The following is a 142,463-nucleotide window of genomic DNA, read 5'->3' on the forward strand; positions in this document are numbered from 1 at the left end:
ATCGTGATCAAAGCCCAAGTACATTTACATGAAAACATCACTGAAAATGTACACTAAATAAAGTATCGTGTTGTTGGAAGTTGTGTTTTGTTAGCCCAAAAACAGGCTGTTTTGATCTTCAAGACTGAATTTCACTTGTCTGTTCATAAGCAGAGCGGTCCCGAGGACGCGGTGCGTGAAAAAAGCACCCTCCCCTCTCCCTCTGGGTGTTTTTATTCAGTTGCGTATTCGGTTTCAATTGTGGCAAGGTTCTTTACCTCAAACACACGAAGAGAAACGAATATTCCTTGTGTTTTTACAAGGGGTATGACAGAACAAGTGTAACTCCTATTTAATGACCCTCCCATGTGCCAGTCCCCACCTGTTAGCGCCGTACACCCATGAAACTCCAACAAGTTCAAAGAAGCAGATAAACAGAAGCGGAAGTGTTCCTGTAAAGCTGTCAAACATCTGCAGCCAGTACTCCCCAGACCTCTGGCAGAACAGCAAACCAGTCACCATGCATAGAAAACACGTGAGCCCTGGGGGATAGATTAAATCATTTCATCTGTTATTGTGTAATTGAGAAAATTACCTCATTGTGATTGGCTGAGAGCACGCCAATTTATCGTCAATTTTCAATTTGCACTGCAGTGCAAATTGACGCGCGCTCTTTCATGATTTCACCAGTCATATAATAAATGAGTAATCGTATGAAGGTTCGCTCAATTAGTGATATTTGAAAATTCGTTCAAATTGCACGCGCCTAAAGACACGTGCAATTATCACTCGTAGTGGAAATCCTTAATTGCACTCGCATTTATAAGATTACCCTTACTTATGGCAACAAGCGCCGTGCCTAATGAGATAAATATTCCAGAACGAATATTCAAGAATCTTCGGGAAAGATATTTTTTTTTACCATGTAATGCTAACAAACCATTGAAAAACTAACTAGAAATTAACCTGTAAGTATTTCCTTCCGCAGCGGAATCAACTTCTGATCGTGTAGTGAGTTAAGAACACCCTCCAGTATTCCAAACATACTGCCAAGACCAAGAGACAACAGCATGGAGAAGAACAACACTGACCACAGTGGCGACAGAGGCAGCTTGAGAATGGCTTCAGTAAAGGCAATGAATGTCAGACCAGGACCTTGAAAAGACTGAACGAAATGAAAAACAAATAAGATCAATGTTGGCAACGCTTTTGATCGTAACTGAATCAATCTGGGGAGCAAGCAATTCCTAGTTGACCGGGCCAGCATTTTCCTCGATCAACAGAGGTTGACGTGAGTGCAGTCTTATAATTAACATGTGTTTGTATTAGAACATTCAAGAAATCTTCAATAACTGAACGACTCGATGATACTGAATACCTAAAGGAAAAATATAAAAAGTAACGTAATTCGACGTTTCGATGTATCCAACATCATTATCAAGAATAAAAATCGTTGAATGTCAAAGTTGTTAAAAGAGTTGAGTTATGAATATCATTAGATGGCATTCCTGTGTGCGTGATAATTATGCTAATGAAATAGCTTCGCGCGAATCGAGTCAGATGGCACGTTCAATTATGGTTTGAGATCTTGTATAAACAACATTTCGTAAATAAGGCAGTCTAGTTTATTACGGCACTTTTTGAGGACCGAAAAATTGTCCGCGATAGTTGGTTTGTCGACTCCATTTTGTTTCACATCGTTTACTGTTAGGACCCGACTGAAATGGCACAAGCTCATAGAAATGTGGAGTTTACGCAAACAAGACAGGTCTTGGTCCTCTCCATGCATAAACTTCAGTCACATTATTTCCATCGAAACTGGAAAAAAGGTTACTTTAACTTTACACATTATCGCAAACAGGATTCGACCACTAGGAACTTGGAAAGACTGCTGCAACTTTTGCACTCCTACCTCAGAAAGCCAGTGTTCCAGATTATGACATTTTTTGTCAAGCGTCATTCCGGGAGGAAGATTTGTGTTGTTCACTCCTCCATATAACCTTAAGCATTCATCGTACGAATCGTGTGCCTGTTTAATACAATGAAACAAATCAGCTCAGAATTTTTCTTGTTAGGCGACCTATACTAAAATGATTATTTTTTCATATAGGAAAAAAAGGACTTAGCTTTAATAGGAAGTATCGGCGATATCAGTTTTTAGCGGATAGTGCAAGGTGTACAGAAAAGAAGAAGAAATCATTTTGTGTAAATAAAGCATGAATTGTTAGACTACCTGAAAAACCAGATAAACACTCTGTTGAGAATTTGTAATTTTTTCTTACAACAAACTAGGCCCAAAAATATTTCTGTATCCAGTCCTGGAAATGGCTGCAACCTTTCCGCTACAATCAGTGACACAGCTGTATTCCTTTGTTGTTCAACAGCAGTTACAAATAGGCCTTTTTCGCTTGGGCGGTTTTCTATCCCATTACAGACCACATGATATTCTCTAGAGTATTGTTCTTTTATCCATCTAAAAATTAATTATTTATAAGCACACGACTACATGTATTAGAAAATTAGAAAGGAATTCTCAAGAGCCATTGCCCCATTTCACATGGTCTGAAATAGGGCAACGAACCGTCCAGTCGAAAAAGGTCTATTACCCTGGCGTGACACCAGTTGCAATGGCCCTGTTCTTCCAGAGGAGAGTTAGGTACTAAGGTCTTGTACTCGTGTACTATTTGGATCAACCGTTTCTGGTTGGTTGGGGTTTTTCGTGATCTAATGGGGAAAAACCGTTTTCAGTTGAATTGGTTTGGTTTATCAACTAAGTTTTCAACCGGCCTCAAACCAGGTTGAAACGGTTGAAACGGTTGAAAAAGCATTTGTGTGATTATGTCACGTGATTGTAGCTTGCCTAAGGACCAATCCCAGGTGTTAGCGGGTTTCACTTTTCCCGGTGGGAAAAGTGTTCTTTTGAGAAACGGCAACCGTATGAACCAAACCGATTGCGGTTGAAAAGGTTGATCCCAATAGAACACGACCTAAGAGAAAGAGAGATACCAACTGCATGTTTCTCGCGCACGTCACCACCTATTCTGATTGGTTAAGTTCATTACGCTATTTGCGGTGACAGTGAATGTCTTTGAGATTCGCGGATTAATATTTTAACATTACGGCAGTTGTTGAGAACACTAACCTACCTTAAAACCAAGAACGGAGAACACTACAACAGCTGCAAAGACTGACGTCAAGCTGTCAATTAAAGATACAAAGATGGCGTCTCGACGGCAGTTGTTATGTACTGGGTTGTAACTTGACATGGCGATAAGGGTTCCAAAACCGACACCAACAGAAAAGAACACTTGTGTAGCGGCCTCCAGCCATACTAAAGGAGAAGCTAGTCTAGAAAACTAACACGAACAAAATGAAATCAATGCACCTCCCTACTCCGGGATAGTTCAGATAGACAGGTTAATTTTCAAAAGAGTACTAGTTTTTAAGTAAAAGTAGAATATCTCTTGCCACACCTTTGATTACCTGAGGCTTAAACATGTGTATTATTCCATCCAATGACCCTTTCAATGTTACAGCTCTTCCAAAGAAAATAGCCAACACAACGTATGGCAGTGTAGCGGTCACATATACTGCCTGATGACAAAAAGGGAAAATAATACAGGTTCACTCCCGTACCAAGAAGGGATTATTGTCACTAACATAGAGTCTCGTCTAGTTTGTGAATGAAATTTTAGGATTACAGCGTATTACGTATACATGTATGCACGGACGAATACAGAATATAGGTAAACCCAGAGAGGAATTACTTTTTAAAATCATTTTAGACTAACGTTTTCTGAATTTTTTAGCCTCAGTTGGTTTTCGCACTGAAATTCTAATTTGACTTCGGGGATAGAGTCCAAGAGAAGCAAGAATACAAGGAAAAAGTGATTAATTTCGTTTGCTTTGTTTCGCTGGGCGAAGAAGATCTGAAATAAGAAATATATCACAGCTTACTCAGTCCTCTTAATCTCGCATTCAAACAAAGTCACTTCCAAGTAACATAGTCCTCAATAGTATTCCACAAGAACTTACAATCCGTGGGGTAACAGGCCGCGGTGAACTAGAAAACTTTAGGCGAATCTAAAAATAGCTCAGGATTGACGAGGAACCACTGTCCCCCTTATGTGATGCTCTCTCATTGTGTCTCGGCAGCGCACTTAACCAAAATTGTCATATCAAGAAGTAATAACATGCTATTCTATCGTGAGAATTGCTAGAACGTTACCTTCCCAGCTGACTGGACCCCACGGCTGACGAACAAGAACAGGACAATCCATGCCAGTAGCAGCACAAGGCAGAGATGCCATTGGAAATCACCCATTTCCTCGATAGAACTCGTCGCACCGAGAGCTTTAGTGTACCAGAAATACTGTGTGCGACCTGCTAGTTTGCATTCCTCGTTAACCGTGCAGTTCACTCCACTAGGACAAGAGGAATAGGGCAGAGGGTCTTGAAAAGACACAAAAAGGTAGTAAAAACACCAGCCAATGATCATGTTGTAGTACATGGAAATCAGAATACACACGACCACCGAAGCAAGCCCAACCCCACCCAGGTAGGGATGAATCGCCTTCCATACGCCGATGGGACCCTGGCGGACGCTTTGGCCAATGGCGAGTTCCAAGAAGAACAGCGGAATTCCGAGCAAGATCAGGCTGATGAAATACGGAATGAGAAATGCACCTGAAGAAATCAAAGGTGACACAGTGAAGTTAACTTCACAACACAACACGCGAGTGAGATAAGTTTTAAAGTGACCCGGTGACCATGAAAGTACAACAACGACTGTCCAGGCTCGGTCAATTTTGTATTTATCATATGGCCACCTCCGTCAGCGGGCAAGATGAACCGAACCCTGCGCTGTGAATGGCTACCCGAGCGGCCAAGATGGCGCTACCTTGCCCACTCGGGATTGCCCGCGGTGTGCCGTAAGTAAATAGTGTTCTTGCCCTATATAATTAATAATTTCTTTATTGACCAAGCTTGTCCGGTCAAAATGGCTGGATATTGGCCTCGTTCTTTTTTTTTCGTGTTTGCGGACATCGACTCTGTCTCGGTCCATAAAAACGTAAAACAAAGAACTTGGCCAATATCCAGCCGTCTTGACCGAACAAGCTTGGTCAATAACCCCTTTGACTACAAAACAAGCTTGTCGAGCCGAGAAACTCTACAGGTTTTTTGTGAGCGAAATTTGAGAAACTTGCCTCTGCCTTGTCAGTCGAGGATGGCAACTAGAGTAAATTTTAAAAGAACCGTTATGGGTCTCCTTTAAAACATAGAGAGAAAGAGTTCTGATCGCTTGTTAAAGGGAACAACCGCATTATACCGACGAAAAACGTCCTTCCTCGTTCAAGTAAGGTGTCGTGTGGGCACTTGATAAGCTCTTCAGTGCTTTTCCTCAACGAAGTCATTCTGAATCAGTAAAATAAATCACTACAATTTTTGTGTTTGTGAGGATAAAAGAGGCTAACTGGTTTTTTGTTGTTTCGTTTGTTTTCATCGTTTTGACCCGTAAGGTCCAGTCGATCTATTGTTACCAAGAGTTACCGTTTTGCAGGCGTAAAATTCGGATTCGTTGATTTGCCTTTTAGCTTCAGCGCTCGCTGCTAATATCATTTACCGCCGAATGCCAAGATGCCATTTTATCTTTTTCTTTTCGGTCATCGCAATTCGACAACTTTGAAGATAGAATTGTTTTCCGTCGGTTTTGCTCGTTGTTACAAACGAGCAATGCGGGAATCTTCAACTTTTGCTTACTCCTGTATGCCACTGACATTAGTGTATTCGTCGTTTACGACATTTAGCAAAATTCTCCAAGTTAATATGTATTCTTACTTTCAGAATTCGCGGGGAACATTGTAAAAACATTTTCATAAGAAAAAATTACTGTTATATATCGTTACTGTTAGAGGATTCTAGTAGCTCGAAATTTATACAGTAAAAAGAAAAACAGAGTTACAAAAAAATATGTAATCATCAGGCTGGGCTTTATAAACATTGAATGTTACTTGATATTAAACTTGTGAGGTTAGATCCTTTAAAAGTGCACTAATTTCAGTTAAATACGGATATAAATTCGTGTCATTTTTTAATCCCCACAACAGGACGTCTTTTGCTTTCGCATTTTAAACACTTTATTGTTCGATACATGTGCTATCGTGAATAAACAAGCATTTATACTTCCAAAGATAGGAAATGGTATCTCAAAAGCACAGAAAAATAGACTGCAGTTGAGTGTCGAAAGGGACGAAGTTAGCCGTTACAGAATAGGATAATTTTGAAAATCTCGTTCTGATGTTAGAAAAGGGTCAAATTATTTTTTTTTGTTGTTTTCAACCGCGCGGTTGCCACAGTGTATTATGCGACTATCAAATGCTGTATCTATTCTTATCGCTTATTGTATGTCCAATTTTCACACGTTAAATTACAGAAAATTTTCTCTTACCTCCTCCATTTTTCTGGCACAAATAAGGAAATCTCCATAAATTTCCGAATCCAACAGCAAAGCCGATAGTGGCGAGAATATACTCAGCTTTGTTGCCCCATGTCCGGCGCCCTATAACTTCCATTTCGCTCGCCGTGTCCCTCTCCGAGTCATCACACTTGCCTTCTGTCGCTATTTCATCGTTATCACCCGTGGTTAGAGCCAGAGTTACCTGGCCGTCTTTTCGATTCTCTCTCGCCGTCATTTCCGCCAAGTTATAAGCGCGCGAGAACTGAAAAATACAACTTGCCTGCAGGCTGGCTTGTGGACAAAAGCTATCGACCCATGAATGAAAATAAATACAAACCGGTTTTTTTCAAATCCTAATAAACGGGTTTGACTGGTTGTAAAATCTGCTTATTTAGTAGAAAAATCACAGTTCTATGTTGTGTTCAAGGAATCGACGGTATCTAAGCGAGTGAAAAACTTTCCAGTCTGTTAAATAACGTGGAAACAATTTCAAAACATTTGCGTGCGTGTGGAGAGAGAGTTCACAACCGCGCCATGTGAGTCAACATTACATCAGCCAAATTGTATTGCATCGCTTTGTTCTACAGAGGCGCGTTTTGATGGAAATGTTGTCAACAATTTTTTTTTGTCTATTGTGAAGAGTACTTTACAAATTTGTTAATGTCGCCCTCACTGGAAAATAAGGCCAGAGTCGGACAGCTTACATCCATAGACCGAAAGAGACAACTTGCATACTTTCTACTCACGCAGCATAAAAAAATACAAGTTGAAACGAAGGAAATGAGTCTCTGTTTCCAATAGAAAGCGTTAATATTTGCTTTGATGGAATGTCAAGATTCTTCAGTTCAGGAAAGTCACTGATATGTCGGATTATGCAAATCCTTGGTAGACCGTTTGAAATAAATTAGCCGCTTGTGTGCATAGCGGGCCGGGAAAGTGTGAGCTTATAAACATAGGCCTATGTTCTTTTATATTGTCTCTCATTTCCTCTTGTTTCTTACAATTTTTCTAAATACTAAAGTAGAATGCATAGTGCAACGTGTTTAGCTTTATATTAACACAGATAATCCACACTGAATTATCTTCATTTTCGCCCTTGATGAGAAAAGCTAGGTCATTAAAACATGATGGAAGCTGTTATGAGTTACCCTAAGGTTTAAGGTTGAGCGGCAGGCAGCAGTAAAAGGAATTAACTAGCCCAATGATTATTTTATTCCACAACTGTTTTCCTATTGGAGGATAACAATGGGAATTTCGAAGTAAACAATAACATCATTAGTCAGAGCAATATTATGTGTTTTTACAATAGCGTTTTAACATGACGTCACAGGGCCATTCGATTGATGTTCTTACACTAATACTACTACTACTACTACTACTACTAATAATAATAGTAACAATAATGATAATGATAATGATAATGATAATAATAATTATAATAATAAAATGAGATTTTACTGTCACGCCAGTAAAATATAGTTAATGGAGCGTGACGTACGTTCTGAATGAGCCGTTCATGGCCGCATCACTTTCTATAGAGCTATTGTGCAGTTATATTCCAAAGGTCAACAAACTGTAAGCGTTATTGTAGCTAAACCTAAAACATTGTAGCTTTGTTATCTTCTGAACGTTATAACGTACCATAGCATTGGTGCAAAGCATTAAAGCACTATTCATGTTTAAGATGTTACACGTGTTAGGGTAAGCTGTTCGGTAGTACAGCCTTTTCTACTGGCTTATAAGCAGACGAACGTCTCCATATAAAAGCTCGGAAAACTGTTCAGAGTCCATTCTGAGTTCGTCTAAGCAACGTAGCTATTACTTATTGTAAATCTATCGTTTAATTTTTGTAAACCTTCCATGGCTCGCTCTCGCCGCTCGTCGAATACTGCTCGGGTCGTTACCAGAAGTGAGGACCTATCGAAGCTATCCAGCGAGGTCCTCAAACTCCTTCTTCAATCGCTGAATTTGCCCATAACAGGTTCCAAAGTGCAACTCCTCGCCCGGCTCAAGCGAGCATCGACGGGAAAGGCCAGTCAATCTAAACGAAGACCTGGTCGGCCTCAACGTACTCGTCACACGGCGAACAAAACATCCACGCAACAGCCGTCCACTACAGCCAGTGAAATCGACGCCACTCAAGGCCGGCGTCTCAGCATTCCGGAGGACAGCGCCCTCTCCGACCGCGCCTCGCTGTCTTCGATTGAGGACATGCTGCAGTCAGATACAGAGGAAGATCTCTTCCATACTAATCACTCTACCGATCAAAGAGACGCCCTCAGTCCAGCGCAGCGTTCTGCCATCGAGGACATTGTATCCTGGTCTGTACACAGCGCTCTGGACGCCGTTCGTACAAACAGCGCCTTCAGCCCAACGCCCTCCAGCCAAACTCTCGCAGCTTCGGGTATGGCGTCTCCTTTGGGTCTGTCGAGGCCAGTGGACCGTAATATGGAGGACAAAATACTCCGCGGTGAGTACGTTGATCTTGCCTTACTCTTACCTGACAACTTGTATCAGTCCCAGGCCCCTGAAATTCAGCTCCGCTTAGACGACTCGTCCTTAGGTCCCCTGGGTTCCCCGGTCACCATGGTTAGGAAAAGAAAACCCGTTATAGACTCTTTTCAGAAGTGGCTGGAGGCCTACATGGTGTACATGTTGGTCATTGTAACTGCCTATCCAAGACGGGCCCTTGAGCTGATTAAGTACCAGCAGATAATTAGTCGCGCGGTAACTAAATTCAAGGGTCTTGCTTGGCTTTCCTACGACCAGCAATTTCGTCGCCGTGCCTCTTCCAATTTGTCCCTTCAGTGGGACAAAGAAGACCTGGAGTTATGGACGGTGACCTTCTCAGGCCAAGCTAAGCCCCATTGCGGTATCTGCTCGAGTCCCTATCACGCTGAAGATGTCTGTCCTTCCGCTGACCCCTACAGAAAACAGCGTCGTTCCCAGACGGTGTGTTTTGACTTCAACAAGTCCTCTAGGTGCCGGCGCCGAAACTGCAGCTACCCGCACGTGTGCCGCCGCTGCTACTCAAACGGCCACACCGTCCAAGACTGCCCTCAGCAACAATTTAGTGGCCAAGCCCGGAACGCGGGAGTCCCCAGACCTAGTGAGCGAAGCAAGAAGTAAAGTGGAGCAGCAAAGGCGTCATCAGAAGCATTAGTATCCTCACCTATTGACATTTATCACTTAGATTTAGAATTAACTGATCATCCGGATCGTAATTTTGTCTTTAATTCGCTAAGTACGCTTAAAGAAGGCGCTCGTATTGGTTATTGTGGGCCGCGTTCAGCCCGGATTTCCCCCAATAGCACAATTAAACTCTATTTAGCAGCTGTTCGCAACCTCCATATCACTGCTGGGTACAGTGACCCTCTGAAGGGCAAGCTTCTTCTCCACAAGGTTTTACGCGGTATTCTCCGCTACCAAGGCGAACAGCGTATTCGCCGTCAACAGGTTACCCCTCAGGTTCTCTCGGCAATCCGTCCTGTTCTGCAATCATGGCTTAGCCCCCGGGATTTCTCCATGATCTGGGCCGCCTTCAATTTAGTCTTTTTCGCCTTCCTGCGATGCAGTGAATTTACCTACAACAGTGTTCGCAAATTAAGACCGCTTTTTGATCTTTCTACTGATTGTATAGCCTTTGATCCAACCCTGGCATGCCCGCAGCGCATGACGGTGCAGCTAAAATCTTCAAAAACAGATGTTTACAGGCGAGGGCAATCTCTCACCATCGCTCGCACTTCGTCCACCCTTTGCGCGGTGTCGGCTATGCGAGAGTACTTTCTCTTTGCACGGCCACAACAGGGTCCCTTATTTTACTTCCAGTCAGGTAATTTGCTTACTCGGAGATCGGTTTCGCACCTTCTACGGGACAGTTCGAGGGTCGCAGGTCTTCCTTACCAGAGTCTCAAGGGCCATAGCTTCCGCATAGGTGTTGCGTCGGTTGCCGCTGCTGCCGGCTTGCCAGACTGGCTTATTAAAGTCATGGGTCGCTGGTCCTCAGACTGTTACCAGCTTTATATAAGAACTCCTCAATCAGTCAGTAGCTCCCAGGATGGCTAACATTGTTGAACGTTTCTCGCCGAACTAGCTTCTCACCGACTTCCATGGTTTAGGGGATGCATTGCCTTGCATGCATCAGTGGCGGTTAAGTCTGCGCAGCGACTTCCCCCAAGCTTGTTGTTTTTTCATCGCCTTTGAACATCGCTTGCTAACCGATACTCTTGTCCGATCCAGCACGTGCTGTCTGTCATTCAGCTCGTAGTGCTGGGGAGATAAGTGAGGTTGTTTTGTCACGCTATCGCCGGAAGTGGCATGGGCTAACCAAACGCAAGGCAGTGTTCCCCCATTAACGCCATCAACAGTTGTTTGTATTTGAGTAATAGCTCTGGTTCAATCTCAAGTCGCCACGGTTAACTTACTTTCGCTGGAACAACGACATTAACTTTATTTATTGAGGGTAGCACACAACAGTAATAACTGAAAAACCAGTGGCCCTCACATAAATATTTACAGAATAAAAAAGATGACAAGTTAAAAATTAAAAATTAAAAATATAGAAACTGATTCTCAAGTATGCAAGCTTATAAGGTTCGGTTGGTTTTTGATATGGGCAGGCATCATATTCCAGAGGCGGCTAGTCGATACTGAGAGAGACCTTCCACCCTCAGACTCCTGTTGAATTGGGGATACCATAGCTACGCCGTAGAAATTTGAAAACGCAGCTTTATTTATACAGTTAAACCCACCGTCCAAATACACTTATCCAGAGAAATTGTCCGCGAAAACGGAACTTTTCGAAAAAGCCCATCAAACCGGAGGGATTTGAAAACGTCGGCTTTGCAGTTTAGTTACGCAAAAATGGAGCTTTAGGAAACAATGACGTCACGATAATCATGTGACTAACCCTAACCCTCCAGGGGCCCTCCAGGGTACATTCAGACGTTTCTGCCGCCGGTAATTGTTGGGCTTCAAATTTCTCCAGCGTAGTGTATACGGACCTTAAACATTGACGTTTTTCTCCGTTGGCAAATGAGTTTGATCTTTTTATACCTTTCATTTCATTTTCCATTCACACTAGATTTCACGGACAAAGATCACAAGGACGATCACTGAAAACATAAGTGGTTTGCCGTTGCGAGTACAGATCAAGCAGAGCTTATTTTTGAGAATGAACAAACTTTGAATTCTGGAAAAGTTTGGTCCACGAAGCTAGCCAATCACGATCGTCAATCACCATTATAATGTGTCCTTAAAGCTCCAAAGCCAGCTTTCCCTCGTGTCAAGACCCCTCCGGCTAAGAGAGACAGGCGGCTCTGGGGTCGAGAATCCAAGTTCCTCGCGCTAAGCCCCTCTAGCTGAAAGGAACAGACCCTTTGGGAACAAAAATGAGTGATTTGAACAAAAATTCTGGGACCCAGTTTCTCTCTTTCTTAGTGTCATAATATTGCGCTAGAAATGTAAAACACACCTACATTTAATTTTATGGAGATTGCATCATTTCGGCTTTGTCTCAAATCGTTTTCAATTTCAACAGCTCCGCTTGAGTTCATTTCTGGTTCATTGTACGCCATCTTGTAAGACGTAGAAGGTGTGCCATTTCTATTTATAAACGTACGCTATATCTACTCCAGAATTAATAGTTTCGTTTTCTTTTCATAAAAAGCTCAAATCGTTTGACTGCTTTTTAATAACGCCCACAGTTTGAACTTGAGTTGCCCGTGTCTTTAGAAGCCAATATAACAGCACTTGAAGGCAGGACGCCTAGGAGCCTTTCTTCCTTTCGTGTGGTTTAATCAACAGTTCCTCATGATCATCACTGCTGGTAGCAGCGAAATTAACTGGAATAGACGAGACTTGGATTCAATATTTTCCTCTAAATAGGTAATAAATATGATATAAACCTGATATTTGTTTACGATTCTCATGTTAACATGACGAGGCAAGAACGCTAACGAAGAAAACAATTTTTTCATTGTTGAAGCAGGAAATCTGTTAACAGCGATTGTATTGTATTAATAAAGTTTTCGTTTTTACCATAGAAACCTTAATTTTTCACTGATTATTAAGGTGAAGGCATAGGAAACGCAAACAGGTGAGTGCAGTTAAATGATTTAGTAACAAAGTTAAGGGACAAAGTCATCTTAATTGAACACACACGCGCAGATAGTGGGGAAGAACTAGACGGAAATTTTAGTGCAGAGGCTAAGCAACAGAAAGAACTTTGTTTACTTCTCTGCGGAATTTCTTCACGCCAGAATTGATGACATAAAACATCACAACAGCTGTTACAAAGACAGCGCTATCTAAACTGATACAAAAACTACAGCAAATCAAATCTGAACTGAAAGTTTTGAAGAGGTGAAATAAGAAGATGCCGATAAAAAAAATTAAAAAGCCAGTTGTAAACGAAATGAGCCACACACGAAATGTATCTTTTAATCTATAAAATTTGCTTCCTCTATATTAGCACTGGCTTTATATTGAAGTGCCTGCGCGACCACCCTAACCTTACATTTACATTTAGGAATAGAAGAAAAGTGTTGCACGCGAGTGGCTTGAAAAATTTTCTAATTAGTTTGAAATATTTTTGGTTGATTCTGATGGGATCCATTTGAATTAACCAATAAAAATAGCGGAAGTTCAAGGAGTCATATAATAATGACCAGCATTAGTGTTCCTTGTTACATCGGTTTGCGTCAACAACCCTGACACAATTAAGATTAAAACAAAACCCATAAAAAAATCTGTCAAACCTAATCGTGTAAGCAAAAAACGTTGTCGCCTGTCAAATATACTCTCACGAAATGGCGAAATGACAAAAAAAAAGTGAGTATATCGAGAGCATATCATGTCATTAACACAAAAGGAGATCGTCTCCGGTTTTTTTGTTTATTTTGTTTAGTTCACTTTGCCCGAAAAATGCCATTTCTTCCGAAGATCAGGAAGTTGAAAAAGGCTATTCGATATCTTCTCTCTTCAAACTAGTAAAGAAAATTTAAAAACTGACGTTAAGACTTTCATAGCAACCCGCAACAGAGTTTCCACTCTATATTGATTCTCGGGCGAGAGTATGCTTTCGGGAGTGATCGTGGCGAATCGAAAACTCGTCGGAGAGTGCGATAACCAGCAACTGTTCGGATCCTTAAATGTATCCATAGAAGAATGAAAAGTAATCAGAGAAACTTATTGACGTTAGGCTTTTACAGATGTTTCTTTTATAGCAACTTTAATTTTGGTTTTAGAGTTAATTACTAAATTTGCACGTACCTGATACCTGAATTCAATCGCGACAAGAAATGGTGTTAGCGCATAAGTGACAAATATTAAAGCTTCGGTTATCGTGAAAACCCAAATATTGTGAGAAAGTACAGAACACAACCACCTGGGATTTTTAATTTTAGTACATTTTAATCCTTGTCAATATGAAGATGTCATGTTGGTGTACATACTGAAATAAATCAAGTTTTATTAAATTAAGTATCGATCAAATATTCTTCAGTACATCGAATATCCTTTAGCGAGAATTCAGGCACAATTAAACCAACATAATACGGGAGGTTCTAATCACAACTCGCCCTGTTTTATTATTAATTAGGCGAGAAAAGAATAGAAAATTATTTCGGTTTACATGCAATCGTCAATTCCGGTCGTATAGCGGTTAATCTCCCTACTGTTCTTCTTATGTCAAAGTCGCGAAAATTCAATCAGGTCTTGACAAAATTGAACGCGATACAGATTAAAATTTTCAATTTTCAATTTAACTTGATAGTTGAAGATAAGAGAAGCAATTTTGGTATAAAAACTTAAGACGCGGTCCTGTTTATATTTGTACGACGAAATTATTGAAAATCCACGAAACGTGACATTTGATCGCTGTACCTTCAGAGGAAGAAGGAAAGAAGAGTTTTAATCAAAGGCGCAACAAAAGCAAGAAAAACAATAGGATAAGAGTTTTAAACTGAAATAATATCTTTCTTTTTTGTTTTGTTTTACATGTAAGACGTTAAGAAGGTCAACTTCCAGTGGTTTAAAATGTCGTCGGGTAAAGAAGTCCTCACGCTTAACAACGCACAGAGAAACAATGTTATTATAGCCATCGAAGCAACCGCCCTGATTTTGGTGGACATCACAGCCTTGATCGGTAATGCTCTAGTTTTTGCCGTTGCCTACAGAAATCGCAGGCGCCACACCATCACGGATCTCCTTATCGTGGCTCTGTCCCTAACAGATCTGCTTGTGGCGGTGACGGTGATGCCGCTGTCAGCTGGAAGTCTCATCTCTGGAGTCTGGCTATACAACCGATCCGTCTGTCTTTTCCAAGGATTCTGCATTATAACCTTCGCTACCGCATCCCTCAACACATTATCTGTGATTGCAGTGAACCGGTATTTCTGTGTCGTGAGACCCAACGACTACCGAACCGTATTTTCCATGAAGAAAACGCTGGGATACATAGCGCTTGTCTGGTTGCTTGCTTGCAGTTTTTCCACCTCGCCGCTTGTGTTCGGAAGAGAAGACTACGCCTTCCAACCCGGAAAAGTCCTGTGCGTTTATCCCTTTGAAATCAACATCGCCTACACCGTGTGCCTGGATATTCTCTTCATCGGAATTCCGACAACAGCTATTTGTTTCTGCTACTGGCGCGTTTTTAAGACGGTACGGGGGCGAAACCGTGTCATGACAGCCAACGACGACGAGTTAACGTCCAGAGTTCACGTACAAGATGCGAACATCACCAAAACACTTCTCTTCGTCCTGGTTGGATTTGCTTTTTGTTGGCTCCCAGTATTAGTGATGGACACGATTGACGTGGTGACAGGTGCGCTCATTCTCCCGCGCCAACTCTACCTGTTCTATACTTTCATGGTTTTCTTGTCCTCTACCATAAACCCATTCATCTACGCACTTGTTAACAAGAGATTCAGAAGGGAATACTGGAAGATTTTGCGGCGACTGTGCTGTGCCCGCCGTCACTTTCACGTCGCATCGGTAGGATCGTCGATAAACTAGTTTTTAACTCGGATTGAAAGCTTAAGAGGTTTTATTTATGAAAGTGACTTCATAGGCCTGTTTGCATTCTGTTTTGAAGAGGAAGGCCGTGAGTGAATTAAGGATAAAAAGTCACTATCGTTTTGGAGCTTAGAGGTGCGGCACCTTGAAATTCATGAGGATTGCACCGCGTTTAAACTTTTCTGTAAATAACAACTCGGTGCATGGTGTAATCAATCTTGGTCTTAAGTAGCGAGTTTGTGATTTAGCTTAAAGAAAACTACAAGCAAGGGTGAGGATAGTATGTTTCATAGCTTTATAAAAACTAGACGCGTTCAGACAGTAAGTGCGCTGACTGTACAGTGGAACGGAATGCGTCCGTAAACGTTTATAAAAACCGCACCCAAAGCTAAAATTTGAGAACCTTTTTGTAACTGTTACACCCGCTTATTTCTTTATAATTTTCGATTTGTAACAATACCTTTGTAAGATAAGATTCCTATCAGATCTTTCTCTTGATTGAGTTACAAGAAACTTTAATCAAAGATCGCGAGCAAGATACATTTTACATGTAAATGGGCGGAAAATATATCTGTAACATGAACCCGCTAAATATTGTTTATTAAAGACTGATAAAATTATACATTGTCAGACCCTTACCTGATTTGTTGTGGAGTTTAATCGCAACAATGCACAGGAGAGAGGGTTTTTAGATCTACGTTTACCGCAAGCGACAAACGGCGACGGGTCACGTGACCAGACCCAGAGGTCACGTTTGAGGTTTTCGACTCGCGTTCCGAACGTTATTAACAGGTAGATTTTCACGTAAGTCATTCATCTCAAGCTTTATTGCCTTGAAATTTATTACATACCACGTAAAAATGCTGAAATCGAATAAAGTAACAATTTTTCTACGAATTCGTTGTAATTTTTAACCAAACAAGCAATTACCCAGCCTTTTGTTGTTGTTTGTAGAAAGGCACTGATGCTACTACAATGTTCCCTAATTCTTATTTTTACCCTAGCCAATTATAATTTGGGGAATTACAGTTTATGAACCAAGGTAATATCTCACCTTGAATCCAAGAATGGAGAAAATAACGATTGAAGCAAATATGGGGGTACCACAGTTAATAGTGGACACCAGAATGGCGTCTCTCTTGTAGTTGTTGTGCACGTCATTGTAACTCGACATTGCGATAAGCCCTCCAACTGCTAACCCCAAGGAATAAAAGATCTGTGTTGCCGCTTCTAACCAAACTTGAGGATCGGCTAGCTTTTCAAACTGGAAAAAAAAACAGAGGAAAAATGGAAAAACAACCACGTAAATATCAAATAAAATCGTACAGGGTGTTAACATGACATGAGGTTTATAATACAGGAGTCAGCCAATAAGGGGGCGTTACTGGCATATTTTTAATTTTGTCCCTATGAATTATTTGGTAAATAAGCCATGCTGATAGAACAGCATACCAAGAGTTGTGACGAGTTTACGCATGGCAGCGCATTGTTTATACCTTATGTAAAATAACAGAAATTTCAATGTGGTTTACCGGAATAAAATTGAATAGCTATGGACCAATCATATCACGCGAATTCCGATTTTTTTTGTCACTATACCATATCTTAACCGCGTAAGTGATGATACTTTTTTTTCAGTCCCGTTACTTGTAATTATTTTTAGTGATTTAGCAATTTCTTGCTTTTGCAATTGAGAAAGACTGCACTTTACTTTTCTGTATACTTGAATCTCTTCTTATCAGCGGACTGTGTAAAAACAACGCGCATATATACCATTGGAAATTGCAACACTCGCCTTTGGAATTACGATAGATAAATTCTCCTCTTTCCATGTTTGTACATTTTGCTACTTATTGCTCGGTGAGCCAAACTAACGCGTGCAAATGTTATCTCCTTAGAAATTTTCCTCTCGTTCCCTTACAAGTGTTACCTCAGGTGTAAACATATGTTTGATGCCATCTCCAGAGCCTGGTAAACTGAAGCCGCGACCAAAGAAGATGGGAAGGTAGCGGTAAAGTAGACAGCCTGAAAACAAGCAAGAAATTTGATCACATTTTTGTGGTAGCATACGTGTAAGCTTCTTCCATTTGCTTTAGTTCATAGGAGACCTGTGCAAGTGTCGTCCATTTTTGATAAAATATGAAGCACATGTACCCCAAATATGTCTTCACAGCGTTCGAACCCCAGTCAAACGTCTCCTGAGTGCTTTCAGCCCAGTTCCTCCGATGACGTCACTAGAAGCTCGACCCAGATCCCACTTTGCGAGGCCGTGGCCGCAGAAATTTTAAACGCTTGTAGAAAAGTGGGGATTTTATCAATTGAGATAATTTTTGCGCTGAAGTAATTGGGAAAACTAGTTCATTTTATTAAAGGAAAATCAAAATAAAATTGGGGGTTAGTTGCACTTTTAAAAAGCAAAGAGTCTCCAATACTTTTAGTTGCAGGAGTTCGGTTAGCTGGCAGCAGCGTGGTCTCTCCACGGACTTCCTATTTTGTCTTGGGTTTGCCGGAGACCGCAAAAAAGGATTTACTGCAGAGGATTTGAAAAAAGCTTGAACGCAAGGAGGTGGCCTTGGGAAAAGACAGAAAAGAAAAACAACTCGTTACAAAAAAAACATATACGTCTGTGGACAGACAAGGAGCCGCGCAAAAACTTGACTCATTTGACTTGACCCTCCTCCCCACCACACCCCGCCCCCGAAGAAAAATACAAGAGGGGCTTTGTATCCTGATTGTAAGAAAAACTAAAGGTTGGCTTTGACAATCACCTTTCCCGCAGATTCCACTCCTCGCATCATGCACAGGAACACCACAATCTACGAAAGCAACAACACCAGGCATAAATGCAACCTACAACAAAACCATTGCTGTGGTCGTTGAATTACATACCTCCACCATTTTTCTGGCACAAATACGGGAATCGCCAGACATTTCCAAGGCCAACAGCAAATCCTACAGTAGCCAGCATGTATTCCAGTTTATTGCCCCATCCCTTTTTTTTCCCTTCTTCGACATCCACTTGCGATTCACTTTCCGTGTTGCCTTTCGTATCTTGGCCAGCTATGGCATGTTCGTCGTTCGATGGGGAAGTCACCGTGACGGTAATTTGTCCGTTTTGTTCGCTTTTCTCTGTCATTTTCCTAGCACTCTTGCGGTACGTTCGGTGCAAGCTGCTGGATCTGCCACCCCTCGAGTGTCAGCTCGGTGTTAATATTTAATATATTAAACCTGGACAGTAACCATGCCGACTACCCCTGCTTCAAGAGCATCGAATTTCCAAAACAATCATCGAAACGCGCAGAACAAAAGTGTGCTTCAGTTGCTTACAATTTACAATCGAATTTACAATCCTCAACGAGCCTTGAGAAACAGAAAACGACACTGACCCTGATACTAAACGTCAACCAAAATATAACAACTGGCTTTTCGATGGCTTTCTTTTTTCGCAGCGGTAGGGGTGATGAAAATTTAATAAGATAGAGATCTTGAGCACCGCATGATCATTCTAATCGATTCTAAGAATGTATCTTTCCATGCCCAGGCTGGGTATGTTTATTTTTCTGCCGAGATGAGGCTAAAAATATTCTTGTGTACATTCTTAGATTACAGAGTACACGTATTGTACACGTATTTCAGCTAAATAAACTGGACGTGACCATGCATGAATTGAATTATCAAGTCAGGGGCGTAGCCAGGGGGGGGGGTTCCAGGGATTCTGCAACCCCCCTTTTGGGTTATGAAAATGGATTTTATTTCAAGAGGAAAAAAGTATCGGAACCCCCCTTTCGAAATTCCGCGAGACGAGATTTTCGTTTTTGAAGAAGAACAAAAGAAAATCAATTTAAAAAGGCATCACATGCTATATCGCAGGTTACAATATTACAAGGGTGCATAAATTGGACGGATCATACGAGCCTCCCGTGCCTACTTCCAGCCTTGCTAGTTTCTCGAGAAGGAAACCCTTTACAAGCCGCTTTGCAGTACTATGCAGATGGCCTACCATTACCCCAGGTTTTTGATGTGGAACTTTTCCGTTGACGGGGAAAGTGGCTAAACGTGGATCAAGACCTACCCAGCAGTGCAGTTCAGGCATCAGAAGAATGCAACCATGAATTCTCTCCAAACGTACATAAGTTGCTGCGTATCTTATGTACGTTGCCAATTACCTCTGCAGAACGTGAGCGATTGTTCAGTACATTATGGCGACTGAAACCTTATCTGAGGGCGACCATGACCAGTGAGCGAGAGTCTGGACTTGCGCTAATGAACATCCATTATGGTAGGCAAATTGACATTGATGCAACAATCGACATTTTTGCACGGAAGCATCCACGGCGCCTCCTTCTTTCTGATATCCTAGCTGAGGGAACGGTAAATCACAAGTCTACAGCATTTGATGACTGAGTATGTAATATGTTAATCAACTATTATATTATTCATTTTTAATTCTATTACGATCCATCTCTTCAGGAAGCGAGATTTAAAATCTCCTCTTAGAAATGCTAGCTACGTTTGGCCCTGAAATTATTTGAAATTTTGTGCTCAGAATCAAGGAAACGCCACTTCTGAAGACCCAAAATTCAAATATTTTCCGGGGAAGCATGCCCCCGGACCCCCCTAGCAAAGAGCGCCTCCGGCGCTCAATTGTCAATCGGGCAAGCGACATACATTAGGAACCCCTCTATGCAAAACGGCTGGCTACGCCCCTGCAAGTAGAACTACATGGTGTCTGTAACATGTTACATTGCGCAAGTTCTTTCATGGCTTTTATTTATATATACGTACTTTTTATCGTTTTGTTAGCTAGTTAGAATTAACCATAATTTTCGATGGTAAAACACGTGATTTCCCTGTATTTTATTTTCCATCAATCAGAGAAAAAATGATGTTCAGCCTTAATTGGCCTTCCGCCAATTTCAGCCTTAATATTCGTATGAATATTCTTTGGTACTGCAATACTACCGAGAATTCACTAGTTCCTAATCCAAACTAGCTAGCAGACGTCAACTTTTTCAACATGGTCAACATGGCTCTCCTAACACAAGAAGAAAGGAAGGACACCAAACTATGACCTAGAAATGCTAGATCTGTTTCACTCTCCGAAATAATACTGAAGAGTGAATAATCGTCCACAACATTTATTTGAAAAACTAGATCCACGCAACAGTTAAATCACTAAATTTGAATCCTATCCACACGAACTGAAAAATTTCAAGTCAAACCGAGAAATATCCTACTAGCGAGATTGACGGCCTCGTCAACCTGACACCAAAACCTCTACAATACAATCGAAACAGTCCAATATTTACAAGCGCATCTGAGTTACTGCTTAAAAGCGCCAAAAGTTGTGTCAAAGCCTGTTCAAGTTTCCATGTTGGTCAAGAGGTACCACTAAGGACCCTCTGCCTGGTGTACTCCCACACGAGAAGGGCCCCGCTAACGTGCACGTTAAGGGACCTAATGACCCCAACCTGCGGGATCTCAACGCACACGTCCAGCATCTGAATTAGCTCTACGGGTATTCCTTCCTTCTCGTTGCCAAGCAGCAAAAGCGACTTATGCGGGAACTGGTACCGAGTCAAGTTCACGCTATTGGCCGTCTGTTCAACGCCAACTAGCGCGTAACCCTCGTGGCGCATGTTCTCTAGGTAGGATTTCAGCTCGGACATGCGTACCTCTTCAAGGTTCATCCACTTTGCGGCGCTCACGCTAAGCGATTTGAACTGAACATCTTCAATCACGTGCGAATTGCTAAGAACCAATGTCTGAACACCAAAAATTTCGCACGTCCGACACAAACCGCCGAGATTTGGGGCCTTGTCGATGAGCGATGCGACTACGATCAGGTTTCCAGACGAGCTCTTCTGAAGGTTCGCCATTCGCTGCTCTTGCATTTCCGAAATCATTTCTTCATCAGGAGGAATCACTTTCCAGGGCATGATCTTCTTCTGTACGTCGCGGCTCTGTGGTCCACATAGATTTGTTTCGTTTACCGCCTCGCTTGATTGCACCGTGTCTGACCTGTTCAATACTTGGCCCGCTAATCTTCGACTGATTTGTTCTCCAATGCTTTCATCGCAGTTAACATAAACACCGTTTAAAATCTGAGCAAGACGTGTATCCTCGGGGTTGTACAGCGGTAATCCACGGAAGTCAGCCCCAGATGTCTCCCAAACGCGCATACCCAACGATCCCTGGCTCAAAAACTTGGGAGAAATCCACTCTTCGTCTGTAACCCCCGCCAGGCGAGGGAGGGTCTCAAACAGGGTTTGAATGGAAAAATCTCGGAAAGGATGACAATCTAGGAAGAAAACGTCTCCCAAAAGGCGCGTTTTCTGTCGCAAGCCGTCTTTGCTTGTCTCCAGGAAATATACGCACGACTGGATGATGCTGTGATTTGAGATAACGTCATGCAGATTTCGCCGTTGGCAGGTGAGCCACATCTTCTGTAACGCTACTTGAGCGTACGCTTGGACCTGAAGGAGAAGAGAAACAAGGCGGTAACTGCTCTGCTGTTCTCATTTACCTGGACGACAAGTGTAGTTTGTCTTTGGAAGTAAAATGCATTGACATGAAGCTCAAGACTTGAGCCGAGACTGGACTTATAATGACTTGGATCTCGGGGCTTCCCAGAATGCGTTGAGTCAACTCTCGTCAACTATCATCTCCTTGAGAAGTGACTAAACTGTAATCGGGCGGGGGGGGGGGGGGGTGAGCGGGACTGAGCTAGGAGAAATCTGGTAGAGCTGGGGACGGGAAAGCTACTAGATGAAGAAGTCACACGAACAGTATTTTTGTTGTTGTTGTTCATTGAGATTGAAGAGTGGCAACGGAAAGAAAACGGACACAGGACCTAGAATTCTCAAACTCATTAATAATTCATCAAGTTTAAACAAAGTAAATAATGACCGTGACGGTGTTTGGATATTTGATCTAAATTAGCAGAGATTTTTAAGATTTTATTTCTTCGTTTTCTCTTTAGTTTTAGTTGCGACTGAGAAAATATATCAAACAGTCAAGACAGTGTTTAACCACATTACCAAACACCTCGAGGTTCATCGAAAATACTCCGCTACACGTCGCACTTGTGAGTTTGGAGATGTGGTCAAGAACGGTCTGTCTTGTTTGATATATTACTAGCACACCCCCTCCCGTCACTCCTACTGGCAAAATCGGCATCACGTCAAAAGGCCAAATTCCGCTCGAGATTTTACCACTGTATTTCCACCCCCTGGATGACATGCTCATCTATCTCAGTGTTGTCCCCAACAACAAAATTGACTTGTTCTCATTAATACGCCTTGGTGGAAAAAGGCATTGTGAGAATAAAGTGTCTTCCTCAGGAAAACAAAGCAATGATCGCGCACAGGCCTTGAACTCGGACCGCGTGATTCAGAGTCCAGCACGCTCACCATTACTTTTAGGCCACCGCGTTTTCTGCGTCACTCCTATTGAATGCAGTTAAATGCAAAATTCATCTAAGTTAAAAAGAAGGGAAGCTAGCATTCGCAGGAGGTCAGCAGTCCTTGGACGTTCGCGCAGGTGCAGAGTACTGCATTGTAGTAGCGTGTTCGAACGTGGAGGATTTCCGTGGAGCTTCGGGTTATTTTGTTCTCGATTTTTCTACCCCCACTCCCTTTTTCCACTGTTATTTCAGTGTGATGGGGGCCTGGATGACTGTATGTGGGGGCTCATGGCTAAGGCATGCGAGCGTTTCACTGTCCAGGAGCCCCCAGACATCCTGAGCACCCATCTTCCATACAGCTTGATGCAGTTGTTAATCAACATTTAAACAACAACTTATCACACATAGCCTACCGTAACATGCGGGGTCAACACCCAGGGAAGGATGACGGGAAAAGCCTGCTGGAAGTAGGCAGCCTGGGAATGAGGATCCGAGAACGAGAACTCTCCGACTAGCGCAGCGACTGTGATGAGTGACAACACGCTACCAGCGCGCCTGTCTGGGTCGTAAATGAGCTGTTGCCATAGTAACGGCTCCAGGCTTGGATACCTGAATGAACACAATTGCAGAACATATTTTAGTTAACCTCCAAAAAACACACATTGCCCATATTTTTTCTCAACATACCTTTCCTTGGGCTTAGTTTTGGAGGTCGAGAGGGCTTAGTTGCTATTTTCGTAATTTTTTGCATGTAAAATGCTCGGATGTGTTTTCAAAAGGCAAAAAGCTGTTACTTTTGTTACGTTGCCGAGTTTGCTTCCGGTTCTTTACATTTCGTTGACAAAGCAAACTACTATTTAGCGTTATCCTTCCTCTGAATAACTGGGGCTAGCATAATAAGAAAGGTAATTTGCATTTTTTGACTAAAGACGACAGAATTGATCGTACAATTGAACCGCGCAATTTCTAACTCACAGGGGAAAAGAAAAACATTTTGAAACAGCAGGAGTTCAAAATAGTCGATAATAAATGACTGGAGGTTAAATCCAAGGGAAACGGTTTTAATTTCGAAATTAACGGTTTCGAATTAGCGGATTCTAATTGGATAATTATGTGTTCATCCATTGCGTGGCTAATGCAGTGAACGTTTATTGCCTACTTGGGTAGTCCTCTCCCGGTTCTTATCTCACAGACATATATTAGCTCAGGCCTATAGGCAGCTGGACGCAGACGTTTCTGTTCTTAAGCCAGAAAAATAACGACTGGATGTTAAACGAGATGTTTCGGAACACCTCGACCAGAGGGCTCACTCTCCTGTTTCCTTTGTCGTTGAGGATAGAGACTGATTGTGCCGCAGCAACAATCAAGACGCTCTGCCACTCCTCCCATCCAACATATGTTTTTTACCACCCAGATTCTGGCTGGTCGCGTGACCAGCCGCAACCAAGGTCCTTCTCCCCAACGACAAGGGAGACAAAGGAGGGAGAGGCTGAGATCAAAGCTGATTTGCGTACAGGTTGCAGTACGTCATGTTTACCTACCTTCCTAAAATGAGCACCATTGCCCACTGGAGGAAGTTCCTGACCGACACTTGATTTTCACTAACACTGGCGCGAAAGGTCTCTTCCAAGACTTCACCCGCAAACATCACTTCGGTGTCAGCCTTGAACAACTGAGAGAGCGCCACGAGGATCGCTTGCCACACTCGATGCTTTCTTCTGTGCGAATACGAGTTGATAGACGAACGCGGTTTTTCTTCTGTCAGCTCGTCAAGTTTAGTGATGAGTACGCGGACGACACGTTTCAGAAGTCTTGCGTCACGCTCGTTTTCTGGATTTAACGTCAGTAGCATGTTAATCGCGTTCACTCGCACACGCGTGTAATCGCGCAGTTCGTCCATGTACAAGGGGTTAATCTCGCGTTTCTCGCCAAGCATACGAATATACTCAAGCACATAATACGTAACACGTATTGTCTTCTTTACTCTGGGGCCAAAAACGCAAGCTTCGGTCAGGAAATCTAAGTGAACTTCTAAGCTTCGTTTACGATCTTCTTCGCTGATTTCATCAGCTGGATTCGGATCACTATTTTGGCAGTTTGCCCAAAATTCACAGCACGGTCCAATCACGTGATTCACAATTCCTGGACGATCTTCTCCCAGAGTCAACAACTCGCCCCAGTACTTGCGCACTATTGCAGTCATGGGGTGTTCCTCGGGCAGAACCAGAAGACAAGGATTAAAAAGCACTTTTGTCATCTCTCTCAAAGTTCCCCAGAACCAGATATGATCGCCCTTTTGCCGGTCTTGAAATGTCCACCACACAGATTCAAGAGCCTGTGAGCACAGCACGTCATCTGTCAGCAGCATTCGTGGGGTTAACAGGCGCACACATCTAATTACAGGTACCACCGAAAGGCCAGAACCCAAAGAGAGAGCTTCGAGAGCCGCGTCAGGGAGGGTTGCCAAAAAGGGCTCCAATTTGTCTCTCTGCTGTCTGCCCCCACTATCGGAGTACTCCTGCTCAAGCAGAAATTCGACACATCGCCACTGAGCTTCAATGAAGTCAGAAACCAGTCTTCCCCAACCTTTCTTCACTAACATGCTTGTCTCTGCTGAAGTATCTTCACGAGCCTCGCCTTGATACAGAAACCTGGGTTTTGGGAACTCGGAACTCAGATCAAATTCGGCCACCGTTTGTGACAGAGCCTGCACAAGGTGGATGGTGTGAAGGTTTGGTTTGGCTCTTAAAGCTGTGAAACACCAGGCGAGACACTTCATGGCCAACACAAAAGAACGCCAGTCGCTCAGAGTCAACTTCTGTCTGTCTGACTGCTTGTCCAGGACTACTGTACGGCTTCTTTGTACGAGATTTTCAATAAACTGGAAATACACCTCCAAACCATGAACGGAGTTCACAGTAACGGCCATAAACATGAACAGCTCTCCAGCGAGGTCAAGGAAAGCAGAGCTTCTGTCCACTGGAGAGAAGGTCGAAGGCGTAGTGCTGAGCTTCCTCAAAAGTAGCTCAAGAATGTCTGCGCCACTGGTCTTCAACAGCTCTTCCATGATTCCCATGCTGTTATCGATGCTCTGCGTTGCTGTGGCGATGCCATCTGATTTTTCATTCGAGTTTCCTTGAGAGGCCGTCGTGCTATTCATGTGGCGTAAGACGCCCGAAAGAATCCTGGCGGCTCTCTCTGTTCTACCTTCTGAGGCGTAGACATGTCCTGCAGCATGTTGAAGAACCTCCATAGTTTGTCGAAATAAGCCCTCTGTGAGCTGCCTACTCTCTGAGTTCTTTGAAAATTTGAGAGAAGAATCGCATGCGATGACGACTAACCTTACAACAGATTCCACTTCTGGGTCACCGGTTGATAACTCTAGTGAATCATCGTTAAGAAATACCTCCACGCATGCCCTGAGGTGCTCAAACAGCTCTGAGAAGCCCTTTTCAGCTAGACTCAAACCGGCTTTACCAGAATCTTCTTGGCCGACGGTGCCGTGAATCTGCCACACCCATTGAACTGTTGCTTCCCATAAAGCATTTCCTCGACATAAGTAATCATCCTCCGAGAGAAGAGAGAGGAAATGTCCAATGTTACTCCACGCCACGCGCCTGGGGTCTGTCAAATTGACAACCGCCTTCAGAAGAAAGCTCTGAATAGCAACTGACAAGTGCGGATCAAACGTTCTAAAGAGATGAAAGATCTCGCTAATGCTTCCTAATGCGTTAGAATCCCAAGCTTTGCAAAGTGGCAGACTCGCAAGCATCTGCGACATAAACACCAAAGGAACTTGCGAAAAATCTTGCTTGACAATGGAGGCTAACAGCCCTGTACAAAACGTTTGCCTGTCAGTGTCTGTGGGAAGGTTCTTGGCAAACTCTGTGAAAAATCTAACAACGGCAGCCCCTATTGGAGGAGGGTCTCCTCTGAGGCCATCATCTGCTCTGCCATAGATATTATACTCGCCAAGCATGCTCATCAGGGGGCCATAAAGGAACCACCAGTAACAGGTGTTCAGAAGTGGTGAGCCGCACAGGTCCATGTTGAGCAGGTCCAGGATGGCCCATCTACAGATGAACCTGGTATCATGTTGAGATGCCCTGTGGTACAGTGTAAAGAGCCATGAAATGTCCAGTAATGTTTCACCTGCAGAAGCAAAAATCACACAGGCCATCTTAAATACAAATGCTGTGTTAAGTGGGGACACTATAAATGAAGAAACAATTATTGTAAAATAGAGCTGAAAACTTATTAAAAATCTCAACTGGTTGGAGGCTGACTGACAATATCACAGTCCAAGTGAGTGTTTGAGAATCAATCTGAGAAATTCTCTGTAAAGAATACATCATGAGTGAAGCATTTATTTTTTACATAAAATCTGCATTAATGAGGATCTATTATACTGCAGTTTGGTGGTTTAAGCCAATTTTGAGAACATGATTGTGGGTACATTCACATTTACCTAGCATTTTGCAGTTAAGAAAATGATGGTGCAGTTGTAGGAAATCATAAATTTAGCTTGTGGTTTTCAGTTTTTTCATGTTTTTGTGGCAGTTATTTAAACAGAGAGCCCTCAAAACTTGTACTTTAACGCTTCATTATAAACATCTTCAGCAATCTTTGTGGTTGTAAACAGGCCATTAGACGTCCAAACTTTTTGCTCTAGCTAGTTCCCTAATGGAGTTAAAAACAATTCGTCCCGCTTTAAAATTGTAGCCTTTGTGAAGAGAAATACGATTATTGAGCTAACATATCATAAGAATTTGTCACATACTGTTAAAAGATCAGTTCATGATGATAATCGTCCTATCAGTAGTTGGGTAGTTTTGTTTTTTTAGGAGAAAATGAAAGTGGTCTGTGATTTCAAAGGAACAAAATATGGCAGTTTGCAAAATGCATGCCTCCCCCCCCCCCCCCGACCCCTTCTATATATATAATGGACACTAATTGATGCTTACTATTAATACTTTTCTTTGTGGCACTGACTATGCTTGAAATCCGTGGTAGCACTGGTTTGATAAGATGTGCCTAAAAAAATGAAAAGGAAGTTGGAGCATCATGCAAACATTCATAGATAAATGACTTTATATTTACAAATGTTACTATAACCATTACCATATAAGAATATGTAATGTGCACCTATAGTAATATTATTAATTAAAAGTTAATTTCAAAATATAAAATGCCCAATCTAATCTAGCTTCCTGAAAATAGAAATGTACGTTATGTAAATTCAAAAAGTCCAGCTTGTTAGGAGTGCTGTGTGTTTCATTGACAGCAAATTAATGCCTCCAATAATGTTATATCTGTAGAAAATACGTTCCACAACTTTTTGCATTGGCTTGCCTTCAACCGGCCAATCAATATTATGTACAAGTTAGAAGTGAGAGAGGTGGGGCTGATAATTCTTGGGGAGTGAACATGGAAACTGACAAAATATCAGAAAGCTATGAAAAAGATGTCAAACATAAATCAAAAACCTTTTTTAAAGGTTGCCAATTTAAAAATTGGCAATGGTACTGCAAAGCACTATAAAAATTGTACCTGTTTTTCATCCAATGTTTCCATTAAAAGAACATAATCATGCCAGATACTCATAAGAGAGTCCTTTTTGTCACATGACCAGTAAAATATGCGACTTCCTTTCTCACTCAGCACTGATAAATCACATGGCTGTTTGTCCAGCAAATCCAATGCCCTTTTCAACAGGTACATGCTCCTTTTTCTTGTTAGAGGTTCATTTAACACAAGACCCTGCTGAATAATTTCCCAGAAGTCAGCTTGTTGAAACAGGCTGTAATTATCTGGGCTGAAGAAGAAATCTGCAAGTCCACAGAGAATGGCATAGGTCTGATTGAAGGTTCCAGTAGCTGAACCAGCAGCGTGACTTGGAGAAATCTGTTTCACCACATTCCAAACAGCCTGAAAGTGCATGATTGATGGCAAATTCATAAACAGGAATCCAGTTTATAGCTTTCTTAATTAAGACCAAACCCTGGAATGTCTGGTGTACATTCAGACACATTAAACTCTGAATCAGTCCTTTGTCAATAAGAGATCACAACATATCGCATGACCTTGCATCATGTTTGACCCTCAACCCATCTTATACTTCTTGGTAAATATTTTCTTTACCAATGCTCTCTGAACAAAATAAGATATCAATTCACACACTTAATTGCCCTGGTGAAGAAAAAATTGACCCAGAAGGATATATAGCATTGCTATCCAACAAAGCAAATATATTTTTTTTTGCAAAGTTTTTTTTTCCCAGAAAACAATAAGAATGTTGAGAGTGATACTGGCTGTATATTATTACAAAGTAGAATAAGAGTACCATAAGGGTTCAATTTAGCAGCCGGGGTGCTTATTTACCTTTGGTACCTCAAGGGAGGGCGCTTATTTGAGACAGGGCACTTATTTGAGACAGGGCGCTCGGTAATTCTTTTTTGAGAAACAACCAAATGTTCAAAACAAACATTAACATGGTATTTATTAAAAAAGGAACAATAACAGAAACTGTTAGTATCAGTAACAAATATACAGTAAATGTTCAGTTCACGTTTGAAGGAATTATGCACTCACATGGACATAATAGTGGAGAAACTCAGATGAGGACCACTGTTTTTGTAATGAGGCATAACATATGTGAGCAATTAAGGAAGATGAACCTCTGTTCCCTTTATATGTACTCTGATGGCGCTATAATATTATAATATTAGCAAGAATAGGGGTGCTTATAAGAATTGCCACGCTTATTGCAATAGGGGCACTTTATTGAAATAGGGGCCCTTATTAACGAAAACACATTCGAAGCTGGGGGCGCTTATCTGAAAAGGGGCACTTATTGGAAGGAGAGCACTAAATAGAATCATCATGGTAGTTACAAGATTGTACAAGATCATTGGGTATTTCATCATCAAATAAAAAAAATAGGATAATATATCTGATTTACCACTTTGGATAGCAAATGCCAGGTCTAAAAATGGGTTTGGAAAATGAAGTAAATTGGTTTGAAATACATAAGGACTTCTACGCCAAAGATACACCAAGGCTTTTTAAATTCCACACCAATGATTGTCACTAACAATTAGTGGCTTGGCTGTGAAACACAAAACCTCTGGCACCCAGAGTACCAAGCGCCTGGCAAGCGGCCAAAGTCCCATGCTGCTTTTCTCAAATAATCCCAATTTTCTTCAATATTATGTTCACTGGGAAACTTTGGACTCAGACGGATCGTATAGATACCCATTATTGCCAGATACAGTATTCAATAAGGGATAAATTGGGGGAGAAAAGGAGAAGTCAAGAAGCCATAGTTATCATGCCAAGTCGCCTCACATAGTTTAATAAGCGTTTATACTCTAGTACCAGTAAATGTAATGTGCAGTCCGCTATATGTCAAAAACTCCAATCACATGCCAGTACGCTGCAAAATTTTAAAGGCCTTGCCGAAGTTCTTTGGCATATAATCTACTCTGAATGCAACCTGACATAAGGGCAGAGTTTTGTGAACTGGGCAGCACATCCCTACTCCGTACTTAAAACTCCACAGAGTCTCCCTTATCCCTAGATACTCCATAACGGTTACAACTCACCTCACATCGTTCTGTTCTCTTGTATTCCAAAAACTTTGGCAACACAAGACCAGTAACTTTACCGCACAAGCTCTCAGTTGTGTGGGGTAGAATATTTAACAGCTCGAGGAACAGTTTATCTCCAGTTTCTCCAGATATAACATTGGTACTATGAGAAGAATTAAGGCAATCTGATCGGACAAGATTTCCGATGAGATCCAAAGTTACCGAGGCGTCATGCGCGTTATCTTCCGTGGCACTCGTCTCCACAACGTATCTTCTCAGAACCTGCAAGGATTTCTCACAAATTTCTGAAAGCAAAGTAGTCGGAAACAGCGAACAGCAGAAGGCCACAATATCGTAGCAGAGATGAAGCTTTTTTCGATTGTTTCCAGACAGCTGCCTATCCTTACTGAGCGAAGAAACATACACAATAGGCCAACATATTTCCTTCAAAACCACGCTAGCCAAATCTTCGGTAAAGTTTTTTGATTTTTCAAGCTCCGATAACACTAATTTGAGCGATTCTAAGAAATTTGTATCGAGAGCAAGATCTTTCCGCTCTACAAAGCGTTTAAGAACAGCCAAGATCTGGGAGTGATCAGAATTCTCACAGATGAATCGGAGTAGATCCGCCATTTTTCCACACGAGGTCAAAAAATGCAACAGGCAACATTTTCGGCCGGGAAGAGCGCCGAGTGGACTAGGACTAGACAACTATCGACTAACCTAAAACCTCTACCCCTACCCCGACCCCTAATATATTTTAACACCCAGCCCCTAGCTCTGCGGTTAGTAGAGTGAAAATAACACGACATTCCATTGGTTAATGGTGTCAGTGGGAACCAATCATAACCCGCCAATTAGCTTGGCGCGAATCGAATGAAAAAGAGCGCGCAATCATTGCCAACTACTCATATTTTGCACTGTTGATCGAAGCGCTCTCTCTTTGTGCAAGACAGGAAGTAGTCTCTTTTTCTTGTTTGCCGCGAAATGGGTCAGTTTTTGTCCACAACGCTTACAACACTCGTTTATGCTCACCCTGAATGCCAGGAGAAGGTATTGTACTTCAAAAAGCTCAGCGATCGGGCGACAACTCCATGCCGAGGCTCAGAATTGGCTGCAGGGTACGACTTGTACAGCGCGGAAAACGTGACCATCCCCAAGCAAGGAAAGGCTTTAGTGAAGACAGACATCGCTATAGCGCTACCTGAAGGATGCTATGGACGAGTGGCACCGAGGTAATTAACAATGCAGGGTTACTGTTTCTAGAATATAGGTCTCGCTTTGAGCACATTACTCGCAATTGTCGATCGAGCACATGATACGCATAGTGTACACTTTTTCACTATTGTTGATTCAATAAGCTTATTCGCAGACAAGCGTTAAGGGGTTATGACCAATATTCATTCCTTTAGAGATTCTACTCACTGCATTCAAAGAAACCAGAAAACAAGAAGCCTTTCGTATTGGCGGGAATTGGACTCTGCACGGTGTAATCAAATGCCCTTTTCACGACCTTGTCACGTGACTTTGTCAATCATAAAGAAATGGTCGTGGTACAAAATGTATTCCAGAAATAGAAAGAGCTTGATAAAATCAGGAAGATTTCTTATTTGAAAGCCACTGACATTAAAGTGTGAGACACTTTACTCTCATACAATCTCTTTCATCTGAAATGTAAATGGATACTAGCAAACTATTCAACAAACCAGGTAAATGCTGGGGATCTCCTTCAGGGAGTAAAACAATGATCCTGGGCACTCTACTTTCTATTGTGAAAGGAATACATGTGTTTTAACATGACCATTTCACACTTTTTAGATCTAGTCTCTCTTGGAAGCATCACATTGATGTTGGGGCAGGTGTTGTTGACCGGGATTACCGCGGAAATGTTGGCGTGGTCCTTTTCAACTTGTCAAAAACTGATTATGAAGTCCTTCAAGGAGATCGCATTGCTCAACTTATAGTTGAGAGAATAAGCACACCACCTCTTGTTGAGGTTGAGGTGAGAAATTCTGTCACTGTTTGGTTTCATACCACATTTTAACATTTTCACAGCAAAGATATTAGTTTGGTTATCAATAGAAAATGTTGACACATATTTTGGAAAGAACTCATCTTCCAGGGGAGTAAAACAAAAATGTTAAATGAAGAAATGAAAATATTCAGGGCTTCATTGGGAGGTAGACTCCTAACTTCCACCAACTAAGCTACACATTAGAAACGGGCAGTAGATGTATTGACCGAATGGTTAGTGCACTGCTACCCCAGATGGCGCATCGCAGGTTGAGCCCTGGCCCAGGTAAGGAAGAAAGTTCACAGTACCTCTCTCGAACCAGATGTATCAATGGGGACTAGTGAATTTAATGTTAGGGGAGTAACCCTGTGATGGACTAGTATCCCATGGCCCACGGGGGAGTAGAAATACATTCTCCCATGGAAATCTAAAGAAATTTGAATTTCTTTCACAAAAAGTACATTGATTTTAGTTTATTTAACTTAATATGTTAAAAACACTTTTTCTTAATCAGGAACTAGATGATACAGCACGTGGAACAGCAGGCTATGGATCTACTGGAAAATAGGCAGTTATTAGTTAAATAGTTATTTAGACTTATTGCTACAGAGGAGGGAAGAAGACACCCATGCGGAAAGGTTGGCGATCTTACTTGGAAATTTTGAATTAAACCCCTAAAGGAGACCAATCTGGGTGTTTTGGCTAGAACCTTACTTGACCCCTTAAAGATATCACTGAAAACAGAAATGACAGCCTTTTTTATTATTTCTTCAAGTGTACCCTAAAAGATACCTTGATGGCTAAAAAGAAAGGAGTTTCATCTTGAACACCCTAAGTGAGACAGAAACTCGTAATTTACAACTGTAAGCAAGACAATGAGCATCCCCAACCTTTTCATATGGGAGTCCACCTCCCCCTCTCCCCACCCCCAGGCATTGCTTGGACCAAGATTTTCTGACCAACATCTCTACATTCCTCAAAGGTTATGTTCGTTCCAAAACAGCAATCTTTATCAAAAAGATTGCTTGAAGAAACTTCGCTGATAAAGAAAGCCCTCAGACTACTTCATTTATGTGTGTGAGAATTGCTGAATTTATCAGTAAGGCAAACAGTTTGGGAAGAAAGTTAGCTGCCATCTGGGTGACTTCCTCATTAACCACTTTTGCTTGTGAATTGTGACATAGATGTACAACAGTTCAATATTTGTCTGGCTTTTGTGTCTATAAGAAAAACAATTCTGTTTCTTTCCTTCCAGCCAATAAAGTTACATCAGACAATTTCACTGACATGAAATTTCATTTGTTATCAGTTATTCCCTTGAGATTATAAAGAAAGACTACTCCATTTGTTAGTACAAGAACTGTTGAATTTATCAATAAGGCCAACAGGTTGGGAGGAAAGTTAGTTGCAGTTGGGGTGACTTCCTCATGAACCATTTTTTCCAGTGAATTGTATAGTTCAATATTTGCCTGGCTTTTTGTATTTAAGACAAAAACATGTGTTTCTTTCCTTCCCACTGTTAAAGTTGCATTAGAATTTTGTTGTGATGAAATAACATTTGTTATCAGTTGTGCCATTCAGATTAAACCATGTTTGAGAGTTTGCTATTCGTTGGTCTTTTCACTTAGCTCTTATTAACCAAGCTGAAGGTCCGTATGGGAGAATCTTGACCGAGGTCGTGAGTACAGACCGAGGTCAAGATTCTCCCATACAGACCGACTTAGTTCGGTTAATAAGATGTTTATTATATGGCAAAGAAGAAAACTTTAATCCTTTTAATGTAACTGGTTTGCTGACATTCCGCTTGCGAACGGCAATGAGCTTAACTTAAACCTGCCGAAATTTGCTCGTCCTCTTTACTTTTTTTTGTCATCAGGCTTTTTGGCACTTCCATAAATAATTGAGAAGAAAATAAAAGAAAATGGTGAACATTTTTGTATTTTAGTTTGCTACTTTGTCAACCCAAAAAGAAACCGGTCTAGATGCCGGTCTAGATGGGAAAATCTAGACCACGGTCAATATTGATTTCAGCCAATCAAATTTGTGAATTCGGTAGTTCCCAGTCCTTGTGAGACACAGCCATATAATAATATGGAATAATATTACAGTGTGAAAATGAGGAGTTTAGTGATCTTTTTTTGTGTGTTCTTTGTGATTCATATAAAGAGGGACTCAAGAAACAAAACTGGACTCATTTGAAACAAGAAAAAGACAACTTGGAAATGGCCTGTGATTGAAATGCAAAATTGCTTCCAGTAATAATTTCATCCGCAAATGAGTTCACTGATAAAAGGTCTGTAACAAATAAAAGCCAAAGGCTCGCTCAGCATTTTCTATGAGATTGTTGCTCTGTGTGATAATAGCAGCAGACGTGAGCAGACATCCTATGCTTTACTTGGGATGTTACTAAGACCAGGAACCAGGTATGGGAGTCTGGAGACGAGTTGTCGATGGCCAACCTCATTCCCAGGATCTCATCTTACTGGGAACGAGGTTGGCCGATGGCACTACCGGGATAATGTCAGCCAATAAGTCTGAGCTCGTCCTTTCAAACTGCTAGGTCAGTTTAGCTGATTGTAAGACCCTGACAGATCCGTGAATATAACTGCTCAGGTTGTGGGAGTAGTTGTAATAACGAAGTCCAATCCTTGAAGGTTCTTGACCTCTCCTTTCCTCCGGATGGGAGGAGCGGTGGTTAATCCCTTAATGGCCTATGCAGGGAAGCTCTGCCTGAAAGGGATACCTTTTTCAAGTTTCAGGTATATAAAATGGCAGAGATTTCATAAGTTGAGGTATATATGAAGGGTGGGGATATCTGTCCTTTTGCTATTTTGAGGGGACTTTCATTAAAACATTTCGAACAGATGCACTGTATAGCTGGATCATTTGATTTATTAAGGAATACATGAAAATGACAAGAAGATTTCTTTTTTTGGTGATTTTATTCATAATACAGACCGGTTATGAAAGCATGTGAAAGGGATACCATTTTTCAATTAAAGGTATACGAAAGAGGTACCTTTTCTGTCGGAATGGTATACAAAGGGGTAAGGGGTTGGACTTCGGGGCGGAGCCTCCCCGTATAAAACTTTGTAGAGTACTCCCCCCGACATATATAGGGGATAGTATTGCGTTCAGGTGGGAGAATAGAGAGTCCTGGAGGACAACTAGCACTTGGCACACGCTCATAACGCTGTCATTTTCGCCGCAAACGAGGAAAACCACATGTGGCAGCTGTTTAAGGCCCTGTCTACACTACGCCGAAGGAATTTGAAAACGGAGCTTTATTTCTCCGGTTAGGCCTTTCGTCCAGACTAATCCGTCACGAAAACGGAGCTTCTCACGAGCACTCTTCGCACCGAAAGAATTTGAAAACGACGGCTTTGCGTTAAAGTGTAGACGGAAAATATTTTAAAAACGGAGCTTTTTGAAAAGGATAACGTCACGATAATCATGTGATTTCCCTGCCCGAGTTTTCCTCAAACACAAATACAAAATGACCGCTGATTGTTGCGTTTTCAAATTCCTCCGGCGTAGTGAGGACGGAAAACATTTGATGCGTTTTCAGAGTAAAACCTCCGTTTTCAAATTCCTCCGGCGTAGCGTGGACGGACAACATTTGATGCGTTCTAACGTGTCACGTGGCTGAATATGCCCAGCTAAAACTGGCAATACTATCATGTGATGCATTTTTTCCTTCCTTTTCATTGGCCGAGAGTCCATTACGTAACCTGCAAATAACTGCCTACAAATGATGCTCTGCTCATGCGTAGTACCGTGTAAGTGTATTTTGCTGCAGATCATTCTCGTCCCCAGAGCCTCCTTTTCTTTTGGTCACTTAGTCGGAGAAACGGACATTTTAAGACGAGTAGCACTGGGGACGAGAATGGCTGCAGATAACATTCTGCTCATGCGTAATTCTAACCACGCTCTTGGGTGAAAAATGGCGGACTGTTTTTCTAGAACTCTGAGCTGTCAGAGAGTGATTTAAATATGAAACGACGAACCTGGTGACATCACGAGCCAGAGCTAACCGGAAGCTCAAAAATTCGCCAGGTCTGGCTGCTATGGGGTGACGTCATTTATCTGTTAGGTTGCTGTCATCGCAAGACTTTTGCGGTTCTATTCAAGAAATAAAACAATTATTGAACACTTCGGTAAATAATTGATCTGCTCCCCACGAACAAATCACGACTATTTTGCTAGACCTCGTCCAATAATTGCAAAAATATTCGTGTTATATTCTCCAATTTCCAAATCCTGTTCCTCAAAGCTCAGAGTTTACTTCAAGCTTCGCTCTCTGAAAACTGTTCGGAAAAGATGTCCGTGGACAAATATCCGAACGTATTGTCGCGCCAAATCGAGGCTATTTTTTACATTTCAACAACTTTCGTATTTTTTCTTATAAACGAAAAACCACCTCCATGAATCAATTTATTCTGCCAAAGTTAGGAACCCGTTGCAAAGTTATGAAAATATTGGACCACAAACTTTCCATGTGGAACGCTGCCCTCACAACAATTTCATGAGATCCGTTTACCGACTTTACCGGAAGAAGACATTTACTGGCCTCTACACTAATTCAGACTCATGTATATATCTTACAAAATCATTCTCGTCAGCACGCTTGCCTATCGGTTTTTTTTGCAGAATTTGCCCCTCGCCACTATCGCTGCAAGCCGATCTTAAAATCTCAGAAAGCCGTTTCTGCTGCAAAATGGTTACCCTCAAAGTATGACTACGTGCAAGTCAACGATGTATTAGACAAAGATAAAAAACAAGCCAACCAATCCTCTTCCTACAGTTCCTAAAAAAAAGAGACATCATTCATTATTCGGATACCTTACTTAGTGCTACTTGGGTCATACAGGTCTTCACAGCGACCAAGTCACAAAACGTCTGAAATCCTGTGAGTACAACTTCTACTCTTTCGTACACGTCAAGATCATATTACCATGCATGAGAACAGGGCGGGTTTAACACACAAAATAATACACCGTGTACAGTAATTGTAGGGTACGGGTGTATGGAAGGGTAGCCTGTACAATTATTCAGAGCTACTGACCACTGCCAAGTCAGTGATATTTATGTAATTAGGCTAACTTGCGATCAGGCGTTTTCTTTTTTCCTGGTTAGAATATAAGGGAGGGTGGGTATGATCGCAGGTTATATTTTTGCCAAACCTGAACGACAATTAAGCTAACCAGGGGCTCGTTCCTCGAAAGCCCCGGAAACTTTTCGGGCCCGTAAAGCCATTTTCAGTCCATCTGTGTCTAAAAACGGAGAAGTGTATTCACCTGAAACTTCTTGTATGAAGGAAACTTCTCTTCATATTAAGAATATGTGAATAAAGCAGCTCTGTAATCGTAAGGTTCGAGATTTTGCTATGACTTTACGGGCCCGAAAAGTTTCCGGGGCTTTCAAGAAACGGGCCCCTGAGCGTTATTTATGCTAACTAACCGTGGTGTCATTTCGCCTTTTCTTATCTTACTGACACGCCATCCAGAACACACGCCGTATCGATTTGTCTCCCTATACAAGGATCGCCTTATTAAACCGTTCCCAGATGTCCAAAGCAATCTACCAAGCCGGTTGCTGGAACTAAAATGAAATTTACATTAGCACAACAAAACGAAAACTCCATGAAAGAGAAAATGACCATTTCAAAGACTTCGCTAAAAGTGACCATTCATCCGGGAGTCAGCCATTGCTGATTATGTTAAAACAACTGATTACAGCTTAAAATAGCGTCATTTTGACTTTTTAGTGTCTGGCAAAACTGACTTTCATTGGAAAATTAGGGATTCATCCAAGAGCAAAGGTCTTCTCTGAGTATAATATAACCTCAGCAGCGAGAAGCTGCTGTTTTATTAACTGTAACTTCTCATGAAGTACATTCGGGTTTAAGAACGGTGCCCACTTTTGTTAGTGCGCACACGTTCTGCGCATCACGCAAACCATGGTTGAAGCGCCACGCGCGCTGGGGTTGACATTGACGCAATCTTATCAACTACGCTACAATGCAAGTACATGACTAAAATGAAAGCAAAATTTTCCTACTGTGACCAGGTCAAGTAAAATGGACCTGTACTTAAACCAGGAACACCAGAATAGTAGCATATCACTAACCACTAACTGTTAACATCTTCCAGCTGAAAAACTAGCTGTTTGCTGTCCAAAATTATACTGTAAACATGTACCTGCAGATGGCGTAGTGCGCTCGTAAAACATGTGCAAGATACGCAAATGTTTTACGTAATAGGGGGTGACAGAAAAAAAATGTAACGGGCACCGTAAAAGTTTTCAAAAAAGATCAATATCTGAAAAAAACACGTGGTTACCCCTTCATTTTATGTTATGAAATGGAAGTGGCGAGCCAATTCAACACGTGATTAGTTTCTGGTTGTGAGCAAAAGATATATATAGACTGTATTTTAGCTGAACCAGAGGAAAGCTGTCAGAGACGCTAAACTTAGAGCTTTGTCGCAACGATTTTGTCGTTAAAAACATATCAAAAATGATAAGTTAATAAAGATGGTGAATTTTAAGCTCGGTAATGAAATGTGAAAGTGAATTAATCAACATGACACGAGCGTGGGACAAAGAAACATTCTGAGTCCCCGACAGGAATCGAACCCATGACCTCCCGAACACCGTGCGGGCGCTCTATCCACTGAGCTACGAGAACTCGTGGAGAGCAAGGTCATTTAACTGAGTTCATATATGACAGGTTACCGAGCTTAAAATTCACCATCTTTATTAACTTATCACTACTCACGATGACTTCGATAGCGTTGATCCTGTGCCTTCTTTCGAGTGTTGCGCAATATTGCGAACCGGTTTCGAGTGTCGAGGAAGCTTATCGTGGACTATAGCGCATACTGAAGTTGTTTATTTAAAGTTCGAAGTCAGTGTTAATGGCATTTAAAAACCTTGTAGACATGTCTTCACGAATGTGTACGACTTTTCGAGGCAGCTTACCGAAGACCGCTGCGGATAAGTTTTTTATTTAAGTTCGAAGTCAGAGTTAGTGGCATTTAAAAACCTTGTAGACATGTCTTCACGGAATGGGTACGACTTTTCGTACGAACAGAAGGCTGTAGTTTGGCTGCGTGTTGTGTACCCACTTCTCTTCGACCGAAACCAATGCTGCTTTTTGCTGAATAAATCAAAGGAGGAAATGAGATTCACTTCGCTGCCTAGATTTCTGTGCGCAAACTATGTAACGTAAACCCAACGAAAGTGTTTAAATGGGATATGAGTTCAACTCCCACAGGGTTGCTTTGGTACACGAACATGTCCTCCGTTTCATTGTTTCGGAAGTGAAAGTGCCCTGTAGCTGTTACCTCAAAGCCAAGGCGATTCAAAGTCGTGTTCGTAAACAAGATAATTGTCCTAGTTTTGGTACTAAAAGCACGTCGTCTCGCATACCGACGCAACAAACATGGTTGGTGTCGATTTACACAGTCAGTGACATGCACTGTGGACTGCGGATTGCTGACTGCGGACTGCGGACTGCAGACTACGGACTGCAGACTACGGACTGGGTATAAGACACAGATTTATGTATAATATTACACAATACATGTATAAACGAAAACAAACCCTCTCGTACGCACGTTCTTTGCGATCAATTCATTTGTTTTTGCCCCTACCGAAGCGAGACCAATTTCACGCCTACCTAACAGCTCAGGCACAAAATGCTTTCTATAGAATTTTTGTGATTTTTTTAACATACCAAGTCTACCTAACAGCTCAGAAAACACAGATTTATGTATAATATTACACAATACATTTATAAACGAGAACAAACCCTCTCGTATGCACGTGCTTTGCGAGCAATTCATTTGTTTTCGCCCGTACTGAAGAGAGACCAATTTCACGCCTACCTAACAGCTCAGCCCACAAAATGCTTTCCCTAGAATTTTTGATTTTTTTAACATGCCAAGCCTACCAAAACTCGAACGCACTCTTTAATATGCGATTACTACTAGTCTTATTTACTTACATTGAATTCAGGACAGTAGAGTTTTTCCCGCCCACTAAATCCTGATTGGTCAATTTAAATTTCAGGCGCGTCAGCCATGTGCAAGGTAAGACCTGTAATAACAACTATCGATATAAGTAGTTGTCCGAAAATTGTCACCGGTCACTTTTAAAAATGTATGTTTCCCAGAGCATAGAAAACGTCAAGTTTATTATAAAAATGCGTCGGTGTACAATGTTTATCACCGCTGTTTGTGTTATATTTTTACTCTAACCTGGCTTCATTTCAAAATAATTGTCTCGTCGTAACAAGAAAAACAAATTCGCCAGTGTTGACTGTTTTTAGCACAAGCTTTTTCGCAGTCCCCTCCCTCGCCTTCTCCTCCTGTTTGTTTTTGTTATTGTTTTTGCTCTCGTCCCAATTTTCGCTAGGTTAGATAGTGGGAAACTCTTTGCTTGCAAGGGAAGACTTGCTACCCAGGCTACAAGCCACCAGTTTCAGACGATTGCAAGTACAGACCGCGTTTTCCCCTCAGGAAAAGCCCTTTCTTTAGTCTTAGGGAAAGCTTTCCTAGCTACCTTGAACGCTAGCTTGAATTACATCATAGGATCACCCGAGCTTTGTACACTGAACAGACGGATTTTTTCCCCGGCAGCTGAGAGGCTGTTCTCACAGGTTTATCATATGGTTTAGGTATATCTAATTTTAATACACTAAAGGAAACAGCTGTGAGAAAAGGCTGTTGGCTTTTTTCTGCACTGCAGTACATCTGTTAATTGTACATATCCTGTGTTCGTAAATAGGAAAGACACATTCACTCCGCATGATGTTGGCAGAGCTTTGCAACCAAGGGCAAGTAGTAAATATATTTGTGATATGTAAAGTTTTCTTTTGCTAATCATAGAACAAAATCTGGGACTTAGTTGAAGCATGAAGTTTTTACTATTTTATAAAAAGATCACGCGCTATGTAACATATAAACCCATCCCATTTCGACTCGCTCATAATCACACTTCAGTAAGCTAGTTCAAAACCTGCTGAACTGGTCTTCTAGAGTACAGTTGTCTGTACTCTTTTTGTTGGTTGAGGACTTCAGTTTCGCTAGGCCAACTTCTTTATCGGTCACTAACAGATGGATATTGTTTGTAGCCCTGTCGTTACCATGGCAACTGAGTTCATATACCGTACTGCTTCACAGTCAGTTTCATAATATGGGACTGTTCAAAAATAAAACTGCCGAGGCGTCGGGTTTATTTTTGTCCATTATGACCTCATGGATCCAACATGCATTGATTTAAAACAGACATATATTTCGCTTTAAGACGATAAAAGTATTCAGTGAACTTCAGTTGGCGAGAAACCCAGACGACTCCACTTATTAACAGACAAAGTCCTCGCGGAAGGTAACTGTAAAACTTCTATTTCCCACTATTTTTGACCATCTTTTTAACTACCGTTACATGTACGCTTTTAAGAAATGTGTGCGAGAAAAGTGAATTTTTATTAGCTGTAAATTACTCTTATAATGAGCTAAACCAAACTGGTGCTGACCTCAAAAGTTGCATGGGTGACGAAATTTTTGCGCAGACTTAGTAAAACCCCTTTCCAATCTCTTCTCATCTTTTGTCATATGCTGGCTTGGTTGAGGTCTTCTCGTGTCAGTTCTAAGTGACTTGCCTTATTATGTTGGGGCCGAACTTGTCAGTTAAGGTTGGCAAACTTGATACCGTTCAAACTGGAAACCTTTCAGGTGACAATGCCTTTTTTGGTAACACACGCTGAAAGTGCTGTCCGCTCGGATGGAGTGAGGATTTTATCTTGTAAAACAGTAGTGACGCTTGCAGCGCAGGGGGCGCATCTGCTTTGCGTTTTTCATGTTTTTCTTCGTCATTACCCGAAAAAAGGAAAATTCAATTGTTTTGCCAAAAGTGCTTCGGGTGCAATTCGAAGGTGATGTAAGCAAAATTCGCCCTCACTTTGAAACTCACTGACGCAAAATCATAGTTCTTGACTGAACTGTATCCCTTGCAAAAATTGCGATATTCCTCGAATTTGTATAAAAGGCGTTTTTCTCAGGCTACTGACGGCCTAGCTCTCTGGTGGAGCTGGTTAATCTCACTTCCAGCGTTAAGGTTGTTAGTTCCGGATATCTCGGGGAAAAATTTCACTATATTAATTTAAAACTGGCATTCGTCGAAGAAAACTTCATCGTCAATCGTTAAAAACCGGTTCTACATCCGGTAAGGATAGTTGAGTTCAACTAGGAAATCGTTGTAGTTTGAACTGGAAATTGCCCACATAGGAATTTGTTTTGCGCCGGTGCAGTCGAGCCTGAGCTGACTGAATAAGAAGGTTGACATTAATTTCCGAAAAATCAGCAATAGTTTCAGAAATTGAGTTTACAAAATTCATTCCTAAGGCAGTTAACTTATCTATCGTAAGTTCTAGAAGGTTGTATCGACTTTCCTGGGTCGTCATTCTCAGACTTCTCAGGGGCTCATCTGCTGAAAACAAATTTAGCTCCTGTCAAACTCTTACGTAATGTGTTCTCTTGTATGAAGTCTACACTACATTGTTGTTTGAGCGTTTCTGTTTTTTTTTTTAATTATTTTTTTTATTTTTTATTTTTATAAAAAGCAAATTGACGCTAGTTCTTTTGTGTACGTCCTCTTACCTCTTACTGACAATGAATTTCGTTAAAGCAATGTAAGTGTACATTTTTTTTCGCTTCTCTTTGTAATAATATATGTCTTGCGAGTTGTCTATGGGTGTCAGTGTCCAGCTCGAAAGCTGAAGCTACTTTGGTCACTGAGCACATCTCAATTTGCTTTTAGTGAGTTGAACGCTTTTTCCATTTCTAAATTCTTCCTGTTAATGGTGTAATATAATCATCGTAAGATTTGTAAACAGTGCCAATGGAAAAAAAATAGAAAACCTGAGATCCGCGTTCACGTTACACCTGAGAAATTTAAAAAAGACCTTTCCAGAGAAAGATCGACGTTTTCACTCTGAATAGGCATCATATGTTTTCCGTCTACGCTACGCCAGAAAAATAACAGTTATCTGTACTCTTTTCGCTGGTTCCAGTTGAAAAAGAAAACATCACCGGTCATTCTGGATTTGTGTTTGAGGAGAGCTTGGAAAGAGAACTCACATGATTATTGTGAAGTCACTAAGCCAGTTACTACAAATGTAACTCACTGGCCAGAAGTCTTTCAGTCACTGCTGACCGACAACACGCTGGTTTCATAGGCCCACTGTAATTACCTTTGTCGCGTCTCCAACATGAAGTAATTTTATCAGATCATTAGGAATTGTTTAGAAAGACCACGGAAGACAGGAAGAAACCTTTGTTCGCGAAAACATAATAAGCGTATTTACTTGAGCCGACGGACTAGACTACGCACGTCTAGGTATAAAAACGGAATATAAGACACATTAAATATCAGTCGAGTTTTACAATTTTATACGCCAGGAAGACGCAAAAAAAACAGATGCACTATACGTCTCAGACAGATTTTTCGTAAGTAAATTCGAGATGCATAAAACTGGACGAACTTACCTGACCCGGGACTGGGGTTTGAGCAAAATCTGGGCTGTGAAATGAGATTTATACCCCCACCCACCCTCTTCCCCCCACTTCAGGAACTTTGAAATAGCCCCATGTTTCGGAAAAGACAAGCCAGTTTAGTGAAAGTGATCGTCTTGGTATATATGGAACATGTTTCATTTAAGTTTAGACTTGTTTTCGTTATCTTGACTGTTTTCTTGAAGGTTATCGTGAAGCTTTCATTATGTTTCATGGCAATGTAAGAACTTATCATAGTCATTCAGGACCATTTTGGCAAGAGTGCCACTTATCCTGTTTAAATATTGAATTATTTATTATTTTTCATTAACCACGGAGAGACTCGTTGTGAGCAAAGACGCGTCATATGTGTCACGCGTTCTGCATACTATCAGCACAGTTAGGATCAGCAAAGTTTGATAGCGTCCTGTGTGGAGATAAATAATGAAAAAAAAAAAAAAATGAGAAATGGAGAAGAAAATGTGGCTTAATGTGGTCGGTGGGTAGAATAGACAGAGGCACTCCGGCCTGGACTCAGACTCACGCGCTAACTCGCCATCAGGCACCGTGCCTCCACAGGCAGGTTGTTCGATTTTAGTGCCAGCCATACAAACGACTGCCAGTAAATGCTTTTCAACTGGAAATATCTCTTTCAGTCTATTCAACGAGCTCCTCTATTCGTGTTTATTGATTTATCGCAGCTGCAAGTTTGCCAGACTTTATTTATTTTTGACAAGTCGATGCTAATATTAATTATATGAGAAAATCAAGCAACACCGATGTAAACAAAGTTCACTCAGAACGCATAATTTTTGATAATCATCACACAAATACAGCCGCCTCTGGTCGCTCTCGGCCAATTTGGTGTTTCACGCAAACTTCGGCTCGGCTAGTCATATTAGCAAGTGGCCTACCATGTCAGACGGGGAAGAGCAAGTAGTTTTGAAGGGGGTGGGGTAGTGTTTATGCTGAAACATTTGCGCATGCACGTTGCAGTCTTGTCGTTTTGTCGTGACATCGTGCGGGCTCTGTTGAACGTTTATATGCATGTGATTTGAAACTCTTTCCTGGTGGCAACATTCATGTGCGACTTGTCGTTATTGTCTGAAATCCATAACAGGATAGACTCACCGAGCACCGGCTACGAACAGATAGACACGTCCCTGTTTGCTACGCCGAGCTCCGTCGCGGAGAGGCTGTCGAAGATGGCCGTGGCGCCGAACAGCTCTGATGCTTGCTTGAGTATCGTTCACAGTCTGATGTGCCACAGACAAGGCGGTGAATCAGAGTCGTTCGCGAAGAGGGCTATAGAATCGCTCGTGAAGAAACTCAAAGAGAAAAGGGACGAACTGGACTCGCTGATCACCGCTATAACATCTGGCGGAACGCATCCGTCGAAATGCGTTACCATTCAACGGACATTAGACGGAAGGTTGCAAGTCGCTGGACGGAAAGGTTTCCCCCATGTTATTTACGCGCGAATATGGAGATGGCCTGATTTGCACAAGAACGAGCTAAAGCACGTCAAGTACTGCCAGTTTGCTTTTGATTTAAAGTGTGACAGCGTTTGCGTGAATCCTTATCATTACGAACGAGTCGTCTCGCCGGGTGAGTACACAAAACTATCGAGCTACAATATTATAAATTCGACTGACTGGTAGTGTATATTATGGCCCATGGCCACTGCTGCTGGGAAATTCGCTGATAGTTTAGTCTACACGCACTGTTCTTTCTCTCATTTTACTGATCAGTTTACAGACTGTTTGTTGAGATTGTGTGTTGCTTGTGTGTTTTAACGGAAAATAAGACTTAAACTTGCGTCTCATTATTCACAGACATCACTGGATTGGCTTTGTCGAGGAATCCAGGTAGGTTTGACAATGTAGCGTTCGCTTGATGTCAGTGTTTATATGCTGTTTGTAGTTAGCGGCCCCGAGCAAAGGCGCCGTGTTTTGATGGCGTCTTTTTCCCCTGTTTATTCTGTAATGCTCAGCGCTTGTATGCCCAATTCATTTCCAATTTTTGATGGCAAGTATTTGTTTAAGGTATTGTCAATGATGTCTCCAGCGAGCCTTTGAAACAGACAAAAGCTACTATGGGTTTCGATTTGCAATTATATTCATGGCGATAGCTTTGTTCAATTCCAGACTCTCTGTCTGCTCTGAAACACGTGGTCTGTCCATCTTTTTGTTTTCATTTGCGGAGTAAATGCCTGAGTGGAAGCAGACAATAGCCTCAATCGTTCCCCTTCCTTTGTTGAATATTTGCATCATTTGTTCGAGAACGCTTCGAGTTCGGTTCTGAAATATTCCACCGAGAACTTGTTGGAACGTAAATCATTAAAAGACAAAAGAGAGCCTAATAACGAAGGTGCTAAGAGTTGCTAAACAAGGAAATTAAATGTACACGGTGTTGTCACGACATACTAGGGGATCCATTCACGTTTATTGTTCCCACGATGATTCCACAAGTACATCTTTTCAAATTACAAAAGCGTGTATTACTTTATTGCTTTTACACTTATTTTAGCAATCAGAATTCTTTAACAAAAAGGGAAAGATTTTTTTCTACCTGTGGAAAGGTAAAATTATCTATTGGAAAGCTAAGATAACCTACTGTGTAATTCAAACGTTAACGGCGCTGATTATGTTTTAAATACTTTTTTCGAATTAAACGATCGAGCGTCTTTATTATTTTTCTGTCTTTTAATTTATTTACTCTTGACATATCTATTATTATTGTTTTTGTGAGGGTTTCAGATTCTCTTGAATGATTCATAGCTTAAGCGAAGAATAGAATAAAGAATAGAAAACCTGATCTTAAAAAAATATATTTGTAGTTCCTTTCAGGGGGTGTTGTTTGTTCTGGGTATCAATTATCACATAGCCCATTTGTTTTCAAGACTTTAACTGATATAACCAAATAATATTTCCAACACTATTCAAACAGTTGTCAAGGTCAAAAAAATATTGGAAAAAGTTCAAGTTTGTAAATAAATAATAATTATTTATTGGCATGACCTTTTTAATAGATACAACTGGTCGCAATTTAGTTTGGCAATTCAATTTAATTCCATGTAGGGTGGAAGGTAGTTGTAAATTAAACAGCCTTGGACTTTGGGTTATAATACATGTAGTTGATCCACTGATGTCGTGCTAAGTGAAACAATTTTTAACAACAGGTAAAATTGTATGTACCTGGCTGAAAAAATGAAATGCAATTGTTGTTTCATCAAGATTAGAGAGCATGTGCAGTTTATAGATACCAAATAAGAGGAAATATTCATTTATGATATATGTTTCAATCCCGCTCCTACTGATCACCAATTAAGCTCTGATCTCAGGTTCTTTGCCTGGCTGCCCAGCTTATAGAAAGGCACCTGTTGTTGCTAGTAAAATTCTTATTGTTTATAGATCTTCAGCTGATTGGCTTTGTTTTTGGCTCAGAGCTTGTTCTCAAAAAGGTGAACTTGAACTTGAATTTACAGCCTGGCTGATGAAAAAGTGATTCAGTGGTGGAAATTCTAAATGAAACTGCTTTACAAGCTAAATGAGAGTGTTTCTTTAGGTAAAACCAGTAAAAGCTGGTTTGTTTGGCTTAGACATTATAATATTATTATTTAGCATATCGTATTGGATATTGGCTTGTGAGCTTAGGCCAAGGTCAACGTGCTCTGGGCTTGGGCAGTTAGGCACTTTTGATATCTTTTATAGCCTGATATAGTACCTCTTTTCACAGGAAGAAATCCTCTGATAGACATCCTTCTTGTAACAGATGCATTATAACTGAAACTAATCAGCAATGCGAACCATCAGGCTTTTGTTCATAAAGATCTCTTGTTATTACAAAAATGACATTCAGGTCCATTTGTAAATTGCTTGTCATGGCTTCAAGACATCATTCTACAAATGTTTAACATAAATTGTGAAAAAATCATTTATGAAAAAAGATATAAAAAATTTAGCACAGCCAAATTAGCATAATTTTGGAGATAACTCTATCAGTTTTTGGCTAAAGCTGTATATAAGCTAGCTCTGTTGTTCTTGGCTGCATACATGTTATATAAATTTTGAGAACAGGTGTGAAAGGACCACAGGACATGGCAAAATACATTTGAAGTGTGGGCCATTTTACTTCTTATTAAATGGATCAAATTTCAGAATTTTTTTAGTTTAAAAGATGTGAGCATTCAGGTGAAGAATTTACAGTGTTTCTTTGAGTGATAATGAGATCAGTTCATCCTTTTTTTTTTCTGTTGGGAAATGGGTCTAATGTTGTTTAAACACAAATATGTATGGTCATTTTTACAGGGTATAAAATTTTCAGAAGCATAAATATATGCACATATGAACATTGCTTAACACCAAAATAAAATTATGTTCATTTGTATTTGTTGAATGCAGATAGATAGTACAGAACATAAATTTTTTATAACTTTAGCAGATATTCTGAATGTCTCAGAAGATTCTCAGTAGCCAACAAAAATTTCACTTCTGTTTATATTTCTGTCATTTCAATTTCAGCTCAACTTTTCCCATTAAAATTCACTTGCCTGTTGGGCAACTCGTAACCTGACTGGAAAATCCATTTACAAGCCCTGGGTTATTAAGCAAAACTCTCTTTGCAGCTAGGGATGTTTAGTTCTAGTCTGTGGTTTAAAAATCCTCCAATTTGTTAGTGGTCTAATTCCTATTGTCTCAACACTGTACGATGTTGACTGAGGGCCCATCTGTATGGGCTTGGGTTTCTGAGACAACCCTTCATCTGAATTGCCCTGGCCAAGCTAACTTTTCAGTTATTACTTTGAAGAATTCAACCAACCATTTACATGAAGATCTCGAACCTGTCTTGGGAGGTAAGACAACTCGGGTGGGCGAGTTGTCTTGTCTCGGCAGGAAGGGTAACTCTTACAGGTGGGGCAACTTTCTTTTATAAACACTTTGACTCGCCTTTGACTCTCAGTGTGGTAAGTGTCACATAATGCTTAGATTTTAGGATTTAAAGCAGAAATTTGTATCAAAGAAGTAAAATTTAACTCAGCAAAATGCACTGTGATAAAATGACTGAGGGAGACTCCAAGTAAAAGGGATATTTCTACATTTGAATATTTAATAAGGGTTGTGGATAGTCATGTAGGATCGATTTTGACTTGGCCAACAGGGGTGACTTTTTGACATATAAACAGGCGATGAAGTTGCCCCAGGGAAGGGTTGTCTTAAGTACCCGAGACCATATAAATGGGGCCTGAAACAAAATGAACATATACGCATATGCACTTTTGTATTGAACATAAAATGCGGTCTTTTGGCTTGATTCGAGTGGTTTTTCAAGTTCACATGTACTATTTACACCCACAGTTTAAAGGGCTGAACTCAGGTGTTTAGATTGGGCTAGAGGAAATGCTAAAATGCGTAAATCTTGTGGTGTGGGCATAAGTTGTGCAGCTTTTGTTTCTATATTTTTTTCATTTTTGGTTGTGTTTTTATAGCTTAAATTCCACAACTTCTGTTGAAGACTTTTATGAAGGGTTAGCACAAGTTCGTGACAAAACTGCTACACAAAAGGATTAAATGACCCGAAAATTGTTTGTTATCATAAGAATTCAATGTAATGTTTATTATTTAAACACAGCCACCTGTATTTATTAATCTTAAGTTGTGAAGCTTTGCAAAAAAGTGAAAGTAATACACGTATGTATGTTAATTTACATGCATAGTTCAATGACAGCATTCTTGAGAGTTAGCAGTTCTCACAGTCAAAACATTAGGACTTGAAGAAAAGAAAGAATTCCCATGGAGACCACCAGATTCAGAGTGGTGGTTTGCATTCCAACAGTGTATTTGATTGGTCTTACAAGGTCCTACAAGGGCAAAAACAAATGCTTGCTACATGTACATGTAGCTTCTACATGCACAAGTGTTTGTTTTTAAATGCACCTCCATTCTAAAGTCATTGCAAAAATAATGGTGTTTTCCCAGAAAACATGTTTTCCCTTTGAAGTAGATCTTTTGGTCTGAACTCACTTGCCCTCTCTTCCTGCCAACACCTATGAAAGATCAGTTTTAACTTCCTGTTTTTGTTTGAGATCCCCACCCCTTTCAGTTGGAATTTTCAGTGTCATTCTATGGCCTGGGTTAGGGATATCTTAATATATAGATTTAGGCCAGCCTAAAAGCGGAGCTCCTCAGTTATTTTTCGGAATGTTGTTACTAATGAAAATAATCCAACTTGTATGAGGTAAATTGCGAATGATTTAATAGTTTCAGTGGGAACTAGTATTACATCAGCAGATCGAGGTGTAAGATGGTGTGATTATGAAATATAGAGCCATGATTTCAAGGATTTCTTGGAAGCCACCAAAAATCTTGATCACATAACAGAACTGTCTTCTGTGCTTTTTGGTTGCATTTCTTGTTCTTTCCTACCTTATTCAGAAAGACAAGGCATTGTTATTAATCATTATATTCTTCCTTAGCTAACATGGGGACTCCCACACAAAAGAAGTTTACACATTTTTTTGTTGTGGGGACTGATTGAAATGCAGTGGTTACAATATACTCAGTCCCTGAATCTCTACCAAATGAAATCTCACAAAAATACCAAAACAATATACATATGTGAAAAGTTGGAAAGTTTTGTTTTCTAACTTGTCCCCAAAGATACATTTAGCCATCTTCACTATTGTATGGAATCTCCTCCTGCTGGAAGGGTTTGCAATAAGCAAAATCACCCTCACATGAATGGTAATTACAATATTTTTTTTTGCTGATCATGAATACTTGCATAGGCTTCTAATAATAATTTTATTATTCAATTTCAATGTGATTTGTTCTTTTTCTCAACTGGCATTGTGGACTACAAGAGCTGTTATTGGGTTCCATTAATTAATTTTGCTATGATTAAATTATACCAAGAATTATCAGTAAGCTAAGAGGAAGTTATATTATGTACATGTATTTTGTCTGCACTACACAACCAAATGCACTCCAAGGTTATCAGGCATAGGTACATTTGTCAGAAGAGCCCAACATATCCAAGATATGTTTTGACTGACACATCAATTAAGATAATTTACAGCAAAATGGATAAAAAATACATTAATATCCTACATGCACCAAAGCCAGACATGGGATTATAAGGCAATCATTTAAACAACAGATTGAAATAATTTATAAATTAGAGAACACTATTTCTACAACAGAATGGAACAAATTAACCTTATCGGACATTGCGAATGGCAAGGCTGTCTATAGAATGTCACAAATTTCTCAACCCTTTCTTTCTACAAAAATGCTAATCCTGCAACTTTGCTTAAGACCCAGTTCTCCATTTCATGTTGGCAAAATATCAATTTATGCCATGTCCAATGCAGATTATCACAAAATTGATTTAAAAGCTCAATAAATATCATTTTAAAGCCAAAAAGCCAATTATGTAAATAAACCATGAGTAAATTATCTCTAAGAAAAACTGATTAATTTAAAAGGCACTTAAAAATAATTAGTTAATTTGTGTTTCTTAATAATGTAATGCAGTGTATCTGTCACAATGTTGCAGCTACATGTATGATATTACTACAAACAGGATGGGTTGCAGAACTGAACCTCCAAGTCAGTTTATTCAATGAACTTGGTGCAGAATTTATAATCCCATCAAGTTGTCTGTAAATACAGAGAAACCAAACAAAGCATTACAATCATAAGTAATGAATTACTGAACTCTTTTACATGACTGTATGAACAGTGTATGTTCCATTAATATTGGGGATCTCTCAGAAGCTGCATCCATGATAAATTAATTTGTTCCCAGATGCATTTGTTTATAGAACCTTTCACAAATTATATCTCTGTCATAACAGTGATCTCTGTGTTCTACAACAATTAGTCACAAGAAAAATACACAGTAAGATATTGTTTACAATAAAAATCAACGCCTATAAGCAATCATAAGGACCTCAAATTTATATTTCCTCAGAAATATCTCACCAGGCCATGGTTACTTTGAAAATCTTTGATGTTTTAATACAGGCTCTCCATCTGTAAACTGTTCATATATTGACGGACAGGAACAGGCATGTAATTCCTTTCTTTGATATACAGTGTACTTCATTGTTAGTTGTTTACTGAGTGTTAGTAGTGAATCAAATGCTAGGGGTTGGTACTCCAACTTTCACTGTGGCAGGCTCTGCCCTGAAATACTAAGCAAACTTACATAACTGTTATGAACTTCGCCACTTGCTTTCGAGAGCAAATGCAATTTGCTTCAAACAAGAAACTGGAACATTGAGGATTACAACAATGTGCACAGTCCCAATCACAGGGTCATCCAGGCTGTTTGGTTGTACATATAACTGTACAACTGTATATGAGTTCAGTTTCCAGAAGAAAATCAGAGTTTGTCAGGATAAATACTGATGTTCTTGCTTACTCAATGAATGAATGTGCAGTTTCAGAAGATATTCACACCCAACACCCATTCATGGCCAGTCTTTAGAAATTCCAAATTAAAGTATTAAAGTATTAAAGGAATCAAGAGCTCTAATAGAGAAAAAACCTCCATGTGGGGTATGAATCTTTTCTTGAAGAAAACAATGTCTGAGAAATCATTAATTACAAAATAATGTTCAAGAAACATCTTACCTTTCAGAGAATTTTGTAATCTACACTGTCTGGCCAGTTCATATATTTGACAAGTTGGCACTGGGTGTGTTTGTAAATTTGTGCACTTCGACATCACATTACTATGTAGTAGCACTGGTCAACTAAAAACAGCATAATTTGGTGAATTAATATACACTGTACATTATTAGGTTGAAATATTGGTGTAGATTGTTGCACATCAACAGATACAGAAACTATTTGCTCCTGAATCATAACGAGTGAAAAATCGTGCATGAGACATTTGCATGTACATGTAACAGCCCTCCACCTCAGAACCATCACAGATATGATATGATATTTTTAAACTCTCTGAAATTTCAGATTATTCAAGATAAACATATGCACATACATCATCTGGGGCAACCCTAAAACACTGAATTTGGAAACTGAAATCCGGAATCCAGAATCTGGAATCCAGAATCTGGAACCAAAAACCAGAATCTGGAATCCAGATATTATGAATGATGATATAAATAATTCACTTCAGCAATGTCTAACAAATAAATATGAGCAAAAATTATTTTGTTGTTATTATTTTCTTGGCTTTACTTCAGCCACAGACTGTAATTGCTAAAAAATTATTGACTAGTTCTGAACAACCCTTAGCTATATATCTGGCCCGGTTGTTTAAAGCTATCCCTTGGGTACATCACTATCCAGTCAGGGTTACTGATTTTTTGGGTGGATAGAGTTACTCATAGCCTGCAAGCAGGCTCTAGTATCTGTCTCTAGTGTCTGAGCAGGCTAAATAGGTGTCTAGTGTTTTTCTGCATTGGCATGTCACCAAGAACCTTCATGCGGCTTTGCCACTCACGTCCCTAGCCCAAACACGAGAGCCTGCTCATAGGCTAAGTTACCCATCTTTTGTTCAAGCTGGCCCTAGTGAGAGCCTGCTTCTTGTCTAGATCAAATTGCTCTGAGAAGACTGGTGAGCAGCACATTAACAACAAGCTATTATAGGCTATTGCAGTAAGTTTCTGGCAGTCTTTTAGCATCTTTTAACAACATGTGGTCTGATCTGTTAGCAAGTGAGAAGCAGACGGAAGTAAGTGTGCAACATTTCTACAAATTATTTTAATATGATGGCCGCCAAGAATATGAAAGGCTGATTTGTCACAGTATCAGTGTGGAAATTGTGTTAATCTGGAATTGGTCTCGCATCTGTTGGAAAAATCAAATTTCATATTTGGACCAGATGGGTTAGCCTTTGGACTTCGAAAGTGGGGGCGTGACTGTCAATGTACAGGGGGCTGCCACTGACGGATATCCTGTTCTCTATGACATTTTCTATCTTGTTCAGTATCTACTAGACATAAAGGATAAATTTATACTCCTGGTAAATTGAAGATCACTTATTAAACAAAATGGCATTTACCAGCAAGCTTATTTTAGACACTCTCAAGGTGCTTGGAATAAAATTAAGATGCACTTTACTGAGATTCTCATAATCATAGCCCTCACTAAAAATAACGGTTGCACGATTTCAACAGACGGGGAATTTTTGTTTCAAAAGGTTAAGTTTGAGGTCCTTTTTACTTGGCAGCTTACTTTTTACAGCAAGCAAAACAATTTTCACGTATTTGAAAAACTTATTTTCTTTGATTTGTGGATTCCGGTTTCCGGTTTCTGGATTCCGGTTTTTGGTTCCAGATTCTGGATTCTGGTTTCTGGGTTTTAGGGTTGCCCCATCTTTAACAGAGTGTTTGCTTCACATTCAGTTTACACATGGCTGTCATCCAGCATAGGCAGACTTATAAGTTTTCCTTCAAACATATATTGCAACAACTATTGCATCTTTCATTACCTATTCTTGTGATGAAATGACACAAAATCCAAGAACAAGAGGTCATAAAACTAACTTATGTGGTAGTGCTTACAGTTCCTCTTACTGTCTGCATATGCCGTCCATAAACTGGTGCTGCCTGGACAATGTACTCATTATTTTTCTGATCACACCTTTTAAAACGTCACTGTTATATAATTTGCCCTGAAAAAGCAATACATGAAATGTTATGCCTTTGGCACTCACCAAATACCTTTACATGATGTATAATGTACACCATATCAACATTCACAATTCTTTTTACTTTTACTGTAACTCTTTTGTGTCATTTTCCCTCACTTGAAGACAGGACTTCCACATTAGGTGATAATTTGCCTCTGGAATCTCTATGAATTCACAGGGAGTGAGAACAATTAAATCGTGACTAATTTGATCAGGTTATGTATACACATGTATGTTTTGTTGTCGTCTGTAATCATAAAAAAATAAAAATTTAAAATCCTCCATAAAGTTCGTACTCAATAACACTGCTACATGTAGCGCTGTTACTGGAATTCAATTTAAGTGAAACTGTTGCAACAGCTCTGTCAAAATTGTTTCTAGCAGTTAAAGCAGGATAACAGAATATACATGTAGCACACAGCAAAGGCTAGAGATACACACATGTTAGTTATCAGTTAGGATTTGGTGAGTTTCTGTGCTGTAGGTATGGTGGAAAATAATAGATTATCAGAAATGAAGGTTCCTGAGACATTTTGACAGCACTGAGAGGAATTAATATATAAATTCACAAAAGAAGGAGAAGTTCTTGCCCTCAGTCCAGTTCTCTGTAATAAAAATATCATTCACATACAAGTCATTTATTACATATGGTTTGTGTTTAAAGCCGATATAATGCACACTCTGATTGGCCAATTCCAGTGCATTATTTACATTTACATGGTATACCTCGGTAAAATCATAAAACATTGCGTGCGACTAAAATAAAAAATATAAAAAATAAAAAATAAAAATAAATGCCTAATTCATAACAATTTAAAATATTCAACACTAAAATGAATGTAATTCTTTACTTGAAAATTATTCTCCCGTAATGCCCATGGGCCAATTACAGGCATGCTAAAAAGTCCTAACACAAAGTAAAAATTAAGAAAACTATTGCTTTTTTCCGGAAAATTGTAGTGACTGAAGACAATGATGGAACACTCTGAGAGTGCATTCTATCAACCTGATGAGATAAAATTTAAGGAGAATAGAGAATTCACAAAGTTATATCACAAACGAATTGGTACAGGACAGGAGAAAGGAAACTGTACAGCCAGGAAGAAACGGAAACTTTCTTCGACGAGCAAAAAAGTATGCATGCACAACAAAGAAAACAGTCAGTGACATTCATTTAATAAGTTAGTTAATAAAAAATTAGTGTGAAGAAGAGAGCAGAGAGAGAGAGAGTGGAGATAGGAGAATGCTCTCTCCAACTAAATTGTGTATATATGTATGTAAAAGTTGTTCTTATTACCGAGAAATAGTCAGGGCAAGAACTTCTATTACACTGTTCAATTTACCGAGTTAATTAGTACCATCTCACTTTTTAGGAACATTTCCATATTAAGTGTAAATACCGTGTTGGGGAATAACCTCTTATTAAGAAAATAGGGTCCATGTACCCCCAACCAAAAGCAATGGCACAAATAAAATGAAATAGCCGATCAAAATCAAAGCAGAGCTTTATTTGCAGACAGGATTGCCATGCATAATCGTCTACTCGACATTTTGGACTATATAAGCATTTCATCAAACCGAACTGATTGGACAGACAACAAAATAAAACGAGGAAATCTACATTATAAACACAAGATGCATATCACTACATCTGAGCTCGAGTATCAACAGCAAATCCCTTCTCAATGAAAGGTGACCGAATAAAAGAGAGGATAAAGAAAATTTGTTTAAGCTTGCGGTGTTAAAGTTTAAAAATTATTCACGCTTAAATATTACTGAGAGTCTGTATTTTTGCCGATGGCTTAATTTAGCTTTGCAGTCATTTTATTGGCAGTAGCTTTACCAGTCTTCAACCAAATTAACCTCGGATTTCACAAAAGCATTTTGCCAAACCGAATAAATCGAACTAACAAAACGAGGAAATCTCCATACTTTGTAATCACAATATGCAAATATTCACATAGGAACAAAAGTAAATTTAGCAAATCCTGTTTGCTTCGGCTTGAAATGGTTTGTAGACCTTTCTTGGTTTTCAACAACAGAAGAAGAAATTTTAGCAGTCTACGAAGTGGCAGTGCTAACTAACTCAGAGAAAACTTCAAAACTCGCCCGGCCGTGTTTACAAGTACGGTTTTGGTTAAGCTTATTTTTAGATGTGAGGTTATAAGCTTAAGTTGACAACGAAAATCGACAGAAAACTTAATTCGTTTACAACTTACAGCAACCTCCAAAGCGACCCACGTGTTATTGTTTAGAGACGAGCAAAATTAAAACGATGCAATTTTTAAAATCTCTTACAGCATGGCTTCAAATAAGGAAGACTTTTAATGGATTCCAATTGAAAATAAGCTTCTATCGCCGAGGCAACTTGTTAATTTTCATAGCAAACGCAACAACAAAAGTCACTTACCACAAGTTGGCAATTCAGTTTAGCCAGTGTAAATCTTCCAGGCAGGAACTTGCACCAAAAGTTGTGAAGACTGAACTGAAGTTATATTTTCGATAGACCAACGAATCAACCACTTCTTTCCACTACGTTTACTGTTTTGTAATTTCTCTAAAACACTCGGGAACGTTTGATTTCTCTTGTTCATCACCTGACCAAATCAGGTGACTATTGAATTTTCTTGCACGGCTGCACAGCATCACGTTTGCGCGAATTTTGAACTTGGCCATGGGGAGTTCGGCAGTCTTCTGAATCAGTTTGTCGGGTACTTTCGTCTCCTTTCTATAGCCCTCGTTAGCTTTGGTTCACAGCATTGTTCAGTATTATTTCACTGCCTTTCTCTAGCCCTTGACTAGCTATAATTCACGGCATTGTTCAGTACTGTTTCACCTCCTTCCCCAGCGCTGGCCTGCTCAGTCTTTTTCGCGATCTTCTTCGCTACTTCTTTGCCTGTTAATTCTTGCTTTCTGTTTATTGCTTCTGTGGAACCCTGTCTTAAAAATATTAGATCAACCTCTGCTATCGTTTTTCTTTAAAAATCCCACCAAGAAAAATGGCATTCTCCTGCTACAAACCGAGGGTGCATGTTTCTGTCAACCTATTAGCTGGGGTATGGCTGCCATCTTGCGCGACTCCGTCATCGTCGTCGTCGCCGTCGCCGTCGCCGTCGCCGTCGCCGTCGCCGTTGCTGTCGTGCGTACGCGCCCACGAGCAATACCGCTAGCCATGATAGCCATGAGAAAATCTATTCATGGGTTTCCTTTTCTTCCCTATATGGGTATGGGGCTCTGCTTGGTGGCCCTTCGGGCTGCCGGAGCTCCGCTATAAGACTACAAATTGTTACTGTTTGCAACCTAATTATCACTACTTTAACAGTCGTGTTTTATTGTTAGGTACTGTAACTTCCTGGTTTTGCACTGTACAAACCCCCTCCCCCTCACCACTTATAAGTCCTCTCCTACATGTACTTGTTTGCTCATCTGTATGTGAACAAAAATGAATGTTACAGTTATAGGCCACCTTGTTATGACCCCTCCTCTAGTTTTGGTCTGTTAATGTGATCATCCTTTAAGTATACATGTACAACAGTAATCAAATGCTGACATGTAGAGCATCTTTTGAACTTGAGACAGGCGTCAACTTAACCCAATGATAAAGGGCTCCATAGAATGACCTCTGTACTTTGTGTATTTGTTTCCTTGTGGGTTTAAGAGCTTGCAAACTTTAAAATCAGTCAATGGAAAACATCTTTTGATACAAGTGAGTGGTTAAGTGCAAGTGTTGATAAGTTATTTTTTATCGCCTCATTTTAGACAGTTTTTAACCCCTATATACCTGTATGTCCTTCTGTTTAAACCCTCCCATAAGTCTTTATGAGGTTGTATAACCCAGGGCTTAAAACCAGAATTGTGAGGTACAGTATGACCACATTACCCAATGCACGAGGTTTAATTGACAACCTTAACAAACACATCAAGAAAGCAGTGAGCAGATTAAATTTGTATTTTTTTTTCTTTAGATGGAGCTTATGCTGGTAATTCACAGCCAGATCCAGATTTCCGTCAAGCTGTTGGCCCCACTGCTCATCACTATCCTGGTTTGTAATGTTTTACTGTTTGCAGCTGAGAAGGATGCATTTACTACAAAATTCTCTCAAAATGTTTGTTCTTACAAGTCTTGAGAGTCTTTGAAGTATGACAACTGTGAAAAACTGTGGCAACTGTGAAAGATGAATTGCACCTTGTAGAATCCCTGTTTTACAACACCTTAGATAACTATAAAGATAACTACAAAATTTGTGTCTATGTTTTTGTTAATTTTTGGTTTCAACTATATGTGGTTCATTTTCTTTTAGCTAGTTACATTTTTTTTGCAATTTATCTCTAGTCAATAACAACTATTGACTAGGAATAAAGGAAATTATTCACTGTATACATGACTGTTGAAAGTAATTTAAAGACTGATTGACAGAAGTAACTTTAGCCAGCAGCTTTACACCTAACTTGTAAAATTCATTTTGTTGGTTTATGAATTGTACCATTTTAAACTAGCAAGTCTCATTTGAAGCATATTAGGCAACAGAAAGGGAACATGTTTCTTTTAAAGCAGGGAATTAAGTTTGTTTGAACTTTCACTCACCAGGTAGCCAGACGATTCCTTCAGTTGTTGGCCCCCCTCATGATATGTATTCTGGTATGCATGCCGCTGCTGATCACACCATGGGGCATGTCTCTTCAGGTATGGTACATGAGAAAACAGATTGAATGTGAGGGTTATGATTAAAAAGTGATTCTAACTTTTTGTATCACAGATAAAAAATTATTACTAGGGGTCTCATTGTGGCCTGGGCACCAGGTAAATTCACTGGCTGTGAGGAAGATTCTACCCCCTGGTTTGTTGGGTTTAACCATCTTGCAGAAAGTTTTTTTCTCATAAAGAAGTTTAGATCAAATAGTTTTGCCCGTCTGTGAAAACCAGTTGCCCTTTTGCTGAAAATTTTAATGATACCCCTGTATTACTTTTATTGTGTTCTGTGGCTATATATGTTATATTTGGTTCATTTTCAAATGAAAGATCTTGTCACTGTTACACATTTGTTTGACTTGTGCCCTTACCAACAAGTTCCTACTCTGCAATTTGTTTTTGCCTCTTCATGCAGCTGGACCACCTGGCTGGGTTCCACCAGGATCAGCCACATACACACCTGGACCCCACCCAGGGACTGGCTACTGTAAGTTTGTTTTAATTTAAAAACAAAGACAAAAAATAACAATTATTTTTTTTATTGAGCTTTACACATGCTCTATTGGATTTATTGCTAACATTGCAGTGGTCTCATGGTTAGTGCACTGGTATCCAGATCAAGCGGTCCGGATTCGAGCCCTGGCTAATGACACTGTGTTGTATTCTTGGGCAAGAACACTTTACTCTCACACTGCCTCTCTCCACCCAGGTGTATAAATGGGTGCCAGCAAATTTAATACTTGGGGTAACCGTGCTATGAACTAGCATCCCATCTAGGAAGGAGTAGAAATACTCCTAGTCGCTTCATGCTGAGGAAACCAGGGATAATTTTGGGAGATGGTGCAATATTAATTTTACATTGTATCTTGTTTTGCTTTGTCTAGGGAGTCAAGATCAAACATCAGAAGTCCAAGATGGTGCTCCTATTTCCAAACACCCTCGTAAGTAGGAAATTCATAATGCTGTACTTAACAATGAAGTTGTCCTTGAAGTTAGCATATCTTTGTAGGTTATGTTATTTCAACCTGCTATTTCAAACTAAACTACTGCTTTAATTGATTCCTGTGGTTGAAGTACTTGTATCAGGATTCCATTATTTTTGTTAAATTAGTTCCTCAGTAAGGTGTGATTGATTCTGTTTGTGAGTTGCTGTGGTGGAAATAAGCTTAAGTACAAAAGGTCATTCTATGCTGTTCAGGATAACGTTTATGGTTATTATTGAGTATTTTTGGGTTGATGCAATAAACCAATAACAAGTAGTAAATTTCAAAATTTGTTGTGCAAAGTGGAACAACTGTGCAAATCAACTGGGTGGCTTTTAATGGTCTGCTTTATTCTTGAAAACCCAATGAGCTTACCTTTGCTAAGTCACAGCCTGATTGTTTTCTTGTCTACTCTGTTTGTTCTGGAAGTTTATCCTCTGTAGAAAAGTTCTTATCTTTCGGAGAGAAAAGAGCTTAACTTAAGGAAAAGAGCATTTGTTACCTTTTTTGTGACTCATCCAAGGACAACTTCTTATGCTAAATTTATCTCAAGTCTTACCTAGTGCTCCAATAAAAAAGTAGACGTTGTTTATTTTGTAACTTGGCTCCAGAACCCGACCTTCAGGGACGGCCTTACCTCCTCGTTTTCGTGCGCAATTTTTTGGCGGGAAACGGCTCGGGTAACAAACGCACTCTGGAAAAGGGACGAAAGGAGATTCAGGAAATTTCGTTTCTCATTATGCTTTGTCTTAAGCTTTAATTTGAGATTGTTTTTACGTCCTCTCTCGGTACATTTCCCGAGAATTGGTGTTCGATATCCTACCCTGATTTTGCTTTCATAACCCAACCTTCAGGGAGGGCTCTAGCGCCTCACTTTCGTGCGCAATTTTTTGGCGGGAAACGACGCGGGAAACGAACGCACTACAACTGGAAAGGGAGATGTAGGAGATTTCGTTTCTCATGCAACATGCAGCGTTATTGTGAGATTTACTTTCCATCTTCTCTCGGTACAGCTCCCGAGAATTGGTGTTCCATATCCTACTTCGAATTGGACCAGCAAGTTGGCGAGATTTTCAAGGTCATGTCCTCTTGTCCGTCGGTTACAGTGGATGGGTATGTTGACCCGTCAGGAGGCAGTAGATTTTGTCTTGGGCAACTGTCGAACGTCCACAGAACTGAGGCTAGCGAGAAAGCCAGATTACACATAGGTAAGCGTTTCAACCTACCCTGCGACACTATTCGTCTTTAGCAGTTGGAATAACTTGGAACAGAAGCATATCACCTAGACTACGTGATATGCCTCTGCTTGGAAACTGTCTTCACACGGTCCTTTTGGGGGAAACAAACGCTCCCAAATTACGGCTTTTTAAGGGATACATGTTCATTTAATCCCGCCAGCAAAAGCTGAGCATTTTCTCCCTTGTTCCCCTTTGATAAATTCCATTGTTCCCTAAACTTTTTGGCCAGAGTTTCTGTTGATTTTAGAGACGTTCCTTGTTCCCTCAAATTTGTTCAAAAGAAATTCTTTGTTCTCTTGAACTAATTAACAATTAGTATATTCTCAGCTCCGACTATTGCATTTCTAGCTCTCTGATTGGCTCAAAAACTCCGACTATGAGCCATTAGTCGGAGTTTTACCTTATATGGAAAACAGTGCGCCAAGTTTAAAAATTTTCCGCTCTGTAAAATTGTTGAAATAAAAATCGGCGGCAAAAACCCGATTAAGAATATACTAAAACAATTATTCCATTCGACCTTGTTGGATATGAAGTGATCATAACCAACTCGCGCTACGCGCTCGTTGGTTATTTATCACTTCATATCCAACGCGGTTTCATGGAATAATTGTTAATTATTCCATGAAACCGCGTTGGATATGAAGTGATAAATAACCAACGAGCGCGTAGCGCGAGTTGGTTATGATCACTTCATATCCAACAAGGTCGAATGGAATAATTGTTTTAGTATATTCTTAATCGGGTTTTTGCCGCCGATTTTTATTTCAACAATTTTACAGAGCGGAAAATTTTTAAACTTGGCGCACTGTTTTCCATATAAGGTAAAACTCCGACTAATGGCTCATAGTCGGAGTTTTTGAGCCAATCAGAGAGCTAGAAATGCAATAGTCGGAGCTGAGAATATACTAAATGATATTAGTATCACCCAACTAGTGGACTAATGCAAATCCTGCATTTTAATTGGCTACGCTACTAGAGGACTATTAGTAATAGTCCTCGAGTAGCGAAATTGGCGCGATCGAGCTTGACGCTTTCTTTCGTTTTATTCCCAAATAAATATTTCTTCAACTTGCATTTGCTAACATTATTGAAAGTGAAGTATGATCATCGCAGTAAATTTTCCAATTTAAGCAACTGGAAAGAAGAAGCCTGAAAAAAAAAAAATAATCAGGGCTTCAACGGGATTCGAACCCGTGACCTCCGCGATACCGGTGCGATGCTCTACCAACTGAGCTATGAAGCCACACATTGGGAGCGAGGTCAATTAATTGAGTTCATATATTCCCGTGAGTGAAATGATGTAAAGTATATATGAAATAATTCATATTGAACTGCGGTAGTAGATGAAAGTGAAGTATGATCATATATTCACCCTTGCGGGCTACGGGTCTAATTGTTAAATAATAATGTCATAAATAATCAGACTTAAGAGTTTATGGATTTTCGTATCTTTTTTTAGGGAAAGGAGTTCAGTTAGATTTAAGAGGGGAAGGAGATGTATGGGTGCGATGTCTCAGCGAGCACAGCGTCTTTGTGCAAAGCTATTACTTAGATAGAGAGGCTGGACGTTGCCCCGGTGATGCTGTCCACAAAATCTACCCTTCTGCGTACATCAAAGTGTTTGATTTGCGCCAGTGCTATCGACAGATCAAACAACAAGCTCATGCTGCTCAGGCCGCCGCTGCAGCTCAAGCCGCGGCCATTTCCACCGGAGTGGGTCCTGGCGCCTTACTACCGCAGATCGGTATGAGCGTGGGCGTTGATGACCTTCGTAGGCTCTGTATTCTTCGGCTGAGCTTCGTCAAAGGTTGGGGTCCAGACTACCCTCGAAAAAGTATCAAGGAGACGCCGTGCTGGATTGAAATTCATCTCCATCGCGCTTTGCAGCTGTTGGATGAGATCCTAATCACTATGCCAATCAACGAGCCACGACCACACGACACATGATGGACAAATAAATGCACATTGTTGGCTTCGCTGAAAGAAATCAAAACGGGTGCTTTTATAGTGGTATTTTTTACAAATTATTTAATTATCTTTTTTTCGGGTTGAGCAGGCCTTTGCTAAGCGTTTTTTTTTTATTGTTTCTCGCGCAGAAGAGAAGTACATGGATGTTATCACCGTTGCCGTCAAGCGCTAACGAATGCTCGCTGTTTGCCGAAAAGCACTTTTTGTGCCAGAAAAGTTGCTCATTTGCTCGAAAGACAATCGAAAGCTGGTTTGATAAGTGCTGGCTAGTGGCATCGAGTTACTCGTGGTCGGTTGTTGATTCATCGGCTATATATTTTCCAAAGAATATATATAAAAAAACTTTACTGCGCTAAAGCTTCTTCAGGTTTTGGTCAATTGGCCAAAATTGATACATATTGAAATTCTAATATGGCACCGATGATTAGGGGAATAAAACAATGAAACATTCTTCTCAATGTTATTTCTTTTGTTTTAATCCCGGAAACCATGGCACCGTGTTAGAATTTTAATGAATCAAACTGGCCTATCTTCGAGTGCAACTTTTCGACGTCTCAGTCGGTTGGTTTTCTAACCTTGACAGCCAATCAGATGGCGAACAACTGCATGTGAGTGCTTGATTTATCGCCATTTTTCTCTTCCTCGTTATCACGTGACCAGGTAATTGAAAGCCAGCATACAGGGACATGTCGAAGTGCCAAAAGTTGACATATTTCAACCGCTCTTTATCGAGGCAAAGAGTGTCCTTAAGGCGATCGCCATATAAAATCAGTAGGAGTAGTATGTAAACAGTGTATGTATTTCAGTGGACCTGCCTAATCAAACTAATACATTTTCAGAAGTCTTCTCAGCGAAGTTTAAAAGCGGATCTTCTAGAAAATCTTCGTTGTATCTGAGAGCAAAATATTGTTTTTTATCGATTGATTTTTTATTTAAATTGCAGTTCGAGGATCTTTTGAACTGTGTAAGCCGTAACTGGCTTGATGAAAGCTCGGGTTGCTTTAGTGGAACACGAAGGTGGATTATTCCAACAGATAAGGGATGGTTCATCGTTGTTTTTTTCCTTTAACGGGTAGAATAATTTGCAAACTAATACAAGGCAGGTACGTAACAATGTATGAATGTATTTGTATCGGTATAAATCAGGGAAATAAGCGTGTGACGCAGAAATAGAGAGCTTATTTGACGTTTTAGTGGTTAGCAGATTTTAATTCCCCACCCGTTTCAGTTGCCCAATATTAAGATAAATGCGAATGCGGATTGTTAATATGACAGCTTTGTTTTAGTAAGTCAATTTGAACCAATAGTACGGTTGATGCAGACTGCGAACAACCCTCTTTACTTTCCTATTACGTTGAGCATGATGCAAATGAAAGCCGAGAATAAACGTGGCTTAACATAGGCGGCCATTCCCCCCCCTCTCCCCTCCCGAATTTTTTTATTTTTATTTTGGCGTCACGCTTGCTCAGACAACACGGGCTGTTCGTAGTTTATGTGGAGTCTTCTTTTTAACTTTTCTTCTTTTTAACTTTTTAACTTTTTAACTTTTTAGCTTCGGATTTCATCTATAATTAGATGACGTTGCTTTGTAGATATATAATAGAGTTGTATTTTCGTAAATAAGCTTTTTAGACTTGCTTTAACTCACAATTGTAAATTTACATAAAGTTATGTAGCGATTTTCCACTAAAATGTCTTCTTGTTAAGGTATATATAAAATGTATTTTATGATTTATTTGAGACTATATGGGTATAAACAAGTTATACGGGTTAATGATGACGTTGATATCGTAGTGTGTTGTTAATGTGTAATTGAGTTAGTGAAGGAAGACGTTTGTTAACTTAGAATAGATTTTAGTCTTCCTTGTAACAAGGGTTGTTCCCGTGTCGAAGACGTTGCCTATGTGTTGCCTGGAAATGAGTCACGGACTTGGGTTCTTAATCTCTTTGATTTGAAATAAACTGGTAAATCTTGTATACCTCTTGAAGCACGTGGGAGTGGTACCTTTAAAACTTGGTGTAAGATGTAAAGTAATTTAATAAATACTATAAAAAAGACATATTTAACAATTATTCCACAAGCGCGAGCTGCATATGAGATGATTGATAGCCAACGAAGCGCGTAGCGCCGAGTTGGTATAATTATCTCGTATCCAACAAGCGCGAGTGGAATAATTGTTTTATTAAAAAAACATCAAAGTATAGCAAACTCCAAAAATAAATAAATAAACTAAACAAATAAAAACGCCAAAAAAATTTACATACGCGTACGCTTATCTTATTCGTAGAGCATGGCATAATGGCTCATATACCATGATGTGTAAGCCAGTGAAAATCTTGAATTGCATTCTCCAACGATGAATGAAAGAATGATTAACAATTATTCACCGAAGTGGAGGTAAATATCCATCACTTCCACCGACACTGATATGAATAATTGTTTTAGTATATACCACACAAGCTGAATAATTAGTGGACCAAAACGTTATTTTATGTGTGACAAGCGGTCGGAAATTTTAAAATCTCTCGCGCCGGCTGCTCGGAGGTGAATAGTACTTGCTAATCACCTCCGAGTTAACCAATCAGAGCGCGCGAAAAGCACTATTCACTTGTGTGGTATAAACTAAATAACATTATCGTGTCAAAAAAATTGTAGCTTGCTGTTGACGGTAAGCTAATTGTGGAAACCTATATCTACTAATAGTAATTATAAAATAATACCAATCATTAAAAGCATACGGGACATGGTTAATTACAGCATAAAAAAAGACGAAGCGAATAAAAAAAAAAAAGATTAAAATTGCAATTATAAAAGACAATTTCTACAATTTTGGTTAATTAATTTCGTCAGGTTCATTATTGTTAGCCGACTTAAATTTGTTAAGGTTTTCTGACTTTCTAAGGTCGATCTTAACTCAGCTTTGCCCACAGTTTAGGCCCTAGATAGCTAGATTTTAATAAATTACATTAACTAGCGTCGAGCTAATACAGATCTAAAATTACAGCATTAATATCAAATGAGTCCATAAGCAGGAGCGCCTGTAAGCCTCTGGCATTCAAATTACAGCTAAAACTACTGGAAAAATCTTTCGCATCTACCAGATAGATCAGGTAAGTGAGGGCTTTCATGGGTTCGTTGAAGAACGAATCTGTGAACAGTATCAATCATTGTCAGAGGAACTTCCCTCTAGATTTAGCCAGTGAATATGTACAGGCTCCGGCTGGAAGGGTCTGTCCGCGGCTGGAACTGGCTCAGAGTGAAGTAGCCAAGGGGGGTTGGGGCGGAGGAGCCTGTGGACGAAGGTTTTATGCTGCCGTCCCAAGGCACTCGCTGTGCGAACACTAGATTCTAGTGCAGCCTCTAATCCTTGTAGGAAAAAAAGATGGCGACTGGTATTTTAACAACGCTCATCATACAAACGTACAGAAAAGTTCTAAAACCTTCAATCTTGGACAAAATAAATGGAACATTTGTACCACTCCTCCCCCCATTTCAATGATGCCAAAATGACGCGTTTTTGCTCCTTCGCGCCTTCATCATTGCTTTGGGCGGGGGGGAGGGGATGGGGGATAATTGTTCCATTTTATTCTGTCCAAGATTGTAGCATACACTACTTTTTACCCGTTTTATTAGCCCAGCGCAAATATGGCTTTCCCTGTAATGGGTCTTGTAAGATTCGTTTAGTGATTGTAGTACCCGCCCTCATCACTGATCGTCCACTGACTCTCTTTTCCTTCCTCTCTCTTCTCTCCTCTTTCCGGCTTCCGCTCTCCAGATCTCTTCGCCCCATCCTCGACTAGAGAGCTTGTTCACAGGCTACCGTATAGACACTGTTGGCCTTGCCAATGCACTTGGTGTGATGTCATTTGATGTCATTTTAGACGTGTGCTATCATCATTCCTCTCTAGTTCGCACGAATTGGTTTGGAGCAAACTGCACATGGGTGTTTCCACGTGCGAGTTACGTTTTTCTTAGAGCATGAGACTCCTCTCCACGAACCAAAACATGAAAATACGATACATTGGATTGCTTTTCGTTTCTTTCTTGGGTGAGGTTATGGCATCATTTGGAACTTCAGTCACAAGTGTGGACAGGTTTGTTCTCGTAACTCTGCAGCTGGTGATTGAAGTTTCGAAACAAGCGGCGTTCACAAGCTAATTCGCGAAGGAAGGGTTCGAATGAGCCTGCAGAGCGTTGCTAGGCTGTCGGCTGGTAAAAACTATTTAGGGATCTTTGTAGACGCGGGGTAAATAACTATTTAGACGTGTGCTAAAACGAGGATTCTCAGAGAGCTGCCTTAGATTTTTACTATTTCTGGCTTTTTGAGGCTGTATAAACATTGAGTAACTGTCAGTTTCATTATCATGTCAAATAGTGGCACGGAGGTATATGCCCTGGAGAAAGGTTAGCCACCTTCCGTTAAAAAATCTTGAACGGTACGTGGCCGATGGTATAACGCAACCTCGTTTCCATATGTTGAACTAGGAGAAAATCTCATGCATTACCAGTGTATTTATGTGCCTTCTGATCGCCTTGGCTATCTGGGAATCTGTAACAACTTTAACAACCGAATTTCAGCTGAAATAATCAAGTTAACCTGATTAACCACCAAAGAGGGTGAATAAGATTAATGAGCTAATCACACGTGATGACAGCTTTCAAAGCATGTTCTTTTCTACTGTTCATCAGTAAACGATATAACCTGGTGAATGATTTCACTAAAGTATTTCTGTCACCATTGAAAACATATTCACATTGAATTTCCACTCTTAACTACCTCTTCTGCCCGTATATAAACATTTTTTATGGTAATGATGGCTGTCCTCCGCTCTGTTAATGAATTGCACCATGTGTAAATTCACGTATATTATCTGATTCCCATAATGACTGCAGTAAATTCCAAATCAAAATAGAAGTGGTACTTTTTTTTTAGTTGGTTAATTATTCACACCCCCGACCCGACCTCACTATTCGGGGACACTGCTACTGGTCCTGAGGGTGTCCCCAACCTTGGGCGTTCCCAGGACCCTCCTCAACCTCGTTCCCTATGGTAAGGGAGGCAGAGGAGAGAGAGCCTAGAAACGAGGTTGGGCCTTTCTTCGGCGATGTTTAAAAAAAAAAAAAAAATTGGAGAAGACGCTGGGGACGAAGTTGAGGGTGTCTCCTGAATAGAGGCTCCACTGTAAGTAGATAGACTGATTGATTAATTATTATTTGATTGACTCTCCGCCATTGGGTTTGCGTTCAAACAAGTCATAGGGGCATATGATGCAGAACTCGCTGTGCTGCTGAATTATTTTCTTAAAATCATATTCTACTGGGCTTGAAATCACTGTCTTCAATATCCTGGGATTTTCCCTAAGATGGAATAATGAGTGAAAAATGGTTCGTCACGCATTCCGTTGCGTGACATATATGGAGCCCGGGAATTCGACTCGGTTCCAAGTTGACAAAATTTCACCTTACTCCTCCCACTTAGGCAACGTAGTCACGATTTGTTGTCAACATGGCGGCTGTTGCTACGAAAATTTAGCATCGTAGTTTGTCTGTTTTTGTCCACTTTTCCTGTCTCTTCTTTGAAAGTAGCTCTACCAGTGCAACATAAAGCATGAGCAACAAGCTTTCCAGCAAGCCATCAAAGAAGGATCGCCCAAGATCCACAGGTAAATTTCAAATAATTTTTATTGTTGGCGCGGGAAGGTCGATTATCCAGATAACTTATAGCTTGAAAAATACTATCTCTGTTTTTCTCTATGATAGAATTTTGACTAAACTACAAAAATTAGGGTCACGTTTAGACATATCTACCAGACTAACCGGCTGCGAGGCTCGAAACGAACCAAATTAGTTTAGTTTACTTCTTCGATCAATTCAATAATGGTCCTGCATTGCATAATGAGTAGTGGCTCCGTAAGCTTAAGATTCGGTCCTTTTTGGAAGTAATTTTGTTTTACCCAACACTTCATGTTCAGTAACAATCCTTTATTTCGAGTAAGACGTAAGCTCTGCTATCAGACTTGTTGATGTGAACAACCATCGGCGCTCAACGATCAGTTTTCCATGAGAAAACAGCTGACATTGACATGTTTTTGCATGTAGTGATATTTAACCCGGCGTGCCCAATCGATGAAAATCGATCATCGGAAGGCAATCGATATAATCAATATAATCGATAATAATTAATCGATTATTATTGGTTGCCTCAATTAATTGATGAAAATCAATGCTCACAATCCTAGTCCTTGTAATTGCCATGGATTATATCGATTGTCATCGGTTGTCAACGATCTTAATCATAACTCTTGAAAGAGGATACATTCAATTTTCAGACTTGTTCCTGGGACTTGCTGCATATGCAGCGTGTGTGTCCGGTCGAGTTTGGATGTGATATTGATAGAGGGTGTTGTGAAAGGGTACCATGAGTGTGGGTTTACTGTAACAGCAGGTGAAATATTTTTCTTGGAGAACAAAGCTAATCTCTTGTCCATTATGTTTTTCGCTGAAATTAAAATGAAACAAGAAAAATCGATAATATCAATGAAAATCGATAAAATCGATGGCAATCAATGAAAACCAATGGAAATCGATGGAAATCGATACTCACAATTTTCTTGATAATGGATTTTCATCAATTTCCGATATTAATCGATTAATTAATATCGATTATATTGATTGATATCGATTATATTGATTATTGGTTTTCATCGATTGGGCACGCCAGGTATTTAACGCTTGCCAGGATTCTTTTCAGTTAGCCCCCAGTTAAACAAAAAACAAAAAAAAAGCAAACAAACAAAAAACAAAAAACAAAAGTGATACCTGCATCAGTGGAGAGCAAAACGTTTTCCAGTCACGTGCTTTTCAAGACATGTTTGAGTGAAGTGTGGTGTTGGACTCCTGATCAATCAAGGTCGCTGTGCTGTGTAAATCTTAGATAAGGCAAAGTGCTTCTTTCTACCCAGGAATTCACAGGAATCAGGGTACATGTACCTATGTGCTTGAATTTTTTGAGGAATGCTGGCAAGTAACCTGTGAGGCTCAATATCCCATCCAGGGGGAGTAGCATTATTCCTAGCAAGCTTTTTCCTTGCTACAGAAGCAATTGAAGTATAATGTAAGGTAGCAGGTCTTTACCTTACTAAATTAACTATCAGTTTGGCCCCTACCTTTTCTCTCAGACTAAGAAACATGTGCACTTATTGGTTAAGAATTTACCTCTGTCTGTCAATACCTAAATTCCTGTGAAACGACATCTACTGCATATTTCAATAACAAGACAAAATGCCTCTCTAAATTGGTCAGTATAAAATGTGGACTGTGGACTGCAGACTGGTGCTAAAATGTGTAGACTGGTTGTAAAATGCAGATTGCAGACTACAGATATACATGTACAACTCCATGTTTGTGTATATTGTGTTATTTGCGTTATTGAGTGCTAACCATAAACAGGGCTATTCAGGCTAATTGTAGGGAACCTTTGCACTTTGTTTAGCCTGGATATCACTCAGGTTAGCCTGAGTTAATGCTACAGTTAGCCTGTTTATGGTTAGCTCTCAATGATGGAAATGGTAACACAATTCGGATAAAAAGTCTACAGTCTGCAGTCTGCATTTTACACCTGCTACAAAACTTTGAACATATGTGTCATTACTATACACATTGGCAATTTTTGTAGCTTTTCCTTGCCAGTTGTTTTGTGTTTTAATGTGTCTGTGTGCACCTGTACATTGTATGTTCTAGATAAGAGTGCAAAATCTAAAAAGAGGGATGGTGGTACCCCTGATAAGATGAGTTCGCCAGTTGGTTCTGCTGTGCACATCCCAGATGAATTGTGTACAGGACCGTCAGTTGGGAAAGTTATCACTGGTGATGATATTGATTCTCTTGCAATCAATGTGGATGAGCTCAAAAAAGTGAGTGTACATGCTGTGAAGGCTATTTGTAACATACATGTAACATGTGTACAAGATTTTAAAATGACGTTGTATTTACTTGTACACCATAAGTAGAAAACCTCAAAATAATTTATGAATTATATCTTTTATTACATGTTACATGTACTTTACATTATTTAAACATTTATTTTAAATACAAATTATATATATTGTATTTCTAGCCTAGTTGAAACACACCCACCAAAACAAAAGCTGGAAATCCATCCGAATTTGCAGGTTAATACATTGTATGTTTCTAGACAGTATGAAAATATTTCTTTAATTAATTGGAAGCTCAAAATGTCAATTGTGTTACTTGTTTGTTACAAAAGTTATTTTTTTTATAACTAGGTACATCCTCCCAAGAGACCACCTGTCCCTAAACCATCAACAACTGTTATGGTGCGCAAGACGCGGCTTAAAAAATCTGCAGAACAGAGCCAGCCACTGGGAAAGAGGTACTAAAATTCAGACATGTACTGTACATGTGGTTAATTGTTATAAGAGAATTAAAATCACAGGCCACCCACGCTCACTATGTCAGTGTCATTATTTTTATTACTTAATAGTGACAAGGAATGATTTCAACCCTAGCAAATTAAAGGTGGCAATAAAGTTTCCTTTGAACTCACTGTAATGCTGTCTATTAACTTGATGTTTCTAATGATTACGGCAAGCTTTTCTGAACAGGGTGGTTTTCTACCTGAAGAGGGAAGCAAAGGTTGGGTCTTCTCAGGGCCAGGATCATTTTCAGTGGCAAAAAATCTAGTGGAATTTACCCTATGGCTGCTCTGGCTATGTTTTAATTAAGTCACTTTAATTGTCGTATAGTCCACTTGCAACAAATACGTATTTAACATTTACTTGTAAACATCTCCACTTATGCACTGCCCTTATGCCTGCTGGGATGCAGGATAGCACTATTTCCATAACAAGGACCTTTTTATGGCACTGGGTTGTTGGCCCTGTGCCCAACCCCCAGCCTGGAGGACCAGTGGATCACTCTTCCTTTGGCCTCTACTCTTTAACCTGTCTCGTTTGGGTGGCATGACTAGGAGACTACTCTCCCACCTGCACAGTTCTGAGGGTCTATGAGAACCCCCCCCCCCCCCCCAAACTACCACAAGGTTGTGATCCTTTGAGAGACTTTGAAATATTGGACCGACTTTTGCCAGTCAGTACATTTGTACTTTCACAGCCGTTTCTTGTTATTGGTGCCTCAGTTGTGTTTTTGATGATGTAAAATTTTAATTTTAAATTATTGTAAGGGTGACATAATAGTGTTTACCAGTAATCAGTAATGGCGGTATATGTATACGTACAGTGTGACATTTCTCAGTGGTTGCCAATTAACCATTTTATTTCTTTCAACAGTGTGACGGTTGCTCGACCTGCTCCTCCTGATGTTCCTGTAGTGTCTACTCCACTTGTCAGTGAGTCAGCATTTTCAAAATTGATTCTTATGTGACGTACTAAAATTTGACAAAATACAGACTAGTACACTGTACCAGTTCTGTTGGGCACAAGCATTAGATCTTCAAGTCCTGGTCACTTGGAACGTGGGTGAAAATTGAGATTTCTTCAAAGACCTACAATAAAAATATTGAAAGATCCTTACTAATTAGATAAGGTATATGCATACACACACTGTACATGTACATGTAACTATCTTTTTGACATGATGTAAACTAAGATCTTTAGCTTGCTGAGATCTTGGCAAGATTCCTGAAGATCTATCCTTTGATCTGAGGTAATTTCACCATGTAGGTCCAAATTATGTGTATTCAGACTTTGAATTTTTTGAACTGTAGGTTCAACTGGTCCACTGTTTGATGAAGATGGACAAGTGTTGACTCATACAATCCTGGGTTCATGGGAGGACTTTCAGCAAGAAGCTATAACAAGGGGAGACATCGAGGTACATGCAATTGTCTACTCAATGATCATTTAATCAGTTCCATTAAGCGTGCTGTTTTATAAATGTTTTATGCAAAAAGTAAGCTACACAATTATTTGACAATGACATCCGATGACGTTGAAACGTCATGTATGTCTTAAATCACTAATATTTGTGTTGAAAATATTGATTTATAAGTTTCAAAATATCATTCATATTCAAACAGTCAGCATAAATGAAATTGAAATATTTTGTTCATTATGCTGCCTGGGTACACTGTCCTTGAAATTACATTATTTGATAAGTTGTTGATAAACATTGTTTTATTGTTGTTAGTTCTAGGTAAAGATCATATATTAATGATGACCAGTACAATCCATAGCAATTTAATAAAAGCTGTTGCAAGTATTTAAACAAGTTCCGTACTGACATTGCATACTTTTCACTTCGTTGTTTAATTTCAGAATCTACCTCCATTCTCTGCTTGCAAGGTAGGAATTGTGACTGGTTGTTGTAAAACATCTCATTCTGTTACATGTATTTATCTGTAAAAAGAAAGTATTTTTGCAATTTATAGAGTTTTGTATGTTATGTGCAGTAGGTTATAATGAGAAAAAACACAGTCATACTTTTAAATTATTCAAATTCATATAGTAAACATGGATCAAATTTAAAACTAAATTCAAAGAAAGTCACTTCCAGAAAGGAAAATTAATCTAGAAAAAATGATTGATTTGTCCATGTCATAATACAAATTGAAAGGGTCGTGACAAAAATTGAGTTGACAAAGAGTTGCTTTCCTGCTTACAGTGCATGCTTTAATTTCTGATGCTTGACCACCTGTGTTGAGGATGTGATTAATTATTAGGTTATTATTACTCTGAGCCCAGTCCTGAAACCAAAGGCTTGAAGAAAACAGAAATATATTAAGAAAAGAATAGAAAAATATACCAAAGCTTTGACCTTGAGCAATCCTTAGTTCTTCAGCAACCCTTTCGCAGTCTATAATTGTTTTTCCTTACTACGTAGTACTATACATGTGTGTGTACATGTGTATGCTGTGAGTATGTAAAGAAGAGTTTGAAAAGTTTGCTATGATTCTGTTGATAGTTTGGTGCTGGCAAAGTAAGGCCAACAACAAAAGACACGAAAAAGGAAAAGAAGTTTTCCAGCCATGTTTGGCAAACAAGGGTAAGTGCAAATGCCATTGAGTTATTCAAATTAAAATTATCAATAAAAGATATTAAGATGGACATGACATTGCTTCTAATACGTATAAATTTAAATATTAGTCAGTTCCAGTTTTAGTCTTAGTTTAGGTCATTAATTAAATGTATTGCAAACTATACTGTGTGAATGCATTATAAAGTTGTAACTCATGCGCAATCTTAATTCAAGAAAGTCTGATGCATAATTAATTTCTTGAACTTTGTACACATATAGGACTACTAGCAGGCAGATGTTAAGCTCTCAGATCAGCTGATCTCACTGTCTTTTGTTTCTCCAGCTATTGGTTCTTCCTTTGTGTACTAAAAATGCATGCACTTGGCTTTTCTTTTATTGTTCACTAATTGTATTATATAATTATTGCAAATGTTTAATTTGTTGTATTGTTCACTAAATTAAAAAATGCATAATTTATTGCTTACCGTTTACAATGTTGTGTATTAATAATAGATGGATGAAAAAAAATTATCCTTTTCCCTGTCTTCATAAAAAAATTGTACTTTCTCTTTGCTCTTTGAAGATAAATGAAAATAATGCACTGACCAACTGGCAAAGACAGATGTTGCAAAGAAAGAAGCAGCAGCAACACCTCTCTAGTAAGTTATTGACAAATTAGTGACATACCAGCACAACAGAAACTCTTCCTTACAGCTAATTTAATTTACTGATAAATTTGACAATAAGTATGTGCACATAGTAAATGGTTTGAACCCAGGAGCATCGGTAGTTCATATAGTGTGATCGTCCGGATGAGGGTAGTTCTGAAAAGAACTGTTGTTGGTGACTGACGTTTCGACAACCTGAGCGGAAGTCATCTTCAGAGTCAAGTGAATAGTTTTTGTCAGTCCATGATGTTATAAGTTTGGTCCGTTGAACATGATTGGTCAGTTTAGCCATGATGGTATTGGCTGAAAGACTCGAGTAAAGTTTGTCATCAGTCATTGGTGGGTTTCGATCCGTCTATTGTTGGTCAAATTGATTGGTTTTTGGTCCGTCTATTGTTAGTCAAATTAAGTCGGTCTGTTGAAAGTCCGTTTGTCGGTTTCGTTTCCGTCATGGATAAGTCATTTGTAAGGTGCCGGTAGTTGTTGACATCTGTTAAGTGGCGTTTGTTCTAGGTTAGTGTACCAGCTTTCCAGAGTCAGTCGTTGAAAATAGTTTGTACTGTAGGTTAAGCACTGAGCAGAGTCCCAGTCAATGTTGTGGTTTGTCAGTTGATGATGTACAGCAATGTGATTGTTGGCATCACCATTTCTCGTGGCTCGTTTGTGTTCAGTCGGTCTCGTGTTAAGGTTTCTGCCAGTCTCACCAATGTAGGAAGCCTGGCAGTCAGAGCATTTGACCTTGTAAACTGCTCCCTGTCTGTTGTTAGGTTCGTCCCTGTCTTTCATGTTGGTCAGTAAGTGTTGTAACGTAGTTGTAGGTTTGTGGGCTACATGGATGTTATAGGGCTGTTATCCATAAGATGGTCTCAGAAGTACCCTTAATGCAAGGTATAGTCACTGTAGTAACAGGCGTTGTGTTTGTTGCGTCAGCTTCAGTAGGTCGGTAAATGTTTCGTGTAATAAAGTCAGCATTGTAGTTGTTTTTGTGAAAAACACGTTCAAGGTATCTGTTTTCGTCAAGTAAGCTGCCCGGTGTGTCACAAACTAGTTGCGCTCGTCTCGTCAAAGTCTTTATAGTCGTGGCTTTGTGTGAAGTCGGATTGTAGGATTATTCGTCAAGTAGTCTGTCGGTATGCGTCGGTTTTGATACCGCTTTGGTTACGCTATGTTGACGACACCTTTACCGCCGCTCACAAAGACGAAACTGACGATTTTCATGACCACCTAAACAAACAGAACGCCGACATCCAGTTTACTAAAGAGATCAAAGAAAATGGAAAACTTCCATTTCTAGACTGTTTGGTAAACCGCGACAACAACGAACTGCGAACGACAGTGTACAGAAAACCGACGCATACCGACAGAGAACTTGACGAATAATCCTACAACCCGACTTCACACAAAGCCACGACTATAAGGACTGACGAGACGAGGGCAACTAGTTTGTGACACACCGTACAGCTTACTTGATGAAAACGGATACCTTGAAAGTGTTTTTCACAAAAACAACTACAACGCTGACTTTATTAGACGAAACATTTACCGACCTACTGAAGCTGACGCAACGAACAGGAACCTGACGCCTGTTACTACAGTGATTATACCTTACATTAAGGGTACTTCTGAGACCATCTCACGGATCCTACAACCCTACAACATCCGTGTAGCCCACAAACCTACAACTACGTTACGACACTTGCTGACCAACGTGAAAGACAGGGACGAACCTAACAACAGACAGGGAGCAGTTTACAAGATCAAATTCTCCGACTGTGAGGCTTCCTACATTGGTGAGACTGGCAGAAACCTTAACACGAGACCGACTGAACACAAACGAGCCACGAGAAATGGTGATGCCAACAATCACATTGCTGTACATCATCAACTGACAAACCACAACATTGACTGGGACTCTGCTCAGTGCTTAACCTACAGTACAAACTATTTTCAACGACTGACTCTGGAAAGCTGGTACACTAACCTAGAACAAACGCCACTTAACAGATGTCAACAACTACCGGCACCTTACAAATGACTTATCCATGACGGAAACGAAACCGACAAACGGACTTTCAACAGACCGACTTAATTTGACTAACAATAGACGGACCAAAAACCAACCAATTTGACTAACAATAGACGGATCAAAACCCACCGAAGAAAGCTTCCAAAAAATGTCATTAAGAGGAAAATAAAACAAATACTTTTTGAAATTGTAGCTCCAGAAGACTGTTATATTGATCTTTCAGAAATCATTCAAAAAGTAAAGCTGAATTTATTTTCCTCTTAGTTTGTATTCATTAATATTCAATAATTTCTTTTAGTGTATCTGTAGTCTCTCGTCGTAACTGTCGTTAATTATTATTTGTAATACCGTTAGTTTATTACTTGTCTTTAGTCATTGTTGTCAATTTTCGTTTCTTTAGTTCTCTTGTAGCCTTTAGTTATATTTAGTTGTACCTAGTTGTATATTAATAATTCGTGTAAACATGACCCGCCTAGACTAGCTCAGCCATCTGCGGACATGTTATAATTGTAATTTTAATTTGAAAACAAAAATAAAATGTATGTATGTAAATGTATGTATGTAACCCAGCAATGACTGATGACAAACTTTACACGAGTCTTTCAACCAATACCAACATGGCTAAACTGACCAATCATGCTCAACAGACCAGACTTATAACATCATTGACTGACAAAAACTATTCACTTGACTCTGAAGATGACTTCCGTTCAGGTTGTCGAAACGTCAGTCACCAACAACAGTTCTTTTCAGAACTACCCTCACCAGGAGGATCACACTATACGACATAAGCATGTGCACGTTTGTATCAATATAAATACCAGAAGAGTTTGAGAGTATAAATATATTGAGCCCAGATGATTAAAGACCACTATTGAGTTCAGATCTAGAATTATATAATGTCATTATGACTGTACCTGCACGTACTGGTATTCTAGTCTAAGTCGGAGTAAAGTTCAGTGTTGGGTGGTGTGGTGGCCTTGGTGATGGTTAGCTTGCTTGACTGTGGATTGAACAGTCAGGGTTCAAGCCCTGGCATGGCAAGGGTCATTGCATTGTGTTTCTGGGGAGGATACATATACTTGACTACTCTCACAGTGCCTCTCTCCACCTTGGTATACCATAAAATCCCATGTTAAAGCCCCCCCCCCCAGTTATTACCCCCCCCTGGATATAAGCCCTTCTATGTGCTAACAAAGATATTATTCCGGATATACCCCCCCCCCCTTCAGATATAAGCCCATCTAATGTATAAGTGCGTTCCTTTTGCGTTTCTTTACAAGCATCAAATATTTAAAGCTAAATAGTGAAATAGGATAATAATAGGGTCAGTAGGGTGATAGAGTAATAATAGGGTTATAGCTCTAAATGAAATGGTATGTTAACTTTAATTCATTCTCAGATACGTTTTATCTTGTCATTCCAAAACATTTTTTTTTTTATATATAAGCCCACCCAAAACCCCTTATGAAGTTATATAAGACCAGGGTTTTAACCTAGGATTTTGCAGTATTTGTATAAATTGTAGGCTGTACCTGCTGACAGACTGTTGAGGAGTGGGGAGTAGCAATATACTCTTACAGCAGCTTTATTAGCTGATGCTGCCAGGCAAAAACAATGAAGTTTCTCTCCTTTGTTTTTATGTGAATTAAAGTCAGGTTGATACAGCAGACTGTAAAATACATAATTTAATTTTCAACTACATATTTCAGTTAACAGACCAAATTTTTAAACTTGTTGTAAAATGTATTTTGCAGACATTTTGAACACCTCAACAGACATGTTGGTAATGAACCAAAGTGAAGACTACAGGGAAACGCAAGAAGACAGGTACAGGAAAAATAGTTTATACTTAACAAATGGTAAACGCTATAGCGTGCACTATTGAGTTATGGATGCACGCGGGAGTTTGCTAAGCACGAAAGAAGCGTAAGAGTCGCAGGAGGCTATAGCCGAGTGCGACTCTAGCTTCTTGAGTGCTTAGCAAACCTCCCAAGTGCATCCATAATTCAATAGTGCACGCTATGGCGTTTACCATTTGTTTTATAACATAACATTGAGACACTGGAAAAACAGAAGTCCTTTTATTGAGCTACATCACAAAAAAATGTTCGTGTAGTCTTACATGACAAGAGAAAACAAGCGCGCGAAAGTTCATTCATGACAACCGACTGCACACCAGTAACTCGATAAAGTTTCATCTTCAGACAACTGTGAAGACAGTTTCGCATTTCTGGCAGAAGAACGTCGGCCATTACTTTGGAAACAATGTCTGTCAAAAGATTTGCTTTGTAAACATGACCACACATGTCAGCAGCGTACACCCATGGGCAAATAATAGACGCTAAATTAAACAATCAGAGCGCGCGCTTTGCTTTAGTTATGTTATAAATGTGTATATCTCTCAATCTGAGTTGATCGATCATTCAATCCATCATTCAATCCATCAATCAGTCAATCGATCCATTGATCCATCAATCCATCAATCAATTGATAAATCAATCAATCAATCAATCACTCCATCGATTGATCAATCAATCAATCAATCAATCAATTTTTAAAATTTTTTTTAATTGACGTTTTATTTTTTTCAACAGTACAATAAAATGCATTACGTACAATACTACTTACTTACACTAATAACAATACACAATATCACTTACGGCATCAATCAATCAATAATTATGATAACCAGTAATCAAGCTGTTTTCTTTGATGTCATTCAAAACAAAAGGAAATAATTTGATTTCTTGGAATTACAGGTATGCCATTGACAGGTCTATCCCATCAATGGACTATGGCAAAGGATGTAAGTATAGTTTTACAGTACTGCTTTAGTCCTGATTTGTGACTTCAGTAATGGTTTCAGTCACACTATGTTGTGTAAAACTGGCCATACAGTTAATGACGGTGCCTACATTTGTTAGTGCGCATACTTTCTGCGCATCACGCAAGGCATGGTTTAAGCGCCACGCGACAGAGCTGAAAAACGACTGCGCATGCTCATTCGCGCGCGCCGAGAAACTGGGAAAGACAACATAAAACCATAGCAACGTATACGTAAAATGGCGGCATTTTTGAAAAATTTAAGAGCGCTGAGTTTTCGCTTGGGCTAAGGAGTAAGTAAAAAGGTTAAGCTTGAAACTTTCCTTTCAGACCGGTCGATATTAGTTCTAAAACATATCTCCTGAACACCACACTTCCCTCCTTGAACACTCATCGAAATTTTGCCGCGAAGTCGGAGTTCGTGCCGCGAAAATGCGGCTCGTGTTGCAGATTATGTTAATGAGTTTGATGTTCACGGAAACTTCCGGTGAGCGGACCTGTTGGTACCATAGAAAAACCAGAAAAGGCGAGGAATGCAAAGGGAAAATGCGGAGGTTCAATGCTGCAATAGCAAGGTATGTCGGTGGCACTACGAACAGCTGGGCATGTACTCGACACTGGACCAGAATAAACCGCGAAGCACATGGTTTTTGTGCATGTCCACTTCCTGTGCACTCAACTGATATTTCAGCCAACATACCAGCGAGGTTTTATGAAATGTTTGACCGCATCGGACGTACTACGAGTGGTTACCGTCCTGGTGTGCGATGGTGTTCCAGTTGTAGGAAAAATGCAGACCAATTGTTTAAAGATGAACAAGATTACAGCCCTCCTCGAAAGGTATGGTTACTGGGAGGTTACAATAAGAACGCCCTTTAAAATGAGTGGCACATATTTCCGAGTTTCTTGTGACATGCAAATGTAAAACCGGTACAAATAAGTTCCTTTCGATGATTTCAGAGAAAAAGTACTGATGTGACATCCCATCACACCTCACCCATGCCAAAACAGGTACTTCTCATAATTTTGTATCATATTTGATGCCAGCTATGTAAAATCAGTTCGAAATAACAAACCGCTTGTTGCATTCCTCCTAGAAGTCACCGGAGGAAATGGATTTGTTGCTCAGAAAGGAGACACAAAAGTGCTGCACCTTGCAAACACAGCTTCATGTGGCAACACAACAGCTCGCATAGATAAAAGGTGTTTTTACTGTTTTGAATCTGCTTGAATTAAAATTTAGCATCATAACAGAAACTCTATACTTCTCACAAAAATATTTTAATTTTTGTCATGGTTGATTTTTCTATTACAGAGTCAACAATTGAAAAGAGGTTGGAAGCATTTCAAAAGGCCCTGTACAGACATCAAATAACCACCCCAGACCAGAAAATTTACAATCCAGAGGCAATGAAACAGTTTACAGACAAAAATAGCCCTGGACTCTTTGAGGACATCCTTAACTGTTTAAGTGGAAGAAAAAGCTTGTCCAACAGAAGGAGAGAGATGCAAGAGCAGAGAGTGGCATCCCTACTCCACATAATGGCCTATTTTAGGTAACAAACTTTAAATGAAGTGAGCTACCTGTAAGAAAATTGTTTTTCATTCATTGTTCATAGGGGTTGTAACAATAGAAGCAAATTACTTTTACCTACATGACAGGTCACAAAAAACATCTGCATTGCAAAAGGACAGTGGCTTATACACAGCTAGTTGTGGCATGTCCTTGCAAGGCCTATCTGCTGGTCAGATTTTAGGATACAGCACCACGCCTAGGAACGCGCAGCAGTTAAAAGCAGACCTTGCTAAAGATCATGCCAACTACATATCACAACAGTTGCAGAGAGTAAATGAGGTCAGTCTGCAAATAAATAAGCAATTCTAATCAACAAATGGCTTCATGCACACTACCAAAGAATATCATTGAAAAAAAGCCATTTTGGCTAATTAATTTAATTTAATTTCGATTACAGCCCTCCTCAAAAGGTATGGTTACTGGGAGGTTACAATAAGAACGCCCCTTAAAATGAGTGGCACGTATTTCTGAGTTTCTTGTGACATGCAAATATAAAACCGGTACAAATAAGTTCCTTTGTCCAGTCCTTTGTTCCACAGTACCACCATGGTCAGCAGAGTGAATCCAACTTGTGGCTTATTGCAGGGAAAAGTGCAGAATTTCTTCTTGATCTGTTTAAGAGCATTTCACAGAACTGCCACAAATCATACCAGGTAACAATCCTGAAAATAAAAAAAAGTCATAAAATTAATAAATACAGAAGTCTAAACCATTTATTATACCATAATAAAACAATACGAGAATTTGATGATGCAAGAAAAATTGAAAAACACAAGCTGCAAGCAAGCATTTTCCACATTTCTAAAGTATTGTCAAATTCCTGAGGTGTGTTAAGACAGTTTAATTAAAATGCGTGGTTTAGGCTTCTTTACATGATTCTTAGATATGTAGGATAAGGATATGCAGATATAGATATAAAATGTACCAAACAATAGAATGAATATTAAAATAAACAAACATAATATTAATGAATACTGATAACATCTCTGACTTAAAAAATGGAAAATAAAAACAAACGAACAAAATTACTAACATCATGTTTTCCTCATAATAAATGTACATGTACCACTGACATGCACACAATTTAACTTTTCAACATTTCATTTATTTGACTCAGGTTGGACGTCCAGTTGCAAATAATGGAAGACCAAAAGGGAAGCCACTGTACCATCTCCCAACGTTTGAAACCACAGTAGACACTAAGTGTTTTCCACTAAGTTATAATCTCGATGATGTAGAGCCAGGCCAACAACCTCACCCAGATATTTATTGTGATTTTCCAACTTGCACAAGAGAAACAGTTACCATTGTTAGACTGGCCTGCTTCCACTGCTTTCACCAAGCTTGCTTGCCTTCAAATCATTGCTGCCCAATCTGTGCTGAACCACTGAAGAAAAAAGTTCAAAAGTTAGCAAACACCTTCAACAATGGGCTTTTGTTGTCTAAAAATGCTAATGAAAGAGAAAATGATGATGATGATGAACTCCATAATGACAGCAATTATGCACCACTTACAGGCTTGAACATATCTGATGCTGAACTTTTCTACACCTCACCAGAATGGTCTCAAAAGGTTAAAAGCATCCTGGATACTTATGAAACTATCCTTCTTCCATCCCGGGCCAATCATTCATCCAGAAGTCAACCTTCCGCTACAAATACCTCGTCTCCCTCTGACAGCTCTTCTTGAGTTCTAACACTCATTATCATCCCTCCAAACCATCATGGCAATGTCACTTTCTGGTCATTCCCAAGCAGTATTTCACAGTCCACAATTCTAGGGAAAAAAGGAAGCAATGCCTGTACTTTTATTGCACTTTCGTTTAGCAAAAGGTTCTTTTCAGAAAATGTTCAAATTCCTCTGCTCAACAGTCCACTGAGCCAGACATGGGTGTACCAGCTAATTGTGCAAGGGATTTTAGTGTGTAACAGCATCTATGACTCAGTGACACAAAACATTCCTCAAACATTTGGTGTTTACAAGCTCTACAATCATCTACTGTATTAAACAATGTAATTGGTGGCACCACTGTAGGACCTGAAATGCCTGTTAGCATTATCCCTGAAGCAAGTCCTGCAGCTAATTTACCTTTTCACTGGAGAACTGCTTTAACACACAGCAAAACATCTATTTTTATTTTAAATTCCAATACTGTCGTCTTCATTCCAACCACACAAGATGTTTTCCTCTTAGACAGCCACTTACATGGGAACAGTGGAGCCCAATACAGCTTTTGCAGAATGGCAGTACTCCTTCGAATTACTTTCTTGGTTCAAGCAAGTCAACAATTTTCAGTTCACTCTTGGTACAGTCACTAATGTAAAGTTTCACTAACACTCACTAAACTTTTCCCAGCTTTTTAGCATTTTTAGCATATATTTTGCTAGCTTCCTAAATTCCACTATTTAAACTACTTTTTAACCCATTAACTCCCGGAGCTTTTTGTCTAAAAAGCGTTTTTTGGACATTTTGGACATTTTCAGGCTGGATATGAGCCAAATTAGCTGCAATCTACTCAAATAGCAGTTGGAACAGGACAGCATGCCTTTCTTTCCACCAGCATCGCGTTTTACGACATTTTGGCCAGGGCATACGCAGAAATCAAAGAGAAAGTGTGGGTTACATCTGTAAACTTTTCGTTTTTATTTTATTCATTTTTTTTCTCCTTTCCTTTTTCTCCCTTTCTTATATTTTTGCTGCAGTGATTGACCTTCTACTGGGCTTGCTTCCAGTTCAAGAATGCCCGAGAAAGCATCATCGAGACAGGCAATTCTTACCGTTTGGTTGAGGGAAATTTTGCGCACAGTTTTTCACTCAAAGTTTTGAGCATTTCCGTGCATATTTCAGGCTCCATTGACCAATTTTTATAGTTACTTACTAAATTGACGGGGAGATAAATAAGGAAAGGCATCTGTAGAAATGTGCACCAAACTGAATTTGAACTCCGACTACTGTATCCAGAAAGTAAGCCTTTATAGACTCGTTATTAGCGAAATATAAGCTTAAATCCGCAAAGTCAAGGTCAGCCCATGAGAGCAGATATTTTTTTACCTTTCCAAATTCTGTTCAATTTCACAAGAATACTCAGCGTTCCATTAATTTTTCTGTCATATCTCCAGGAATGTTGAGTGGCAGGGTAAATACATAAATATTTCAACATGAAGAAAGGAATCATTTCCTTTACAGTTTGTTCCCGTGAAGTCCAAAAGCATGCAACGAGTGCTCAAGTACAACTGTAAGCTGATGTGCTCAAATGCGAGCTTACGTGGCAGGTTTATTCTTGCGGGTCGGTTACATCTATATATAATCATTTGTAAAGAGCAAACACATTTGAATAGATGTATTGACAACAAGGTAGTTGAAATTTGCACTTTTTTAACCTGTAAGTGGTATCCAAAATAAACTTAACAAGCGTAAAGCGGTCACTACTCACCATGGCGCTGCGACCGATGTCTGCTAGAATTTGCTGTGTTTAGACCGTCAATATAGCCAGAAATATGTTCAGGATATCAGGAACATCTGCTTGACTGAAATGACATTGAAAGTTCCATCTTCTCCATTTTTCTCGGATGATATTAGTCCAAAAAATTAACATCGAATGGCGCCAAAACTTTGCATTGATCAAACGATCGAAAATGCCACCACTCGTCGACTCACCCGCCAAAACCCTACGCATGCGCAGTCGTTTTTCAGCTCTGTCGCGCCACGCGTGTTTTAGGGTTGACATTGACGCAATCAACTACGCTATCAAGTACACGACTAAAAGAAAGCAACATTTTCCTACTGTGACCAAATCAAGTTTAATGAACCCGTACTTAAACCATGAACACCAAAATAGCAGCATATCGCTAACCACTAAATGTTAACGTCTTCCAGCTGAAAACCTATCTGTTATCTGTCGAAAATTACACTGAAATCCAACTGTAAACATGTACCTGCAGATGGCGTAGTGCGCGCGCAAAACAAGTGCGAAATACGCAAATGTTTCACTTACAGGGGAGGTGACAAGAAAAAATGTAGCGGGCACCGTAAAAGTTTTCAAAAAAGATCAATGACTTTAAAAAACGCGTGGTTACCCCCACATTTTATGTTATGAAATGGAAGTGGCAAGCCTATTCAACACGTGATTAGTTTCTGGTTGTGAGCAAAAGGTATTTAGACTGAATTTTGGCTGAACCAGAGGAAGGCTGTCAAAGACGCTAAAAGCGCTGTTGCAACGATTTTGTTATTAGAAACATACCAAGAATGGTTTTTATGTTACTATCTACCATGCAGTTTTAAGATCTTGATAAATGTGTTTGCTTTTCTGTTTGTAAAGACGAATTCGAAGGAAATCTGTGAAGAAATATCCTTTCCATGTTTTTTTCAGAAAATGCTGATGTCAGCATTTTTGTTGAGATTCAAGGCTGATTATCTCGGAAAAATGCGTGGCTACCCCCTTTTTTCTTTGTGGATTCCAATAGCCCTTGCAAAGATCTACATTTCTCGCGTGGTCCTAACCTGGCGCAAAAACCTTTTTATTTAGTAGGCACCATCCTTAAATACATTTTTTTTTTGATGCTCATATAAAAATTTTATCTGCTAATGATGTTTGTAGATCGTGTTGGCAGTGAGTTCTGGAAACAAGTGGAACAAATAGGAGATGATGAAACAGGGATTAAGTAAGAATATTTTGATTAAACTGATACTAGAATATTTTAGATCTCCCTTTTCACATTGCAGCCATCTTGTTGCAAAAACAGGTAGAACTCATCCATAATATAAAGTGTCTAGTATAGCGGTCAAATTAAAATTCATATTTTTACGTTTTTTTTTTTATTTCATGGACTGAAGTATGAGACCTGAATAGCGATTTGCTACATACTGTATGATACTAAAATTGTCAAAGGTTCATTATCCCAATGTTACTATTAATAATACTCTTAATAATATCATTAAAATTACTATTAATAATATCATTAAAAGCCTGTCCAGATTTTTCTTGGCTGCCTCTTAGCTGCAATTATCATTTTGCAAATTATTTTAAAATGGGAGGGCCTGTTTTGTACATAACATTATCCAAGGTATTTTTGCTGTTCTCTGGTTAAGTTAACTTCATCAATGCAGAGTTTTATTTTAGTTAGTAATTGATGGTTTATCACGTTTTGTTTTCTTGTAGTATGACTTTAACACAGACGGAGCGTGGTTATCCACCAGCAATTGAACACATTGGAAAAGCCATCTATATCAAGAATGAAATGGGTAAATTTTTAAGGGAGAGTTTCATGGTTTGGCAAATAAAGTTACGTTTTTGCTTTCTTACTGGACCACGTGTATTTCAACAATCGCAGGCTAATAATTTAGGTGAACAGAATGACTGATTAGGCTGCGCTTTCGTCAACTATCGCGTGGTAGAAATCTTGAGCTCATAATCTACATGTACTTGTTAATTCCATTGGTAATACATTCTGTACTGGTTTCCCCCTTCCCCTTCCCCACCCTTAAAAATATGGTTTCTGATGTCTTTAGGTGTCTTTTTTTTTTTTTCAAATTTCTGACTCGAATCGCCATCATTTTCATATGGGACCCTTCCTTTCCCCCATCCGGTGAGGAAGACCTTAAACGGAACATATTTTGTTGTGCAGGCATAGAGTGGTCCAAAACCCACAGGTCTGCTTCAGTGCACTATCCATGGCAAAAGTCAACTTATCTTCAGGAGAGAACGAAGCAGCTCCAAACTATTCTACATGAGTTGGATCCTCATGAGCCGGTAAGAAGAAAACTGATCGTTACAAGAGCGTTCTCTTTGCTGCAAAATATTGTGGTTTTTCAATCAAGTCGTTTATCTGAAAACTGAGTTACATGTACGCGTTTTCATTAAGGCTACAGGTAAACATATTTTTCCTGCAAATTTTGATGCCGAAGGTTTGCAAACTTGAAAAATTCTCTGCTTGAAATGTTCTGTAGTTTCATGGAACAATGGAGATTTGATTATAGATACCTAGACTTGCTAACACTAACCAGACACGTTAACCAGTTCCAAGCTGTAAACCAAGGACATAAGTTTAGTCAATCTAACTTATGCTATATCTTCTCAATGTTTAAATTTTTCTTGACATCGAAGAAAACATCAAAATAGGAAGTTTAATTAACTAAAGGCAGAAATAACGCGTAACAAAAATTATTAACGATGGCTAAGATTTGGGAAGAATTAAGACTGCGAACAACGAACTTTAGAAACTGTGGCCGGACTCTTCAGTGTTCCAAACTGTGTTGTGACACTGCTGAGGTGCTTTTTGTGCTCGTCACGCGTTCCTCTCCCATGTGGAGGAGGAAAGATTGCGTGCAGGCGCATAGTAAAGTCTTGTTTTCTTTTGATCAGTACATTGATGAGCTCGAGGTGATAGGAACAAACCAGCCTCAACATTCATCCAAGTTTGATATGATGTCGGTCGTACAAGAAGAGGAGGAGGAGAGTGAAATGTTAGAAGAAACCACGAGTGAAAGGTCAGCATCCAAAATGTCCTCACTCTGTTTCATTCGTTTTCTGTTACTTTACTTGGCATTGTTTATTTAGACTTGATTTCCGCCGTTCTCTCGGGTCCGGTCGTGTTCCTCTCAAATTTGGGGGTGAGCGTGGACTCATTTCCCGAAACAGCGGCTGGTTAAATCCATCCTGGTGTTTGCTTGGATTCTTCTCCTGTTAAGACATCACCGAGGTGATTGTAAGCAAAATTAACGAGTCATTATGACTGGGAATCAAAAGTGGCTGAAAATGCACCTAGGTATCGAGATATTGGAGACAGAAGTTGGAAAATCAGAAACTCTCGTGTTTTCTAACTTATAAAAAGACTGCTAGGTAGAAATTTTAACCTTAAATCAGAGAACGCTTTTGAATCGCTTTCATAGAGTATTTTATTTCTGTACGCAATACAGATTTCACTCTTTCATTTACCGCCACAAAACTCATGAATTTTTTGCGTGATTTTTAGTGACTTTGCTCGTGCATACAGTGTACAGTGTATATTACCTATAAGTGAAGTCAAACCACCCATAAGACAAAACTTCCCTGGGATATTTATATGGAATAAACCTTCTTTGAAGATACGTTGTACAACCAGTGTTTTTTCATATTCTTGAGAGAGCGTCTTCGCTGTCTTGTCCAGGGCGTTCTGTCTAGGGGACGTTTTGACCGGTTCCCTTAAACATTGCCACTGTTTGTTTGGTCTGTTCATTCCTAGGGATCCTCTAGCAAACATTGCTGATGTTGTTCCTCAGCCCATATTTGGACCGTCGTTATCCATTGGTGGTCAAACGGCTCAGTGGAACGGACAGAGGACTGCGGTCAGTGGACAAGTGGGCGCGGCTTGCCGCGTGATATTTGACGCCAATGTGGGAGATAGGGTCACCTCCCATTTGGATATATGCAACGATGGAACAACGGCTATATACTTTTCTTGGAAGGTATTTTATGACTTTAGTTTTTTTTTTTTCGGTGTTGAAAGTACCGTTGTTGATTTGAACGTATATTCGAGGCGTTTGAAATGTGATGAAGTGCTATCTCGAATAACTAACTCTATTCTTTACCCAACAGAAAATACCTCGTCTCAACGTGCTGGGTACAAAGCTCGCAGGCCAGACTCAAAGGTTTTACTTTGACACTAAGAGCGGAGTGATTCTGCCAGGGGATACTTTGAAGTTCCCATTCGTATTTAAATCCCCCAATGCTGGGATCTTCACAGAGACGTGGGAGTTTATGACCAGGCCTACATTGTGTGGTGGCGCCCCTATAAGAATCACTCTGAGAGGTAATGAGCTTTGTCTTGAGTAAGTTTGCGGGTCATTTCTTTTGAAGTTTTAGCGCGAAAATAAAAATAAAAATAACTATAACTATAAATAACTGAAAAAGCGTCAAGGAGTTTCAAACGTTGTGGGTAGCGAGTAATGGCGAAAGGGTGACGCGCCAAACAAGTGGTAAACAGGAGTAAACAGAGAATTCTGCGAGCTCTTCTATGTCGACTTTCTGTTTGTGCTTTTAAGAGACCAGATATTAGTGAGAACTGCGATGTCACCAAATTTCTTGTTTTTCGTTTGCATGGGTATCGCCATTTAACCTAATTTTGAGCGTACAAAAGACATTGGCGATTATTGAGCGGTTAAATTTTGAACGTTTCGGTGATTAAGTCTCCTGGCTTCATCACCGTTCTAGAAGACTGAACTTTAAGAATTTTTTGCAACATCTTGACTTGATGATACGCCCTTTATGATGCTACAGATAGTTCCGATGCCTTAAGTTTCCTTAGCCCTGAAAGACAAAAAAAAAAAACCTACTTCTCCTGATTGAGTTCCTGCGTGAAATCTATTGCATCTACCCTGAATAATTTTTCAACAATTTCTCAGGCTCAAATTACACTTTTGGACCCCACTAATTCGAACTCGGTTATTTCGAATTCCCGTTATTTCGCACTCAGAACAATTTCCCTTGGATTAACCCTTCAGAATTTTTGGAGTTGTAGAATTATTATGTTTTGCTGTACGTATGTCTGTTTTTCTTAAGAGTGAATGCCTACAAAAATGGACCTAAATCGCCTATCAATGGCACAAGTCGAAAAATTGATTTCGCTTGTATTTTGTCCATAGATAGGTCGTAGTAAGAATAGAAACGGACCATAGTTAGTTTCTGCTAATACAGCTTTCTTTGGTAGAAATACGCCAAAAACGATTTCGACCCGATTGGGCTCAAAATCTACTTCCGGTTTTGCTGAATTTTCCGAATATTTGATTGCTTCGCGCTCCGCAGAACAGTTACTTGAGAATCTTTCAATGGATTTTATATTCAGTTCAGGTCTTCGTGGTCTGACTGAGCGAAAAATAAAATAAATCAAAGTTAGTTTTGAGCCCGAAAAGAGATCAAACTGACACGCAAAATTTTACAGTGTGTGGCAAGAGAATTATTGCTTAAAAACATCGCCATATTTTTCTATGGGCTATAACTTTAAATACCGTAAAAACACTTTCTACGGGTTAAATATACACCCACTTGTTAGGCTATCAAAAAACATCTCTGGGCAAATGGTTTCAAGTCGCCCGCCTTGGCCTGTGTTTCTCATAGATTTTGCCCAAAATCCGCCGTTGGAATGTAAACAATTGCGTGACGCGGATAGCCACTCTCGAGTAAAATATTCGTTTCCAGCAATCCGATGAAAGCAATTTTTGAAACGTTGTGTGGATAAAATAGTGGAAAATGTTTTGGTTTTTTTTTGTTTAAGTTAGTATAAATATATCTGTTTTTTCATTTTGCATTGCAACACCCACGACATCCCTGATAAAGAACGTTTCTACAGTACTCCGGGAAATGATTTTAACACTTGTTTATTTTATTGATTTCACTGATAACTTACAATATAATGGCAGTTTTAGAGATACACTTAACCAATCCTCTATGGTTTATGGCAATTGAATCATTGACTGACAAATAAAGTCAAGTGGAAATACCATAATTTCTATAAACTACTAACTGCGTGATGGCATCTCAGCTCTTCTAGCTGTGTAGAAAATTTGTACCTACACAATATGCTCAAACTCAGCTAGAAAACCTGGAATTTCTTGAATTGAATTAGCCCAGGAAGAAATTGCGTTTAAGTTTCGATCATACTGGGAAAAACTCCATCTTTTCTACTTTGGTTGTTTGATCAATTAACTGAAATTTCCAGATCATAACACTGGTAGACAAATAAACATTACAGTGGTCGATCTAGGACTAGGTTTACACTAAAGGAGTTTTTTTGGATTCGTAAAAGTTCCCGAATTCATCAATTTTAGAGTATTCGGATTAGTAGGGGTTTACAGTGAAAGGATATTCGGATTCTTAACCGTTTACACACGACGATAGCTCCGGGCACATTCATGATGGAATGGTTAACAAGCAGTTTGTTGCCTCGACAACGAGAAACAAAATGCCTCCGAAAATAAGGCTAGGGGTAGGTTGAGACAGTCCGAAGTTTTCTTTCAACTCGCTGACCACGGTACTGTTGTCCATCATGTCAGGTCCCTCCAGGAAGTTATTCTGGTCTTTACTTAATATCTAGAACCGTCGAGGTTTTCGATCGTGCCATCGTCGTCATCTGCGCAGTGAAGTATAAATTGGATTTCTGAGAAGTATGGCATTACCTATTATAAAAGTGATTACCTACACCTGAAACAGCACGAGGTAATCACCCAGCGACCGCCATCAAATGGCCATCAATGTGCCTACGACTCGACTACGTATACGACTGGATCATGTAATCCGCCATTTTCGTTCCACCGCAAACTCAAAAGATCACAGGTGGAAAAATATGCGGATTCGAGAGAAAATCGTTTACACGACAAAACTCTCCAGATTCAAAAGTTTTCGGATTCAAAGTTCCCACTTTAAATTCCAGGGATTTTTTTTTTTCGGATTCGTCCACTTTTGTGTAAACGGCAAAATCAATCCGGCACTGAAACGTTCCGAATTCATCACGAATCCGGAACAATTTCCTCTAGTGTAAACCTACAATCCTGGCCATAAGTTGTTGGGACACCTCCCCCTTTTGCGCGCTAAAACCCTCGATTTCAACTACTTCCTTAACGTTTTAGAACAAAAGATGAATAGAAGCAAGTACAATTGACCCCCCTCCCCCCTAGCAATGTTGCATGAAAACGAAGCTATTCTAAAGACTAGATCGGATGTGGGAAAAAAGGAAAAAGGGACAATAGAAAGTGGTTAGACAGTTGTGTCGGAACCAAACGCGATTGCTGAAAAATCGCTATTATTGGAATAAGATGTGAATATCTATCTTCTCGTCTCTTTAGTTCGAGAATACTGTTCTAGGAGGCGAACAATTCTTGAAACGTGGTTATTCTGAAGCTATTGTCAAGGATTTTTTTTCTTCAAGATTTTTATCAACATTGACAGGGGGAGGGGGGTAGGCGGGCTTGCGCGGTTTTGGTCTTAAGAGAGGCTGCCTGTGAAGTCATCTGCCGTAACTGTCCCAAAACTTTTGACCAGGATTGTAGTCTTAAATGAACAGCGAACATCCATCTTGTTTTGTTCGCGGAAGTCGGTCACGGAAGAGCGAATTTCAATGAAATATGTATATAATTCGATTAAGCAATTAGCCAAATATAGGTTGGCCGCCAAAACAGTTTAGGGTTTAGCCTAACTCTAACCTTAAGTTTTAAGACTGAAGAAAGAAAGAAAAAAAAAGCATTGAGCATTTCAGTTGTTTGAAACAGAAACATTCGCGCACAATGAACTATATCATCAGTATATGTATAGTACGTGCGTAACCTGGAAAGCAATCCGTCCAGCACAGTAATTGTTCAAATTAACAGCTTACCGAGACACTCGCACTGTCGATGCCTCTTATTTATGATTTAAACTTTAAGGATTTGTTTACTTTACTTTTTCCGACTTTTTAGCAGGAGAAAAGGCACTAAATGTGTTGGTACAAATAAAAAGGTTTAACCGAAAATCGATCCGTCGAAATCAATCAACAAATACAAATTTAATCACTGTGGCGTTCCTTCAGATCACGTAAGGCTACAATACAAACCAACAATATCAACTTGTCATTACGCTTAACAAATGAACTTAGAACGATTTCTTTCTAGAACTCGCTCTTGTAATGAAAATGATCAAAGAAAGAACGACAGCTTAAAACGACATAGCAGTAACACCCGAACTCCAAGTAAATTGCTTTTAATTGACGTTCTTAATTAACGAAATTTCCAAAGCGATGACTTTCAAAATATTAAAGTTAAAAGTGGTCCATTATGTTTTTCTTTTTCCACCCAAATGTTCTAAGATAGCCATCTGCGGTTTGTTGGAAACGAATTATGTATTCACGGTGACCGCCCGCGTCACGCAATTGTTTACATTCTCACGGCGGTTCAGGGAAAAATCTATGAGAAGCACAGGCCAAGGCGGGCGACTTAAAACCATTTGCCCAGAGATATTTTTTGATTTTCAAACAGGTGGGTGTACAGTTAACCCGTAGAAAGTGTTTTTATGGCATTTAAAGTTATAGCCCATAGAAAAATATGGCGATATTTTAGTGCTATAATTCGTTTGTAACACATCGTAATATTTTGCGTTTCTGTTCGATCTCGTTTCGGACTCAAAAGAAACCTCGATTTATTTTATTTTTCGCTCAGTCATACCATGAAGACCTGAGCTGAATGTAAAGACCATTGAAAGATTCTTAAGTAGCTGATGTGCGACGCGCAAAGCAATCAAATTTTCAGAAAATTTAGCATAACAGGAAGTAGATTTTGAGCTCAATCGGGGCAAAATCGTTTTTCACAAATTTCTCCCCAAAAAAGCTGCATTAGCAGAAACTAACTATGGTCCGTTTGTTTACTAGCTAGGGCCAATCTATGGGCAAAAAATGAGCGAAATCGATTTTTCGACTTGTGCCGTTGTTTGGTCCATAGTTATGGGCACTGGCTCTTAAACGTTTGGCTAGGTACGCGACCCCACAAGCAACCTATTTCTTTAAACCAAATCGTATTTAAATGAAGAATTGCTGCTGTTGTCACTTACTATCGCTTATTTGGAACTCCCGCTATTTCGAGCTGTTTTTTGTTTCCCCTGCGAGTTCGAAATGGCAGTGTTCAGCTGTATTTATTAACATGTTTGTTTAGGCGTAGCAGTGGAGGATGACATCTACAAAGAGGCCAGACAACAGATCGAACAGGAGCTAGCTCACAGAGAGGCCGTGGAAACTGCCGCTAGACTTTTGGATGAGATCCTTGAAGGCGTTCGAACTCCCGAAAGGCCCAGATCCCCTGTGGATGCTTATATCACGGTGAGTGGTGTCATTCAGGAGACTGGGGATAGCGGTGGAGTTAAGACTCGCTTGTTGTACTTTTATACCGTAGAAGTAAAGTGAACCGTGTCATTTTATTGACTTAGAGAAACATGAGCGTGTTTTAACACGCTTACCACATGTTACAAAAGGCGTTTTTGAGCAAACTTTTTTTTTTCTCGTGCGTTTGCGACTGAGATTCGATAGCTGTTCATCCCACTGATCATTCTTTCCTCTCTTTCTACCCTCTCTCTACTGCAGTTCTTTCATTATTTTTCTCCGTCAATTTTTACTTTTCAAGATTCCATCATTTTGTCTTTAAAATTGGTGTGCCACTACATCCTTAAATTAGGATCCAATACAGGTTGTTCAGAGATGACTGTTTGGAAATGTGGGTGTTTGTGGCTAGCAAATAGGGCTTGAGATTTCCACTAGTTATCCAACGCTTTGGAGTGATGGAATATCCCACTTGTATTTTCTCGGTGTTGACACGAGCCTTTCAAAAGCGTTGCATACATGAAGCTACAGTACCATGCCATAAAAGATACATTGGCCATCACAGTCAATGCGACTTACCCGCAGCACACGATGGAAGGTGTAATACCGTCTGGTAAAAGCAGCTTTCCTGTGTTCTAATTGGCTCTATTTTCTATGCCATGTTATAAATCTTAGTAAACGTGACTTTCATACATGTATTATTTAAAAAGAAAAAGTTTAACAGTAACGGCAAAATAATCACGAGCTTGTTTATTAATGCTTTAGGAAGAGGAGATATTTGGAAGAGCAAACCAAGGGGTAAGAACTTTTTGTTGCAACAGATAGTTGTACATGTCATAAGACACAGTGTCGATGTTTTAAGTCAAACTAATTTGGACATAATGCGTTTGGAAAATCCATTCAAAACTGTCAGCTGCAGGGCTGAGACGAAAAACTACATACATAGCTGTTCACATCTTAGCTTACCTTATCAAGTGTAGACCAAATGACCAAAGGGTTCCAGACTCTTTCAGACGTGGTACAACTAAATTCTGTACATATGATTGTGAATCGCATTCTTATGCGAGTTTCTGTGTCCACATGGGTTCCCTGCCTGAGGTCATTTTGTTATGTTCTTGGGCAAGACACTTTACTCTCATAGAGTCTCTCTCCACCTGAGGTGTAAAAGTGACAGCAGCCTGTTTTTACTATGGGTGATACTGCAGTGGACTAGCATTCCATATTCCTTGTGCATAACTCGCTTCCTGCCACAGAGACCGAGATTACTGCCGGGCGGATGGGCAGCTGTGCTGGAATACAGAGACTATGACCCGCCAAATAAACCATTTTGATCTCATTGTGGTCCATCTTTTCAGATGTATTTCCAGGATGAGGTGGTTCAAGAACTAAAGCAGATTTACGCACAGCTCGAAGAGGACGAGGATTGGGACTTGTCGCTACAGTCCCTTCAACAGGTAACCCAGGTTATTGTACGAGAATGGAATCCACTCCACAGGGTAACCCACGGTTATCCTGATTAAACTCGTTTCCCTCGTTTCTATTACATCAGTAGTAGAAAAAAAATTTTATTTTGCTCTATTAAAGTACAAAAACCTTATCCTCAATCCTTGGTATTTTGAACCTTACTTTCAATTTTTCTAGTCATGTTTAAATTCACGGTCCCACCAGCACTAATGGTAAATCATTTTCTGAGTGTAGATAATTGCATTTTTCCGCGTATTTGGGAATGGTTCTGAACAGCTGCTTACAAACTTGCGAAAAATGTACATTTACTATATTTTGTAATATTTAGCACTTTTATAATACGCGAGGAACACGCCTTTTGTGTCACAGTAGTGAAACAAAACTTGCACGTCTTCTTTTAGCATTTTGATGAGCTTGCCATTTACTTGCATGGCTCAAAATCCCTGTGCAATGTGCTCTAAATTATACCTTTGACGCTCAAGGCTGCTGTAGCTCGTTTTTCAAAGTGTTTTTTATCGTTAGTTATTGATTCTTGTAGAAAATCATGTCAGTTGAAGATGCAGATCAGCGTGACAGCTTGCTCCAGACGCTGAACAGCTCTATATCAACACTGTCATTTCCGCCAATGACACCCGTAAAACACGCCATGTATACTGCAGGGTGAGTCCTCTGTTCAATTCTGCGCCAGAGTGCACTCGAAGACGAGGAAAAGAATTAAAGAATTGCTGTTTACTGCTATAATATTGATCTCTTGCCCATTAGGTGCGCAGTATTTGTTTCTTAGATCGTGGCAAACATTCGAAATAACACGGTACTCACAAGAAACTAGCTTTCGACAAAGTTTAATTCAGGAATCGCTAGATCAAATTAGTTCACAGCAAACAGCCCCCTCGTATTTTAACTCTTTGTTTGCACGTTTAATTTGCTCGTTTTCTATAATCGGAGATACCGGAACAGCCTAACCGAAAGGAAAGTTTTCATTTTTCGCTAACACCATAAATATCACACTTATTAACTTCCCCAACGTGGTTAATATCCTTCTAGCCTAAGTTTTGATGACTTATTGACTGTTAGGTATCAACTGCTCTGTGAAATGGTGGACAGTATTGTGGGTCAGGCCAACATGATAAGATCTATACTTGGTCTTCCTGAGAGAGAGCTCGTCGAGGACACATCACAAGAAGAAGGTATGTCCCTGGTGTGACTGTACTGTATGCGACAATTGGTGGTCCTGTGACGCTTGGCCCAGAAGCTTGGGGTCTACTTCCTAATACTACCTACCTGTTATTCAGTTGGAGATGCTTCTTTTCAATCTAGCAAATACATTTTCAGACGCCGTACATGTTGATGCCACTCGTAGTATTTCAACTGTTTTTATTTATCTTGCCCGCAAAGGTTGACATAAAATTTGAATTGATAGTGCTACGCACCCTACGCCCCGTACCGTTGCCACGTGACTAACTTTTTGATTGTTGGCCTATATCTGAACCAGCCAATCAAAACATGGAAACTATCGAGGGTGAAGATGATCAAATTCATCATTCACACATACGGGAATTTTAAAAGTCTCAAAAACCTGTGAACGTTTGATACTGTCGACAAGTTGTCGTAGTTTGATTGGCCATTTGAATCGGAAGCCATCAGAAGTTGTCAAAGCGTTGTCAAAAAGTAATCAAAACGTATCTAGGTAGCAACGGTAAGGTGCACTGTAACTGTATGGATAAATGTTTTGCTGAAATATTTGTTTGCCTAGCAGGCTTCTGTTACCTCAACTGTGCAATGATAGTTATTAACCCTTTTGTAACACAGTGTAACATCAAAGACTGCTCATAGCACAATGTCCGGTCAGTCATTTTATCAATCTGGGATAATCTACTTAGCTTTAAAACGACATCGCTGAACAATGTTAAAGGAGTCTGAGCTGAACTTTGAGAAGTAAAAAGTCCGCTTATTGCAGGCTTTGCAACAAAATGGTTTAAGGTAATTCCCCTGAAATAAAACTGCCAATAGATTTTTGTTCAAACTTTGTCCACTGAATATTTATCATATGAGAACTTCAATTATAAAATAAAAAAGGGGGGTGCCCATACTCGTTAAGGAGCGGTGAGGCATTAAAAATGTCCCATTTTAACATTATTTAATGCCTATTGTAAGAACGCATTCCAAGTTATTGTAAACTCTTTGTGAGCCCAGACTCATGAAAACACGCCTCAAACTACAGTCAATACTCGTGTCGGACACAAATAAACTTTTTAAGTTTTATTTTGACAGACAGCTGAATCCTTGTTAAGATATTGGAACCAAATTGCTTGCCACGGCTATCAAACTGCAAAATAGAAAAGACTACAGTGCAGCTGCTATTTTCCTTATTTATTCAATTTTCAACAATAGAAATCAGATCAATCTTTTCTCACGCAAAGCTAATGATTAGTTGATTAAAATGACTGGAAAAAAATTTTGGGTGTCCGAGCTCGTTAGTGAGCTATAGCCAATTTTTCAACTGACAGAACTCAATATCAAGGCAAATCCGCCATGTTTTCAATGTGCGCGTGCACGAACGCGCGCTAATGACGCCATAAATTATGCGCAGTAGGGATGCGCAATGCAAATGTGAGGAATCACCTTAATATTGGTGTCCGCGTTCACTTAACAGAGGTGTCCGCTGAATGCAGGTTTATTTTACAATAAATGTGGGAAGAAAATTTAGGGACTCAAGCTGGTGTCCACTTAATAGAGCGGGTCTGCTTAATATGGGGTCCGCTTAATACAGGTTTCACTGTAACTCAATATCAAGGACCGTCGCTGATTTATTTTCTATTAATCCGAGCGAATGCTACTTCTTGTTTAAAAGCCTTAGTAGGTTCTTCCGCTAGATGTAAGACCTGGTAACTACTTTGTACTACTTTGTTCTTATATTTTATTGTTCTCTTTGCTTTTTAAAAATGTTTTAAAACAAATCAGTAGAAAAACGGCTACGTAAAGGAACTACTTCTGAAACGAAAGCGGAGAGCAGAAAAGGAGACAAGAAAGACAAGAAAGGAGGCAAGATTCCTGAATCTGTAAGTTCGTGTCAGCATGTGGGATCATTGTAGAGCCTCTCTTATAACATTTCATTTTACGTTTTATATATGTGCAGCAAGGGGTGGCAGACATAACGGCTTTTACTATACGCTAAAGAAATAACGCTTGCTTTCTTTGTTCTGGTTGTTCATTGCCATGTATCAGGCTTGGCGTTGGACTAGGAGTTTGAGCTCACGTTTGAGGCCTGGTCAGGCGACTTGTGTTGTAGTGGTCTTGGGGAAGACACTTTACTTTCAAAGTACCTCTCTCCACCCAGATGTACAGGACCTCAGAAAATTGCTAGGGAGTAATCTGCGGATGGATAGCATCCCTTCCAGTGAGAGAACTAATACCTCTAGTTGCTTTCTGTTACCGGGAAAGTTCTATCTTCGATAATCGTTTTATTTTCATCTATTTGATGAGACCAGGCCCCAGTTGTTCGAAAGAGGGATAACGCTATCCACCGGATAAATCGCTATCCAGTGGATAAGTGTTGACAAAACAAACCACGCTATCCGCTGGATAGTGATTTATCCAGTGGATAATGTTATCCACCTTGGCCAGATGTATAAGCTGGACTAAAGTTACGATTTTCAAAAATTAAACAAATTTCATGGAAGGTGTAAGTTCTGTTGGTATTTTCATTTTAACCAAGACAATTGTGACTTTCAGAGTCCAGAACCTCTTGAAGATTGTTATTACGTACCAGATTATGACCTGTCTGTTAGTAACACCTAACGTAATCGTATTACCCTATCCAAACTTACGTGTTACCCTATCCAAACTTACGTATTACCCTATCCAAACTTACGTATTACCCTATCCAAACTTACGTACTACCCTATCCAAACTTACGTACTACCCTATCCAAACTTACGTACTTTCCTATCCAAACGGCTAACAGTACACAAACGGGACTTCAAGCATTAAATCGAGCAATGCGAGCGAAGCTAGAGTCACAAGACCCAGCTGAGCAGGGAGACAAAACAAAGATATTGCACATCGAATTTTTAAGATGAGGTCGTGGCGTGTTCGATTTTCCAAAAATGTTTCTGCAAGGTTGAGTTAACACTCCCTGGTAGATATATTTTAGAACACGCAAATTTATTTACTCTTGAAGTGGGTAGCATGCTTCATAGCACATCCGCTTCTCTCTAGTTTATGCCGTTTGTAATCCGTCTTGATCTTTCTTAGTCGTAATCATCTTTGTGTTTTTTTCGGTTAACTATTTCAGTCGTACACGTACCTCTTTAATACGGACACCAAAATCTCTTAGCTGTGTGTCTGTATAATAAAGGTGTCTGTCTTATGTCTGTATGATGAAGGTAACTATCTTGTAGAGGTAGAGACTATAGGAATACACTAGTTACACTTGCACCAGATGAATTGTCCGTAATATAGAGGTGTCTGTATAGAGAGGTTTGGCTGATCTTCTTGCGTGCTTTTCTACGTTCTTTTTACATCTACATGCTGTTATGTTAAGTTGTCCTCAGCCGGTCCACGTTCTCGGATTGTGGTCAAGAGAGGGGGTGGCGGTAGTGAAAAGCGAACGAAGCGAGAGCAAGAATGAGGGGACATCGGGAAAAACGCCCTTTTCACAGCAAAACCCTCGCCTTTTTTGCACTTGTTCTTCCTGCCGGCTCCCAGTGTCCTTAAGTTTGTTCGTGATATAGCTCTTTAAGGTAGTTCCTCTGAAATAAAAGTGACAATAGATTTTTGTTCAAACTTTGTCCACTGAATATTTGTCATATGATAACTTCAATTTTGAAATAAAAAAGGGGGGTGCCCATGCTCATTAAGGAGCAGTGAGGCATTGAAAATGCCCCATTTTGGCATTATTTAATGCTTATTATAAAAACGCATTCCCAGTAATTGTAAAATCTTTGTGAGCCCAGACTCATAAGAACACGCATTAAACTACAGTCAATACATTGTGTCGGACACAAATAAACATTTTAAGTATGATTCAGACAGAAAGCTAAATCCTTGATTAAAAATTTGAACCAAATTTCTTGACGTAGTTACCGACTTCAAAATAGAAAAGACCACAGTGTATCTGCTATTTTTCTTATTTATTCAATTTTCAGCAATAGAAATTAGATCAGTCTTTTCTCACGCAAAGCTTATGATTAGTTGATTACTATGACTGGAAAAAAAATTGGGGTGCCCGTACTCATTGGTGAGCTAGAGCCATTTTTCAACTGACAGAGCTCAATATCAAGGGAAATCCGTCATGTTTTCAATGTGCGCGTGCACAAACGCGCGCTAATGACGCCATAAATTATGCGCAGTAAGGATGCGCAATGCAAATGTGAGGAATGACCTTAAGAAGCGATTATCTCAAACGCACGTATTGGTTACGTATCTCATTTGTTGTTTCTTTGTTAGGATCGTCCAAATTCCACTCAACGGTCGAAGTTATCAGCAAAAAAGTCTGGAAGAGGTCTGTAATAATGTTCATTGGAAAAATGTATTGTCTACTTAGTATGACTTAGTTCAGAGGTAATCAGTTCCGGCAGAAAAACGCCGTTTCCAGTCTTACTCTTAGTTAAGGATTAATTTTCCTATTCTACTTCAAGAGGAAGAATTTTAATGGCCACCGACATAGCATTAAATTTTTCTTTAAGTCTCCCGATCAGAAAAAGCGTCAGTTTTAATAGAAGCGTATCAAAATGAAATATAAGCATTTGACAACAACAAAAGCAAAACAAAACGAAAATGAAAGATGTCTTGAGAAGTCAATGGGCCTTTTGCATGAGCTGCCCATATTTTACAAACTCCGTCATGCCAGATGACAAAAGAATATAACAGCCTTCAAGACAAACCGAGTTCAACCAGTGAAGCTTGAGTTTTCTTTGCTTTTGATGTGCCTTTCCCTCTCATTCTCGCTAGTGTGGGTCGATGCAATTCCCGCACGCTACTCACGGCCACTCCTCTTTCTAGGTACCAGTACACCTTCCTCTCAGTCTAAATCAGCCCTCAGTGAAACTGCAGTAGAGAGGACTGGGGTAAGATCATGTTCATTTTTACCAAATATACTGAAAGTTGCAGAATGCTAGAACGTATTATTTTTACAATATCTTGCGATCGCACCACCTTAGTTCTGCAAGTGACGATGTGGTGAGCTTAGAAACATGCACGTTCTCAACCTATTTGCTAGCACTTAATATCTGTAAATAGTTTGTCACATCAAATGCAAGCCAAGGTAGAGAGCACAGCAAAACCTTCTTAAAGCGACTAATTCTGAGATTTATGAAGTTTACTTCCCATAATCATTTGGCGTTATTCCCTTACCATGTCGTATCTGGAATCTTGTTTGCGTTTCGGGCCGGGCAAATTAAGAGGTGATCGGTAGGTACAAAAGCGTCCTTGTTTCCTTAAAATAATTTTTGTTTTCTTCTGTAATCTTTTTCAGACTCCGGTTAGTGTAGATGGTTTAGCAGTGGATAATGCTGCTGACCCTGTTTTAGAAGCAAAATACAGAGACAAGCTCTTTACGCAGGTATGAAGCTTTCTTGATATGGACAAATGAGTGAATGAAAAGTGTCAGCAGTTCCTTGGTTTTCCTCGACATTTTCCTGACATTTTACGTTTAAATTTGACTCTGACGATCCACCTCCAACTAGATTTTGAAAACCCCCTAATTATCATGCGTGTTAATGCGTATTCGACATTACGAAACCTGGTTGGAAGAACGAACAGAGTTTGTGCATGACAGTCCAAATACTTAAGCAGTAGTAAAATGGACCGTGTGACTAGGATGATCAATCATGTCTTCAAAAGCGACCGTATACTTATGCTGAAAAGTTTGATTTGATTTATGACAGGGTCAGTTTAAAAAATGTTGTTAGAAATGTGCATTAAAATATTTCTATTTGTTGTTTGTTTAGGCTTATGCCCTTGTAGTGGATACATTTGACAGAATGGACATTGTTTTTCATGACATTAAAACTGCGGAGTTGAAGTTAGCAGAGTAGAGCGTTTGCTGCCCAATTACTTAGAACCAACTGTATTTATATCAAGTCTTGTTACAGCAAAATTAAATATGGTGTTGTTTACTCATTGAAATGTCTTCTTTTATGTGTTACAAATGAGCTTATCATGCTCAGATTCCTTCTTGGTTAGTCTCTGGCAGCTAATGAAACCACTTGAAGCAAAGAAGCTACTCCACGCTGAGCAACTAGACCAAATAGAAAAGCTGGTTTTCACATGACGTCACTAAAATTCGAACTACAAAACTATTGATCCTCCTGGGATTTTACTTAAATGATGTATAAGAGCAGCTGAAAACTAGCATTCATACAAATTTTCGCTCCGAATGGGTTCTTGGTTTTTTGATACACTACGCTTGAATTTCTAAGCTTTTGCGTGACGCGGCATTTACATGATGGCCCAGAGAGCTGTCATGATGGTTAAAAAGGTGACTTATTTCGGGGAACTTGGCTATCTGAACAGTTCATGTCTTAGAAAAAGTATTATTTTAATGTTTTAGAGTTCTTCGAGGGATAAATTCACGCGTTTGTAGCAAAACTCAGTGACAAATATTTCTGTTGGTTTCCGGCCGCCATGTTGGTGCCCATACGGATGGGCACCAGCATGGCGTCTCCATCCAAATCTCTATAAATTTGGGTAAAAAATTTCTCCGCATATCTCGCGTAAGAAAAATTGCTGTGGCCAGAATTTTGGTGAGAGTCTTTTTTTATCTTTTTTGAATTGCGTGACACTGATAACCAGCAATAGAGAGGGGTTCGGGGGAACAGAGATGACACAGTGGTGAGAGTGCTTGCCTCCCAGGACCCACTAATGTAGCGTAAGGTTCGAATCCCGGATCATGGCCCGTTTCTCGAAAGCCCCGGAAACTTTTCGGGTCCGAAAAGCTATTTTTAGTTAATCTGTTTCTACAAACAGAGAGCTGAATACGCCTTAAACTTCTTGTATGAAGGGAACCCTGTTAATCTTAAGGATACGTGAATAAAACAGCGCTGTAATCATAAGGTTTAGGACTTTGGTCTGGCTTCCCGAATGCGAACTCCTGAAAACTTTTCAGGACCTTCTAGAAACGGGCCCCATCTGTTATTAGGGGGTTGAATTTATTTTTGGTTCTCGTCCTTGCACGCAGGGTTTTTGCTCGGATTCTCCGGTTTTCCTTCCTCTACAAAACCCATACCCGATATTTATATACTTGTTCGAACACTTTATAACGGGTTACTCAGAGCTCTCCTATGTTTCGTGCGTAAACAAATTAATGATAATAATAATCGTATTTATATAGCGCACATATCCTAAGTTCATGGCGATTTGCAAACTTTATTTTACACTTACCGTACCAATCCTCGAATGAGCGCCCCCTTCGAATAAGCGCCCCTCCTATCGGCCAAAAAAGCGCCCCCTCCCCTCCCCCCATTTTGTGGACGAGTAATGAGACAACAAAGGATGTATAGAATCTTAAAAGTTGTTGTCACTGACTTAAAAATCTTAAAATAGACGTTTCGGCAAAAATACTGTAACCTTCTTCAGTGATGAAATGAATGCTAATGGCGTCTAAATGTAAATGAGATGTTTATAAGAATGTGAGGAACTCGCTAGGGATTAATTTAGCATTTTGTAAATGTCTGGAATATGCGCGTGGTCATTAATTGAGTTCGGTTCGCGAATGGAATGCCACACTTCCAAGAACAATCTACGCGACCACAAGGGACAGCGGTCTATGACCTTGACATTATTAAAATCAAATTCGTGGTTGTTTTTCATACAGTGTTGCGCCAAAAGAGAGTTCTTGTCGCATGTGAGGACGGCTCTTTTATGTTCTTTTGTTCTGGATCTCAGTGCTCTGGTTGTTAGACCGATGTAAAGTTTTTCACAGTTTTTACAATTGATTTTATACACGACACCAGTTGACAGGTCTTGATCGAATTTATCCTTCGGTTTCTTCAGGATCGAACCAACCGTCTTGACGGGTTTATGAGCAACATTTACGTCGAATTGTCCTAAAGTTCTTGCAATTTTTTCAGAGATTCCTTGAAAATATGGCAAAGTAACAAAGCCTTTGTGGCTTTGAAGCTGATTATTTTGGGGCTGATTTAATGCTTTAGGTGGTTTGGTTCTTTGGCAGCTTTTTAAGAATTGGTCCGTGTAACCATTGGTTTTGAGTGCGTCCACCACGTGTTGTACTTCGGTTTTTCTGTCTTCGTCAGTCGACGGAATATTCTTTGCTCTGTCAAGAAGGGTTCTGGCCACTGAGCGTTTGTGTTGCAAAGCGTGGTGAGAGTTGAAATGGAGATACTTGTCGGTATGGGTTGCTTTTCTGTAAACACTGGTTTTAATTGATCCATCAGTATTTCTAGTTGTCTTCGTGTCGAGGAATGCGATGGATCTATCACTCTCTTCTTCGACTGTGAATTTGATGTGCTGGTTGATCGAGTTAAGATGGGAGTGAAATTCAGTGAGATGCTCACGGGCGAGGCAAACATGGCTATCGTCGACATATCTGTGCCACCACTTAGGGGGGTGTGGTGCAGTACTTAACGCTCTCTCTTCGACGTGTTCCATCACCAAATTTGCCAAGATGGCGCTTACAGGTGAACCCATGGGACAGCCGAATATTTGTTTGTAGAAAACGCCACCAAAGACAAAGTAGTTGTTGTCAAGTACGAACTCAAGCAACTTCATGATGTTGTCCACGGACATATTGGTTCTTTCGGGTATGGTCGAGTCGGACTCAAGTCTGGTCTTAGTCACCTCGAGTGCCAATGCCGTGGGGATAGATGTGAAAAGCGATACAACATCAAAAGACACCATGATCTAAGATTTTTAAGTCAGTGACAACAACTTTTAAGATTTTATTACTATGCCTGACTACAACTACAGTATTTTTAAAGGATGTATAGTTTTTGTCATGTAGTGTTAGATTTGTACATTGTTTCAGTTTGTGAACACCTTTAGTGAGCACGTTGAACACGTTAAGTACTTACGGTGCCGCGATTTAAACTTTAGGATTAGCTTTTTATGTCGATAAACAGCTTATGGTGTTGTTTACGCGCAGATGGTGTATTCAAAAAATGATCATGTCAGGCTACGATTTGGGAAAAATTGAATAAGCGCACCCCCCTGCCCCCCGCCCTCGATTAAGCGTCCCCCCTGAATAAGCGCCCCGGTCTTCTCCTAAATTTGAAATAAGCGCCAGGACATCATCCGCACTGTTTTCATTTCTGATTTTTTAGCCTAAGATAAAATACGACAAAGGAAAAATATCTATTTTTTGGTTTCAAAAGTTCGTTTAGTTTCGTTTCGTTAGTTTTATAAAAACAATTGAGATATCTTATTTTTAGCCACAAAATTGTCGCTAAAATTATTTCTGTCGGCTGGCAAATGTTCTGGTGCTGATACCACGTGACAAGAATTTTTTTTGCGGGTTCCGCATTTTGGGATTTTTGCGTTTGTTTCGCTATCCGCAAAAATAGAATCCTGCAAAAAAATTCCAGCCAAAATTTACTCCACTGGCGAAATTATACATACAAACATCGCATGAAGAATCACGGTGCAATTTATTTACAACATCTCTTGCGTTCAGAAAGCAAAACTCAAGGGATATGCACCGAGTGTAGTTTTTACTGATCCATTAATGGAGCAATCAGCCACACTATGGCAAGATGTAATTGTAATAGATTGAATCTGATTACCATGTCTTACATCCCTGCATGTTGTTTTACTTGTCGATTGCATGTAGTAATTCCCGCTTTTAAAGATTCCCCGTTTTAAAGATTCCCGCTTTTAAAGATTCCCCGTTTTAAAGATTCCCGCTTTTAAAGACTCCCCATTTTAAAGATTCCCGCTTTTAAAGATTCTCCATTTTAAAGATTCCCACTTTTAAAGATTCCCCATTTTAAAGATTCGCGCTTTTAAAGATTCCCGCTTTTAAAGATTCTCCGTTTTGAAGATTCCCGCTTTTAAAGATTCCCCGTTTTAAAGATTCCCGCTTTCAAAGATTCCCCGTTTTCAAGATTCCTGCTTTTAAAGATTCCCCATTTTAAAGATTCCCGCTTTTAAAGATTCCCCGTTTTCAAGATTCCCGCTTTTAAAGATTCCTCATTTTAAAGATTCCCGCTTTTAAAGATTCCCCATTTTAAAGATTCCCGCTTTTAAAGATTCCCCGTTTTAAAGATTCCCGCTTTTAAAGATTCCCCGTTTTCAAGATTCCTGCTTTTAAAGATTCCCCATTTTAAAGATTCCCGCTTTTAAAGACTCCCCATTTTAAAGATTCCCGCTTTTAAAGATTCCCCGTTTTAAAGATTCCCGCTTTTAAAGATTCCCCGTTTTCAAGATTCCTGCTTTTAAAGATTCCCCATTTTAAAGATTCCCGCTTTTAAAGACTCCCCATTTTAAAGATTCCCGCTTTTAAAGATTCCCCGTTTTAAAGATTCCCGCTTTTAAAGATTCCCTGTTTTAAAGATTCCCGCTTTTAAAGACTCCCCATTTTAAAGATTCCCGCTTTTAAAGATTCCCCGTTTTAAAGATTCCCGCTTTTAAAGATTCTCCATTTTAAAGATTCCCACTTTTAAAGATTCCCCATTTTAAAGACTCCCGCTTTTAAAGATTCCCGCTTTTAAAGATTCTCCGTTTTGAAGATTCCCGCTTTTAAAGATTCCCCGTTTTAAAGATTCCTGCTTTTAAAGATTCCCCGTTTTCAAGATTCCCGCTTTTAAAGATTCCTCATTTTAAAGATTCCCGCTTTTAAAGATTCCTCATTTTAAAGATTCCCGCTTTTAAAGATTCCCCGTTTTAAAGATTCCCGCTTTTAAAGACTCCCCATTTTAAAGATTCCCGCTTTTAAAGATTCCCCATTTTAAAGATTCCCACTTTTAAAGATTCTCCATTTTAAAGATTCCCGCTTTTAAAGATTCCCCGTTTTAAAGATTCCCGCTTTTAAAGATTCTCCGTTTTGAAGATTCCCGCTTTTAAAGATTCCCCGTTTTAAAGATTCCCCGTTTTAAAGATTCCCGCTTTTAAAGAGTCCCCGTTTTCAAGATTCCTGCTTTTAAAGATTCCCCATTTTAAAGATTCCCGCTTTTAAAGACTCCCCATTTTAAAGATTCCCGCTTTTAAAGATTCCCCGTTTTAAAGATTCCCGCCTTTAAAGATTCCCCGTTTTAAAGATTCCCGCTTTTAAAGATTCCCCATTTTAAAGATTCCCGCTTTTAAAGATTCCTCATTTTAAAGGTTCCGCATTTTAAAGATTCCCGCTTTTAAAGATTCCCCGTTTTAAAGATTCCCGCTTTTAAAGATTCTCCATTTTAAAGATTCCCGCTTTTAAAGATTCCCCGTTTAAAGATTCCCGCTTTTAAAGATTCCCCGTTCCCCGTTCCCCATTCCCGTTCCCCATTCCCGTTCCCCAGTTTAAAGATAGCCGAGTTTATATTGAATTAATTTTTAATTTCTATGTTTTCCCTGTTTCTTCTTCAGATGCTCGAAAAGTCACTTCTAAAGTTTGCAGAAGAGAATTTTAGCCAAAAATATTGCGCATGCCTCCATGGTGAAACTAAGAGATTAAGATCTTTAGCACTTATTGTCAAACGGCACCGATCCATGTTTAAGCGACCTTTTGGCAAAAATGAATTGATAATCCTTGAGGGGTTAGAGAAATACGTGGAGGGCGAAGGAGAGGAAAAATTTTGTAAGGCGCTCAATAAAATGATTACTGAAGAAGAGCAGGTCATGGAACCGAAACTTTCCCTTGGAAAAAGGTATGCATCTAAGATATAACTTAAATTTTATGAATCATCTTTGAACTCTTCAGGGCTGCCCTTAAGGATCCTTGCACTTTTTGATGCATTGATGCAGTGCAGAGAAATATGCGCTACTACCACGGTAACTGTTAACTAACGAGCAATAAAAGTAAAACTAGACGTCAGAAAAAGATGGCAGGTTTCTAGGGGAACTTAGGGAAGCTTAGGTATATCGTTGAATAGTGATCTATCAGATTAAACCCAAGTCTTGTTTTCTTAAACCGAGTTCTCACCAGTTTGGTGTAGATATCTCGGGAGTAATGGAAGTAACAGTCAAGTTGCATGAAGACCTGGGTGACCTTGGGCTCGGCAAATTAAGCCAGAAATATATAACAGATCCAGATATCCGCGGATTGTTAGCTAACACAGCCCTGGATGTCAAGAAAATGGAGCCTTATGATGAAGATCAACTGCTACTCATTACATCTGTGATTTACAGCGAAAAGTTTGAGCTGACAGGAGGGAGAAAACGAGAGGTATTTACTCTACAAAGGCATAGAATGAGACTGATTATTGATCACTTTTTTTGACAAAGATCTGGATGTTCTGTCTTCTTTTCTTAATTTGGGACTATCTAACAAGGTCAATAGTCGAGTATAATGTACTTAAAGGCACTGACTTGAAATGTTTAAGATCTACATTTCAAAACTTTAAGCCCCATAATGCAAAAGGGTCATATTTCGTAGGGTTTTTGGGTATGGTCCTCTGGACTAAGGACCTTTCGTTTCCCACTTCATATTAGCAGCAGGTTGTTTTTTTCTGTCTTTTCCTAGACCGTTTGTTTACTGCCAAATAAGCAAGACTTCAATGAAACTTCAAGTTATATACCTTTATAAAATGACTCAGCCCCAAGGCTGAGTCGAGGCCGTCAATGTCCACCTCAGGGAACATTGAAGGTCGAGGGGAAACAAAACTCACTGTTTCCCGCAGGGCCAGTCAATAAGTGTATTGTTATACCTCCCAACTCAAAATTGTGAAAAAAATTATTCGCCTGTCCCACACTGGCACAGAAATTTACCGCGGTTTCAAGGTGTTCAACCTGATCTCGTGCGATCGAGTCGAAGATTAAAGTTGTTGTTTCCCTAGGGAGTCAGTGTGTTTTGACTCATGAAACGTTCTTCTCCAAATGAAAAACGTATTTGAGTTAAGAAGTATAACAAGTATATTTGTCTTTCAACGCTACCTTCTGGAAAAGCTGAATCGTTCGTGAGCACTTGTGACTGCTAGGAGAGTCTAAAAGAGGCATAATGTATTGTATATCAACACTGACATATGTTTTTGCGTCAAGGATTGGGGAAGGGTCCATCATTAAAAGCTTTCACCACTGAATTAAGAGATGGGAAACCTGCTGAATACTACGATGTCTATCAGTATCGATAAATGATGATCGTTCCCTAACCTCAGCATATTGTCCACTTGATTTGCAGCGGGAAGGTAACGCAGTCGTAGGGCCTTTGCCGTGGTCCGCCAGCATTGTGTACGGGAGCGCAGGTTTTAAGACGACAAAAACTCCCCCAGAGGGGGCGGAGAGGAATATTAAAGGACCACTGCTCTTCAAATGGTGCCGTGTTGACTACAACAAAAAAACCAATCGACTGGAGATTCCCAAAGGAGAATATATCGGTAAAACTGTGTGTCACCGTAGAAACGCAGAATCCACACCCAACGTGGAAGGTGGCGAGTATTATGACGTCATTGTACACTGCAATTTGGACGAGATTGATTCCCAAGGTGAGATTAGCATATGTATAATTAAACGGACTTGACTTCAATGACGTGTCATCTGCCAGTCATCATTATTTAGTCATTAAATTTAGCGCTACCAGAGAAGAAACACCATTTCCAAAATTAATATGCCTTTTATTTGTCTCCTGCAAATGCCTTCTTCTAGTTTTAAGAAAAAGTCGCGTGCAGTGCATCACTAAACAATGCCTTGACTTATGCATTCCCTGTTTGAAGCATTTGGCAATTGAATCGATTTCATTATTTCTCCAGTCAATACACAGCTTCAATGTTTTAGTACAACAGCAAAAAATTGACGTGAATTATATCGAGCAGGCATTTAATGATGTTACTCAGTAACAAAACAATAACTAACACATGCTGACGCTGATAATGGTCAATCTAAGAGTTTTTATGTAAGAGTTTGTACATAATGTTTCCAGCCAAGGTAGTTTTTCTTTATCTCTATAATTAGAGTATGCAGTGGAAGATGCGATAAAACTGCGAGCTATAGAGAAAGAACTACTGCTACCTGGAACGGACAGGGCACAACGCAAAGCTCGAATCAGCAAGTATCTACACTGGGTGAGTGAAAAAAACAAGTAATTAACTTTAAAAGCTTTGGTTGGTTAATTTCTGTCTATCTGTTTATTTTCTTCTGCTGGCAAACAAGCCATTCCCTAAGTCTTGTTGCTTGCTCTTCATATTGTTGAAGAAGTTCCAGAGAAACCTTGCTGAAGCTTCAAACTCTATGTTTAGCTGAAAGAGAAAGTTCCAAAAAGAGATGTTGAGTTATCTTCCTAGACTCAGCTTGAGTATGATAAGAAAGCTTCTGTTGACCGAATTTTTATGGTTTCAAATAACTATCTTGTTATTCAACTAGTAATCCCTCACAGCTTATACAGATAACTCTTTTCAACAGTTTGAACGGTCACTGAGCACAGACCAACACAAGTTGACGCTTGACGAACCGTTAATAGAAGAAGATTGTGATTTTCTAAGACAAGTCTACCTTCCTTGCGCCGAGGATTCCACCATGTTGGATCTGACTTCTCTCTCAAAGGAAGACGTTCAGAGTTATGGAATCGTGTTCAATGCACTTGATAGTAAGAATACAAGATTCATTTATTAAACTAATCCGTCTACAGTGTCGTTTCCCTCCACTTTGTCGAACTCTGTAATTTTGCTCCTGATTTGTCCATCTACCCAATTTTTTTAAAGCAACTTCCGCTTCCCTTCGAGCTTCCAAAAATCGTGATACCACTGTACTTTTTTTAGTCGATCCTTAACTGAATCATTGTTTTGTGTTTTCGGGTAGCTAAAGACGCTTGACTCTCACATACAGCGCCCTTAACCCCCTAGGAACATAAATGGGTACTGTTAAATGTGCTACGATGGATTAGCTCTTAATCTTTGGAGAGTATCGATACTTCAAGCACTGATGATTCATCTGACTTCTCTCCTACCCCCTAAACATCACAAAGCAATGTCATTGCAAGCCCTAGTCGTACGCCTCGTGGAGATTAACTATGTGAAAACTATGTGTTTCGTTTCTTTTTGAATAAGAGGAAAGAGGAATCTCCAAGATATTCATGGTTGCAAATTTTGTTACTCAACAGCTTTGTCTGACGAGAAGTGGACTGAACTGGAGAGGAATATGGATTGCGCATGCCCTGAATGATGGCCCTGTGGACGTGGTTTTATAAGTTTGCTCCTGGAGTTATAATGACCTTACCTAGCTATTGCTCTTAAAGCATTGTTGTGGCAAACTTAATATAATTTTAGATCAGTTATCTAAAACATCGTCATGGTAAATATTTAAAACTGGAATCCGGCGACAGGACTGAAAATTCGAATTCTCCTTTATTTCGTCAAAAAGACCTTTTTGGAGAATTATGTTTTTGTTCTTTCTGGAGAAATATGGCTTAATGTTTCAATTTTGTGAAATCTCGGAAAGTTCGGAAAAAAAGCCTGTCAATCAACCAAGAAGGGAGGTGGAATTAATGCAACATTGAGCATTTTAACAGGACAGTAGTAGAGAAAGAAGGAGCGGCCGGTGAAAATTAAACCCACTAGAAGAAAAACTATGATGGGCATTATGAAAAATTATGTCATTTTTAGACGACTGAGCAAAAATAATCCACCAAAATGTTCTTTTTGACGAAATAAATGAAAATTGGAATTTTTGGTTCTTTCGCCGGATTCGCCATATCTACAGGCAGTGGTTCTTAATGAGTTTGAAAAGCGTATGTTTGTCACCTATATACCTATATTCATATACCCAGTTACCGCCTAACTCCTAAACAACTAGTGACCTTTAAAAAGTATCAGTGGGAGACGTAGAAGACATTTAAACCTAAAGGATACTCGCCAATATAAAATTTTTGAATTACCTTTTTTGTTATTATCATACAGATATCTTAGAAACAGTGTTAAAGTAAACATTGTACCATAATGGAAGTAAACTTTGTTTATTAATTAATTCTCTGTCTTATTTATGGTGACCTCGCTGTCCCATCAGCACTCTAAATTAACGACTAGATGGGAAAACCCAAGGAACTAAGACAACCCACTCCTCTATTGATCAGTTATTTTAAAAAACTGTGCCTCTCAATTTCTTAATTTCATTTCTGCCATCTGTGTCTTGCTACACGTTGTTCGACCGATATGGAAGCGACCTTTTGGCAAAAGCGATCTGATAATCCTTGAGGGGTTAGAGAAATACGTGGAGGGCGAAGGAGAGGAAGAATTTTGTAAGGCGCTCAACAAAAAGATTACTGAAGAAGGGCTGGTCATGGAACCAAAACCAAAAAATTTTCCCAAGTAGCAAGGTATGGACTCAATATTAAACAGTGCCTTTTCACACTCAAGATTTCTAAATGACTAGCGGTGAGATTGTAAGGACGACCTTACGAAAATGCTCAGAAGAGAGAAATAGAGGGAAAGAGAGATATGACGGTCACAGTGGTTAATGGGGGAGGGGGGGGGGGGAGGCGGACCGGTGAGTGGAGGGGAAGGGGGAACTTCGGATGATCTAGCATCTCGTGCCGGGCCAACTTGCCTTTTCGAAACCGTGGATAAGCCTCTGTCCACAGAAGAGAAATTCGCTACTACCACATGTTACCTAAGTAGCGAAAAACAACTATGAAAAGAAAACTGACAACAAGGTTAGCTTGGAGAGAGAGGGGAGATCAATAAATTGTGATGCCTGAGATCATGCCCTACTCTTGTTTTCCTAAACTTAGTTCTTGCCAGTTTGGTTTTGATATCTCAGAAGTAATGGAAGTAACAGTCAAGCTGCATGAAGACTTGGGAGACCTTCAGCTCGGCAAATCAAGCCACAAATACATAACAGATATTGCTAGCTGACACGGTCCTGGATGTCAAGAAAATGGAGCAATATGATTTAGACAAACTGCTACTCATTACGCCCGTCATTTACAGCGAAAAGTTTGAGCTGACAGTAGGGAGAAAGCAAGAGGTATTTACTTTATAAAGGCATGATGTTGTCATATTCTATTCTTTTCTTTCTGCCACTGTTTGTTTGATTTTAAGTAGGTGAACGTTATTTTTTTCATTATGGTTTTGTGAAGTATGATATTAAAAGTTTTGCTTTTGTGGTAGAACTGGATCCATAGCAAGTTTAACATCAAGAGGACAAATGCATAAAAAAAATTAACCTCTATCTGAGTTTTATATCGTGAAATCTAAGTAAAAAAGAGCATTTTTATTTTAAGACTTCTGCTGCCAAATGCGAAAGTTCATCGCAAGGAAACCTGGTATAACACAGTCAGAAAGAGGGTATGACATGGAAGAAACTAATTACTTCAAGTCTTGCCGTTGTGTAATATTTATATTTTCTTGACTTAGCGACCGGAAAAGAAACGCTTATTCCTCTGAACTCGAGGAGCGTACCCGCACCAATTCTCTTCAGGTGCTGCCGTGTTGATTTCAATAAAGAAACTAATCGACTGGAAATCCCCAAAAGCCAGTACATCGGCAAAACTGTTTGGACGCTCGTGTGAGCTGAAGAAAATTTGGACGAAATTAATGATTAATAGAATAGTAATGTAGTGTAACAAGAGGAACATAATCTCTCGAGTATAACCATGAAAACCGTTAGATACATAGCTAGCCGCAATTCCTCTTCTGGGCAGTCTTTTTCAATGCTTCTGTTTGTGAACCAGCATTGAAAGTTAAATAAAACGTCGAACTGGTTGAGATTTAGGTATGATCAACTTTCCTCTGGCTTAAAGGATAAACTGATCTTCAGTTTCTAATGAGGATGAAAATGGAAACTCTTTGACAGATATTGAGCGAGCCATTTTATAATGGCTGATGATGCAATCTCGCAGCCAAATTCTTTCACTCCTCAGGAGAAAACATCCGCTAACATCCATCTTGATCACGTGAGCTCATGAAGTCTTATTCCTCTAAGGTTTCATAAACCTTTACCTTTCTGGTATCAAACGTTTGGAAGTTTTAAGCCACAGAAAGTCGAATAAGCTCTTTGCATCTAAAACTTTGTTATATTATGGGCTAGAACATTAAAAATGCCAGAAGTGGAAAAAGCATATCGAAAATAGTAAAATGGGCAAGTTTGAGGCCCCTGGCATTAAAGAGTAAGTTTATACGACAGTTGGAATTTTCGGAAAATTTAGAAGATATATATCTATGGAATTCGAAAATGTCGCTGGAGAGCAACGTCTTGGCCTCCAACAACTTTTTCTGTACAAATCTTCTTAATTTTATAAAAAAAAAATACGTAAAATCTCATTCTTTAAAGCAGGGGGCTTCAAACTTGGCCATTTTGATATTTTCGACATGCTTTTTTTCATTTCTGGTTTTTTTTATGTTATAGCCCGTAATTTTATTATGTAGACTTAGCCAAGCGTAAAAGCGGAGCTCCTGTTCAAAACCCGATTAAGCTAAACCAGGATAAGCGAGAAGTTTGATTTGAGTTGTGTTACTTTGTTACTTTACGGATCACCTTCAAAAAAGCACGTAACCTCGATGAGCTCTAAACCTAAACCCACGATATGGTAACGTGATACTGGTCAGCGGAGACCCTGTTTCGACAGGTGTCAATTCAATTGACCATAACATGGATGTCCAATATCAAAGATATACGCTGTAAACCAAGACTTGGTATTAGCTGGAGTAAGGCCGCCATGTTGCGCGACGTCATTTTAGTCGTCGTTGGGCGCATGCGCCCGCGATCCATACCGCTAGCCATATTGACCATAGAAAATGAGTCGCATGGGTCTCTATGCATGCATTTGGTTCTCTTTCTAAAGTCTAAAGCTCACTTGGAGGCCCTTCGCACCGCCGGAGCTCAGCTATGAAAAGTAGGTTACGTGGTGGCCTAGCTGCAAAGGGCCTAATAGGGAGAATAATTTTTGGTTCATCATTTATACTTGAACATTTTCTGCAAAAAAAAACCCCTGAGCTGCTAGGAACCGGAACTGGGCCTTAATTCAATGTATGATCAAAATACAGTTACCGTATATTCGCTCTTGTGTGAAATTGTGTAGGTAAACGGTGTTAAGAGAGAGGGGAGGGTAAATTGCGCCCTTGACGATATCCTATAACAAAGGAGAGCTCTCAGGCGATGTACCCTAATCGGTGTCCCAAAGTTGAAGTCGAGGCCAATATTATCACAAAACAATGCGTAGTAAATAAAGGTACATTATGAGTGTCTAAGCCCTTTGTGTTTTGGATTGTTTTTCTAATTTTCGATTTTGTGGCGAGAAAAGAAAAGCCAAGGGACAAAAAAAAACAAAAAAACAATTCCTTTATCGATCAGTTCTGTCAAAAAATATGTCTCTCAATTTCTTAATTTCAAATTACGTGATCTGTATTTTGCCAGCGCGACACTTTCTACTCGACATACTTATCAGAAATTACAAAGCTGCAATACTTGTACTCTGCAGTGAAAACCAGCAGTTGACTGAATTCTGACTGATCGTTCGGTTGGTGACACCCATACTTTCATAAAAATGTTTAAAAACGATAAATGGACATGGCATAAATCAAAGCAAAGCATTGTTTACCCAAGAAACCATAGTCAAATATTCACTTACACTGCAATGTTTATATCATATGTCATTCACATATATTTCAATATCACTAATTATAATATAGACTCTTTATAGATAATTCTTTGCAATACAGCAGCGATTTTCCAAGGAAATGCAGGGGGAGATAACGATGTCCTTTCGTTACTCGACTTGTCTTTTCTGATATTTCTTTACAAAAATAAAGACGATAGAACTGAGTCAACTTTGCAAACTTTCATCCGCACTGTTTTCATTTCTGATTTTTTAGCCTAAGATAGAATATGACAAAGGAAAAATATCTATCTTTTGGTTTCAAAAATTCGATTAGTTTCGTTTCGTTAGTTTTGTAAAAAAATTGAGATAGCTTATTTTTTAGCCACAAAATTGTCGCTAAAATTATTTCTGTCGGCTGGCAAATGTTCTGGTGCTGATATCACGTGACAAGAAATTTTTTGCGGGTTCCGCATTTTGGGATTTTTACGTTTGTTTCGCTATCCGCAACAATAAAATCCTGCAAAAAAATTCCAGCCAAAGTTCACTCCACTGACGAAATTATACATACAAACATCGCATGAAGAATCACGGTGCAATTTATTTACAACATCTCTTGCGTTCAGAAGCAAAACTTAAGGTATATGCACCGAGTGTAGTTTTTACTGATCCATTAATGGAGCAATCAGCCACACTAGGGCAAGATGTATTTGCAATAGATTGAATCTGATTACCATGTCTTACATCCCTGCATGTTGTTTTACTTGTCGATTGCATGTAGTAATAGCAAAAACCGCTGATCTGAGTCGTCCCACATGGTAATTAGTCTTCATGACTCAATGTATTGCAAAGAAAATGAAAGACGTCACGTGACGTAATCACTCATGTGCCTCGTTTGGCTAAGGCAGTTTATGAAAGCATTTTAGTTTCGATGCAAGATCAACTGTTTGCATTTATTCGTCTACAGATCGGAGTTCCTTAAGCTGGACAGATTTTTTGCTGCGTCGGTTAGTAACGTCGAATTTTCTTGTTTCGATAAATGAAGATTCCATTCAATTCCTCTGGCACTGAGGTTTGACTCAAATAACGATTCTTCGTGTTGTCTCGTAGGAAGTACATCGGACACTCAGTGTGATCACAGTTTTTTCATTTGCTGGATTGCATACAGCTCAGTTGCTCGTCGATTTTACGGTATGATTACCTAGCTACATGGCTTTCTTCGCTATTCTCTTATTTTACTTTCTGATTTGCTAGCTAGGTTAGTTATTTTTATGACAGGGAACCATTAAACAAGCAATTCAGAGATAGCTAAGAGCTACCCAAAAATAGTTTCCACAGCGTAAAATTGCAGCATTAATTATACTAGAGCCGACAAAATGGAGGCGGCAAAAATACTAATGTACAGAAATATACATATTCAAAGCGTCTCAAGTGGGTGTGCTGAAATCTCAGTTAACAGTTAGCAATTTCTCAGATATCGTTACGGCCCATCGGATCTCAGATCTCAGTTGTTATTTTAAATAGCGCTGTTTTTCAGCCTAAATGGGATCAACTGGCGGTAGTTGTTCGATAATTATTTCTGCTTTTGTTAAGATAAAGAGAGTTTATATTGAATTAATTTTTAATTTCTATGTTTTCCCTGTTTCTTCTTCAGATGCTCGAAAAGTCACTTCTAAAGTTTGCAGAAGAGAATTTTAGCCAAAAATATTGCGCATGCCTCCATGGTGAAACTAAGAGAATAAGACCTTTAGCACTTATTGTCAAACGGCACCGATCCATGTTTAAGCGACCTTTTGGCAAAAATGAATTGATAATCCTTGAGGGGTTAGAGAAATACGTGGAGGGCGAAGGAGAGGAAAAATTTTGTAAGGCGCTCAATAAAATGATTGCTGAAGAAGGGCTGACCATGGAACCGAAACTTTCCCTTGGAGAAAGGTATGCATCTAAGTTGTAACTTAAATTTTATGAATCATCTTTGAACTCTTCAGGGCTGCTCTTAAGCATCCTTGCACTTTTTGATGCATTGATGCACTGCAAAGAAATATGCGCTACTACCACGGTAACTGTTAACTAACGAGCAATAAAAGTAAAAATAGACGTCGGAAAAGATGGCAGGTTTCTAGGGGAACTTAGGGAAGCTTAGGTATATCGTTGAATAGTGATCTATCAGATTAAGCCCAAGTCTTGTTTTCTTAAACCTAGTTCTCACCAGTTTGGTGTAGATATCTCGGGAGCAATGGAAGTAACCCTCAAGCTGCATGAAGACCTGGGTGACCTTGGGCTCGGCAAATTAATCCAGAAATACATAACAGATCCAGATATCCGCGGATTGTTAGCTAACACAGCCCTGGATGTCAAGAAAATGGAGCCTTATAATGAAGATCAACTGCTACTCATTACATCTGTGATTTACAGCGAAAAGTTTGAGTTGACAGGAGGGAGAAAACAAGAGGTATTTACTCTACAAAGGCATAGAATGAGACTGATTATTGATCACTTTTTTTGACAAAGATATGGATGTTCTGTCTTCGTTTCTTAATTTGGGATTATCTAACAAGGTCAATAGTCGAGTATAATGTACTTAAAGGCACTGACTTGAAATGTTTAAGATCTACATTTCAAAACTTTAAGCCCCATAATGCAAAAGGGTCATATTTCGTAGGGTTTTTTGGGTATGGTCCTCTGGACTAAGGACCTTTCGTTTCCCACTTCATATTAGCAGCAGGTTGTTTTTTTTCTGTCTTTTCTTAGACCGTTTGGTTACTGCCAAATAAGCAAGACTTCAATGAAACTTCAAGTTATATACCTTTATAAAATGACTCAGCCCCAAGGCTGAGTCGAGGCCGTCAATGTCCACCTCAGGGAACATTGAAGGTCGAGGGGAAACAAAACTCACTGTTTCCCGCAGGGCCAGTCAATAAGTGTATTGTTATACCTCCCAACTCAAAACTGTGAAAAAAATTATTCGCACACTGGCACAGAAATTTACCGCGGTTTCAAGGTGCTCAACCTGATCACGTGCGATCGAGTCGAAGATTAAAGTTGTTGTTTCCCTAGGGAGTCAGTGTGTTTTGACTCATGGCACGTTCTCCTCTAATTGAAAAACGTATTTGAGTTAAGAGCTATAAGAAGTATATTTGTCTTTCAACGCTGCCTTCTGCAGAAGCTGAATCGTTCGTGAGCACTTGTGACTGCTAGGAGAGTCTAAAAGAGGCATAATGTCTGTATATCAACACTGGCATATGTGTTTGCGTCAAGGATTGGGGAAGGGTCCATCATTAAAAGCTTTCACCACTGAATTAAGAGGTGGGGAACCTGCTGAATACTACGGTGTCTATCACTATCGATGAATGATGATCGTTCCCTAACCTCAGCATATTGTCCACTTGATTTGCAGCGGGAAGGTAAGGCAATCGTAGGGCCTTTGCCGTGGTCTGCCAACATTGTGTACGGGAGCGCAGGTTTTAAGACGACACAAACTCCCCCAGGGGTGGCGGCGAGGAATATTAAAGGACCACTGCTCTTCAAATGGTGCCGTGTTGACTACAACAAAAAAACCAATCGACTGGAGATTCCCAAAGGAGAATATATCGGTAAAACTGTGTATCACAGTAGAAACGCAGAATCCACACCCAACGTGGAAGGTGGCGAGTATTATGACACCATTGTAAACTGCAATTTGGACGAGATTGATTCCCAAGGTGAGATTAGCATATGTATAATTAAACGGACTTGACTTCAATGACGCGTCATCTGCCAGTCATCATCATTTAGTCATTAAATTTAGCGCTACCAGAGAAGAAATGCCATTTCCAAAATTAATATGCCTTTTTATTTGTTTCCTGTAAATGCCTTCTTCTAGTTTTAAGAGAAGAAGCGTGCAGTGCATCATTAAACAATGCCTTGACTTATGAATTCCCTGTTTGAAGCATTTGGCAGTTGAATTGATTTCATTATTTCTCCAGTCAATACACAGCTTCAATGTTTTAGTACAACAGCAACAAATTGATGTGAATTACATCAAGCTGGCATTTAATGATGTTACTCAGTACCAAAACAATGACTACCACATGCTGACTGATAACAGTCAATCTAAGAGCATTTGTGTCAGAGTTTTGTACATAATGTTTCCAGCCAAGGTAGTTTTTCCTTTTCTCTATAATCAGAGTATGCAGTGGAAGATGTGATAAAACTGCGAGCTATAGAGAAAGAACTACTGCTACCTGGAATGGACAGGGCACAACGCAAAGCTCGAATCAGCAAGTATCTACATTGGGTGAGTAAAAAAGCAAGTAAGCTTTAGAAGCTTTTGATTTGTTCTGTCTGTCTGTCTATTTCCTTCTGCGGGCAAACAAGCCATTCCCTATGTCTTGTTGCTTGCTCTTCATATTGTTGAGGACGTTCTAGAGAAAGCTTGCTGAGGCTTCAAACTCTAAGTTTAGCTGAAAGAGATAATTCCAAAAAGAGATGTTGAGTTATCTTCCTAGACTCAGCTTGAGTATGATAAGAAAGCTTCTGTTGACCGAATTTTTATGGTTTCAAATAACTATCTTCTTATTGAACTAGTAATCCCTCACTGCTTATACAGATAACTCTTTTCAACAGTTTGAACGGTCACTGAGCACAGACCAACACAAGTTGACGCTTGACGAACCGTTAATAGAAGAAGATTGTGATTTTCTAAGACAAGTCTACCTTCCTTGCGCCCAGGATTCCACCATGTTGGATCTGACTTCTCTCTCAAAGGAAGACGTTCAGAGTTATGGAATCGTGTTCAATGCACTTGATAGTAAGAATACAAGATTCAGTTATTAAACGAATACATATACAGTGTCGTTTCCCTCCACTTTGTCGAACACTGTAATTTGGTCCTGATTTGTCCATCTACCCAATTTTTTTAAAGCAACTTCCGCTTCCCTTCGAGCTCCCAAACATCGTGATACCACTGTACTTTTTTTAGTCGATCCTTAACTGAATCATTGTTTTGTGTTTTCGGGTAGCTAAAGACGCTTGACTCTCACGTACATCGCCCCTAACTACCTAGGAACATAAATGGGTACTGGCAAATGTATCTACGATGGATTAGCTCCTAATCGTTAGGGAGTATCGATACTTCAAGCACTGATGATTCATCTGACTTCTCTTCTACCCTCTAAATTGGAACGGACTCGAACCTTTTTATACCACTGACAAAAATCACAAAATAATGTCAGTGCAAGCCCTAATCGCACGCCTCGTGGAGATTAAAGGAAAACGAAGCTATAACTATGTGTTTTGTTTCTTTTAGAATTAAAGAAAAGAGGAATCTCCCATATATTCATGGTTGCAAATTTTTTTACTCAACAGCTTTGTCTGACGAAAAGTGGATTGAACTGGAGAGGACTATGGATTGCGCATGCCCTGAATGATGGCCCTGTGGACGTGGTTTTATGAGTTTCCTCTTGGAATTATGATGACCTTACCTAGCTATTTCTCTTAGAGTATTTTTTTGGCAAACTAAACATAATTTTAGATCAGTTATCTAAAATATCGTCATGGTAAATATTTAAAATTGATGAAATATTAAAAGCCACTGGCTGTAAATATGGAAAATCCGGCGACAGGGCTGAAAATTCGAATTCTCCACTATTTCGTCAAAAAGACCTTTTTGGAGAATTATTTTAAGAAACATGTTTTAACGTTTCAATTTTGTGAAATCTCGGAAAAGTTCGAAAAAAAACGCCTATCGATCGACCAAGAAGGGAGGGGGATTTAATGCAACATCGAGCATTTTAACAGGGCAGTAGTAGAGAAAGAAGGAATGGCCCGTGAAAATTAAACCCGCTAAAAGAAAAACTATGAAGCGCATTGCAAAAAATTGTGCCATTTTTGCACGACCGAGCAAAAATAATCCACTAATATGTTCTTCTTGAGGAAATAAAAGAAAATTGGAATTTTCGGTTTTTTCGTCGGATTCACCATATCTACAGGTAGTGGTTCTTAATGAGTTTGAAAAGCGTGTTTGTCACCTATATACCTATATCCATATACCCAGTTACCGCCTAACTCTTAAACAACTATTGACCTTTAAAAAGTATCAGTGGGAGACGTAGAAGACATTTCAACCTAAAGGATACTCGCAAATATAAAATTTTTGAATTACCTTTTTTGTTGGTATCATACAGATATATTAGCAACAGTGTTAAAATAAACATTGTACCATAATGGAAATAAACTTTGTTTATTAATTGATTCTCTGTCTTATTTATGGTGACCTCGCTGTCCCATCAGCATGCACTCTAAATTAACGACTAGATGGGGTTGACTCCAAGATTTATGGTGGATTAGCTTGGGATATTTTATAGAGAAATGAAGAATTTTAGAAAAGTTTTGTTTTCACTTCATTTCTGTAAGAGGTACTTCTAAAACACTAAGCAATCTATCACTGCACCTTTCCCCTCACTTGATTCACAATAAGAAGCCAAGTATTAACTTAGTTAAAACTACACAACTCAAAAAGTTAACGGTAACCGATTTTCTTGAATAAGGTGGAGTTTAATTTGAATGTCAGATCCCACAACATCGCGAAATAAATATTCACGTCATGAGAGAGAGCGATTTGTGATTCTCCGTCACAATTATTACGAGCACTCCTTCCTGTGTTTCAGTTTCTGTCAAAACCAAAACACCTGATCAAAAGCGTTTTCTATATCGATGAAACGATGTAAAAATATCCACTCCAGCATCGTTATGGTGGTATTGTTCGTACTGCTAAACTGGAATGTGAACAAAGTCATTAAACAATCGCAGCCAGAGATAGTATTCCCAAACCTGACTGGGCCGTCGTAAGAACAAAGGTTTATAAATCAAAATCAATCAAATCAATCGTTAAAACTATTTTCCCTTCTCCCGTGCGAGGTCAAAGAACAAATAGAAAAAAATCATCTTTTTTTATTTGAAACGGGGACCGTGCACGAGGGCTATGTTGGCGGCGGAAAATCGAAGCTGGTATAACTAGATGGCTTTCATTGAAGGAAAGTCCAAAAGGTTTGAGTCAAAAGTAAGAGTGGAATTTTTGCTACAAAACTGACAAAGATGAAAAGATTTCTGAGCATCGTTTTAAAATTAACGTCTTCCAGAATCCCTTGACAAACTAAATAAATCTATTTAAACCGAAAGATCGTAAGCTAGAATTACATATAACACTTTTCCAAAGAAAACATTCTATTTTTGTCAAAACCTAAAGATGAAGAAAATTGTTTATTACTTCACCAGACTTTCGTTCTTTGAATGCTCTCAGTTTTGTGTCTTTTTGTATAATAGTTAAGAATTCTATTTTAGTTTGAACTAGTAGTTCTGGTATTGGAATGATATACCGGAAGACGTCATATCTCTTTTTCGTTGATATCTATGGGCGTCAGCACGATTTCAGTTTTCATGTTTTTCCGTTTTCAGTCAGCTTCTATTGCGAGTAAGCTTATGGCACTTTATATTCGTTTGGTCACGAGAATTAACCAAAGAAGCTAACTGACCTCGAGTTTACGGTAAGTTTTCCAAACTACCTAGCTTTTTTCGTTTCGATATATGATCCACTAGTTCGCCAGCCAAGGTTTGAAAGTTGGCAGCCTTTTTTAAATCGAAGAAAATTATCAATGTTCATTTGTCATCTAGATGTAGAGAAAAATGTTTTGTGAGGGTTACTTATCTTGTCTATGAATATCTGCCAAATTTTGACAATAACTAGGCTCAGTGCTCGACTAGATTAATCTTAATCTCGACACACCACTCCTTCTGTGAAATACTGGATTTTGTAAATTCAGAAGGAATCCACCAAAAGATCGAATAAGAAGTCACTCGGGACACTTTGCACCAAGATTATTTAAATCGTGTTGCAAACTTCCTTGCGAAAAGCGACTGTTTTAAATATCTTCTCAAAAGAAATCATTTCTAACAACACCAAATGTCGAAAACAAATTTTGAAGTTTATGTGAAACAATTGAAAATACTGGTGAAATGAAGCTGATGATGAAATTGTACCTGCTTGCAAAATTTCTCTAAACTTTGAAATTTAGTTTCTCGAGTTACCATGGGTAATTGTTTTTGGTGTCATTTCAGGTAACTATTTTTATCTTTATTTAGCTTTTAGAAAATTCAAAAAGGACAGAACTATACTCACAATTATTCTGGTACAAGGTTTTTCTCCACAAAAAACTGAAATTGCTTGATTTCCTTTGGGGTTTCGTCTTAATCTGTGTTAGCTTTTCCCGCCTTCAATATCCACGAATTCATCATTTCATTCAGTATTAATGTTTGTTTCGAATTTGAAGGGGGACTGCGCTTTTGTGGTATATTCATTTCATTGGCAAACAGCTGTATGTAGCTTTAAGAAACAGCGAAGAAGGCACTCCGAAGTCTCTGTCACAAGCTAGGCAGAATACTTTTGTATTTTGGTTTTACTTCCAAAGCTCTATATTCTATAAAGGAACTGATTTACACAAATGTAACTCTCACTTGATGGGGTGGCTTTGCACTATTCGACGGTTGTAAAAAGACGCTTGTAAATAGAGAATTTCGATTCAAGATTTTCTCCCCATTTTGGTTTCAGATGATTGCAGACTCACTTCGAAGGTTTGCCCAAGAGAATTTTAGCGACAAGTACTTACCAGTCCTCCACGGCGAAACAGAGAATGTCAAGCCTTTGGCACTGGTAGTCAAACAACGTCGGTCGATATGGAAGCGTCCTTTTGCAAAGTTGGAAATGGTAATTCTTGCAGGACTTGAGAGATACGTAGACAGCGGAGCGCAGGAAGCATTCCTTGAATCTGTTAAATCTAAAATCACAAAAGAAGAGTTCTTAAAGACACAAAAAGTTGGCATGGGCTCCAGGTATGTATTAAGCTAAGCCTTGTAATTTTGAAATTAGAACCATCTTCTTGGGCAAATCTTGTGTAAGCCGTTAAACAAGATCCATGTTTCATTACTTATCCGAATCAAAGTTATACATCCCTTGGAGGACTGGTTCTGAGCTTTCGACGCTACTATTTGAGCAATAAAAAATGTTTGTCTTTTATCTCAACGTCAGTGAGAAAAGTAAAGGAAAATACATGTGTATCACATGTACATAATTAGCCATTTGAACTGGAGTAAGCTCTAGCTATTTTAGTGTAATATGCCATAGTTGAAAAAATAACTTTACAGAGAGACTGCATTCACTCAACGAGAGCGACTTTCAATCTGCGCTCAATATTTTAGAAATTTGCCGATTTCCATTGCGTCCTTCTGGTAGTATTTTTCTCCGTACGTGCTGCATAATAATTTACGGGTAAAACTAACAAAATAATGGCCTTGCCAACTGCGTCGAGCCATAATTTCCCTGCTTTAAGTGCTAAAAAAATGCTCCAAACAGACCACAACTACATATTATGGGGGGTGACTTCCAAATAGAACTAACTGGAATGTAAAGATTGCATCCTGTAGCTGAGGAAGTAGAAGGGTTGTTTACAGAACTTCTCAAACTCATCAATAGTTCCTTGTGTTTAAACAAAGGAAATCAAGACCGTGATGGTGTTTGCATTTCTGATCTTAATTAGCATAGATTTTTACGATTTTATTTCTCCGTTTCCTCCTTAGTTTTAGTTTCGCTTGAGAACTCATCGAACACTCAAGAAAATGTTCGACTACATTTCCAAACACGTTGCAAGTTCGTCAAAAACGCTTGCGCATCATATTTTCAGCCCTCTTCTCGGTGTTTGGAAATGCAGTCAAACACAGTCTTTCGTGTTTGATATATTACGTAATTTGTCAACTAACGCCCAGTTCTTGTTTTTCTTAAACCCAGTTCTCATGAGCTCCGAGTAGAGATAGGAGGACATGTGACCGAGGGAACGTTCAAATCAAGTGATGAGCAGGGAGTCCTGCAGCTTGGCAATTTAAGTCAGAACTACATTTCAGACCCAGATCTCCGCGCTGTACTGGCTAATGCTGACCTGGATGCCAACAAAATGAAGGATTTTGAAGATCAAAAGCTACTTCTTGCAACATCTGTGATTTACAGCGACAAATTTGTACTCATAGGGAAAAAAATGCGTCAGGTATCAATTTTGTATAACATATATATTGTGTGACGAAGTGTAATATTGCAGCCGACAGCAAATTTTGCTCCACTTGTTTCGAATATAAGATCTCATACCTTCTTTAAATTGTGTTTGCCTCTTCATTTTAGAAATGAGAGTGTGATTTGCCAACTGAATTCGAGTTTTTGTCCAAATAATATCTTTGAATGCTCTTTGGCCGTATTTGCATCTTCCACGAAGCATTATCGCAACGCATTATCCGCAGGAGACTACACGGTGAACGGGGCCTTTATGGGGGATTGACTTTCTAACCCAACATCCACTTTTGCTTGCCGGTAGCCTTGCCATGACCGATATATTTCGATACCATGTGGCCCCGCAAAAATGTGATCATCAATGTCACAAGCCCTTTTCACTCGCTTGCATTTTAGGTGGAGATGTCGCCGTTTGTCCAAATTCTTATACCACATCTGAAAGCGCATTTCAAGGGGACGTACATTCCCCCAGAAGTGGCATCAAGAACTGTACGGGCGCCATTTCTCTTCAAGTGCTGCCGCGTTGGTTACAATAAAGAAGTCAATCGACTGAAAATCTGCAAAGGAGAGTACGTGGGTAAGACTGTTACAGCGGAGTTGGACCACGCAACCAAAATGCAAGATGCTGAGTATGGCGACTCACTACCAGTAGAGATATCTACGGATGAAGATGGCGATTTGTCAGGTCAGAGTAACAGATGTATAATTGCCATAGAAACGTGGTTGAAAGAGCTATGTCTTCTTCTGAGGATGTACAGCTCTTTCGTGTTTCTTTCTATTTAAAACGATATGAAATCGAGGATCATTTATAGAGCAATTTTCCTAAACCTCATGGTCAAGTTTTTGTGGATATGTTCGGACGTAGGCTAAGCCAGAGCGTCCCTGCTGCTGTGAGACAATCAGTTTGTTTTTCATCTAAGGGTTTGCTTTTTACATATAAAACCTGAACAAGACGCAGTCGGCTGAAACTCGTCACAACCAGGATTCATAACCTTCTTAGTGGCTTCTTACGTTGCTGAACTCGAACATGATACCACCAAAAACAACTAGATATAATTTTATATAACAATGTTGTTAGGTTGTAAGTCCTATTTCTTTGTTCTTTCTCTCACGTTTCTTTGTCGAACTCGTTGCTAATGGGAAGAGAGCGTGAAGGGTAATTAGATCCCATCCAAGTTAAGAAATTCCAGGATGGTCTAGAAATAGGCAATCCTGTAAAAAACAACTACCCACGTGGACAACCCGAGCGTCTTACCGGTATTTTCATCCTCCACAAAAACATTTACACTATAATAATAATAATAATAACTTTATTTAAGTGTCAGGGTAGGTATTTAGCTTACAGAAGCTAATTGGGGACATCGCAGTTGATAACATTTTTCGTGAAAGAAAAGGGTGCCATGAGTGAAAATAACTCGAGGCGGATTGCCTTGGGAATGGGGTCCATATGGGGGATTATCTTCCTAATTCTTCATCCTCTCCCAGATATGTCCAGTCCATTACTGAACGCTAATGAGATTCAAATTCCTTATGATAGGCATCACAAAGTGTCCTCAATGATAAAAAGTCACCAAAACACACACAGTTTTGTCAAATATGAAGTAATATGAAAATGTCAAATAAACCTGCCAAATGCATGCGAGGTACTAATTAAGCAATGCTTGCGTTCAGTCCTGGACACAAGTGTCCTCTCTTGCAAATGTTCAGTGCTTTTAATGAAGACATCTAGGCACTGTTAGTGGTCTAAGTGTTACTATCTTGTTGACTAGATTCTTTGACAGCCGAAGATATTGTTAAACTGGACATCATTAAGAAAGAGGTGCTGCTTGCGGAAAGGACTTTAGAACGACGTAAAGCGCGAGTGAACAAGTATCTACAATGGGAAAGTGAAGTTAGAAGATCTTAAAAGATTGTGGAATGCTTGTTTTGTAATGCAAATTTTAAAATCATTCATCAAGCCACACATGTTTAAAGCAAAGTCATCTCTTTCAACAGTTTGAACGGGTATTGACCACAAACCAAAAGGAGCTGTTTCTTGATGAGTTATTGACTGCTGAAGACTGCAAGTTTCTAAAAAGCATCGCCTTTCCTTTCTCCAAGAATTCTCCCAAGCTTGATATGTCATCTTTCACAAAGGAAGACATTCATGGATATGGAATTGTCTTTAAAGTGCTAAGTGGTATGAACTTGAACTCTATCTACCCTAGTCTTATTCACCCTATATGTTTCTTTTTAGGATTGATGTCGCCATGAAACTCCGATAAACTACATTAGTATTAATTTGACGCTTCCTCTGTTGAGTCAGTGAAGAGTTTCATTTATTGAATCCAGAGTGAAGATAAGTCCTTCCTTGCTCCAATGACACGGCGGTGGGGAGGGGGAGGGGGAGGGGGAGGGGAGGGGGAGGGGGAGGGGGAGGGGAGGGGGAGGGGGAGGGGGAGGGGGAGGGGAGGGGGAGGGGGAGGGGGAGGGGGAGGTGCTGTTTAAAAGGGGAAGTTTCATGGGTCTTTAGTACTAATATTATTCGACCATCATGTGTACTGGTTCCCTCTGTCCCTCCCCTCCTCATTCGTGATTGCCTCATGACAGGTTCATGAGTTCATCCTTTTTGTTCCTTTCCGGGGTTTTTAAGCCGGGAGAGAATGGAAGGGTAGCATGCTAAAGATCACTAGGCTTCAAAGCCAGATTTTGACTTGGCACTAGCTGTTTAAGAGTCATTTTTTGTGAATTTGTCCCCGCAGAGTTACCAGATGAACAATGGAAGGAACTAGAGACGACTTTGGAGAAGTGAAAACACGTTGGTTACGGACATAGCAAATTCAAAATGTCATATTTGAAGGATAAAGTTTTCTTAATTAATGTTCCCTCCTCCTTTTCTTTTTGGTCGCTTAATGAATTATTTTAATCGTCGTCAAAGTTTTCGTTACAGTATCAGGGCGGTAGGAATAATTTCACATGCGTCAATATATCAAGCAGCAATTAGTAATAGCAATTGGACCGAGTAGAGTACAATTCAGAGAGTAATCGCGCGAGTTATTTCAAAATCGGACGATTTGAAATTACGAGCACGATTGCTCCCTGAATTGTAGGACGCGAGGTCCAGTTACTAATTAATCGTATCTATAAGAAATTTTGGAATTACAAATGTCTATTGACGAGCGAATCACGTGGGTATCCAATTAAACATATCCAATGACAAAAAGTTCAAATTGGATACCTGTAATTGGACACCCACATAATCGCACGCCGATGGTGTGACAAATAAGCGCGGGGAGAACAAGTCACGATCGAGAATTTTGTTACAGAAACTATTATAGCTCTTTAAAGTTTCCACAAAAAAGATTTGAAGTAGTAAATGTCCTTTAGCAGTTAAATAAAGTTATCATTTTACTTATTTATTTATTGTCACGGATTGTACTTTTTTAAAATAAGATCGCTGCCCCAATTGTATGTTTAAGACTAGAGAAATCTCGGTCGATTGATAAATAATATGAAAGTTGTGATTAAAATGCGTATTTTGAAACCGTTTCACGGTAAAAAAAAATAACGGATAAAAATGAACGACGTGTCGACCGCTCTATAGCCTCTTCCAGGCGTTCAGTTAGTTGGAGCGCAGCGCGGAAAACAGCGCGCGAAAAAATGAAAAAAGCGCTTTTTTTTTTCGCGCGCTGATTTTCGCGCTGCGCCCCAACCAACTGAACGTCTGGAAGAGGCCAACCGCTCTACGGCCATTCTGAAGCTCAATGCTAGGGGCAAAAATGTTGAAGGCAAGAATGTTGAAGGTAAAGAAATAAAGAAGTAAAATTCCTGTCAAGATCTTTTGGGGCTAAGCAGTTCTTCTCGAGAAATGTTTGTCAATAGCAAAATTTGAATTTTAAACCGATAGTGCAAAACAGCTCAGTGACATTTTGAATAACTCGATTACCGTGTCGCAACATTTCCCTGACTCGGATCGACGCATACTCTTACCCAGTGACGGTGCGAAACAAATTCTTTTTTTCAGAACAATTAAGATCGTCCAACTTCATCACATGACTTCCCAGCAAAATAGACAATCCTGTGTAGTTGTCTATCTGGAGGCGTGGTGGCGTCCTGGTTAGTTCGCTCGTCTCCGGATCGAGCGGTCCCGGTTCGAGCCCTGGGGATATTGTATTGTTTTCTCGGGCAAGACACTTGACTCTCACAGTGCCTCTCTCCACCCAGGTGTATAAATGGGTACCGACGAACTTAATGCTGAGGGTAACCCTGCAATGGACTAGCATCCCGTATAAGGCGGAGTAGAAATACCCCTAGTCGCTTCATGCTACAGAAACCGGAGATAAGCGCCGGCCTGACGAGCCACTTGGCTCGTATGCAGACTTAACTTTTCCTTTTACCTTGCAGTTGGCGATCGAAAGCGTGGCAATTGAGCGAGAAGGTTTAACCGCGGTCAAAATCCCAGGCACTGAGATGTTTTTATTTGAGGGAACTGTTGATTTCATTCATGACGATAGTGAACGAGGATATACATAAGCATGTGGTTGCTGAGTGTCAGAAGTGTAAATACATCTTCATTTCTATCAAGAATAAACGAGTTTATTTTGCTTTAAAAATTTTCCGCAAGAACGCACCCAAACATTGACAAGTTCTCAAAAACATTTTGGAAACTCTTTTCGGTAGCGTTATCTTTAAGATAGCCTTACCTTTGAGTTCGATCATCGCGAGACTTGGTTTAAAGGTGGCGGGAGGCGCGCAGGTATATAGAACACGGAACGTCGCAAATCTTGATCTAAGACATGCTTAAAGATGGGCTGCTCCGCACAGAGGCAAAGATAGGCAAAGAGCCTATTGAAGTACTGATCACAGAAAATGCGTGCGTGAGTGCCATGGCGTCTTACTCGGTGAAAAGGCTAAATTTTCGAGTACTACAGTTGGTTTTCGAAGTACTTGTGCTTCTCTCAGCAAGTTATTACGATCATAACTTCTCTGATAGCGATTATATCGGAGATTTGGGTAGATATCAGCAGCAATGTGTTACGGCAACAAAGCAAGGCCCGACGAGCGCGGCCATTTTGGGACTAAAGGCAGTTTCAGCATTCCAACCGAAGAACTTCAAGCGAAAATTCTTTCACTCTGTGATGAAATATACTACAAATGGTGTTTCAACTTTCAATCCTCGTATTTTGGAGCTCGAAATTTTTAAGGCCTGTGATGTAAACCCGAATCCTGGCCCGACTACTCCAAGTGATAACCAGAATGACAAGACAGTCAATTTGTCCAAGGTATGTTTACCAGGAAAAGGTCTCAGACTAGGACAGTGGAACGTAAACAATCTAACAGACACTAAGTTTGAGCAGATAAGGTTATTACTAACCACTAGACGTCAAGAAATCGATGTGCTTTTTCTCCTCGAAACATTTCTTAAACCAAACAAACCTGACTGCGTTCTAGAAATACCTGGCTACACGCTCTTCAGGAAAGACCGGCAAGGAACCAAGAAGGGCGGCGGAATTCTCGCCTACGTTGCTGACAATCTAAAAGTCGAAAGAATTACAAGCCTGGAAGAAATGGATCTAGAAACCGTCTGGTTACAAGTCTATCCCTATAAATCAAATCGCCCGATACTCACAGGAGCTGTTTATCGCCCGCCTTCTTCAACGGCGGACACGGATGCCAAACTGGAGCTTAACATTGAAACAGCTTATTTAAGAAACCAAGAAATGTATGTGTTTGGAGACTTTAATATAAACTTCTTGGATACATATGTCTACAAACATCATCGATTAGCGAAGGCATTAAAAAGCCTAAATTTAAGCCAACTCGTGCACAAAGTTACACGTCCCGTGAGCTCAAGTTGTCTCGACCATGTCTACACAACGCATCCTGGTTTTGTTACTGAAATCTCTGTACCAGATATTGGTCTTTCAGACCACTTGCCAGTTTTTATTAGACGTAAATACTCCAAAAAGCAAAGAGATCAAACCCACAGTACCATAGAATATCGTGACTTCAAAAATCTGAATACAAATGAACTATTACATGATCTACAATGTGCCCCATGGGACATTGCCTTTGTTTTTGATGATTTACACGATGTTTTGATTACAATGGAAACAATGCTAAATGACGTTTTGGACAGGCACATTCCACTAAAATCTAAACGCGTCAAGAAACCGAGCCAGCCTGCTTGGATGACTAAAGAGATCTTGTCGTCTATGAAAACAAGAGACAAGCTGTTGAAAACGGCGCGAATTTCAAATCTGCCTGCAGACTGGGAACGCTATACGCATGCAAAGGGTAAAACTACAAGTCTCATCAAAAAAAACAAAGAGAAGTTTCTTCCGCAAGAAAATCGACGAAAACAAAGGAAATCCAAAAGGAGTTTGGCAAGCAGTCAAAACATTAAGTGGGACTAGTAAACCTCGAGTTCGCATCGATGAATTAAACACAGGAAACAACATCATTAGTGACGAAGCTTCCATTGCAAATGAGCTTAATCAGTACTTCGTAAACATCCTAGATCAAATTGGCAAGGAAAACGACGCTGGCGTAGAGTTTGATGACACCAAGCTGAAAAATTTTGTCTCTTCGCGATTGAATGATAATGTGGCTTTCAACATCCCTCCAATAACGCCTAAGCAGATCATTGACACCATAGGGAAAATCGCTTGTAACAAGGCCTCTGGGCACGATGGCATAAGTATTCGTGTACTCAAAATTATTGCACCAGCGTTTGCAAGTCCATTATGCAAATTGCTGAACCTTTCAATATCGACAAACAGTTTTCCAGACCGTTGGAAAGTAGCAAAAGTTACACCATTGCACAAGGGTGGCGCACGAAACGATATCAACAATTACCGCCCGATATCAGTTTTACCTGTCTTTTCGAAGATTATCGAAAAACACGTAGCCAGCTGTCTTCTTAAGTTTTTACATGACAACAACATGTTATATGAGTATCAATCAGCCTTCAGGTCAGGTCACTCTACAGAAACAGCTCTAATCAGACTTACGGATCACATCCTGAAAAACATGGACAATGACGAAGTGACCGGTCTGGTATTTAAAGATTTTCGTAAAGCTTTTGATGTTATAAATCACGAACTTCTTCTAAAAAAGCTGTCTATTTACGGTGCAAGCCCTCCGTCTGTTGCCTGGTTTCAATCGTACCTGTCTCAGAGAAAGCAATTTATTACATTAGGGAAAACCACATCTGAACAGCTGACTATCAGACAGGGCGTTCCCCAAGGATCAATATTGGGACCGGTGCTCTTCCTCCTGTTTGTCAATGACATGCCTCTAAACGTTCACAAGTCAACTATGGATATCTATGCAGACGATACCACCTTGTCTTTAAGCTCAGACTGGAAAGCTATTCCTGCACTAAACAAATCATTAACAAAGGACTTGACAGAAGTTGAGAAATGGGCTAGTGAAAACAAAATGTTTATAAATACCAAGAAAACCAAAGCGTTGTTGGCTACGGGAAAGCGTCTGCGCAGACGTATAACCCATGACGCAGGAAAATTTGAAGCTAGGATGCAAAATGCAGAAATTGAACAAGTTGGTAGCCATAAACTTCTTGGAGTGATAATCGACGAGAACCTAACTTACGAAGCACATGTTGACGAACTATGTAACAAACTTTCAAAACGAATTGGTCTTCTACGCCATATAAGCTGCTACTTGAAAAAGAATCAAAAATTGATCTACTATAACGCAGTAATCAAACCACTCTTCATGTATGCAAGCACAGTATGGACATCGTGTAACAAAGAGGTACTCGAGAGAGTTCTCCGTATGCAAAAACGGGCTGCGCGTATTATTCTTGCAGCACAACGTACTAGTCGAACTGTCACTTTATTTAATAAGCTAAACTGGATCCCCTTTTACAAAGAAGCTTATATAAATCGATGTGCACTGGCCTACAAAAGGATAAACAGAACTTTACCTGAATACATGAACACATCTTTAAGGAAAAACTCTGACGTCCATTCGAGAAGTACTAGAAATTGTAATTTAAATTTATTATGCCCCTCTCACAGAAACGCCTCTGAGGGAGGACGCACTTTCGCCGTCAGAACTATTAAAGATTGGAACAGTTTACCCCGGTCTTTAAAAACAGAGAAGTCCGTTAAATCGTTTAAGGCTAAATTATGTAATACTATTCTTAACTCTCAGAAAACTAATGGAATTTTTTAACTCTTATTATTCGTAGTATGTTTGAAATTGTAAGTCCAGTTTATTATTTGTAGCCATTTTTAATAGTAACTTAATTAAGTATTTTATTGTAAATAATATCGTATGTTAGCATTTTATTGTAAATAATATATTTTTAGCATTCTAATTATTTTAAGCTGAGGGCCCCAAGTTTATCAGTAACTTAAGTTACTGTCACGGGTCACCCTCATTAAATAAAGTCTTTCACTTCACTTCACTTCACAATTCCCCTTCCCTACCCTTCCCCCAAGAATAGTACTTTACGTTATGTCGATGTTAAAATTCTGATATTTTCTGGCACGTTATTCTTTTTTTTTAAACGTCTTTTAAAAAATATCATGTAATTCGTTAAGATTTGCATATCTTTGACGTGTGACGTTCTTGTATTTTGCTGCAAATCCAAAAATGACAATTGTACATATTCTATTTTTCATTTCAGGAGCAGATATTCACATAGTAATATAATTTTTTGATCAGCGATCGTAACATTACTAAAATAGCAACCATAGTCTCAAAAAATAGATAATAGCTGCGCAAGTTAAAGTTTGCAAGTTGAGCATTAACTCCGATTGTTTTAATTTACTCACAGTCCAAGAATGTGTATTTTTGGTTTCGTAAAGGGCACTATGTCAGACCGCGAAAAACGAAACTCCCTTTTCTCTTGAATGATGTCATGGTTGATTTTGCTGACAAAAGCTGATTTCTAAGGCTTTGTATTTAAATGTCGTGGCCGAAGTCTATTTCAGTCTCGTCCAAGCGAGCTGGTTTTTCCTTTCCTTCCTTACACTAGCATGCGTCATTTCAAAAATGAAAGATCTCGTATACTGGATGTGGGAACAGGAATATATTTCTAGAGCTAGAAAACGGTTCGCTTCATTATGTTGGTAAGCAAGGAGTAAATTAGTTGTCTAACCTTATCTTGAGTAAACCGGTCAAAAGAAGTTCAACTCAAGCAGTTCTTTGCCCCAATTTCACGGTATGATTTCTTACACAATCTCTTGGTGTTCTTAACCATCCTACTGCATCAGACATGTAGATAATGTTATGAAAGCGGGTTTTTTTGACAATACACCTAGAGCTGCCATCGAGGGGCGATCTCGACTTGATAACCAAGAAAGCCCCGAAAGATGTTTTTTATTTCAATTTCCAGTGCAATATAGGGCTAAATATTTCATTATATTTCATCTAATTCTCAAAACCAAACATGCGCCGGAACTTTGGAATTCGCTTATAGGCTTTTTGCCAGTATTGAAACGTTATATTTTTTTTGCATTTTGGATGGACAAAGGAATTTTAAGGCTTCCGTCATAAAATGCCAAATGTAGTTTGTTGTTCTGGCGTGATGTGACTTATTTTAGAAGTATTTTAGAAGTATTTTAGCAATTAGCTCAACTATAGCGATACGAATGTACAAGGAACCATATACTGCAACGCATGCTGTGTAGTTGGTCGGGAAAAGAGCATAAACTGGCGGAGTATGACTAAATTTTCAAAAACATCTCTGTTCTCCACTGTATTTTGTACTCTGTACTGCTGGGGTATAACATTACATCTTTTTGAAACAAATGAACAAGTTGTGTATGAGATCTACAAACATCGAGAAACATTCACAAAGCAGAAAAGATTTCCTTGGTTTTATCCAAACACGAGCAGAAGTTTGGGAGAACGAGAATCGCTGTGGGAACACAAGCGAGCGTTTTTATAGCATTACCCATTTAATTACCATTGTTTTCGCCGTTTCTATGGGCGGGACGTGGAGGCAGTCATTAAATCCTAGGGTCTCAGTACAACAAAAAAATCACCACAACTTTGTTACGAATTGAAATAAATATTAATGACTTTAATATAACCAACTTTGCAAGCAATAAATTAAATAACACAGTCTTTTTCAGTTAAAATGGTCTGCGGTGAATGTTAGTTTCAAGATTATTTAGCGATTTGCATTTCGTTTCAGATGATTGAAGAGGCGATTAGAAAGTTTGCCCGGGAGAATTTCAGTCATAAATACTTTCCAGTCCTCCTAGGCGAGAGTGATAAAATACAACCCTTGGCACTGGTGGTCAAGAAACACCGTTCAATATTCAAAAGACCCTTTGCAAAATCAGAAATTGTAATCCTTGACGGATTCGACAGATATGTCGAGAACGGTGCACAGAAGGCAGTTTGTGAATCCATATCATCGAAGATGAAGAATAGGTAGGTAGGTAGGTAAAGTCTGCATGCGAGCCAAGTGGCCCACCAGGCAGGAGCTCATCCCGGTTTTTGTAACATGAAACGACTAGGAGTAATTTCTACTCCCCGCTGGATGGGATGCTAGTCCATCGCAGGGTTACCCCCAGCATTAAGTTCGACGGTGGTACGCATATCTACACCTGGGTGGAGAGAGGCACTGTGAGTAAAGCGTCTTGCCCAAGAACACAACACAATGTTCCCGGCAAAGACCACTCGATCTGAAGTCGAGCTCACTAACCATGAGGCCACCGCGCCTCCCACATATATAGGGGGGTATTAACAATTTACATAGATGATATTACATGCCCGCTTGTGGATACGAATTTTATCTTCGAGTGCTCAACTCGATATCTCACGAGTGAGATATTAAGTTGAACACGAGAAGATAAAATTCGTATCCACAAGCGGGCATGTAATATTCTGTTTATTATATAAACATACTAATGACAACGTTTTTGACGATTTTCCGAAGATTTCTGACCACTTTTCGAAGATTTCCGGAGATTTTCCAAAATTGTTCCGAAGGCCAGACGTACACTTGCGAACATGTTCCGAACATTTGCGAACATTTCCCGAAGATTGTCGAAGACGACCGAAGAATATCCAAAGATGTTTCGATCATACATCAACAAATTTAAGTGTAGTTAAAGGGACAAAAGAAAAATGTTATCAAAAAGGAATGATATCTTCACAGTGTGAAGGATAAAAATAGTATCTTCACTGCGCGCGATGAAGATATGATTTTTTAGTAAAAGGAAAAATCCTGGTATTTCACTGGTGTTTATATAATCAAAAATGGTAATTTCTGTCCTCACTGGACATTAGTGATATCGTCAATCCTGAACGGGATTCGAACCCATGACCTCTGCGATACCGGTGCAGCGCACCGGCGAATCGTAGAGCTGAGGAGAACTGGAGTGGTACATTTTAACCCCCCCTTCTCCTTTCTCTCGGAAAAAAGAAAGGAATGCGAGATTCGAATCGTATCATTAAAGTTCAAGTGCACATTCTCGTTTTTTCGAGCCCAGGGGCGACGAGTTTGGCATTGCATTGGCCAAATATGCAGGAGGAAATATCCAGTTGGATGATGAGAAGGGAGTCCTGGCACTCGGAAACTTGAGCTATAAATACATCGACGATCCGGATCTTCGTGGGATACTTGCAAATGCAGAGCTGGATGCCAGCAAAATGAAGTCTTTTGCAGAAAGTGATATATTGCTTCTCATTACTTCTATTATTTACAGCGAAAAGTTTGAACTGAAAGGGAAAAGAATGCATCAGGTAAACACCCAATTTTATCTCTGATTTATCAGGTACTATCTCGACTGGGAAAAGGATATGATGGAATTATTTTCTCTTGAGAAATTTCAATCCGATCATCTGAAGTTGATGCCGTTAAACAATGTCGTCCCATCAAAGCCAACTTTATTTCCAAATTCCAAGGAAAAAAGACTTCCGTCCATCCAAAAACGGTAGAGATTTTAAAAGAAAAGGTGTTTTCATTTATTTTATTTACAGACTGAGGGAGCCATGGACACGCACATTCGTCCAGATGCAGCGGCAAGGAACACAGAAGCGCCCTTTCTCTTCAAGTGCTGCCGTGTTGATTACAATAAAGAAACTAATCGACTGGAAATCTTCAAAGGAGAATATGTCGGGAAAGTTGTAACTCATCACAGAGCAGTGGATGCTCCATTCAGTGAGGAGGACGCCGAGTGTGACGACACTCTGGTAGAAACTACAGATCAGACAGATTTACCAGGTAAATGTAACAGATACGTACGTAAAAACATTATAGTGATATTTACTGAAACGTCCTCCTCCAATCAAGATATGTTTATAGAAAGGTTGGCTCTATCGTTAATATTGCGTAGCACACACACACACACAAAAAAACTTCTTTAAGTCATAATCTCTAATTATCAATGTCGTTTCTATGAAAAACAAAAAAACAAAAAAAACAACAACAACAACAGAAAAAACCCCACTAGTTCTTTTATCCATCTGGATGGCTGTGACGGATCAGTCGCAGTTATTACTTATAAGTTTTCGGCAATATCTCGGGTACCAGTTCAAATCTCAGCAAATTTTTCAGTTATCAGTTAATTTTATAGATCTTATATCTCGTCCATCAGCTCGAAAACGAGCCTTTTTGCAGCAAATGGTTTTCCTATTGAATCGTGGACAAATGAATAACGTGATAAAAGAAATGGTCTTCCAAACTTCGTTTTGCATTTTTCTTTGTGGATGCTTTCGCTGATGCTTGATAAGGATATTAATGATACTTTCCTTGCGCTTTGCATTTGGCCTCAAAGTTTAATGTGGTTACTGAAGCATGCGTAAACTCACAGCCCCGCAGTGGTACAAGGGAAGGCTGTCGATAGAACCCCTCCCCTAATTTTCGTTGAAACAAGACATATCTAAATTGTTTTGCATTCGCGTGAGTATAATATAGTTTTGTTGGTATACACATGACGTCATTAAGCTATCTTGAATCCTCATTATTGTATTTCACTGTGTTCTCAGAACGTCAGAAAATTTAATGAAGAATTTATATTATGCAATTTATTTCATTTTTATGGCAACGCAACTTAAGCAAGCGAAATAAACAAGCAAACAAAGAAACAAAAAAAGAACAATACAAAAAACGAAGACTTCTATCAAAAATGACGAGATTTGGCTTGATGTGCATTTCAAAACTCGGTTGCTATGGCAATGCCAATTGACCCAGAACAATAGTTGACACGCCTAAAACTTGTCAAACATTGAACGAACAGCTACTGAAAGTCTCAGCATGACAGGGTAAATCTTCTTTTCAGGGTTCAGAAAAACATAACCTCTAGGAGGGAGGGGGCTGTCCCATTGCTCGTACGAGGGTCGAGATACTGTAAGTTTTCTATTCTTTAATCAACCAGACTGTCTCACAGCCAAAGATATAGAGAAACTGAACAATATAACTAAAGTAGTGCTGTTAATGGAGAAGACCACAACACAGCGTAAAGCTCGCGTCAGCAAGTATCTACATTGGGTAAGTTTCATGCAACTAATCAGCGCCTTCTCCTGTTAGTGGCCCGAACAGCAGTCAATTTGGGTTTTCTAGAATAGTTCGTTCTGTCTTTTGGTTGGTGTGTCTTTATTTTTCTGACTGCATGTTTGTTTGTGTGTCTGGTTGTCAGTCGCTGCGTGGACGAGTAGTTAGTCTAGTTAGGGTGTTGTCCCTGAAATGCGGAGATTGCGTTAGACTCCAGTTCGGTCCTTCAGTGGGTCAATCGGTCTGTTTGTCAATCGGTATTTTGATCTGTCTGTCTAACTGTCGATCCGCCATGTGTTTGTTTGTCCGTCTTTCGTCTATCTTCTGATCTGTGCTCGACACAGTGCAATCACAATCACCCTTTATTTTCATGCATGGCCGTAACGTAATGATTCTCCCTAACAAAACGAGCTCACTTGGCTATCTCTAATGTGCTTATCGATCTGACTTTCATAGGAATTGTTTCTCAGTACTCGTCAATTATAATGGCACTCAATTTCTTTCCATAAAGATTTATAGACGACTAATTTTTTTTCCACAGTTTGAAGAAGCACTGATGACTGACGATAAATTCTTGGCCCTTGACGAGCCAATGACATTGAAAGATTGTGCTTTCCTGGAAAGTGTCTACCTTCCTTGCGAAGAGGGTTCAACTGAGGTGGATCTGACATCTCTCTCAACAGCAGAAATTCAGGATTTTGCAATTGTCTTTAAAGTGCTTGATGGTAAGAACAAATATATAATATCTCTTCCGCTGTTACGCAATCCCTTACATTTTATGCCTCCCTTGTGACCATGCGCGCATCCACTATATTCACTATATTGGGTATATGCTTGTCATAACATTAACAAACTATCTCGACTCGCCACGACAACGGAAAATTCACTAATTATTTATACAAAGGGTTTACTGAGCAGTAGACTGGCTGTGTGAGCCTGGAGAACTTGAGTTAAGACTGCTAACTTTTCAAACAGTTTATTTTTCCAGTTTAACGCTGTCTAGTACATGCAGTTTTGAGATCCGATAGTAACAGACAAATTGGATAACTCTAAGTTCTCACGAGATTCGTAGTTTAAATATAAATTCATTTTCCAATAGCTTGATCATCGGCGTCGTCCTCACGGTTGCTTAATTGAACTCCCTGTTTCTACTTCTTCATCGTCAGACTAGCTTGTGATATTTTAGGAAAAAATTAGCTCCTGTCCCGGTTCCAGGGAACTCTAAAGAGTTACTCATGTTTTTCAAGTGTATCCAACAGAGTCACCTGATTAACAGTGGAGCGAAATGGAGACTTTGGCAGCCTTCCCCGATTAAAGGAAATGTGGCCTAACTCGTAGAACTAATTCAATTTTTTTTTTCTTTTAGATTCTTTGTCAATGAACGACGTACAATTGTATTGTCGTTGTTGATACCCTTAAAGTAACAAGGAGGAAGACTAGACTGATTTTCAATATAAGCATGCATATCTGAACTTGAATTTCCGAAATGTAATGATATTTCAAAAGTACAGTGTAAGGACAAAATTGCTGATTGTTAAAAGAATCCTGAAAGTGCCGATCATGTAGATGTAAAGAAATAAAGATGGTTTCACTTTAATTAAACGGATGAAGATGGCGATTTGTCAGGTCATAGTAACATATGTATAATTGCCATAGAAACTTAGATTAAAAAGCTGCCTTCTGACTTTAATGACAGTTTTTTCTCATTTTCTCAATAAATGGGCTCAGTAAACTTCTGAGGGTAATTCCTTTTTGAAAGTTTTGATAGAGTAAGCTAAGAGCGAAGGCAACTGCTTTGTAGGCTTTACAGGTATTTTCATACTCCTCAAAAATAGCTACACATTACCTCTGTTCTTGCTCTCGCCTTACTTTGCCGAACTCGTTGCTAATGGGAAGAGAGCATGAAGAATAATCAGATCACATCTTAGATAAGAAACTCCAGGATGGTCTAGAAATAGTCAATCCTGTAAAAAGCAATTGCCCGCGTGGACAACCCGAGCATCTTTACTGGTATTTTCATCCTCCACAAAAATATTTACACGTCGCAACTGGTAACATTTTCGTGTAAGGAAAGGGTGCCGTGTGTAGAAATAACTTGAAACAGATTGCCTTGGGATTTTTATTGAGGCTAGGACCTATATGGAGGATTATTTCTCTTATCGTTCATCCTCTCTTCCAAATGTTCATTGCTTTTTAGGAAAAAAAAAGTAGGGACTGTTTACAGTGATTTATGTTTAATGTTGTTTTTCACAAGTGTTTTTTATCTTATTGACTAGATTCTTTGGCAGCCGAAGATATTGTTAAACTGGACATTATCAAAAAAGAAGTGCTGCTTGCGGAAAGGACTTTAGAACGACGTAAAGCGCGAGTTAACAA

The 142,463-nt window shown here is 39.5% G+C and overlaps 12 protein-coding genes across 12 annotated transcripts in view; 10 read left to right on the plus strand and 2 right to left on the minus strand.

Moving 5' to 3' along the window:
• Nucleotides 1-7,364, minus strand: part of LOC145479533 (sodium-dependent neutral amino acid transporter B(0)AT1-like) — an 8,625-nt gene extending 1,261 nt beyond the window's left edge. Inside the window, exons 1-7 of the mRNA XM_081457920.1 lie at nt 6,428-7,364; nt 4,208-4,665; nt 3,463-3,573; nt 3,126-3,335; nt 1,892-2,008; nt 946-1,144; nt 362-521 (exon numbers count right to left, since the gene is read on the minus strand). Of these exons, the coding sequence (XP_081314046.1) occupies nt 362-521; nt 946-1,144; nt 1,892-2,008; nt 3,126-3,335; nt 3,463-3,573; nt 4,208-4,665; nt 6,428-6,671 (1,499 nt within the window). The 5' untranslated portion in view covers nt 6,672-7,364. The remainder of the gene's footprint in view (nt 1-361; nt 522-945; nt 1,145-1,891; nt 2,009-3,125; nt 3,336-3,462; nt 3,574-4,207; nt 4,666-6,427) is intronic.
• Nucleotides 7,365-12,485: 5,121 nt separating this feature from the next.
• Nucleotides 12,486-16,465, plus strand: LOC145479543 (melatonin receptor type 1A-like). Its single transcript, XM_081457934.1, has 2 exons — nt 12,486-12,533; nt 14,442-16,465. Exon 2 carries the CDS (start codon nt 14,474-14,476, stop codon nt 15,449-15,451), a length of 978 nt encoding a protein of 325 aa, XP_081314060.1. The 5' UTR covers nt 12,486-12,533; nt 14,442-14,473; the 3' UTR covers nt 15,452-16,465.
• Nucleotides 16,466-20,573: 4,108 nt separating this feature from the next.
• Nucleotides 20,574-31,084, minus strand: LOC145479528 (tRNA (guanosine(18)-2'-O)-methyltransferase TARBP1-like). The gene is made up of 6 exons (XM_081457914.1): nt 30,461-31,084; nt 28,407-28,784; nt 27,821-27,890; nt 24,398-27,008; nt 23,270-23,465; nt 20,574-21,927 (listed from the first exon to the last, which is right to left on the minus strand). The coding sequence occupies exons 1-6, from the start codon at nt 31,076-31,078 to the stop codon at nt 20,830-20,832; spliced, it is 4,971 nt and encodes a 1,656-aa protein (XP_081314040.1). The 5' UTR covers nt 31,079-31,084; the 3' UTR covers nt 20,574-20,829.
• A 264-nt stretch (nt 31,085-31,348) lies between these two features.
• On the plus strand, nt 31,349-34,066 carry LOC145479548 (uncharacterized). Its single transcript, XM_081457940.1, has 3 exons — nt 31,349-31,680; nt 32,264-32,447; nt 32,974-34,066. Exons 1-3 carry the CDS (start codon nt 31,433-31,435, stop codon nt 33,025-33,027), a joined length of 486 nt encoding a protein of 161 aa, XP_081314066.1. The 5' UTR covers nt 31,349-31,432; the 3' UTR covers nt 33,028-34,066.
• A 10,285-nt stretch (nt 34,067-44,351) lies between these two features.
• On the plus strand, nt 44,352-65,544 carry LOC145479534 (SMAD family member 4-like). Its single transcript, XM_081457921.1, has 8 exons — nt 44,352-45,622; nt 45,850-45,882; nt 58,645-58,722; nt 59,268-59,363; nt 59,785-59,856; nt 60,254-60,310; nt 61,366-61,560; nt 63,050-65,544. Exons 1-8 carry the CDS (start codon nt 45,097-45,099, stop codon nt 63,535-63,537), a joined length of 1,545 nt encoding a protein of 514 aa, XP_081314047.1. The 5' UTR covers nt 44,352-45,096; the 3' UTR covers nt 63,538-65,544.
• Nucleotides 65,545-68,276: 2,732 nt separating this feature from the next.
• LOC145479529 (MYCBP-associated protein-like) lies at nt 68,277-104,128 on the plus strand. Its single transcript, XM_081457915.1, has 26 exons — nt 68,277-69,222; nt 71,300-71,472; nt 71,845-71,951; nt 72,868-72,926; nt 73,305-73,411; nt 73,855-73,881; nt 74,501-74,581; nt 75,138-75,213; nt 79,006-79,078; nt 80,011-80,057; nt 86,249-86,312; nt 86,810-86,892; nt 87,276-87,400; nt 88,013-88,137; nt 88,872-89,094; nt 89,225-89,438; nt 94,300-94,463; nt 95,226-95,258; nt 95,816-95,914; nt 96,463-96,584; nt 96,999-97,111; nt 98,886-98,983; nt 101,373-101,427; nt 101,928-101,992; nt 102,400-102,486; nt 102,875-104,128. Exons 1-26 carry the CDS (start codon nt 69,168-69,170, stop codon nt 102,959-102,961), a joined length of 2,562 nt encoding a protein of 853 aa, XP_081314041.1. The 5' UTR covers nt 68,277-69,167; the 3' UTR covers nt 102,962-104,128.
• On the plus strand, nt 81,368-81,959 carry LOC145479549 (uncharacterized). Its single transcript, XM_081457941.1, has 2 exons — nt 81,368-81,630; nt 81,737-81,959. Exons 1-2 carry the CDS (start codon nt 81,368-81,370, stop codon nt 81,957-81,959), a joined length of 486 nt encoding a protein of 161 aa, XP_081314067.1.
• Nucleotides 82,723-84,724, plus strand: LOC145480132 (uncharacterized; the record flags this gene model as incomplete). Its single annotated transcript, XM_081458589.1, has 2 exons — nt 82,723-83,290; nt 83,342-84,724. Coding segments are annotated over 2 exons (885 nt in total), but the record flags the coding sequence as incomplete, so codon positions are not given.
• Nucleotides 104,129-109,026: 4,898 nt separating the features above from the next.
• Nucleotides 109,027-123,727, plus strand: LOC145480133 (uncharacterized). Its single transcript, XM_081458590.1, has 13 exons — nt 109,027-109,242; nt 110,194-110,497; nt 110,964-111,073; nt 111,411-111,594; nt 112,904-112,925; nt 117,506-117,545; nt 117,649-117,729; nt 118,193-118,473; nt 118,741-118,990; nt 119,936-120,239; nt 120,705-120,814; nt 121,144-121,327; nt 121,885-123,727. Exons 1-13 carry the CDS (start codon nt 109,027-109,029, stop codon nt 121,944-121,946), a joined length of 2,148 nt encoding a protein of 715 aa, XP_081314716.1. The 3' UTR covers nt 121,947-123,727.
• Nucleotides 123,728-123,939: 212 nt separating this feature from the next.
• Nucleotides 123,940-130,058, plus strand: LOC145479541 (uncharacterized). Its single transcript, XM_081457932.1, has 7 exons — nt 123,940-124,061; nt 125,123-125,403; nt 126,356-126,608; nt 127,022-127,310; nt 128,395-128,516; nt 128,621-128,804; nt 129,367-130,058. Exons 2-7 carry the CDS (start codon nt 125,123-125,125, stop codon nt 129,414-129,416), a joined length of 1,179 nt encoding a protein of 392 aa, XP_081314058.1. The 5' UTR covers nt 123,940-124,061; the 3' UTR covers nt 129,417-130,058.
• A 5,609-nt stretch (nt 130,059-135,667) lies between these two features.
• On the plus strand, nt 135,668-141,461 carry LOC145479522 (uncharacterized). The gene is made up of 6 exons (XM_081457909.1): nt 135,668-135,708; nt 136,779-137,020; nt 138,085-138,337; nt 138,575-138,818; nt 139,972-140,084; nt 140,629-141,461. Exons 1-6 carry the CDS (start codon nt 135,703-135,705, stop codon nt 140,878-140,880), a joined length of 1,110 nt encoding a protein of 369 aa, XP_081314035.1. The 5' UTR covers nt 135,668-135,702; the 3' UTR covers nt 140,881-141,461.
• An 898-nt stretch (nt 141,462-142,359) lies between these two features.
• LOC145479523 (uncharacterized) overlaps nt 142,360-142,463 on the plus strand; it is a gene marked incomplete at its 5' end in the record, with an annotated part of 1,280 nt that continues 1,176 nt past the window's right edge. Inside the window, one exon of the mRNA XM_081457910.1 lies at nt 142,360-142,463. This exon is cut by the window's right edge and continues 13 nt beyond it. Within this exon, the coding sequence (XP_081314036.1) occupies nt 142,360-142,463 (104 nt within the window).

The sequence above is a fragment of the Orbicella franksi genome, chromosome 2, assembly GCF_964199315.1.
Source record: "Orbicella franksi chromosome 2, jaOrbFran1.1, whole genome shotgun sequence".
In the NCBI taxonomy this organism is placed as follows: domain Eukaryota; kingdom Metazoa; phylum Cnidaria; class Anthozoa; order Scleractinia; family Merulinidae; genus Orbicella; species Orbicella franksi.

Coding starts and splice junctions, on each gene's coding strand:
- LOC145479543 (XM_081457934.1), top strand. CDS start 14,474: ATGTCGTCGGGTAAAGAAGTCCTCACGCTTAACAACGCACAGAGAAAC.
- LOC145479528 (XM_081457914.1), bottom strand. CDS start 31,078: ATGGCGGATCTACTCCGATTCATCTGTGAGAATTCTGATCACTCCCAG. Junction 28,785..30,460: donor AGAGAACAGAACGATGTGAG/GTGAGTTGTAAC, acceptor ATGCACTTTCAG/GCTGTTTGGAATGTGGTGAA. Junction 21,928..23,269: donor TGTTGACCCCGCATGTTACG/GTAGGCTATGTG, acceptor CTTCTCCTTCAG/GTCCAAGCGTACGCTCAAGT.
- LOC145479548 (XM_081457940.1), top strand. CDS start 31,433: ATGGGTCAGTTTTTGTCCACAACGCTTACAACACTCGTTTATGCTCAC. Junction 31,681..32,263: donor TATGGACGAGTGGCACCGAG/GTAATTAACAAT, acceptor CACACTTTTTAG/ATCTAGTCTCTCTTGGAAGC. Junction 32,448..32,973: donor CACCTCTTGTTGAGGTTGAG/GTGAGAAATTCT, acceptor TTTCTTAATCAG/GAACTAGATGATACAGCACG.
- LOC145479534 (XM_081457921.1), top strand. CDS start 45,097: ATGTGCGACTTGTCGTTATTGTCTGAAATCCATAACAGGATAGACTCA. Junction 45,623..45,849: donor CGAACGAGTCGTCTCGCCGG/GTGAGTACACAA, acceptor CATTATTCACAG/ACATCACTGGATTGGCTTTG. Junction 58,723..59,267: donor CACTGCTCATCACTATCCTG/GTTTGTAATGTT, acceptor TTCACTCACCAG/GTAGCCAGACGATTCCTTCA.
- LOC145479529 (XM_081457915.1), top strand. CDS start 69,168: ATGAGCAACAAGCTTTCCAGCAAGCCATCAAAGAAGGATCGCCCAAGA. Junction 86,313..86,809: donor GATGATGAAACAGGGATTAA/GTAAGAATATTT, acceptor GTTTTCTTGTAG/TATGACTTTAACACAGACGG. Junction 86,893..87,275: donor CTATATCAAGAATGAAATGG/GTAAATTTTTAA, acceptor TTTGTTGTGCAG/GCATAGAGTGGTCCAAAACC.
- LOC145479549 (XM_081457941.1), top strand. CDS start 81,368: ATGGTTGATTTTTCTATTACAGAGTCAACAATTGAAAAGAGGTTGGAA. Junction 81,631..81,736: donor CACATAATGGCCTATTTTAG/GTAACAAACTTT, acceptor CCTACATGACAG/GTCACAAAAAACATCTGCAT.
- LOC145480133 (XM_081458590.1), top strand. CDS start 109,027: ATGGAAGTAACAGTCAAGTTGCATGAAGACCTGGGTGACCTTGGGCTC. Junction 111,595..112,903: donor CGTGTTCAATGCACTTGATA/GTAAGAATACAA, acceptor ATTATCATACAG/ATATCTTAGAAACAGTGTTA. Junction 117,730..118,192: donor AGTTGCTCGTCGATTTTACG/GTATGATTACCT, acceptor TTTCTTCTTCAG/ATGCTCGAAAAGTCACTTCT.
- LOC145479541 (XM_081457932.1), top strand. CDS start 125,123: ATGATTGCAGACTCACTTCGAAGGTTTGCCCAAGAGAATTTTAGCGAC. Junction 125,404..126,355: donor AAAGTTGGCATGGGCTCCAG/GTATGTATTAAG, acceptor TCTTAAACCCAG/TTCTCATGAGCTCCGAGTAG. Junction 126,609..127,021: donor TAGGGAAAAAAATGCGTCAG/GTATCAATTTTG, acceptor CTTGCATTTTAG/GTGGAGATGTCGCCGTTTGT.
- LOC145479522 (XM_081457909.1), top strand. Junction 137,021..138,084: donor TCATCGAAGATGAAGAATAG/GTAGGTAGGTAG, acceptor TTTCGAGCCCAG/GGGCGACGAGTTTGGCATTG. Junction 138,338..138,574: donor AAGGGAAAAGAATGCATCAG/GTAAACACCCAA, acceptor TTTTATTTACAG/ACTGAGGGAGCCATGGACAC.